The 112,248-nt window shown below is 38.4% G+C and overlaps 2 protein-coding genes across 4 annotated transcripts; one reads left to right on the top strand and one right to left on the bottom strand.

The window, feature by feature from the left end:
• Positions 1 to 2,850: 2,850 nt before the first annotated feature.
• LOC134736051 (uncharacterized) lies at positions 2,851 to 12,807 on the top strand. Of its 2 annotated transcripts, none has more exons than XM_063635226.1 (5): positions 2,851 to 3,396; positions 5,007 to 5,152; positions 5,283 to 5,412; positions 6,504 to 6,909; positions 12,370 to 12,807. In XM_063635226.1, the coding sequence occupies exons 1-4, from the start codon at positions 2,991 to 2,993 to the stop codon at positions 6,569 to 6,571; spliced, it is 750 nt and encodes a 249-aa protein (XP_063491296.1). In that variant the 5' UTR covers positions 2,851 to 2,990; the 3' UTR covers positions 6,572 to 6,909; positions 12,370 to 12,807. The 2 variants fall into 2 exon arrangements, with proteins under 2 accessions (XP_063491296.1, XP_063491297.1); XM_063635227.1 differs by having other exon boundaries at positions 6,814 to 6,909; positions 12,370 to 12,501.
• PRRG1 (proline rich and Gla domain 1) lies at positions 8,583 to 111,382 on the bottom strand. 2 transcript variants are annotated; one of them, XM_055268477.2, is made up of 4 exons: positions 111,235 to 111,373; positions 61,846 to 61,896; positions 42,176 to 42,336; positions 8,583 to 12,738 (listed from the first exon to the last, which is right to left on the bottom strand). In XM_055268477.2, the coding sequence occupies exons 1-4, from the start codon at positions 111,266 to 111,268 to the stop codon at positions 12,253 to 12,255; spliced, it is 732 nt and encodes a 243-aa protein (XP_055124452.1). In that variant the 5' UTR covers positions 111,269 to 111,373; the 3' UTR covers positions 8,583 to 12,252. The 2 variants fall into 2 exon arrangements, with proteins under 2 accessions (XP_055124452.1, XP_063491298.1); XM_063635228.1 differs by lacking the exon at positions 8,583 to 12,738 and adding an exon at positions 26,246 to 26,796 and having other exon boundaries at positions 111,309 to 111,382.
• Between the last annotated feature and the right edge of the window lie 866 nt (positions 111,383 to 112,248).

Raw genomic sequence — 112,248 nt, 5'->3', positions numbered from 1 at the left:
AGTCCAAGGTGTTTCTCTGCTCCAAGCTTCTAGGGTGCCAAGGGCAGCTGACACCCACTGAGAAGGGTGACCCCAGGGCTTACCCCAAGCAACACACCCAGGCAGCTGTGTGGATGCCCATTTGCCCAACCTGACTGGGACCTACTGGCCATGAGCACATGTGTCCCGCTGCAGTCATCAAAATCTCTTATCGATTCCTAAAATTTAGGCTCACGTGCCTGATGCACATTAAGCCAAACACAGACATATCAGTGCTTAGAAAGGTTTATTCAATTTGGCCAAAGTGAGAGGGCAGGTGAGACAGTCTCAAATCTGACCTGTCTTTGAAATAACTGGGGACTTTTATGAGTAAGGTAAGAATGTAGGAGGTGGGATCCCCTGATGATCAAATCTCCTTGCACTCCCTGGAATCTAGATCTCATCAGTTCCAATCAAACTTCTGGATGTCATCAAGGAGGTCTGCATGACCTATGGATCACTGTTCTTCAAAAGAAAAACAAGTTCATTGATTCTGAGGGTAGCTCCAGGGGTCAGGATTTGAAGTTTATCAATAACTAGTGTCTGCCCTCTATAGAAATGACTAGATACAAGCAAGCATGCATGGATGAGGAAGAGGACAAAGAAAAAAGACAATAAATAAAACAAACATCTTATGATCTTTATAATAAAGACTTGGTTACATTTCAAGAGATGAATACATAGCTCAGTGGGGGAAGGAGGATATGACTGTTGTCTCAATTTAATGTCTCTCTGGACCTGATAATTTAAAAGGGCTCACATTCCTCAGATAAAATTGCTTTTCTTTCTTCACTGCCCATATGCCCACCAGAAGCAGTTTGCTTTCAGCTGGAAAGGCCAGCAATATACCTTCACTGTCCTAAATCAGAGGTATATCAACTCTCTAACCCTATGTTATAATTTCATTCTCAGGGCTCTTGATTGCCTTTTCCTTCCACAAGATATCACACTTGTGCATTATATTGAGGACCTAGTGAGCACCAAGTAGCAACTACTCTAGGGTTATTGGTAAGAATTTTGTGTGCCAGTGGATGGGAAATAAATCCAACTAAAATTCAGCGTCCTTTTACCTCAGTGAAATTTCTAGGGGTCCAGTGGTGTGGGACATGAAGATATTCCTCCTAAGGCAAGGGATAAGTTGTTGCATCTGGCCCCAACAACAACAACAACAACAACAAAAGAGGCACAATGCCTTGTAGGCCTCTTTGGATTTGGAGGAATACCCAAATGATATTCCTCATTTGGGTGTGTTACTTCAACTCAAGTACTGAGTGACCTAAAAAGCTGCTAATTTTGAGTGGGGCCCAGAAAAGGAGAAGGCTCTGCCATAGGTTCAGGCTGCTCTGCAAACTACTCTGCTCTTGGGCCATATGATCCAGCAGATCCAATGGTGCTTGGTATCAGTGTCAGATAAAAATGCTGTTTGGATCCTTTGGCAGGCCTCTATGAGTGAAACACAGAGAAGACCCTTGGGATTTTGGAGCACACCCTGCCACCCTCTGCTCTTTCACCCACTACTCTTTTAAAAGGAGAGTAGGTATCTACTCTCCTTTTGAAAAATAGCCCTTGGCCTGCTACTGGGCCTTATTGGAAACTGAATATTTGACTATGGGTCACCAAGTGACCATGCGACCTGAACTGCCTATCACAAACTGGGTGTTATCTGACCCACCAAGCCATAAAGTTGGGTGTGCACAGCAGGACTGCCTGCATCATCAGTTGGAAGTGGTATATATGTGATTGAGCTGAATGGACTCTGAAGGCATAAGTAAGTTACATGAAGAAGTGGACCAAATGCCCATGTTCCTCACTCCTGCTATACTGCCTTCTCACTCTCAGCCTGCACCCATGGCCTCATAGTGAATTCCTCACACTTAGTTGACAGAGGAAAAGAAGACTAGGCTAGGTTTATTGACGATTCTGCACAATATGCAGGCACCACCCCAAACTGAACAGCTATAGGACTATAGCCCTTTTCTGGGATATTCCTGAAGGACACTCATGAAAAGAAATCCTCTTAGTCTGCAGAACTCCAAGCAACAAACCTATTTGTTCACTTTGCTTAGAAAGAGAAATGTCCAGATGTGATTATATATTGATTTATTCCCTGTGGCCAATGGTCTGGTTGAATGGTCAGAGATTGAAAGGAACATGATTGGAAAATTAGTGACAAGAAAATTTGGAAAAGAGGTTATATGAATAAGCCTCTCTCAATGTGCAAGAAATGTGAAGATATTTGTGTCCCATGTGAATGTTCACCAAAGGGTGACCTCAGCAGAGTAGGACTCAAATAATCAAGTGGATAGGATGACCTTTTCTATGGATACCACTCAGCCTCTTTCCCCAGGCACCCCTGTCATTGCCTAGTGGGCTCATGAACAAAGTGGCCATAGTGGCAGAGACGCAGGTTATACATGGGCTCAGCAATGTAGACTTCCACTCATCAAGGCTTACCTGGCTATAGCCATGACTGAGAGCCCAATCTCCCAGCAGCAAACACTGAGCCCCTGGTTTGAAGCCATTTCCCAAGGTGATCAGCCAGCTCCTTGGTGCCAGGTTGACTACATTGGACCACTTCTACCAAGGAAGGAACAGCCTTTTGTTCTTACTGGAATAGCACTTACATTAGATACAGATTTGCTTCCATCCAGGGACTTACAGAATGCTTTACACACTGCCATGGTTTCCACACGGCATTGCTTCTGACTTAGAACTTCACTTTATAACAAAAGAATTGTGGCAATGGGCCCGTGTTCATGAAATTCACTCGTGTTACTATGTTCTCTACCATCCTGAAACAGCTGATACAATGGTAGAATGGCCTTTTGAAGACTTCCTTACAGTGCCAGCTAGGTGGCAATACCTTGAAGAGCTGAGGATAGGTTTTCCAGAAGGCCTCTACTCAGCATCCAATATATGCTGCTGTTTTTCCCATAGCCAAGATTCACGTCTCTAAGAATCAAGTCAAGGAAATGGGAGTGGCACCACTCACTATTACCAATAGCAACCTGCTAGCAACATTTTTGTTTCCTGTTTCCACCACCTTAACCCCTGCTAGCCTAGAGGTCTTAGTTCCAGAGGGAGAAATGCTTCCATCTAGAGACACAACAATGATACCACTGAACTGGAAGTTAAGAGTTCCTCCTGGCCACTTTGTGCTCCTCATTTCTCTGAATCTACAGGCAAAGAAGGGAGTTTCTGTGCTGGCTGAGGTGATTGATCCTGACTACCAAGGGCAAACTGGAGTACTACCCCACAATGGAAGTAAGGAAGAGTATGTCTGGAATGCAGGAGATGAAAAACTACAACAGCCCAATTCGAGCAGGACTCCTAATGGCCCAGACACTTCAGGAATGAAGATTTGGTTTACCTTATCAGGTAAAGTATGGCAACCAGCAGAGGTGCTTGTTGAAGGCATAGGGAAAACAGAATGGGTAGTGGAAGAAGGTAGTTATAAATATCATGCATAACCATGTGACCAGTTATAGGAATGAGGATTCCAATTGTCATGAGTATTTCCTCCTTAGTTCGTAACAAATACATTTGTGTGTGTGTGTGTGTGTTTGTGTTAAGCAAGTATCTTTGTCTTCTTTCCTCATTTCCTTATCATGTAAGATGTATTAACTTTGTATCATAGCATTTAAGTATTGCTAATTTTATATCTAGTATTTAAGTTATAGGATATCAGGGAGAAGAATAAACATCAATCAAGGACTTTGCCTCCTCTTTTGGGGAAGGGGTTAGTGTATTTTTGGTTGTACCCAGTATAGTTGGATGTTAGATGGAATTATGACCTTGTTATTGTCTTTATTTAGAGATTAAATACGGTTTAAGGAGATGTTTATGGGTGACAAGCTGACAAGGGGTAAACTCGGTGATGATAGAAATGATATAAACAAAGAATCAGAACCATTAACATTCATGGTTCTTTCTTATATTAACATAATTATTACAGTGTATGTTGGTAGCCAGTGTGCTATGTTTGTGAGTTAGGAACAACTGGATTAAAAAGAATGTTTTGAACCCCAAGCAGTATATTAGTGGAGGAGATTCTGAAGACTTTTTTGAAGTGTTAAGATGAGGAGCTATGAAATTGGATACCAATAGGAGATGTTATATTACAGTGGCTTTTCAATTATGTTCATCCAATTTTATGGTTTCGAGAGGTGACTTGGAATGACCTGAAATAAGGAGGGTTGATGAGAAAGGTCACAGATGGTGGGATTCAAGCTTCACACTTCTGTAGTCAACAACATTCCCATCTGTGTAATACATTAGAGTTCCATGAAAATTGTTTCAAAGTTAGGTCTCATTGCTAAAAACTTTAAAAAATCATAGCATAGACTAATAAAGATGTTAAGTACCATTGGACTTTAGGCAAGAAGAATCTCTGGGAGCTTAAGGTTAGACAACTAGTTAGAAGATTAGAAGGATACCATTTTCAGTCTGATTGAAAAATTCCCAGGGACAAAGGCTATAGACAGTATTACTTTCTAATCTCAGTGTTTCACACAAAATAGGAATTTTATAAATATCTATCATCTGGACTGTAGAAAGAAATAAGGTTAGATAAACTCATGGGACCAGATTACAAAGGGTTTTGAAAGTTGCTGTCAGGCCTCTGGGCCCAAGCTAAGACATCATATCCCCTGTGACCTGCACGTATACATCCAGATGGCCTGAAGCAAGTGAAGAATCACAAAAGAAGTGAAAATGGCTAGTTCTTGCCTTAACTGAGCGATTAACCTTGTGAAATTCCTTCTCCTGGCTCAGAAGCTCCCCCACTGAGCACCTTGTGACCCCCTCCCCTGCCGTCCAGAGAAAACCCCCCTTTGACTGTAATTTTCCACTACCCACCCAAATCCTATAAAACAGCCCCACCCCTATCTCCCTTTGCTGACTCTCTTGCAGACTCAGCCTGCCTGCACCCAGGTGATTAAAAAGCTTTATTGCTCACACAAAGCCTGTTTGGTGGTCTCTTCACATAGACACGTGTGACATTTGGTGCCGTGACTCAGATGGGGGACCTCCCTTGGGAGGTCCTCCTGCTCTTTGCTCTGTGAGAAACATCCACCTACAACCTCGGGTCCTCAGACCAACCAGCCCAAGGAACATCTCACCAATTTTAAATCGGGTAAGTGGCTTCTTTTTACTCTCTTCTCCAACCTCTCTCACTATCCCTCAACCTCTTTCTCCTTTCAATCTTGGCGCCACCCTTCAATCTCTCCCTTCTGTTAATTTCAATTCCTTTCCTTTTCTGGTAGAGACAGAGGAGACACGTTTTATCTGTGAACCCAAAACTCTGGCACCGGTCATGGACTCAGGAAGACAGTCTTCCCTTGGTGTTTAACCACTGCGGGGACGCCTGCTTGATTATTCACCCACGATTCAGAGGTGCCTAATCACCACGGGGACACCTGCCTTGATCCTTCACCCTTAGTGGCAAGCACCACTTTCCTGGGGGGCAAGCACCCTCTACCCCTTCTCTGCATGTCTCTACCCTCTCTTTTCTCTGGGCTTGCCTCCTTCACTATGGGCAACCTTCCACCCTCCATTCCTCCCTCTTCTCCTTTAGTCTGTGTTCTCAAAAACTTAAAACCTCTTCAACTCACACCTGACCTAAAACCTAAATGCCTTATTTTCTTCTGCAACACCACTTGGCCTCAATACAAACTTGATAATGCCTCTAAATGGCCAGAAAACAGCACTTTCAATTTCTCCATCCTACAAGATCTAGATAATTCTTGTCATAAAATGGGCAAATGGTCTAAGGTGCCTGATGTCCAGGCATTCTTTTACACATTGGCCCCTCCCTAGTCTCTGTTCCCAATGCAACTCGTCCCAAATCTTCCTTCTGTCCCTCCCGCCTGTCCCCTCAGTCCCAACCCCAAGCATCACGAGTCTTTTCAATCTTCCTTTTCTACTGACCCATCTGACCTCTCCCCTCCTCCCCAGACTGCTCCTCCTCAGGTCACTCCCTGCCAAGCTGAATCAGGCTCCAATTCTTCCTCAGCCTCTGCTCCCCCACCCTATAATCCGTCTATCACCTCCCCTCCTCACACCCAGTCTGGCTTACAGTTTTGTTCTGCCACTAGCCCTCCCCAATCTGCCCAACAATTTCCTCTTAAAAAGGTGGCTGGAGCTAAAGGCATAGTCAAGGTTAATGTTCCTTTTTCTTTAGCCGACCTCTCCCAAATCCATGAGCATTTAGGCTCTTTTTCATCAAATATAAAAACCCAGCCCAGTTCATGGCTCATTTGGCAGCAACACTAAGACGCTTTACAGCCCTAGACCCTGAAGGGTCAGAAGGCCGTGTCATTCTAAATATGCATTTTATCACCCAGTCAGCTCCTGACATTAGAAAAAAGCTTCAAAAATTAGAATCCAGCCCTCAAACCCCACAACAGGAATTAATCAACCTCGCCTTCAAGGTGTACAATAATAGAGAGGAGACAGCCAGACAGCAATGCATTTCTGAGTTACAGCTACTTGCCTCTGCTGTGAGACAAAACCCAGCCGCACCTCCAGCACACAAGAACTTCAAAATGCCTAAGCCTCACATGCGTAAGCCGCAGTGGTCAAGCATTCCTACAGGACCTCCTCCATCAGGATCTTGCTTCAAGTGCCAGCAATCTGGCAACTGGGCCAAGGAATGCCCGCAGCCCAGGATTCCTCCTAAGCCATGTCCCATCTGTGCCGGACCCCACTGGAAATCAGACTGTCCAACTCGCCAAGCAGCCACTCCCAGAGCCCCTGGAACTCTGGCCCAAGGCTCTCTGACTGACTCCTTCCCAGATCTTCTTGGCTTAGCAGCTGAAGACTGACGCTGCCCGATCGCCTCAGAAGCCCCGTGGACCATCATGGACACTGCTGAGTAACTCACAGTGGAGGGTAAGTCCATTCCCTGTTTAATCAATATGGGGGCTACCCACTCCACCTTACCTTCTTTTCAAGGGCCTGTTTCCCTTGCCCCCATAACTGTTGTGGGTATTGACGGCCAAGCTTCAAAACCCCTTAAAACTCCCCACCCCCGGTGCCAACTTGGACAACATTCTTTTATGCACTCTTTTTTAGTTATCCCCACCTGCCCAGTTCCCTTATTAGGCCGAGACATTTTAACCAAATTATCTGCTTCCCTGACTATTCCTGGACTACAGCCACATCTCATTGCCACCCTTCTTCTAAACCCAAAGCCTCCTTTGCGTCTTCCTCTCGTATCCCCCCACCTTAACCCACAAGTATGGGACACCTCTACTCCCTCCCTGGCAACCGATCACATACCCATTACTCTCCCATTAAAACCTAATCACCCTTACCCCACTCAATGCCAGTATCCCATCCCACAACAGGCTTTAAGGGGATTAAAGCCTGTTATCACTCGCCTGCTACAGCATGGGCTTCTAAAACCTATAAACTTGGTCGGGTGCAGTGGCTCATGCCTGTGATCCCAGCACTTTGGGAGGCCGAGGTGGGCAGATCACGAGGTCAGGAGATTGAGACCATCCTAGCTAACACGGTGAAACCCTGTCTCTACTAAAAACACAAAAAATTAGCCGGGCGTGGTGGCGGATGCCTGTAGTCCCAGCTACTTGGGAGGCTGAGGCAGGAGAATGGCGTGAACCCGGGAGGCGGAGCTTGCAGTGAGCCGAGATCGCGCCACTGCACTCCAGCACTCCAGGTGACAGAGCAAGACTCCGTCTCATTAAAAATAATAATAATAAATAAATAAATAAATAAATAAATGGCAAGTCCATATGGCCACAGCCAAATATGAACTTTTAAAAAGTGATCTATTATGACAGATGTTAGAATCATGGTATCTTTAAGGAAGGGGAATGAGGAAGCCTTCTGGAGTGCTAGAAATTGCTTGATCTAGGTTTTGGGTTTTATGATTGTAGTCATCAATGTGTAAGTTATATAGCTTTTAGAAATTGCTATAGATTTTTAAAAGTACCTTTTAAAGCCTATTTGGACAACTCTTTGAGGACTTTTGCTTATAAAATGGATACTTAGACTTATAATTTATATTTAAAATTCATCCTTGAATATGGAGTAAATAATTTTAATTCTTTTTACCATATCAACTCATGTTCTTGGTTAGTGATGTGACAAACCAACTTTTAGTCTTTGAGGTAGCTCTACACATAGGAAGATGCCCTTTGGTCACAATGTTTTCATCTTGTGCTTTCTTTTCAAATGCAAGCTGTTCTGCTAAGCAGGAAACAACAGGCTCCTTGGCATCTATAGACAACACTATTCCCAGGACTTGACAAACTACACTATGCAGGGAGCTCAGTCTATTCCTTTAGAGCAATTGTTTCCATTTTGTATCATGCTAAAGTCATTCAAAAGTAGTACAGAAAGTTCTTTCTTATGCTGAGAATACTCTGAGGTTTTGATCAGATGATTTCTGTTGTTTTCACTGAGCTATATTCCCTAAATCCATAAGAAAAAAGAAACATAACCATTTTACCTTATTAAAAAGAACATAATTAATAAGAACATATGCAGCATATTTACCACCTAACCATAATATGATTAACACATGGCAGGAAAAAAATCTCTTGGGTTTAAAAATAGCTTTATTTAGCATACCAAAAACACAGAAACATAAGAAAGACCCTACCTAGTATAAACATAAAAATAGTTAAATACCATAATTTAATGTAAACCAAGCATCTTAAAATGTGAAATATTATAATAAAATACATACTATTTACACAGAACCAAGTTAAAGCTACCTCCACAGTTATTGGATCAGATCATCAATCTTGAAGTCATCATTAAAAATGAAACAAACACAACATATCTATCTGTACTGGTCAATAGGAAAAGAAGAAATCATTATATTTAAGGAAGTATAATTTTTTGTGACATTTAGAGCAGGGAGGCAGAAAGTGCCAATTCTAGGATTCCAGACACAACTACTGCACCTGCAGGCGTGTAAACCACTCTACAGGAAGACCACTGAGCCTGTTCTTTTATTTAAATGCAAATTGGTTGATACAATTCAGTTACTCCTTAAGAAAGGTACTAAATATACTCTGTAAAAATAAACTTTTAAAAAACAATCAATCAAAGGTGAATGTAATATCAATCAGGTAAGAAAGGCAAAAGCATAAAAAATATATATTATGCCAAACAAACCCCTTAATTTTAACGAATGCTAAGAAACTCAGTTTATAAAACGAGATGGGGTAGCAAAAGGGATTTTAAAAAATATAAAAGCCAAATCAAACTCAAATCAAACAAACAAACCTAAGATAATGTTTCTTGAAGACAGTGGTATTTTGTTTATCCTATCATTATCATGCAACAGCCACCATAAGATCTGTGGCTGATAGAGCTATTACTGTGAAGTAGTATGTTCTTTGACCAACAGTCTAAAAAGCTATAGTCATTGATCAGTTTAAGCATTTGGCTTTTTGGCTTCAAACATCAACATTCATTCTGATACTGCAATTCAGGTGTCTCTAAAAGGCAGCATTATATCCAATATCAGGAGTTTAAAATGTAAAATAAAGTTGCAAGAAATCTCACTAACAACAGAATATCCTGCTCCTATGTCTAATCCTGTAGCTCTAAAACTTTTGGTCTCTGGACCCCTTTATACTCAACATTTATTGAGGATCTGGATGCCAAAGTGCTTTTGTTCATGAGATTTGTATCTATCAATATTTACCATACTAAAAAAATCTGAAAATTTTTAAAGTATTAACTTATTTAAACATAGTAAACCCATTACATGCTAACACAAATAACATTTTATGAAAAACAGCCATATTTTCAAAAACAGAAAAAGAGATTTGTGAGACGATGGCAATGTTTTACATTTGCAACACTTTTTTTGAGACAGAGTGAAAAGACGATGTCTTCACATTATAATAAAAATATTTTGATCTCATAGTCCCCCCTGAAAGGCTCTCAAGGAACCCAGGGGTCCATTGGCCATACTTTGAAAACTGCTGGTCTAATCTAAAGCCTGACATTAAAGACAAAAAAATGTCCACACAAAAGGTATCTTAATTTTCATTTAAAAATAAACAAAAAAACCCCACACATACATACATACACAGTTCACTGGATCAAACACTTCTACCTTTAGCTTTAAATAGAAGCCAAAGATATCTGATGTGTACTCATGGCAAAACTAAAAATGTCATTTCTGAGACCAGGGTCAAGATATAATCAATCATTTTTAGTCCATAAAAGCTACTAAACCTATTAACTAAGCACACATGCCTTACTTCCCTTTCTATCATTTGCTTAAACCTGTTTGTGCTGTGTGGGCTATCATCTTTCAGTTGGCAGTTTCAGAACAGACCAGAGCATGGCAGGGATTCTCTAATATCCCACACATTCAGATTAGGAATATGTTACCCATTTATGGGGCAGCCTGCTCTATTTCTCACTGTGTGAAAGCTCTCATACAATTTAGGAAAACAGAGGGGAAAATTCTCCTTGAAGCACAATAATAACAACATTACAAACTTAGTGTAAATAGCTCTTCACATTTTACAAATTTCTTACATACACACCATCTCATTTGATCCTTGTAAAGCCCTTAAAGAAGTGCAGGACAAATGATGTTATCCCCATTTTAGAGTTGAGGAGGTTGAGGGTCAGATATGATTCTTGCTCAAGGTACAGTGGTGGCAAGCATGTGATGGAGGGAGATCTGAGTTCAGGTCATCTGACTCCTACTTCAGGATTCCCCTCAGTGTTCCTCCTTCCTTTGGTTCCAGGGCAGGACTCCCAGAGGAGTCTGTAGGGATGGAGCTGGAAGCAGCAGGAAATGACACACCTGAAAGCTACATTCCTTCTGCCTGCCTCATCAATCATTTTTTTTATCCAACGCTGAAAAGTTTGGAAGTGGTACAAACATTTCCCTTAACTGACCTAATGAATTTGCCATCAGTGCATACAAAATGAAACTTTATGAAACAACTGTCTTGTTTTATTTCTCAGCCAGCTTATATTGGCAACCCATTTACAGCCTGTTCTCTCTGCTCCAAGAAAAAAGTAAAAACCCTACAGTTAAAAAAATACCTGATGAAAATACAAAAGGAAGTAGCAACAATAATGAGATCTGTGTGGGGCTATTACTAGATTTATTGTGCACCTAGCACAACACGGACTTTGCAGTCTTCTTCTACCACTTGGAGGGCAATATAAAAATCACAATTCATAATTCAATGGAAAATTACCTCCTAACAATCTTGAGGCATAGACATCAGCCTATATAAAAATATTAAGAAAATAATTTCAAAAATTTTATTTTAACTAAACTCTTAAGGGCTTGAAAATTCTGTGGCAGTAGGAGAGAGTGTAGAACGTACAGTAAAAGGCAATAAAACAGAATAATTTTACTAGCCATGAGTAAAAGAGTAATGGGTATTTACTGCCTGTCATTAATCCACACATATATCCATTTTAGAAATTATTTTGTTGCCTGGAAATCTGTCTCATCAAGATGTTAATATACACCGCAGGAGATATTCAAGATGCTAAGAAAACACTGTTTAATTTTGGAAGTATGGGGGAGTGGTCAACCAAAAAAAAATCCCTATTACAAAACAAGCGGAATGCCATCAAATACCTTATTGCTATCTGCTGTAAGCAAGTTATCAGTAGCTTATGCATTATTGCTCACACACACTCTTTCTCTTTCTATTATTTATAACATCAAGAATGACTATGTGTAATTTTTTTTCTTTTTAAGGTAGATGAAGAATTATCAAGTTAACAAAAGCCAGTCAGAATTAGAAAACATGCTAAGTACATCTAGTTTGCACAAATCTACAGCATGTCACTGGCTATTACACAAATTCTTGATACGCTTGTTTTGCAATTTTGGTGAGTAATGCTCTCCTTCCAGGTGATTTAGGTAGAAGTTAATGGATTTTTAAGACAGTTTTACATATACTGTGTTGATGCATACACATGTATATATGCCTATACACACATATATACATTTACACGTATGTCTCATCACACCACAGAAAGACCCCCATTAGTATGTTTTCCCTCTTCATATATTTCCCCTAGCAAAAATGAGCATGGATAATGATTCTATAACAAGAAACAAAACTAAAGAAAATAAAACAAGTGTGAAGTGGTATGCTGTAAGAGTCCAATAAAATAAGTCAATGAACATTTATGTAGTGGTAAAGTGCTAGAAAGTTCTTTCATTAGTATTTTAAAAATGATTAGAGTAAAAAGAAGTTTGTAGCTTCATTTGATGGTGGTGACCACAGGCACCATAGGAATGGCACTGGCTGAGTTGGAGTTGACTATGTCCTCATACTCCGGGGGTGGGTCTAAATGAGGTTCTGTTTCACTCCTCTGCAGGTTCACTTGGCCAGTGGCTTCCTCATAGGTTGGTGGGGGATCACAATTGGACAGGCGAGTAGAGACGGAATCTGAGCGCCCAACTACGTATCCCAGAAAGCCTGGAGACAATCCACTGCTGTCAAACACTTCATCTGATGGGGGGGGTGGGGTGATAATATTAAGGTGCTGAGGGAAAGGAATGTGGCCTTCAGTCACTGTCTGTCTACGAGTTTTGTTTCTTAGGAAGCATCTCCAGATTAGGAAAATGACAAGGAGGATAATGAAGAGGCCAAAGATTAACGGAAAGGTAAGGTAAAACTGAAACCAGTCACTTCCTCGGTTACTCTCCCCTTGTTGTGCTTTTGTGTAGGTGCTCCAAAATTCCTTCTGAAAATACAATACAAAATAAATAGAAAATCAGTATGAATAAAAGATGGAAAATACCAGTTGAATAAATGTCTGGGTTCAATGAACATAATGAACAAAAACCCAAAACCAAATTTGCTGAATCAAAGGACCTACAGTCTATATTTTCCATGTGACAAGAAATTACAAATATATAATTGTGCTCATTCTGGATCCTCCCTAAAATGGTCAGTCAGAATCCAAGAGTGTTTTTAAAGACTTGGAGTTATTTATATTTTCAGTTATGGCACTTTAGAGGGAAAAATAAGTAATGAGGGTTTTCCCCTTTACTAATTATACCAAATAATTTACTGTTAAAATATGTTAAATATCATCACTCTCCATATCCAACTACAAGATTCTCATCACATGATCCCTATCATCATTAATAGTATGTACAAGTTTAGGCTGTTGTAGTCTTTTCAGTACTCAAACACTCCAGAAACACCTTGTTTTCTAATGGTTCTGTTTGGGGTTTCTTGCCACCAGACATTCCTCCTCAGCTCCCTCTCCAATCCCAAAGTTTAGTACACAGATGTTGACTGAAGGTCAAAATTACATATTGTTCCTAGGAGAGACCTCAGGCTGGTGAAGAAACTGCATTAGGTTACTTCTAAACCTGGACCTTAATCCCAAATGAAAAGTAGTCCAGTAGTTCAAGACTTTAACGTATGTAGGGGAAGTATTTAAAAGATAAAAAGGAAACTTGACCCAATTACTAGTTATGAAACCTGGTCAAGTTACTCCTTTAGGCCTCAGTTTCCTCACTTGTAAAATGGTATAATACAAACCTACCTTATAGGCTGCCTGTGCATTAAGTGAGATAACATTTATAACATGTCTAATTAAGTCCCTGGCATATAAATACTCAATACATATTAGTGATTATAATTAATTTTATATATTATAATCAAATCTCTGCTTCAAAATGACTGATTACCTATCCCTTACTTTGATACAAAGATCACCCTCAATTGCAGTGCTATTCACTGCATTTATCAAAGTGCTTTTCTCACAATCATGTTTATTTGCAGGTATTACGGGTCACTGATAAGATCTGAAATGTCTGCCATTTCATATTATTTAATTATCTGGCATCAAGGGAGGGAGTCCTTGGAATGCAAATTGGAAAAAGAAGAGCTGGGGAGAGGAGTTAGCTCACTAAACAAATGGACAAATAGAGGGAGTTGGATTACACCTGGAACTCTGAACTCAGATGTCCCATGGGGGCAGGGAATTTAGATAAAACACCAAATTTGGTCCAAACTAATACTATGGGCACTAAAGCTGCTTGTTTTATAGTAATATATTTAACTTCACTTAGTTATATAGCCTTTTAAAGAACCCTGTGGTCATAAAAATGACTCCTGAATGAGATCTCTAAGGTACATTATTACTCCAACATTCTATAATTCTAAGAGGAACTGGACATGTTATAAGAAACATTGTATGATTTACTAAAGGCTGTACAGGTTCGCAGTGAATTTCACCTAAAAATCCAGATGAAAATATGCAAGATTCGATATTTTAAAAAAGCCCAAAGAAGAAAAAGTAGAGTCTAGATACAGCATTCATCTCAGGATAATATCTAAAAGCTGAAATTGTCAAAGGGCTCATTTGCTTCACTAATATGGAAATATATTCACAGGTAAAAACTATTAAATATAGATGTATGAAGACTTTTTACACAATAAATTTGCTCCTAAAATTGCACATCATTAACTTTTTATATAACTGTCAGTCACTTTTAGGATTGAAAAAAGTGAATTACCTAAAATTTCACTCATGTAAAAACAGCAAAAATGGGGCTGGGTGCGGTGGCTCACGCCTGTAATCCCAGCACTTTGGGAGGCTGAGGCAGGTGATCACCTGAGGTGGAGAGTTCGAGACCAGCCTGACCAATATGGAGAAACCCTGTCTCTACTAAAAATACAAAATTAGCCAGGCGTGGTGGTGCATGCCTGTAGTCCCAGCTACTCGGGAGGCTGAGGCAGGAGAACTGCTTGCAACTCGGAGGCGGAGGTTGAGGGTGAGCCGAGATTGCGTCATTGCATTCCAGCCTGGGCAACAGGAGTGAAACTCTGTCTCAACAAAACAAAACAAAACAAAACAAAACCGGCAAAAATGAAAACGAATCACTTGTAGTTCCATCATAAAAATGTAAGCAGTATTAACATTTTGGTTTACATCATTTAAAAAATTGCTTTACATCTCTTTCTCCTGCACACTTGCCAATCACAGTTGCACTCCTAAAAAATAACAGACTCTTTTACAAGTTTGGAATCAAACTGCACCAAGTGGAATAAAATAAACTTATCAAGTATCTGATCCATAGTAAATTTTCCTTTATCTGCAGGTGAGACTTTAATCTGTCTCTTCCCAGTCTCTCAGGTCACCACTTCCTTTTACTCTATTTCAATTTATCCAAAAATACCAATAAATATATGTGATTTAAATAATTATATGATGCTAACCTTAGGAAAATACAATAAAATGTAGCTCTTTTATACTGTTTACATTCCTTTGGTATACCCAAGGATTAATCTACATGAATCTTTTTTGCACGCTTTCTTGCATAATTCAATTTCTCTGTTTTTTGGCATTCTGGGAAATAAAAAAATTTTTAGTCTAATTCTTTCACCTTTGGAAAAAATTACAGAAAAATAATTGGGCATTTATTTTGAATGGATAAAAACAAAGCTTAGGCAAAAACTGAATTAGTAAACCAGATTTTAATTTTACAGGTAGTAACTTAATTCATCTTTAACACATAAAATACTGTAGGCTCTGTTATTCTCACTTTGCAGATGAGGAAAGGGAGGCTCAGAGAGGTTACATAATGATAAAGTCAAGGTCATTTAACATCTAAACATCAGAGCTGGGATTTCAACCCAAGACATCTGGCACCAGAGCAAACCAACAAGCAATCTGCCTTGATGTATAAGTAATTCGGAACCAGTTTGGCTACTTTCCTAAAATTCAATCTTCCATCATTTTCAATGTGTAGTCAAAAGCGAGCTGCCTCATTTTACAGATTAAATACTTTCAATTAAGGTAACGATCTGAATAAAAACACAATGACAGATTTATTTGGAAAAGAGACTGGTATGTCCTCGAGGCCAGAGGGTCAGAAGAAAATTCATGTGAAATCAGCTCTAATAATTATCATTCAAACAAATAATTTCAAATTATGTTTCTGTAAGCTATTTATACAGTTCTTTTTCTTTTGAAATCAGCAAAAAGATATTTAGAATAAGCAAATGATTTCAAAACTTGGTAGAGCAGTGCTTTAGAAGGATTTAACATTAGTGGCTGGCAATAATGTGGTACAAACGTATGGGCCTAAACAAGAATTACTATCATAATTGAATCATACTTTTATAGCAATCTTAAGCATGATGTAAAAGAGTGAATGAAGAAATGAGTCATTAAAGGAACTCTATAGTTTTAGCTCAAGATAAAATTAAAGAAGTGATAAACACAACCTGGAGCTGCCAGAGGTCTGACAACCATTTCAGAGGGAAGAGCCCCAAGAGGTAGACGTTTCATCCTGTGAGCTGAGTGCTAGAACAAAATGCAGTAGGTGCAAGATTCTTACAAAGAATATTTGTTTCCCTTTTATAAAATGTGTGCTTTTTCTGTTTTGAATGTTCTCACTGCCATTTACGAACAAAATTTGAGTGACTCAAGGCCTGACCTCAAGGCTTTCATAATTGCAAAGACAGTAGAGTGGGGCATGTTTTGCAATCTGATCAATCAGCTCAGAACGTACATAAAAAAGTTGGGAAGTGGATCATTTTCCCAGTGAGTTTGTATTGATGAGGAGGGCCTAGCAGCATTTATATACAGCTCTCCTACAGCTTCTCCCTATCCTTGAAAGAGAATGACATTAAAGGGGAGGAAGGACCTTAGGAGACGGGGGACTAAAAACCAATCCTAACTCCAAAAGCTGCCTTGTTGAGAGTAGAAGGCAGAAATACCCCCAAGTTGGAAAATCCAAGCAAGTGTAGTCCAACATTTTAAGACTCCTTATCAAAAGTGATACTCTAGGGAAAATGGCTGGACTTAAAAGTCACTTAACGTGTCCCAGAGATTCTGGTATGTTGTGTCTTTGTTCTCGTTGGTTGCAAAGAACATCTTTATTTCTGCCTTCATTTCATTATGTACCCAATAGTCATTCAGGAGCAGGTTGTTCAGTTTCCATGTAGTTGAGCGGTTTTGAGTGAGTTTCTTTTTTTTTTTTGAGACAGAGTCTCGCTCCGTCACCCAGACTGGAGTGCAGTGGCGCAGTCTCGGCTCACTGCAAACTCCGCCTCCCGGGTTCACGCCATTCTCCTGCCTCAGCCTCTCCGAGTAGCTGGGACTACAGGCGCCCGCCAACACGCCCAGCTAATTTTTTTGTATTTTTAGTAGAGACGGGGTTTCACCGTGGTCTCGATCTCCTGACCTCGTGATCCGCCCGCCTCGGCCTCCCAAAGTGCTGGGATTACAAGCGTGAGCCACCGCGCCCGGCCTTGAGTGAGTTTCTTAATCCTGAGTTCTAGTTTGATTGCACTGTGGTCTGAGAGACAGTTTGTTATAATTTCTGTTCTTTTACATTTGCTGAGGAGAGCTTTACTTCCAACTATGTGGTCAATTTTGGAATAGGTGTGGTGTGGTGCTGAAAAAAATGTATATTCTGTTGACTTGGGGTGGAGAGTTCTGTAGATGTCTTCTATTAGGTCCACTTTATGTAGAGCCGAGTTCAATACAAGGGATGTGAAGGACCTCTTCAAGGAGAACTACAAACCACTGCTCAATGAAATAAAAGAGGATACAAACAAATGGAAGAACATTCCATGCTCATGGGTTGGAAGAATCAATATCGTGAAAATGGCCATACTGCCCAAGGTAATTTATAGATTCAATGCCATCCCCATCAAGCTACCAAGGACTTTCTTCACAGAATTGGAAAAAACTACTTTAAAGTTCATATGGAACCAAAAAAGAGCCCGCATCGCCAAGTCAATCCTAAGCCAAAAGAACAAAGCTGGAGGCATCACGCTACCTGACGTTAAACTATACTACAAGGCTACAGTAACCAAAACAGCATGGTACTGGTACCACAACAGAGACATAGATCAATGGAACAGAACAGAGCCCTCAGAAATGATGCCGCATATCTACAACTATCTGATCTTTGACAAACCTGACAAAAACAAGAAATGGGGAAAGGATTCCCTATTTAATAAATGGTGCTGGGAAAACTGGCTAGCCATATGTAGAAAGCTGAAACTGGATCCCTTCCTTACACCTTATACAAAAATTAATTCAAGATGGATTAAAGACTTAAATGTTAGACCTAAAACCATTAAAATCCTACAAGAAAACCTAGGCAATACCATTCAGGACATAGGCATGGGCAAGGACTTCATGTCTAAAACACCAAAAGCAATGGCAACAAAAGCCAAAATTGACAAATGGGATCTCATTAAACTAAAGAGCTTCTGCACAGCAAAAGAAACTACCATCAGAGTGAACAGGCAACCTACAGAATGGGAGAAAATTTTTGCAACCTATTCATCTGACAAAGGGCTAATATCCAGAATCTACAATGAACTCAAACAAATTTACAAGAAAAAAACAAACAACCCCATCAAAAAGTGGGCAAAGGACATGAACAGACACTTCTCAAAAGAAGACATTTATGCAGCCAAAAAACACATGAAGAAATGCTCATCATCACTGGCCATCAGAGAAATGCAAATCAAAACCACAGTGAGATACCATCTCACACCAGTTAGAATGGCCATCATTAAAAAATCAGGAAACAACAGGTGCTGGAGAGGATGTGGAGAAATAGGAACACTTTTACACTGTTGGTGGGACTGGAAACTAGTTCAACCATTGTGGAAGTCAGTGTGGCGATTCCTCAGGGATCTCGAACTAGAAATACCATTTGACCCAGCCATCCCCTTACTGGGTATATACCCAAAGGACTATAAATCATGCTGCTATAAAGACACATGCACACGTATGTTTATTGCGACACTATTCACAATAGCAAAGACTTGGAACCAACCCAAATGTCCAACAATGATAGACTGGATTAAGAAAATGTGGCACATATACACCATGGAATACTATGCAGCCATAAAAAATGATGAGTTCGTGTCCTTTGTAGGGACATGGATGAAACTGGAAAACATCATTCTCAGTAAACTATCGCAAGGACAAAAAATCAAACACCGCATGTTCTCACTCATAGGTGGGAATTGAACAATGAGAACTCATGGACACAGGAAGGGGAACATCACACTCCGGGGACTGTTGTGGGGTGGGGGGAGGGGGGAGGGACAGCATTAGGAGATACACCTAATGCTAAATGACGAGTTAATGGGTGCAGGAAATCAACATGGCACATGGATACATATGTAACAAACCTGCACATTGTGCACATGTACCCTAAAACCCTAAAGTATAATTAAAAAAAAAAAAAAAGTCACTTAACATCTTTGAAGTGTAGTCCAACATTTTAAGACTCCTTATCAAAAGTGATACTCTAGGGAAAATGGCTGGACTTACAAGTCACTTAACATCTTTCGGTCAATTTCTTTGTCTCTAAGGTAGTAACATGTATATCTAAGCTATGAAAATGTAGAAACACAGATCTTTTTTAAACTGATGATACATAATGTGGAGGTGTGGTAGCACAAACCTGTACCCTCAGCTACTTCAGAGGCTGAGGTGTGAGGGTCCCTTGAACCCAGGAGTTAGAGACAAACCTGGGAAACATAGGGAGACTCCAGCTCTTTAAAAAGTTCTTAAAAGATATGTTTTGTATTCTTTTGTCAAAAAGTAAGGTATTATCTTGAAAACTGTCAGTAGAAGATGGACAAGTTACTGGGAAACAATATTATGCTGGCCATGATAAGCATCAATTCAATTTACTACCAGTTGAAGATGATATGGCTGGGGGATGGAGAAGACCAAAGGTTGGTGGCATGCTGTTTCAATTAATTATGGGCACACAGGTTACATAAAGGAAATTCTCATAATTTAGATGGAATTGTTTGCAAATGGTTATGGTTTGGATTCAGGACACTTGAATAGAACTGACGCAGGAGAATAGGGTCTGGAGATAGGGAGCTTTCACTTCAGCCTGTGATTGGTCACAGGCCAAGTCTTCATTTGCATAGGGTATAACTTCACTTCAGCCTCTGACTGCTCACAGGTCAGGTGTTCATTTACACAGGGTGTAACCAATAGGAAACCTCTAAAGGGTACTTAAACCCCAGAAGATTTTGCAACTGGGGCTCTTTAGCCGCCTGTTTCTTCAGCTCCTGCCCTGTGGAGCGTACTTTTGCTTCAATAAATCTATGCTTTCGTTGCTTCGTTCTTTTGTTGCTTTGTTTGTCCAATTCTTTGCTCAACACATCAAGAACCTGGATGACTCGTCAAGACCCTACACTGGTAACAGAACCAAAGAAGTCGGGGGGTTGGTACCTGTCCTGATGTAATAAGCAAAAGGAGAAATCCCAAGTCCCAGAGTATCACTAGTGACAAGTATGTAAATTGACTGCTAAAAACTCATTCTTTTATATCGTTAAGGAGAGAAACATAAGGTGCAGGATACTGTGAATTACGTTACTATTTGGTATATATCCATGCATGCATACTTCTCCATAAAACAAAAGTTTGTAAGTGCTATGGTATGGATGTGGTTTCTTCTTGCTAAAACTCATGTTGGTGTTGAATGTATCCAGGGATTTCGAAAGACATTATTGTTATGGCAAGCAAGATTTAAAAGTAATCATCCTAGCTACTACATATTTCCAAGATTTTTGCAACATATTGAAGAGAATATTAATGAAAACATTTTGAAAGAAATAAAATTAGAGATATTGTTGCAGCTCACTTCTCTATCTCAAACTTTTAACCATTTCTTTCCAGAAGAAAAATTTGAAACATTAAGGGAAAACAGTTGGGTAAAAGATCCATTTGCTTTTTGAAACTCTGAATCAATAATTGAGCCAAACTTGGTGCCTGAAGAAGAGAATGAATTATGGCAGCTTAGTTCTTCATATACATTGAAGAATGATTATGAGACCTTAAGTTTATCAGCATTTTGATTAAGGTAAAGGAAGACTTTCCATTGTTAAGTAGAAAGAGTGTCCTGCTATTACTACTATTCACAACTAGTTTGTGTGAACTAGGGTTTTCTATCTCAACCCTGTTAAAAACAAAGGAAAGAAATGGGCTGAATGGTGCACCAGCTATGTGGGTAGCATTATCTTCCTGTCTTCCAGATTGGAATGAATTTATGAACAAGGCAAGCACACCATCATTGTAAATAAAATCTTACCTAGTTTTTGTTTTTGTATTTCTTACTTTGTAGTATTTTTCTGTGTTATATTTAAATGGTACTATAACATTGTGATACTTTTGTTATGTTTTAATTTTTGTTATATTTAATAAAATTATTTTATGTTCATTGAAAAAAAAATAAAACTTATGTTGGAAGTTAAATTACCAGTGTGGCAGTGTTGGGAAATGGGCTGTAGTGGGAGGTGTTTGAGTCTGGGGTGGCACATGAATGTCTTGGTGCCCTTCTCACTGTAGTCAGTGAATTCTTGCTTTGGAGAGACTGGATTAGTTCTCACAGGTATGGATGTTTCCGAGAGAGTGGGTTGTTATAAAGGGAGGTTCCTCCTCAGGTTTGGTCCCTCTTCACATGTGCCTGCTTCCGCTTTGACCTTCTCTGCTATGTCACGACAGAGCACAAAAGCCCCCACCAGAATCTGAGCGGATATTAGCCCCATGCCCCTTGAACTTCCCAGCCTGCAGAACTGTCAGCTAAATAAATCTCCTCTCTATAAATTAGTCTCAGGGATTCTGTTATAGTAACACACAAAATGGGAAGACAGAAAGGATATATGGAAAACTCCTAAGGAAGGTAACCTTTCGGTGGGGCTGGTATGAAAGACACTTGAGAGCCTGCAGGCAGGGACATGAGGAAGTTCATCACATATCATTTTATATCTTTTACTTCTGAACATTATGGATATATTACTTCTTCTAACACTTAAAGAAATGCATTATTTCTGGAGGTGATGAGGGTAATTATGGTGATAACTCATAGCTACCACATAATGTACTTATACCATGCCAGGTAACCCATTCTAGAATCCTGGCTATGAATTACAGGTTGAGATAGCAGCCAGTTAAAGATGCAGACAAAGTTTAGGAACCTGTGTAGACTAATTTCAATTTATTACTAGGAATAGGACACATTGTTACTCACCAACCCCCCAAAAAATTCAGTATTGCCTTAATAAGGATGAAGGAGTAAAATGGTTTTTGGCTAAGTAACCAAAAGTATCTTCTATACTCCTCTTACATGGAGGTGCTATATTAAATCATTATCATCTTAGGTTAAATTAATACAGTACATTGCTTTCATTTCTGCTACACATTGTGTTTGATAGGGAAATTATGCACCAAACTACAATGACCATATTGGAGGTATAAAGACAACTGCACATTTAAAAATATTTGGTGGCTTTAGGTAAATTCAGGGCCTGTGATAAGTTCCTATACAATGGGATTGGTAAACATTTTTTTGTTAAGAAGTAGACAGTAAATATTTTAGACTTTGTAGGACATACAGTCTTAGTCTTACATACTAACTCTACCTTTGCAGCATGAATCCAGCAACAGGCAATACGTCAATCAATGGCCATGCATCTGTTCTAATTAAACTTTATTTACAAGAACAGATGGTGGGCTATATTTGGCTTCTAGGTCATATGCTTTTAGGCCATATTGTTTCCAACCCATGCTTGTGAAAAAACAAATGGGTTGCCAAACCATTTATAAAACAATGATTAAAAGTGTGCACATGTTACATGTGTGTGGAACATAAACAGAAATGAGAAAAAGTTTCCAAGTCTTTCTGGATATGTCAATTCAATAATCGTTGTTGAAGTTACAGTACGTTTTTGGTGTTTGGTGCAGTATGTGCATGGGGGCAGGATTGAGTCAGTTGTTTAAGTTCAAGCATCAGTATTATTTTTCAGTATCCCAGGTTATCCCAAGGTACAGCTAGGTAGAGAACCAGGATGTTAAAGCAGTGCTTCACAAACTTCAGTGTGCACACTCATCACCTGGGAGCCTGTTAAAATGCAGATTCTAATACTGTAGCTCTGGGGTGGAGCTTGAGATTTTGCATTGCTAATGAGCTCTCAGTTTAGATTGATACTTTGGTCCAGACCAACTTTGAGCAGCAAGATGCTAACATTGGTTTTTAATGTCTGGGATGCCTAGGTCCTGCCTCACAAGCTTATGTATTGTGTTCCCTTTTTCTCATTCTCCTGTCAAGCGCCGCCTAGCCATTCTTCTCCTTTTCAGCTCCAAACATCCAGATGAAGGTGGGGATCTGGGTTAGGATTTCATCCTGTTGCTCTTGTCCATCTCTGAGGAGTGGGAGGAAGTTAAGGGTGGAAATAGGAGGCTCAGGCAACCTGGGTTTGGGAAGAACAAGCACAGTGTTCTAGGGGTGAATTCAAGGGAAAGCTGGTTGAGACAGAATTGGGGGGATTACACAGAAAGCTATCACAACAAAACCTGTCTCTAGTCTTGAGCCTGTGTGTGGGACAGCAAAAACAGCCATGTACCCTCCTGAGTTCTGGTGGCACCTGACAACCAAACCAGCTTCTAAGGGTTTTCCCATCTCTGTATGCAGGGTGACACGATGGGTAGAAATATAGTGCTAATGTATACAAGTGAAGTCTTTCCCCCAAAGCATAAATAATACAAAGGATCTTAGAATTGAGTGGAGGGTGATGAGGGTAATTATGGTGATAACTCATAGCTACCACATAATGTACTTAACACCATGCCAGGCACTGCTGTAAGTGATTTACATACATTAACTTATTTAATCTCAGCAACCCAATGAGGTTGATGCTTTTGTGATCTCTATTTTATATATGAAGAAACTGAGGCACAAAAAATTTAATGACTTATGCAAGTCAACACGAATGGCTAAGCTGGGATTTGAACCCAGGCAATCTGAAGTTAAGAAACCACTGTAGCAAACTGTCTCTCCAAAGTATGAAAGTAAGAAGAATCCTCAGTGACCTGATGGTTTTAAAAATGTAAACACTCACAAAGAGATGCTCACTTTGTTCTTCCTTATATCTAGGAGAGAAAATATATATATGATCTGAGACAAAGTCAGAGAGGGGAGAGATCCTCAAATCAGGCAGATAAAGAAATATAGTGAGAGGACCAAGTTAGAATAGTAAAGGGGCAAGAATACCTTCTGGAAACTTATATGACCATAATCCTCATTTTTAAGAAAGTGTTAAAGTACAGTTATGAAATAAGGTAATGATTGCATAGCTAAACTTGTTCATATTTTACTACTGTTCAAACCAGTTAGCTTTAAAAAGACTAGAGCTACACATGCAACTTTGAATACTGTATACAAAACCTGTAATTTTTATCTTTTATATAATAATCTACATGTAGCACTGAAGGAACAAAATGTTTTGAGCAGTTTTTCAGAAACATGCATAATCTAAGGTTTACATACTAATTTCATCTGTTTAGGTAGAGAATAGGCCAAAAGATATGGCAGAGTTGTGAAAGGAGAGAGGAGAAAAAATGTAGGTTTACATCACTACCATTTCTCTAAGGAATCTTTTTCTTACTGGGAAATAATTTCATTCTATCCATAGCCATAAGACAAGATAAAAGAACTCTTCTCCACATCTAGAAAGGAGAAACCAGAGGTCACACTGACATCAGGACAAGCTGATTTGAAAATACACTGGGAGTGGACACAGGGGGCCATGGTCTGGAATAAGGTAATGGTCAGGTGGGACCAGAAACTCTCTGGGTGTTCAAACATCTCAACTATCCCCTAAATGTTAGCTGCCCTGAGCTTGGGGACAGATTTGTCACACTCTCTCTTACACTCTTTTTCTAGTGAGCTCATCCAATCACATGACTTCAATACCATCTATAATGTCTCCCTTATGTATATTTCCAAAGCTGACATTCATTTTTCCATCTACTTGATTCACGTTTCCATTTGGATATCTAATAAGGATCTAAGATTTCACATGACATGTATTCCCCAACCCTCTACCCTAGGTGTCCCCACTGCAAATGTCCTAAGGTTAATAATAGCACCATCAACCCAGGTGCTCAAGATCAAACACCAGAACTTATTGTCCCCATCTCCCAGTCCTCACCTTCTGTCCATGAGCAAAACTTGTCAACTTGTCCAAAATCCATCTGGAACTAGTGAATCTCTCTTCATTTCCTCAGCCACTATCACAGTTCAAGCCACACTAGGCTCTCATCTGGATCAGCTACAATGGCTCTACCTGTTCTGCACCTTCAACTCTCCCCAATCCCTCTACATTCTTCAAAGCAGCCAGTCACTGGCTTAACATTTGGGGGTATTTAATCTACTTTCTATTCATATCACAAATATGACCTCCAACTTTGACCTTACATTTTTCAGTCCTTCTACTGAGGTATATTTTTTCCATATTAGTTTATTGGAAGAAATGGCACAATTGAAAGAATACAGGAGTAGAGGATTTGTAAGGGCAATATGCAGGAAATCACCCCCATATTTGTGGGGAAGCCAACCTAAGGCTCAGTCCCATTATCACTGTCACTCTGGGTGAGCTTGCCAAAGAGGTACTCTGCCTTGCTGTCATCCAGAGCCCCCATCTTGCTGTCTAGAAACAAGAAAAGTTATCATTTGCTTATTTAAAAAAAAAGTGTTCATGAAAAGTTGAAGACTGCCTTTATTTTAATCCCTGCCCAATCCCACTCCCTTCACTTCTTCCCCAGAGGCAGCCACTAGGATGAATTCCATACCGTTGTTTTACACTGTACCATGCACATGCACCCACATATACCACGGCCCAAGACTGCACACCCCACCTGACGCCATCCACCCCACCCATCTCACCCCACCCTACCCCACCTCACCCCACCCTATCCCACATGCCCTCAGAGTTTATAATGGGAAGGCTAATGTGTTTTCCAGGGGCCCATAGAATACCTTTCCCCTCCACCCCCACAGATCCTGAGCTGCATGCAGATGGGACAAGACTGGGTGGAGAGACTGCTGGATACCTACTTTGAGCTTGCATGGGGATGTGCCCTGATTCCTAAAAGATGAGAGTGTTGTAGGCACGCATCAACTGGACACCTTTATTGCTTTGAGAACAGATAACTTTATTGCCAATAATGGTAACACTGAAAGGAACAAAACTGAAGAGAACGTTCTGAAAGGGCAACATGTACGCCCCACCTGGTGGCCTGACCCAGGGAAGGCACACCGTGGCTGTGGGGCCCATCTTGGCTCAGGTGTCTTCCTCGCTGCTGCCCAGGGTGAGCTTGTCAAACAGGTACTCTGCCAGGCCTGCTTCTGGGGCCCACGTCTTGCACAGGTTGCTCAGGTAGTCACCTAGCTCTTTGATGGCCTTGACTTGCTGGTTCAGGAAGTGGCTCTCCAGGAAGTCGCATAGCTGGGGGTCACCTTTCTCCATGGCCAGCTGGTGCAGCTCCAGGAGGCTCTGGTTGACACTCTTCTCCAGGTGGAAGGCGCACTCCATGGCCTTGAGCCTGCTCTCCCAGTCTTGATGCTCTGGTTTCCTGATGTCGTGAAACCAGATGCAGCCACCGTGCTGGTTCTGCAGCCTCATCAGCTCCTGGACGTGCTCCCTCTTCTTGTGCAACTGGCGCAGGAAGTAGCGGCTTAAGGGCTCCAGGGCCGCATTGTCCCGGTCGAAGTAGAAGGCCATGGAGAGGTACACGTAGGAGGCGTGGAACTCCAGGTTGACGTGGTTGTTGACAGCGGCCTCGCAGTTGGGGTGGTAGTTCTGACGCACCTGCAACACTGGGGTGGTGGCCATGGCGGGCACCTTGGGGCGTGGTGAGCAGGCAGGCGGGAGCTGTGGTGGTAGTGGCTGGCTGAAGGTGGATGGCTAATGGCGGAAAGGGCTGGAAGTGGGTATTTGGGTCCATTATCTGGGGAGGGATGCATTCCTTTTCAGTGGAAGTGGGCAGGGAGGAGAATGAGTACTATGTTCCGTGTGCAACCCAGTGAACTCTGCACTGTCTGACCTGTGTCCAGTTTTTAGTTTTGCAGTAACACTTCTAATGTCCAAGGACTTTCTCTTCTACCCTAATTGGTCCCCTCTGTAATAGCTTCTTCTCATTTTATAAACCTATTGTTTTCTTAAATTCTGAGAATATCAATTTGATATTTTTGGTAACATTCTCTTCTGTTTCTGGTATTATAGCTCCTTCCAGATTTAGTTCTGTTTTGTCTAGAGTTTGCCTTGAGTTTAAATATTTTAAAATAGATGGCCGGGCATGGTGTCTTACATCTATAAATCCCAGCACTTTGGGAGGCCAAGGTAGGAGGATCACTTGAGTCCAGGAGTTTGAGACCAGCCTAGGCAACATGGTGGGACCTTGTCTGCAAACAAATTTTTTCTTTTAATTAGTCAGGCATGGTGGCATGCACCCGTGGTTCCCAGCTACTTGGGAGGCTGACATGGGAGGATCACTTGAGCACAGGAAGTTGAGGCTGCAATGAGCCATGTTCACAGCTGCACTCCAGCCTTGGCAACAGAACAAGACCCTGTCTCAATTTTAAAACAATAATAAAATAAAACAGAAAACAGCAAAGTGGAATGCAACAGTTTTAACAAAAAACTAGTATAAACCTAGGTTAATAGGGAATTACAATTTTTATTAATTTATCTCATTTTACTTAATACCCTCCTGGATCTTTATAATCTGTCTTTCAAAGTAATAAAAATGAATCTCTGTAGCATTGAAAATTTTCAATAACTTTAGATAGAGCTACTACTTTATCATCTCCTCTACCTTTTCAAACATTACTCTAGACTTATAATGAAACCTCATCAGTTTCTTTAACAAAAAGTAGCTGCCTTGAACTTGATCTCCGCCTCAAACCAAAAAAGTTCAAAACTGTCTGTTTAAAAGTTCAGATTGCCACTTCCCAGATAACAGGAAATCAGCCTCCTCCTATACTCCTCCCAAATCGGCCTAATTATATTGTGGGTTCTATTAGGTTTTCTTCTCTTCGAGACATTCTGTCTTAGGCTGCAAGTGTGTCAGCTACATGGTATGATGCTGATGAAAACTGGCTTAAGAATCAAAAGCCCCAAGTTCCAATTCCATTCAGAAGTTGGAAGTATCACTGGTCTTTTGGACACTTAAATACTGGTCTAAAGATGGAAAGAATATCACCTGCTTTGTCTATCCCAATGGACATTGTTCTTAAGAATTTTTAATTAGTAGAGGTCAGGCACGGCGGCTCCTGCCTGTAACCCAAGCACTTTGGGAGGTGAAGGCAGGTGGATCACTTGAGGTCAGGAGTTCAAGACCAGCCTGGCCAACATGGTGAACCCTGACTCTACCAAGAATACAAAAATTAGCCAGGCATGGTGGCAGGCACCTGTAGTCCCAGCTACTCAGGAGGCTGAGGCAGGAGAATCACTTAAATCCAAGAGGCGAAGGCTGCAGTGAGCTGACACTGCGCCATTGCACTCCAGCCTGGGCAACAGAGTGAATGAGACTCCCTCTCAAAAAAAAAAAAAAAAAAAAGAATTTTAAAGCAGTAGAAATTAAAACAAAGGCTAAGACTAAGAATAGGTACCAGCCACCACTTTTTCTGTTTCTATCATATCTGAGCTTGAACAAGTACCATGTCATGTGTCTTTACTACTGGCCCAATAAGGACAGGCATAAGAAGCCTGAAGGTAAATTGTTTCATTGTAAAGCCCCTGGCATAACTATCATTAATTAAATTAGGAGGGCACTGTGTTCAATGATGAGGAGGGAAGGAAGGGAATGAGGAAGATGGAAATAGAAGACCTGGGACCTGGCTCCTATTTTGGGCTTCATCAGTATCTTGTAATGAGAAAATGGGCAAATCAACAGTTCTGGGGCTACTTCCTCATTTGTGAAATGAGGAGTTTGACCTATTTGGTTTTTGTGGACCCCATGAGAAGATGATTAGAACCAATTCCATAAGTCATTCTTCAACAATGGGATGGAATGAAAAGGCAGCCTTTAGCCTATTCATGATGATCAGTGATTGGTATAAAATATTAGTTTTTGGAATTGGATGCTATCTTAATATTTAAATAATCATGCCATTTTAAGTTATAGCATTAGTGTGACCCTCTAAAATATACAGTTCAAGGAAAACCAGAGTCTTCTTTGGATCTACTGGTTGTTGTAGTTCACTAGGAGATAGATTTCCCGCCTCAGCTTGACAGTACCCAAGACTTGGGCTAATAACATAGGGCTATGGCAAAGTTACAAATTCTTTCGCAATTCCTTTTACTGTACTTTGGAAATGGCTAAACTAAATCTTATTTCTATAGTTACTGATATACCATGAGAGTCATGATCAAATGTCCTGCCCTAGGGGGGACTGTACCCTAACATCGGAAGAAAGAACTAGTGAAACCCCATTATCAAGGAAATCAGCAGATACCTACTATAACAATAATTGAATTACAGTAGTCACCCCATCCAGATCAGAACCTCTGAGAAGTGAGTAGCAGTGGTGATTGGTTGCTGTACTTTATCAAATATAACATAGCATGAATTGAAGAGTACACCATTTTTATGTATTAAAAAAGAGAAAAGGGCTGGGCGTGGTGGCTCACGCCTGTAATCCCAGCACTTTGGGAGGCCGAGGTGAGTGGATCACCTGAGGTCAGGAGTTCAAGACCAGCCTGGCCAACATGCTGAAACCTCGTCTCTACTAAAAATACAAAAATTAGCTGGTCATAGTGGTGGGCGCTTTCAATCCCAGCTACTCGGGAGGCTGAGGCAGGAGAATTACTTGAACTTGGGAGGCAGAGGTTGCAGTGAGCTGAGATCATGGCATTGCACTCCAGCCTGGGCAATAAGAGTGAAACCCTGTCTCAAAAAAAAAAAAAAAAAAAAAGGAAAAAATTCTGCTTTCAACGAATCCATGCCATGTCATAGTATGTAAACTGCACCTCAATTTCAGAGAAGTTAAAATGTGAATAAATGATTGGAGAATCAATGAAATATGCTGTTTAATTGGTTTGGTCATCTACTTGCCTGGATACATTTATCGAAGTAGCTATATTTTTTCACTATCCATAATTATTTATACTTTTTAGTAATTTATTTATTTTCTTGAGATGGAGTCTTGCTCTGTCACCCAGGCTGAGTGTGGTGGTGCAATCTCGGCTCACTGCAGCCTCCACCTCCTGGGTTCAAGTGATTCTCCTGCTTCCCCCTCTTGAGTAGCTGGGACTAAAGGCACATACCACCATGCCTGGCTAATTTGTTTTTGTATTTTTAGTAGAGATGGGGTTTTACCATGTTGGTTAGGCTGGTCTCGAACTCCTGACCTCACGTGATCTGCCCACCTCGGCCTCCCATAGAAACCAACAACAACAACAAAAAATGGTATTTTCTGCTGGCTATCATATCATTTCACAACACCTCTGTCTCATCATTGGTTGAGTGGTTTTTGCTTCTTCTTGTCCTTTTTTAGAGGGAGAGGTTTACTGTATTAGGCTAAAGAATATAATTCCTTAGGTAAACAGCTAGCCCCTTATTCTCTGAATTCATAGCTAACTTCTTCACAGCATGCTATGGGAGACATGTTGACATCATCTTTCAGATGGAAAAATAGATGCCTCAGACATTTACCAAGCAAAGTTGCTGCCCTAGGGTTCTACTCAAATCCCAATTTGAATGTCAGTGTTTTATTGTCATCAATTCCATTGACTGGTTGCAGCTCTGTAACGGATACATGAGCCATTTCCTAACCATGACAGTACTGCTTATTAAGCAGTGAAGGATCCCAAAGCAGCAGCATGATAGGTGACAGGGCCACAAGTGAAATTAAATCCATGGTGCAAATGATTCTACAAGTGACAACAAATAGATCTATCAGCCTCACTGGTACCCAGTCTCTGAGGATAGTTCTGAAAAAGGTTGGCACTGGTACTGGGAGAGGAAACTTGCTGAGGTAACTTTATAGGTCAAGGTTAACATACTGCTGGCATGGGCAGGAGAGCACCCCCCCACCCCAACTGAAGAAGTCTACTACTTTATTAATATCATACAGGCTAAAACTCTCCTAATTCAGTTACTACCATAACCTGACATGAATAATTGACACTACAAATATTTATAATCTACAAATGGGCCCAACTGCCAGAGACTAAAGTTCACCACTAACTTAAAAACAATATCAACAATATAATCAATAAAAACATACTTTAAATGAATCATATAAGGAACAACATGTTATCCACCTGCAACAGTCAGACCTTCCTCATCTTTACAGAAGGTAGCTCAGAATACCAGTTGCACAAAATGACATATTTTGGCCCTATTTAACTTATTTTCAAGAGGTTCCAAAAGAAGTAGTGAGGATGCCTTTGGGAGCTCCAGGAAACCACCCCATGTTCCTAAAGGGAAACTTCATATTTGGTTCCCCAAGGAGGGTCTGGGATGAGTCTAGGGAAGGCAGGAGAAGGTCTCAATGGAAATGAATAAGGTATGGCTAGAAGAAGGCCGCAGCAATGCCCATGTTTGCCTCCTATATTTCTTGCCCAGACTGGACTTCCACCTCCCTTCTTTCCTGAATTATCTCATCCCTAACAACTCTTTAGTTACTAGGGGTGGGGACAATATTCTGAATCTGGCTCTAGTGCCATCAGCAGATTATGAGAGGCTAAGTGAAATAAGAGTTTCCCTAACAGTGCCAAAGAATCGGACTTTCTGCCTGCAAGTGCCATGAGTAATCTCCAGGACCTAGTGATCAATTTTTAGATACCTCAGACACAGTATTTCTTGTAATCACTAATCCTAACTCACAAGTGTCCACATGCCACCTCCTGCCATGGGCTCTGAATTCAACAATCTCCAAATGTAGTTTCTGTAACATATCCTAGTATGAAGGGGGACTGCATATCTCTTTCTTCCCCAATAATTTCTACATAAACAAATTAAAATGGTGACACTTTGGAATGAGAGATATTATCTAAAAAGGGATTGCTGAACTCAGATCTCAGATCCTTGGATATTAATAACTCAGTTTCTAAAATATAGCAGCAACTTGGGGGTAGAATGGCACATGGAGTGCACAAGAATGGGATAAAGACTTGGGATGATGCACCCAGACAAAAGAGTCATCCATATCCCTAGAAATACCACCCACTGCAGAGCTCTGAGTATTCTAAGTGGTTTTAGCTAAACTGCTTTCTTTAGACTCTAATTAAGTGTTACCAAATAAGGCAAGTTCCCTGGCCCCAAGGAGACTTGTGAACCCTGGACTGTGCATTTTAAAAATGAACTTTCTTATTTTGAAATAATTTTAAATTTACAGAAAAATTGCAAAGATAATACATAACATTCTCCTGTACTCCTCACCCAGTTTCCCTTAATGTGAGCTTCTTACATTAGGATGGTAAATTTGTTATAATTAATGAATCAATCCTAGTCCACTACTATTAACTAAACATAACACTTTATTTAGATTATATTAGTTTTTCCATTAATGTCCTTTTTTCCCAGAATCTAATTGACATTTCATCTAATCATGTCTCTTTAGTTTCCTCTAGTCTGTGACAGTTTCCTAGTCTTTTCTAATTTTTTTTCATGACCTTGACTGTTTTGATAGTAGTCAGACATTTTGGAGAATGTCTTTTGGTTTTTGGATTTCTCTGTAAGTTTCTCATGGTTAGACTGGCGTTATGAGTTTGCGGTGATGGAAATAAATGATATCTCTTCTCAGTATATCATATGTGTGACTTAGTAACTTTGATTACCAGGTCAAAGTAGTTTGACAGGTTTCTCCATTGTAAAGTGACCCCACCTCCCCCACCCGCTGACCCTTCCCATACTCTGTTCTTTGAAAGCTAGTCTTTAAGTTCAAGCCACACTCAAGGGAAGAAGAAAATTAAGCTCCTCCATCTGGGGTGGAGTATTTACATACATAATTTGGAATTCTATAGTGTGGATTTTTCTCTTTTCACCTTTCCATTCATTCATGCATTTCTATCATTATATAATCATGTGTATTTATTTTGTGTTTTGGGCTATAATTCAATACTGCATTATTTATTTTGTGGCTAAAATTGTTCAGCTTTGGCCACTGAGAGCTTCTTTAGGTTACCTCCTGTGTCCCTTTAACATGCTCCCATTCTTTGGATTATCGCACTTCCTTACTTTCTGGTACCACAATGTTCTCCAGCTCATCTTGTATTCTCCACGCTCCAGCCCAATAATGAGCCATGTCCCCAAAAAGTCCTATTTTATTTCACTGTAGAATGGAATTAGAAACCCAGATCTGGGAACTAGGTGGGACTATGCAGGTTTGCTAAGCACCCAGACTGTTCCTATGCACGCTTAACTTTGAAGACAACCACTGTGGAAAGTCAAGCAAAATAAACTAGAAATTATATATGATTAAAAGTTCTATAATCATTGTTTTAAAGAATTACTACTATTTCCTCAATCTTAGTGCAAGATTAACAGTTCCAAAATGTAGAGAACCCTCATAGTCTCATAGAGAGAAGACAGAAAAAGTGATAGTGGTGAAATAATGATTCCTAAATAAAGTGGCAAGAATTCAGCACCTAAAAGATAGAATAAATTATATTTATTGAAAGTTTTCTCTGTTCCAAAAACTATGCTAAGAACCTAATGCTGTAGGTATAATATCCTCCTTTTAAAAGATACAAAAATTGAGGCCTAAAAGATGAAATGTTTGCGCAAAGCAATACAGTCAGTAGATGGCAGAGCTCAGACACCAAATCAAGGTCCATCTGATTCTCAAAGCAGAGGATTTTGGCATGACAACTCAGCTTTACTGAGGTATAACTGACAAATAAAAATTGTGTATATTTAAGGTTTACAGCATGCTCATATAAGCCTTTGTGCATACATCTGCTGTTTCTACCAGAACTCAAATGCCATGAGGGAGCAGCAGCCTATTCATTGTTGTATATACTGTGTCTATTACATAGTAGGCATTCAGCAGATAATGTCTGAATAAACCTGACCCATTTTCTACATGATGAAAGTGAGGACTGTGAAGTACAATATGTTTTCTCCCATTGTATAATTAGACTTCTGTTCCAAATTAGGTAAATAATTCCAACAATAAACATTCTACTGAAAGCAGACTTCTAAAGTCACATACTTCATGTTCGGAAATGATGAAAACACGTATGAGTAAAAGTATTCTGAGCGATAAATTTTAGTAAACAAAAAGATAGTAAAGATAGTCTAAAAGTAGAAAGCAAATCTCAACCAATCATTTTCTTCACTGCCAAGATTAAGATGAAACTTTGCTGGCAATGCTAGATCCTGATTAACAGATAACAAACATTATTCTGAAATAGTTGTTCTGAAACAGATAAAAAATGAGAATGCCACTTCACTTACATTTGCTAGATCAAAGGCTGGCACACCTTATCCTAAATGGGATTGTTTTAATGGCATGAACAAACTCAGATGACAAACTTTAAAGCACAAAGAAGGAAATATAACAACAACATAATAAAAACCATTTTAAAGTCTATTATCTATCAGCCAACTTGGGAACAAGTTTTAAATCGGTTCCTCCCATAAACTAAATTTACTTTGTGATTTGCCAATCCATTCCTTCATTCATCCATCAAATACTTATTTGGCCTCTATTATGTGCCAGCACTGCTTTATATGCTAGGGACCATAGCTATGAACAAAACAGATGAGAAATGTTGCTCTCATGGAGCTAACGGTCCTGATGGGGTAGGGGAGGTAACAATTAAAAAAAAACAAATAGATGCCAAATGATGTCAGTGCTTGAAAAAAAAAAAAGTCACAGAAGGGACAAGCGGTTGCAATTTAAGGTAGGGTACTTTCTCACTGAGAAAATGAACCTCAGTGAAGACTTGAGAGTGGTGAAGGAACTCAGACATATCCATCTAGAAGAGGAGAGAGCAAGTGCCAAAGTCATGAGGCAGGTCACATGCTATCCGTGTATGTGAGGAGGCACAAGAAAGCCATAGCAAAGTGAATAAGGGGTGGAGGGTCATAGGAGATGTGGTAAAGAAATAACTATATATGGAGTGAAGGTGTGGGGTGGAGATAGATGAGGACTGATTGTGTAGTACCTGCTGGGTGATTCTGAGCACTTTGGCCTTTACTGAGGGAGATAGGAACCCCTTGCAAGTAAGAGACTTTGAAGAATCACTCTAACCTGCTGTTTTTGAGAATCAACTATGGGGCAGGGGCCAAAAAATCATACAGATGACAGGGTGGTGGTGGCTTGGATGTAAAGCGGTAACAAGTAGAAAGGCGGCTAGATTCTGAGTATATTTTCATATTAGAACCAACTATTGCAGATTGGGTGTGGGATATGAAAAAGAGAGGAGTCAGAGATGGCAAAAAGCTTGGAGATCAGCAAACATGATGGATGGAGTTACTACTTATTGAGATCAGAGAGGATGTAGTAAGTGTAGATATTTGGGGGAAGGGGTGCAAATTTGTTTACTTTGAGAACCATATTTGATTCTAAGATAACATGTTGAGTAGGCAGTTAGCCATACAAGTCTGTAGTTCAGTTTAGCCCTCCAGGAACTACAAATATAAATTTGGAAGTTATTAGCATTTGAAGTATGAGAAGAGGAAAGCTCACCAGGGGAGCAAGTGTAGGCAGAGCAGAGTTTCAAGAAATGAAGTGGTTGTTGGATGGGGATGTGTTAAGAGAATTTTTTTTTTCTCTTTCTTTCTAGAGGCATGTAGGCTAATGAGATGAGAATGATTCTATAGGAAGGAAAAGGTGATGCTGGAAGTACAGAAAATTTCTCAAGCAATTCTCTCACAGTTGAAGGAATTTCTTCTACTTGCTTCAAAGATTGCTGACATGCAGCATCCTGTCTCTGTGGGTGGGAAATGATATGTAGAAGCACTGAGATGGATAAAAGGCCAGAAAGGTAGGCATTAAAAACATTGTTCACGGTCCAGGCGCAGTGGCTCATGCCTGTAATCCCAGCACTTTGGGAGGCCGAGGCAGGCAGATCACTAGATCAGATTGACACCATCCTGGCTAACAGGGTGAAACCCCGTCTCTACTAAAAATACAAAAAATTAGCCAGGCGTGGTGGCGGGCGCCTGTAGTCCCAGCTACTCGGGAGGCTGAGGCAGGAGAATGGCGTGAACCCGGGAGGCGGAGCTTGCAATGAGCTGAGATCACACCACTGCACTCCAGCCTGGGCGACAGAGCGAGACTCCATCTCAAAAAAAAAAAAAAAATGTTCACCATGATGGCCAGGTGTGTTGGCTCATGCCTATAATCCTAGCACTTTTGGAGGCTGAGGTGGGTGGATTGCCTGAGCTCAGGATTTCGAGACCAGCCTAGGCAAAATGGTGAGATCCCATCTCTACTAAATGTATATATATAAAAAGCTGGACATGGTGGCATGCACATGTAGTCCCAGCTACTTGGGAGGCTGAGGCACAAGAATCACTTGAACCTGGGAGGCAAAGGTTGCCATGAGCCGAGATTGCACCACTTCACTCCAGCCTGGGCAACAGAGCGAGAATCTGTCTCCAAAAACAAACAACAACAAAAAAAATTGTTCACCCTGAGAATCAATGATAAAACTTAAATCAATATGAAAGTAATAGAATATACAATTAATACATAAAATTCAAATAGCCTAGAAACCATATATCTGAAAACAGATTGAAACCTAGGATAATAAAGAACTCTCAAAGCTCAATAGTAAAATAAAATAAAACATCCCATCAGAAAGTAAGCCAATGACATGAAGAGAGATTTCACCAAAGAAGATACATAAATAGAAAATAGGCACATAAAAAGATGTTCAATATCATGAGCCATTAAGGAAATGCAAATTAAAATCACAAGAAGTTATCACTACACACCTAGCAGAATGGCTAAAATAAAACACAGTAACAATACCAAGTGCTCATGAGTATGTAAAGAAACTGGATCTCTCAAACACTGTTGGTGAGACTGTAAGATAGTAATTTATACAATGACAAATTAGTTTGTCAGTGTCTTAAAAAACTACCCATATACCATACAACCCAAGAATTGTACTCCCAGTGACTTATCCCACAGAAATGAAAATTTATGTCAATACAAAAACCTATGCAATGTTCATAACAGCTTTATTTGTAAAAGCCATGAACTAGAAACAACACACATGTCTCTCAATAAGCAAATGGTTCAACAAACCATGGTATATCAATACCATGGAATATTACTCATAAACAAAAATGAATGAACTATTGATATATGTAACTTGGATTAATCTCAAGAGCATTATGCTGACTCTAAAAAGCCAATATCAAAAGGTTCCACATTATATTATTCCATTTATATAACATTCTTGCAATGGCAGAATTACAGAGATGGAAACAGATTAGTGATTGCTAAGGGTTAGGGATGGTTGTGGAAGATGGTAGGTGTGACTATTAAAGGGTAGTATGAGGGAAAACTTTGTGGTAATGGAATATATCTGCTGCTTGATTGCAGTGATGGTTACACAAATCTATACAAGTGATAAAATGACACAGAACTGTACATACAGATTGTACCAATGTCAGTTTCCTAGTTTTGATCTTACAGTTATGTAAGATGTAACCATTGGGGGAAACTGAGTAAAGGCTGCATGGGACCTCACTGTATTATCTTTGCAATTTTTTGTGAATCTATAATTATTTCCAAATAAGATGTTAAAAAAAAAATAATAAAAAATAATAAATAATAAAAGTTTTCCCTCTCCCCATTATAGTATAGATATTACAATTCCAAAACCATTGTGCATTATACAACTAAGCAAATGAGTTATTAATATACTGATGTTTTTGGGTGCTGGAATTCTCATTGTGGAAGAACATTTATAAGGAATTTTTACATCTCTACAAATGTAGAATGGCTGGAAAAGCCCTGAGGGGTTGGATTGGAATTGGAGATCAGCATAATGAATCAGTTATTTTACATATATGTCTACATGTATACATGTCTATGTTTATATGTCTACATATAGACATATATAGAATTTGTATGCATGTATACATACGTGTGATTTTTTTTTCCTAGCTCTGTTGCTGAAAGATCCAGAAGTAACAACATTCTGGTAGCAATGAGCATATCCTAGCTCCCAGATCTCAGTTTCTAAATATTACTCCTAACTAAAAGTAACCAAATGTCCACTGACAGATCACTGTATAAAGAAAACGTGGTATACACACATGATATAGTTTGGCTGTTTCCCCACCCGAATCTTGAATTGTATCTCCCAGAATTCCCACGTGTTGTGGGAGGGGCCGGGGGGGGTAACTGAATCATGGGAGCCAGTCTTTCCTGTGCTATTCTTATGATAGTGAATAAATCTCATGAGATCTGATGGGTTTATCAGGGGTTTCCGCTTTTGTTTCTTCCTCATTTTGTCTTGCCGCCACCATGTAAGAAGTGCCTTTCACCTCCCGCCTGATTCTAAGGCCTTGCCAGCCATGCGGAACTGTAAGTCCAATTAAACCTCCTTTTCTTCCTAGTCTCAGGTATGTCTTTATCAGCAGTGTAAAAATGACTAATATAATAAATTGGTACCAGTAGAGTGGGGTACTGCTGAAAAGATACCCGAAAATGTGGAAATGACTTTGGAACTGGGTAACAGGCAGAGGTTGGGACAGTTTGGAGGGCTCAGAAGAAGAAAGAAAAATGTGGGAAAGTTTGGAACTTCCTAGAGACTTGTTGAATGGCTTTGACAAAAATGCTCATAGTGATATGGACAATAAGGTCCAGGCTGAGGTGGTCTCAGATGGAGAGAAGGAACTTGTTGGGAACTGGAGCAAAGTGACTCTTGCTATGTTTTAGCAAAGAGACTGGCGGCATTTTGCCCCTGCCCTAGAGATTTGTGGAACTTTGAACTTGAGAAAGATGATTTAGGGTATCTGGCGGGAGAAATTGCTAGGCAGCAAAGCATCCAAGAGGTGACTTGGGTTCTGTTAAAAGTATTCCATTTTAAAAGGAAAACAGAGCATAAAAGTTTGGAAAATTTGCAGCCTGATGATGTAGTAAAAAAGAAAAACCCATTTTCTGAGGAAAAAATTCAAGCTGGCTTCAGAAATTTGCATAAGTAACAAGGAGCCGAATGTTAATCCCCAAGACAATGAGGAAAATGTCTCCAGGGCATGTCATGGGTTTTCAAGGCAGCCCCTACCCACCCCTATCGCAGACCTGGAAGTCCAGAAGGAAAAAATGGTTTCCTGGGCCAGGCCCAGGGTCCCCATGCTGTGTGCAGCCTAGGAACTTGGTGCCCTGCATCCCAGCCACTCCAGCCATTGCTAAAATGGGTTAAGGTACAGCTTCGCCCATGGTTTCAGAGGGTGCCAGCCCCAAACTTTGGCAGCTTCCATGTGGTGTTGAGCCTGCAGGTGCACAGAAGTCAAGAACTGAGGTTTGGGAATCCCTGCCTAGATTTCAGAGGATGTGTGGAAACACCTAGATGTCCAGGAAGAAGTTTGCTGCAGGGACGGGGCTCTCATGGAGAACCTCTGCTATTGCAGTGCAGAAGAGAAATGTGGGGTCAGAGCCCCCACACAGAGCCCCTACTGGGGTACTACCTAGTGGAGCTGTGAGAAGAGGGCCACCATCTTCCAGATCCCAGAATGGTAGATCCACTGAAAGCTTGTACCGTGTGCCTAGAGAAGCCATAGGCACTCAATGCCAGCCTGTGAAAGCAACCAGGAGCGAGGCTGTACCCTGCAAAGCCACAGGGGCAGAGTTGCTCAAGACCATGGGAACCCACCTCTTGCATCAGTGTGACCTGGACATGAGGCATGGAGTCAAAGAAGATCATTTTGGAGTTTTAAGATTTGACTGCCCTGCTGGATTTTGGATTTGCAAAGGGCCTGTATACCCTTTATTTTGGCCAATTTCTCCCATTTGGAAGGGCTGTATTAACCCAACACCTGTACCCCCAATAACTATCTTGCTTTTGATTTTATACGCTCATAGGCGGAAGGGACATGCCTTGTCTCAGATGAGACTTTGGACTGTGGACTTTTGGGTTAATGCCAAAATGAGTTAAGACTTTGGGGGACTGTTGGGAAGGCATGATTCATCTTGAAATGTGAGGACACGAGATTTGGAGGGGCCAGGGGTGGAATGATATGGTTTGGCTGTGTCCCTACCCAAATCTCAACTTGAACCGTATCTCCCAGAATTCCCACATGTGGTGGGAGAGACCCAGGGGAAGGTAATTGAATCATGGGGGCCAGTCTTTCCTGTGCTATTCTCATGATAGTGAATAAGTATCATGAGATCTGATGGGTTTATCGAGGGTTTCCGCTTTTGCTTCTTCCTCATTTTCTCTTGCCACCACCATGTAAGAAGTGCCTTTCACCTCCTGCCATGATTCTGAGGCCTCCCTAGCCATGTGGAACTGTAAGTCCAATTAATCCTCTTTTTTTTCCAGTCTTGGGTATGTCTTTATCAGCAGCATGAAAACAGACTAATACGACACACAATGAAATATTATTCAGCCTTATAAAAGAAGGAAATCCTGTAATTTGTGACAACATGAATAGACCTGGAGGACATTATATTAAATGAAATAAGCCAGGCATAGAAAGACAAATACCACAGGATCTCACTTATATATGGAATCTAAAAAAGGTGAACTAATAGAAGCAAAGAGGAGAATGGTGGTTGCCAGGGGCTTGGGAAGAGAGAAATGAGAAATAGCAAATAGTATAAACTTTCAGTTATGCAAGATAAATGAATTCTGGAGATCTGCTATACAGCATGGTGCCTACAGCTAACAATGTTGTATTATATACTTAAATTTTGCTAAGGTAGATCATATGTTAAGTCCTCTTACCATACTCACAAAACACAACTACAACAATAATAAAGTGGTGAGAGGAAACTTTGGGAGGTGATGGATATGTTTGTGGCCTTGATGGTGATGGTTGTTTCATAGGTGTATACCTATCCCCAAACTCGTAGACACATATACATTAAATAAGTACAGCTTTTTATATGTCAAACATAACTCAATAAATTGGTTTTTTATAAAAGAATATTATTCACTTGTATAAAGCACTTTTAGAATAATAAATCCCAAACAAGTTCTTACGATTTCTTTAAAGGAGAATGATAAAGTAGGGTAAAAAGCCATTAGCCTTGTGAAAACCACAGTAGAATATCTAAAATTTCTATTATTTGATAAAACACAATATCAAAAACCAAGTTTTGTTTATGGTTTATAGTAACTTCAGCCAGTTTTTATTAAAAACTTTATGGTGCAAAACACTATTTCTACTACAATCCTATTTTTCTTATTTATGAAGTACCTATGTAGTAAAAATAGGCCAAAATGATATATACCAAAACTATAAAACTGGTGGTGCTAAAAACTCAAGTGATTTTATGTTACTACATTTTTAAATTTCTCTACAATGAACATATACTATTTTTAAAAAGTAAAATGAATAAAATAAAACCAACAATGACTAAGCAGATGCAAAGGAAAAAAGCTGGAAAGAAAATAAAGGCTCAACCGTGCTTTGTGATTGCATAATGGTATCATGGATGATATATTCTTTTCCCTATTTCTAACCCTGTGATTTGACTAAGATGTGGCTTCTTCCTCTTACCCCTTTCTTTAAAACTTTTGCATCTGCTGCTCTTAAGGTATATTTAGTATCTTTTTAGCATAAGTGACACCACTTGTTTAGCATCTAGGGTTATTTTCCTGCTGCCCAGGACTGAATCTTTATACAATGGCTACCTCTGATAACAATTTCCAGCTGTGGAGCAGTTCTATAGACTTTTCACCCCTGCCTTGTGCTGTCCCATTCCTGCTGTCCTTGAATAGCAGGTAGTCTAGAGTAAAGAGAAGTAAAGAGGAGTATTCTCGCGGAGTGGGAAGGTATGTCTGGATGTCTTTTCTTTTGTATGAGAAGTAAAACCTTTTAAAACACTATCACCATCCATTAGCTTCCTCCACACTCTCTCTGTAATTAGGCAAAGTGATGTTATCTATAACCTGCTAGAACAAAGCTTTGTGCAAATCAAATCCTTCCTCCTCGCCAAGATGATAAATCCTAGCTCAGCAGAGTCCTATAGAAACGGGGCTCTCAAAGACAGTCCAGCACAAGGGGAAGTGAACCTAGCTCTCCAACCCACAGAATATTACTAGTTAGATGCCACTTTCTGAGTTCCTAACAAAGGAATTTTTAATTACTAGCAATGTACATAATTCAGGGATGCAGATTTCAAATATGCATCAAAAAGGTAGGCAAATCTGTGCAACTTTTTTTTAATTGCCAACATACTTACAGTTTTTTCATTATTTTCAAAAGCTTCTCTTGCTTCTTCAAATGTACAGAATTCTTCTTTGCACTCACGCTCAATGTTGCCCTGTCTTATTTCTTCAAAAAACCCATTAGCTCTTGGGTAGCGTTTTAATACGGAATTGGCTTTTTCTCCCGTGAGGAAAACTAAAAAGAAATATAATAATAAGTATAAAAAATGTAATAAAAAACCTATGTGGTAAGTTGATATACCAGATGAAAACTGCTAGATGCTCTTTAGAAAACATAGCCAACATCCTAAACATCTTTCCGTGAGTCAGTAATGAAATAACACTTAGCTCCAAACCACTGTATCTGCTATCTTCCTCATGATGTATGTCCTTTCAATAGCAGTTGCCCTGGGCAGGGACAGTGACATAATTAACTATGTTATATTCAGACTTTAGCACATTCCTGCAAGCCATGGGTGTTTAAATATACTAATAATGATAGCACTACTTATACTCATTACTGTAAGTAGATACCCCAAGGTATTCTGCTGACAGACAGCAGCAGCCAAATCAAATCCAGTCTCTAGATTATCAGTCTTTGTCCCTCTACCTAAAAATAAACAACACTTCAGTTGACCTAGTAATATAAACCCAGAGAGCTCTTACTTGTATGAAAAGAGTAGGTAAAAAAAATTTTGAGAAGTTAAATTTGGCCATGATTAATTCTATGGAAATCCTAATAATAATTTTGTTCTAAATGTACTTGAGTTAAATATAGTGTGATGCTTTAACACATTCAACCTCATTTCACTATCCTTTAGAAAAAGAAAATTCTTCTGCATGATTTACAGAGGCATTTCATATAAAAATTCAAAATACATTTATGAAACTATGTAAAAAAGATGCTTTTATTTTAATAATAAAATATAAAAAATAAAAAATAAGATTTTTTATTTTTAAATACAAATACATTTTAAGTTCAATTTCAATTACATTTTTCTAAAAGAATGTTGCTTGTTTGGAGAAACAAATATAATGCCACCGGAATTTCATCTCTGTTAATGCAAGAGATTAGAACATTTCCTAATTTATAGAATTCTGACATGAGAAAAGGCACATTACAGATCTTTCAAGATGCTAAAAAAGTCTACATTTTCTGAAAAACATTTCGAAGGAAATGAAAAACTTTTTATGTGCTCTTTTAAAAATGACAATGACAGCCAGCAATGGATTAAAGTTTTGCTTTGTTATAGAAATGAGTATTTTACTTTATAGAATATATGGACTCATTATTTAGGATTCTTTAAAGTATCCGAATTGATACTAGCTAGATGACACTTATACCAGGGTGAAAACCATGATAGGCCTTCAATGAGTATTTCCTTCTGTACCTCATAAAGGGTTCCCTTTATGACCCTTTATGAGGTACAGAAGGAAGGAAATTCAGAGAATAGATTATGATTATGGAATATGAATTCACAGATTCACAGAATATCATCAGAACAAACTTTAAAAAATACAAATTGTGGTAAGTGTAATGAAGGAAAGCAAAAGGTTACTGTTAAGTTGGAGAATAACAGTAAAATTTTCTAACAATGCTTCTTGCCTTTTAGCCGCATCAGAATCCCTGAAGGACTTATTATCACACAGACTGCTGGGCCCCATCCCAGAGTTTCTGATGCCATAGATCTGTGGTAGGGCTATAAAATTACATTTCTAATCAGTTCCCAGGAAATGCTGCTGCTGCTGCTCCCATTACCACAGTTTGAGAATCACTACCCTAATGAGAGTTCCTTGGAAACATTCTGAGTGAAGTAATTATGGAATGCTAGGGTTAACAAATTTAAACAGATCTTTCACTGAATGACTTTTTAGGGCCCTTAATATATATTTAGTATAAACAGTCATGCATCACTTAACAATGTGGATCCATTCTGAGAAATAGGTTGTTAGGCTATTTCATCATTGTGCAAACAGGATGGAGTGTATTTTCACAAACCTAGATGGCATAGCCTACTAGCCACCTAGGCTATATGATATAGCCTATTGGTCCTAGGCTATAAATCTGTTCAGTTTGTTACTATACTGAATAGTATAGGCAATTATAACAATGGTAAGTATTTGTATATCTAAACATTGAAAAGATACAAGAAAAATATGATATAAAAGATAAAAAATGGTACCGTATAGGGCACTTACCATAAAAGGAGTTTGCAGGGCACTTATCATAAATGGAGCTTACAGGATTGAAAGTTGGCCTGAGTGAGTGGTGAGTGAATGTGAAGGCCTAGGACATTACCGTAGACTACTGTAGACTCTATCAACACTGTCAACTTAGGCTACATTAAATGTATAAAAATATATTTCTTAAAAAAAAATATTTTGGCTGGGAGCGGTAGCTCATGCCTGTAATCCCAGCACTTTGGGAGGCTGAGGTGGGAGGATTGCTTGAGCCCAGGAGTTCGAGACCAGCCTGGGCAACACAGTGAGACCTCATCTCAAAAAAATTAAAATTAAATTAAATTAAATTAAAATATTAAAAAATAAAATTAAATGAAAATAAAAAGAAGGAAAATGTTTTTCCTTCTTCAGTAATAAATTAACCTTAGCTTACTATAACGTTTTTACTTCATACTTTTTAATTTTTTAACTTTTTGACTCTTTAGTAATAACAGCTTAAAACACAAACACATTGTGCAGCTGTACAAAAATATTTTCTTTATATATATCCTTATTCTATAAGCCTTTTTCCTATTTAAAAATTTTATTGTATTTTTTACTTTTGAAACTTTTTTGTTAAAAATTAAGATACAAGCACACACATTAGCCTAGGCCTCCACAGGGTCAGGATCATTAATATCACTGTCTTCCACATCCACATCTTATCCCACTTGAAAGTCTTCAGGGACAATAACATGCATGGAGCTGTCATCTGCTATTATAACAATGCTTTCTTCTGTATTACCTCAAGAAGAACTCGCTTGAGGCTATTTTATAGTTAATTTTTTTCATAAGTAGAAGGAGTTTACTCCAGAATGACAATAAATAGTATAGTAAATACATTATTAGCCAGCATCATAGTCATTTGTTATCATTTTCAAGTATTATGTACAATATATAATTGTATGTACTATACTGTTATATGACTAGCAGTGCAGTAGGTTTGTTTACTCCAGTATTGCCACAAACATGTGAGTAATGTGTTAACACTGTGATGCTATGATGTCACTAGGCAATAGAAACTTTTCAGCTCCTAATCTTATGGGACCATCATTGTATATGCGGTCTGTTGTTGACTGAAACATCATTATGCATGCATGCATTTGTAAATCTCCTGAAAAGGAACATGATACATGCATTTGCGATATTTGACTACAGTACCCTTTTTCAAGAGATATTTTACTGATTTAACAACTTCCTAGCCATTAGTCTTATTTATACCCTCTGAATTAACGCATAGGTCTCCTCCATATAACAGGCCAACTAATACGTGAAGAAAGACAGTAAATGGTTTCCTGTGGGACTTCTCTTTTCCAGAATAAATATGTCTTGCTTCTTCATCTGTTTGCCATAGAAAATGGATTTGAGTCTGCATCATCTTCCTCTCAAAATACAGTGACCTATGCTGAGTGCAATACTTTGTGTTTGGTCTGACAAGTACAGAACTGATCAGGATTATTGGCTTCCTTGTTTTAAAGACAATACATATGTTAATGTGGTCTAAGATATCCCTGGGTTTCGAATCAGTTTTTCTGAGGATAAATCAATCAACATTAATGTATTTCGAACTTTTAAGAGAAAAAAGCTAAATGCTTCTAAGAGACAATTATTTTCTTATATGCTATCCAACTCAAAAAGGTGAGTCAAAGCAAGCCACTAACTCCAGTAACCAGAAAGCAGTCTAATTTAGAAGAATAAGCAACTGGAAGGTAATACAGCAGGACACAAAGCTTCTAATCCAAGTCTAATCAAATTACCAAGCATTCCATAATCATCTTCTATGTATTTCTCTACTGGGCGGCAAGGTAATATAATACTGAGAACTCTACATGGATTCAGCTGGCAAGTAGGTTTTATCTCACTTGCCAAATCCAGTCCATTAGAAGATATCACTTAAAGTAAGAATCTGACCTGTAGGAAAGATACTATTATAGATTAGTTATGTCTGCCATATATTAGGGAACAGGAAGTTAGTGGCAGAGAATTTGCCAGTGCTCATCAAAGTACTTGGAAACCTAATGGACCCTAAATGATGATACCAGAACTAGATTATTTTCTTTTTTGCCCGTGACACAGCCCTCAGGAGATCCTGAGAACATGTGCCCCTAAAATTAGAATTTTTTAAAATGTGAAAACAAAATAAGGGAGAAGGTGGCAGCTTTGATCTATAGGATGAAATCAGACTATCTCCTCTAAAAACATGGGGCAATTTCCAGGCTGCAAGGGCTTGCATTAGGACGTTTAACTAAAGCCATGATGTTTGAAACTAAAGTCAATCACTTCCTTAAATTGAGTGATCACTTCCTTAATTGCCTTTCTCCTTAAATTGTGTGAGTTAAATTACAGCTATCAGCTTAATCAAGGATTACATGATGTGACAAGTATACAGAATGTAAATGTGCCTTGAGAACACAATACTGAGGTGTTATTTAAAACATGCACTTTTCCCATTAAAAGAAATAAAGAAAAACCTAAACCTTTTTTCTTCAGATTCAGTTAGGAAATACTCTTATTAAATTAAATATTTCAAACCTAAGGCATATTTACACATACACACACAAAATAAGTATATTTATTCAAAAAATGTAACTACTTTTTCATAATTTCAAAATAAATAAGCTCTCATCCATGCTTTCTCTTCAAAAGAAAATAATAAAAATAAATAAAATAAGTGGATGCAAAAAGTCACAAAGATGAGTAGCAGATGACCTCTGCCCTCAAGGTTCTTCAGTGCAAGAGGTAACAAAGATATAATAAAAGAGATACACAAAGAACTCTATTGTAAGACTGAACATGATGGATGTTCTTCAAGGTCAGAAGGCAGGCATATTTCTGGTGGGTGTGTGAGTTTGTGGTTTGGATGCCCTAATTTATTTATTTATTTACTTACTTATTTATTCATTTTTGAGACAGAGTTTCGCTCTGTAGCCCAGGCTAGAGTGCAGTGATGCGATCTTGGCTCACTGCAACCTCTGCCTCCTAGGCTAAAGCAACCCTTCCACCTCAGTCTCCTGAGTAGCTGGGACTACAGGTGTGTGCCACCACACTTGAATTTTCTTTTTTCTTTTTTGTTTGCATAGATGGGGTTTTTCCATGTTGCCCAGGCTGGTCTCAAACTCTGGGCTCAAGCCATCTTCCCACCTTGGCCTCCCAAAGTGCTGGGATTACAGGCATGAATCACAGCACCTGGCCATAGGTGCCCCATTTTTGATATAAGACAGTAGCAAGAACATCAAGAACAGAGAATGAGGACTTTCTACAAATGAACCTAGCATTCCATAGCTCTTCTTCAATGCAAGAGTCAGGGCCTCTCCTCTAGACCTATTGTGCAACCCTGGAGTTACTGGATTTCTCGTGGGAACAAGCTTAGTCAGAAAAGGAATAAAGACATTATGGCATTGATGGGGGGAGCCTTGTGGTTGTTTTGAGTAATGAATTTAATCTTATTGATATTCCAAGCTTGTTAAGTAGTATGCACTAGTTAGAAAGAAAAAAGGTTGTCAGAACAAATAGCTATGTGAAGAAAACAAAAACCTAAGTGTCACTTATTCATCTATGAAACTGAAAAAATAACAGCAATCTCAAGTTATAAGTTATAAATGAGTGCTTTGCTCAGGGCTTGACAAAAAACAGATTTACAATAAGTAGTAGTGTGACTCACTGTCATTACCATTGTGGCAGTTATTCCGTGAAATAAAAAAAATGATATGTATCAAGCTGATAATACAAATACACTTAGAAAATATAGAATAAATAGGATTAACTTGCCGTGAGTCTGTCTCCTTAACTTCAGGAATGCCTGGGAGTTTGGTCTCCTCGGTCAAGTCTGGGATAAAATGTAGTAGCTTTATGAAGTGCTATTTAATGTCTCAAATTCACTTGGAGGCACACTGTAGTAGCTTGTCTGAACTGTTTTTGGAAAACATATAGGCTGATTACACCTGACTAATTGATTACATAGTCTAGTTTCAGCTACATGACCAGTGGGATATCAAAGATATTCTGTAAACATGTGCCTTAGCTCCCGATACCAAGGTTATCTTGCACATATCTTGGTGGTTCACAATTAGAAGACAAATGTGTCCTGTGCAACTAAAAATGGCCTTGTGAGTGATCTCTCTCCTGCTGTACCATACCTTAAGCCATTATTAAAGCCTTATGAGAATATACCCCGTAGAATCTTATAAGTCATTTCAATTAACCAATGCTGTATAGTTGCTACAATATACTTTTATGATTCATAAATATTTTGGGGATATCATGAGATTTTAAAATTTCAGAACTTCTCAAGAAATGGTCCAGAAATGGTCCTTATTATAAGGACTTGATACTTATAACAAACTTGTGAGGAAACACCCTTTGCCATAATGTATATGCTTGCTTTTATTAACTTCAACTTTGGTCAAATATATGTTGATAGCTTATCATCACTGGAATTTTAACAACAGACCACAAAGAAGCTCTTAGAAAGGATAGATTATGAAAGAAAAATTACATACATGACAGGTATGTATGTTTAGATAATCACAAGTAATTATAACAAAATATGCTTTATTGAATTTTAGGTTGATAGTTTGGGTGGCTATTCAATGTTTTACATAATCACTACAGATATGAGTGACAGTAATATTTCATTTATGCAGAAATGCAAAAGTTGCTCAAATAAACCCATTCTCATGAACTTAGACACAAGAGATGACCAAGGTCATACATTACAACTCACCTGATGCTTTATCTACAGGGGAACCTCAACTTCTTACACTAACCAAAGGTCAGTTTCCTCTATCCACGTGCAGGAGCCTGGCTCCTGAGACTTCAAAGCCTCATTGCACATGAAAACTGGAAAGCAGAAGGGGAAGGGTGGGCTGAACTAGATCAACATACTGAAAGCCAACAGAAGTGAAAGCTAATTAATCTGAAGGCAAGGGAAAAGAGAGTCAGAAGGCTCTTTGAGGGTTATTTAGAGTAGGATCTAAACCCCATCACACTGACAGCTCTCAAGGCTATAGACATCAATGATTATGTTTATCATGGTGAATGTGAGTCACCAATAAAGGGCTATATGATGTTCAGGATAATGTTCAAGAAGGCAGTAAATTATATAATCTAATTTGGAGCTATTTCTATAAAAATATGGTTTTTAAAAATCTTTTAAATCATGTTTAAAAAGGTAAGCATCCACAATCTGCAAAATATATTTGCTCAAATGGAAAATTTGTTCCCAGTGTTGTATAAATGTTGGTGTACCAGAGACTGAATCTACAGAGTCCACAAACTAACAAGGAATCCGATTTCTTTTCTGACTAAATCTCTAGTAATCCGGCTTAATTGTAAATTTCTCATACAAGACTGTAGAACATGCAAAGCTCTCTGCTTATTTGAGCCTTCTGTTTGTCACATGAAAGCTGCCTTTTGAGATATGTTGTTGAAGTCTAAGAGAGCCAATATCTATTAACCATTTTCACCAACCCTGCATTGAGGCAAGTGAAACTATAGGATAAGGAAAAAGTGTGGTATGGTAAAAAGGCCCTGAATTTGTAGTCAGGATATATGGATTCCTGTTGCAGCTCTGGCAGTAAACTGGCTACCTGATCCTACATTTGTTGCTTATCTGAACGTGTTTCCTAATTGATGAAGCAAAGGTGTTGGATATGATTTCTTAAGTACTTTCAGTTGTAACCATAAACAGTTCTATAATTGGAAAGAATTTCAGAAAGTGGGAGTAGTGTATTGGATCCAAATCCTTTTGGGATATTAATACACAATTTTCCAGCCAAGCAATCACCATACCCTAAACCAACAATAAACAAACAAACAGAGAAAATCAAAAAAGCACCCACCCCACCTAATCCTGTGCTTAGCTTTATTTTTAAAAAATCTTATGAAGTGTCAAACTCATAATTCTTTGTTTTCTTGCTTGTAAGTCATTTTGATACTATTATTCAGTTGTGCCTGCATATAACGCTTTCAAGCTTTTATTTTCTGCTGAAATAGGTGTTAAATAGGTACTTCTTATCACAGACTGATGGAAACAACTTTTCCTAGGAAATCAAAGTCTCATACTCTGAAGTGACATTTCACTTACTAAAAAACAAAATTAGGCAAACTAAAAAGACACTATTTAAATCATCCTCCTATTTTTACTTAGGAAGGTGGAAATATGTACAATGTCCCAATTTATTTCACCATTGTTAAACTATTTCTGAAAATTAAAAGCTAACTTTTTATAGCTGATATGTTTATAATAATTCAGAATTTATTGTATGGTGGTGCTCATGTGCCCAACCAGTTTTTGCAAACCTATAGTTTAGTATAGCATATAGTATATGTTTACACAAGAATGAGGGAACTGAAACCTATTCAAAAGCTCATATATTTAAAAAATAATTGGAAGTTGCAGGACTGAGCTAGTGGGAGTGGGAAGTCTAAGAGACTGAGAGAAAAAATAATGATTATTAATATATTTAATACCTAAAATCTACCCCCTAAGGACCATACAGTAGTTATGATCATTACCTAAAACTTAAAACAAATCTGTAGTACCAGAGGCATACAATGAAATACCAGATAACAGGTAGGTTTCCTGGAAAAAGTGTGGGTAATATGCCAGAAATGGATTTCTATGAGAGATGACAAAAGAGGTAATGTGTGTCTATAAAGTCAATATTCTTTAAAAATAAAACAAACATGGTTCCCACCAGAGTGACACTAACTATCTCAATATGGTATTCTTAAATGCCAAATTTCAGAGCATACATTCAGATGTCTCTCATCTAATGATTTTATGCTTTGTAAGGAAAAAGGACATAGAGAAGAGAAATGGCGCAATATATTCTCCCACAGAAGAAGGCAAAAGGCAAAGTTTTCTTTAAAGGGGTTTTAAAATTTGTAACTACTTCTTATCAAAAGAATTCTTCATGAAATGGCAGATTACACCAATCAAATTAATAGCAATTATGCAAATTGATTTAAAGGTATGGTATTCTAATACATATTTCTGAACCAAGAGCAACGCCTTGCCCCCAAGAAACAAACAAATATGGAATTATTAGTGTAATTTGGCATGACTAAGCATACAATCAGGTGGAATCACCAAAACAGGAGAACTCCAAAGATAGCTAGTTCTAATCTTACTGGTGCCTCAGTTGTACCAGCAGCAATATCAGTAGTCTTGATGTTTGTGGTTGTTACAACCATAATATTTCCTTTCTAGTTTATGGACCCTATCTATACTGATTACATTCTATCTCATATAGAAGACTATGGTAATAGCTGTGACTAATAATCATCATTTAATAGAAAATAAATACAGGTAGATAAAACACATGAGATTAAATATAGCTTATAATGCATAACTTTATGTTGCAATGATTGCTTTACAACTCATCAGCATAGACTGTAGGATAGGTACTCTATGTGATAGTTGTAATCTAGACTCTAGGAGTGGATAACTCTCCTAGTAGGACACATATTACATTTAACCAAACAGCCACATTTCAAAGGTAGCTACTACAAAAGCATTTGGCTATCTTTCTCTCCAGCCCACAATAGAGCATAGTGGATTTAAGAAATGGAGTTTCATTGATGAGTTTAGTGCTATTGTTAGTAAGCACTAACATGAACTTCACAAATGACTTTTCTCTGGTGAAAGAAATGTTGTTTTTATGTGAATTTGCTCCAGAAATGACAGCAGCAGCCAAAGGTTTGCCTGAACACAGTATAAAAATCTAAAGCCTCTGCAGTTTGTACCCTTAGGAATGGTGGCCAAGACTTGATTCCTGAAAGGCCTCATGTTTACCTGCTGATACGAAGGATTCTTGATTGCTTTAATCTAACTAGATGGGTTAGCTGAATACCATTGCTAGAATGCTGTCACACATGCCTTAGATGAACTTTTTATCTCAGATATTGTGGGAGATCCTAAATAAGGAAAGAAATAGGATTTCATAGAGTTTATATAATAAGTTATATGGCAGAACTGTGCCATCTTGTTGATAAATGTCTGTGTATAGCAAAATTCGGCCTAAGACTTAGTTGTAACCTGGTAGTCAAATTGTGGGGAGCCTAGACCTCACATGCCTTTAACTATTGGCAGCTACTGACATTTGCCAAAAAGAATGTAGTAATTGTAAAAGCCAAATTGATTTTGATTATATTCAATAAACTCTTGCTATTGATTCTACATGTACATCAATCCCAAAGGAGGTGGTGGGCTGATGCGTAGAATTCTGGAATCTCATTTGTTTCCAAACTGGACTGTTAACCACCCATGAAATCAGCACATTTTTATTTATTTTATTTTTCTGAGACAGAGTCTCACTCCATCACCTAGGCTGGAGTGCAAGAGTATGATCTCGGCTCACTGCAAACTCTGCCTCCCGGGTTCAAGCCATTCTCCTGCTTCAGCCTCCCGAGCAGCTGGTACTACAGTGTGCACCACCGTGTGCGGGTAATTTTTGTATTTTTAGTAGAGACGGGGCTTCGCCATGTTGGCCAGGCTGGTCTCGAACTCCTGGCCTCAAGTGATCCACTCGCCTCAGCCTCCCAAAGTGCTGGGATTACAGGCGTGAGCCACCGCGTCTGGCTGTGACACATTTTTAATTAATTCAGTTATATATATATACAATCTAGATGCTTTAAGAAACCTCTGAACTCAAGGGTTCCCTATGCATACTGCATTTATATTGGTTGAAGTACGTGAAATTACAGTTTTTGAAGGCCATTTCATATGGTTCAACCTAATACGTTGAGTGTAGGTTCATATGGTTTAACCTAATACATAGGCCACATTGGAACAAGAATTATATACTTCAAAACCATGAAATAGAGAGTGAATCATTTGTCACCATCAGAGAAGCACATAATATTAGCTATTCCACTAGTTCCTCTATCACTTTCTTTCCTATCTGTTCACACATTAATACAGCCTCAAAAGGTGGATGGTAATTAATGTTCATGAGTCGCAGATTTTCAGAACTGAAAGAGATCTTTGAGAGTCACTGAATCCGGTAGCTTTCTAAATTTTATTAGTCATAGGATCCTCTGCAAATCAACCTATCATGAAATAAAAACAGATAAAATACAACGTAGTAGAGTTGTTCTGTCTGAAGGAGAGGTGTTATGTACCAGCGGTACTTCCTTTTCCTCCCTTCCCTCATGGTGGCCCCTCAGGGTCCCCTTTAGAAGACATGTGGCTTCACCGAACACATTAGAAACCACTGATCCATCTTAATCCTTTCATTTTGCTGACCAGAACACTACACTGAAATCAATAGGTTAAGTGACTTACCCAAAGCCACAGCTACTTGATGATACGACTAGGACTGTACCTTGGTCTCCAGAATCATACTCTGCTCTCCTTTAGACTCAACTTACTTCTATAAAAACACCATTATATCAAGAGAATGAAAAGACAAACCACTGAGTGGGAGAAAACATTTGAAAAAGGTACATCTGATAAAAGATTGCTATCCAAAATGTATAAAGAACTCTTAAAACAGTAAGAAAACAAGCATATAAAAACGGGCCAAAGATCTTAACAAACACCTCACCAAAGAAGATATATGGATGGCAAATAAACATACGAAAATATGCTCCACAGCATATGGTCATGTGTCGCTTAATGGCAGGGTGCATTATGAGAAATGCATCGTTAGGTGATTTTGTTGTTGCACAAACATCATGGAGTGTACTTACACAAGCCTAGATGGCATAACCTACTATACACCTAGGCTATATGGTATAGTCTCATTGCTCCTAGGCTACAAAACTGTATGGCATGTGATTGTACTGAATACTATAAGCAACTTACTGAATACAGTGAATACTGTAAGTAACATAATGTAAGTATTTGTCTATCTAAACATATCTAAACATAGGAAAGGTACCGTAAAAATACGGTATATAATCTTATGGGACCACCTTCATATATGTGGTCTGTCATTGAAGAAAACATCATTATGCAGCTCATGGCTATATGTCATCAGGGAATTGCAAGTTAAAACAAGAAGATACCACTACACACCTATTTAACTGGCCAAAATCTAGAACACTGACAACATCAAATGCTGGCAAGGACATGGAGCAGTAGGAACTCTCTTTCATTGCTGGTGGGAATGTAAAATAGTACAGCCACTTTAGAAGATGGTTTCATGGTTTCCTACAAAACTAAACATACTCTTACTATATGATACAGGAATGGTACTCCTTGATATTTACCCCCAAACAGTTGAGAATTTACAAGCATCAAATCATGGAAAGACATGAAGGAATCCTAAATGCATAATACTAAGTGAAAGAAGCCAATCTGAGAAGGCTTCTTTCTCTTCAATCTGAGAAGGCAAAATTACAGAGATAATAAAAAGATCAGTGATTGCCAGGGGTGGAGAGGGAGTGGGCAGGAGGCATGAATAGGTGGCACACAGAGGACTTTATTTTTAGGGCAGTGAAACTACTCTGTATAATACTATAATGGTGGGTACATGTTATTCTTTACACATTTACCCAAACTCATAGAATATACAACAACAAGAGTGAACCCTAATGCAAATTATGGACTTTGGGTGATAATGACATGTCAATGTAGTTTCATTGATTGTAACAAATGTACCTCTCTGGTAAGGGATGTTGATAATGGGAAGGGATTAAGTGACTGCTTAATGGGAATAGGATCTCCTTTGGAAGTGATGAAAATGTTTTATAACTAGAAGGTTGCACGGCAACCTTTAGTACTTTTGGTAACTATTTTCCTTACAGCACAGCAACCTTCTGGTTACAAAATGTACTAAATGCCACTGAATTATACACTTTAAAATAGTCAAGTCTATGTTATATAAATTTTGCCTCCATTAAAAAAAAATCAATAGTGCTAAAGTTGAGAAACCTTTCTAAATTTATGTGCCAAAGGTTATTTTCTTCTTTAATAAGTAAATGGCAGAGAGGACTGCATCAAAGACAAAAAGCATCAAGCACTATAATGAGTTTTTTAAAAGTAGCCTCTCAGTTAGTTCTTTTTTTTTTTTCTGGTGAGAAAAACTTGCCAAGAAAAAATTATGGCAATTGTCAGCCACAAGCAAATTCGTATTACTGTTATAAAATTCTGAAGATAAGAATTTATAATAAATTATTGACATCATCTAAACTAAAGAGGCCTGAATATGTCACAATAAAAAGACTCTCAAATCTAATATAGGCCAGAAAAATGAAATAATTAATTGACTTTAAATGGATACCTTCACTTGAACCATAAACCAGGGGAGGTGCCAAATAAAATTAGGCATTTCATTATAAGACAGTTACTTTACAAGGCTTGTCAGTTTGAAGGTTCATTCCCTATTCAACAATATAGAGCTGTACACTCAGTTAAAGTTTAAAATTGGCTTCAACTTAACAATAGTTCAGCAGTGAATCAAATAACATGTATTTACTGTGGTGGCTGTAAACCATCTTCCCTTCCACTAAGTCTTGACAACTAGGGGGATATGTTTGAGTGCCTTGGGATAAAGGAGCCCAGCACATGCAAGGACTCAGAGGAATTATGCTGCTGTGTTTTGATAAGAAACAAAGACTAACTGGCAACACTACCACTGTTTTGCTATAGCACGACCATAAAAATTCATTTATGCTAAGACATTAAGGTCATGTTACTATTAAGTATAGAAAATGAAAATGGAAACTGACTTTTCATATTAAGATTTTATAGACCTAAGATATTCTTCTAAGCTAGGTAGGTAAGACCTATTTCCAAAGACTAAATACTGGAAGAGGAGAAACAGAAAAAAAGAATCCTAAGTTATCTTCATATTTTCATTCAGATTATCCTCCACAAATAAGACCTGCCTGATTGCAATCATTAAGCTTTCCAGATATTGTTTTGTATATAACAAAGCAAAATTAATCCTTTTGAAAATTCATGGCTATTATTCCTATTTTGTGGAAGATGTGTACAAGCAGCTAGCTCATGATTTGCTATTATCAAGACAACATGATGAACTTCTCCCAGAAGCTCTGTTTTTAAGGTAGACAGTGAAAATAGCCATTAATAACTTCATATGAGGCTAGCAGATACCACAAATTGCTTCTATAGCACTTAGAAGATTCAGTAATAGAAATGTGTTCTGAGATAGAAAAAAATTCGGATGGAAAGTAGCTATATTTTTAAAAGTCAAATTCTACTGAAACACTGTAATAAAAATAATAATCACAAAATTTTTAAAGCAAGAAAACTGAAAGATATTTATTGTAGGTAAAGATAATACTTACTGGGAATACTGGGCCTTTTACCATTTTATCATGAATATGCCAGTTGGTCAGAGGAGAAATGAAAAGGTAAAATATAGTTTCAATTACCATCTGAAGATGATTAAAGATAAATACCCTAGAACAGTCATCTGGTATCCACTGGGGATTGGTTCCAGGACTTCCACAGATACCAAAATGCTCAAGTCCCTTATATAAAATGGCATAGTAGTTGCATATAACCTATGCATATCCTTCTTTATACTGTAAATCATCTCTAGATTACTTATAAAATAATACAATGTAAATGCTATGAAAATAGTTGTTATACTGTATTTTTATTTGCATTTTATTGTTGTATTCTTTTTTTTTGTTTTTTTCTCAAATAACTTCGATCCATGGTTGGTTGAATCTACAGATGTGGAACCCACAGATATGGAAGGCTGATTACATTATAATATTTTGTGAGCCTATATATACACATTTGTAAAATCCTTACATTCTCTTTGTAAAAATGTTCTCTACTAGAATTTTACATATAATTTTATTTATACATGCTGTTCATTTTTGAACCAGTATCTCATCTTGTCATCTCATGCTATTCTAGTGTTCCATGATACATTATATTCCTTGTGTCAACAAAAGCAACAAAGATAAAAACTCATCAGTCAAACGGGTGAGTTTCACATAGGCCAGGTAAGCAGCATCAGGCCCTTTACTTTAGGCACCCTTGTGGACTGTGTAGCACAAGCTTCTGAAACTGAATTGTTTTGTAATCTACTATGGTCACTGCCAATCAGTGTGGCTGCCTTTTGAATTACCGCAGACATGGACCACTGCTGCTCAGAGGATTTTAATATTTGAGGCACTCCACCATCTGATACACATGTATTTTAGCTGTTACCCTAAAGGTTGATGAACAATGAGCCATTTCCCTTTGCCTGTCTGTCCAGTCCCTCATGATAATATGAACATTGCAGATATTAAAAAATAATTTCTTCTATACCTCTCACAGCAACAGATAGCTCCTAAATTTTTAATTGACTTATATACTACTGATGATTAAGATATTCAGAACATGGTTTATTGGAAGAAAAAAACTAGATGTGACATAAGAAGACCTAGATTTGCATTTTGGCTCTCCATTAGTAATCTGTGGATTACAGATAAGACTTTTTCTTATGAGCCTCAGTTTTATAATACATAAAATGAGGATAATAATCCCTATTTACATCACGGGGTTGTCTTACAACTCAATAATGTAGAAGGAATATCTGTGAGTTATAAAGTACTCTACAGAAATGTGTTAATATCAGAATAATTATAGATTCTTAAGAGTCCCAAATACTAAGCCCTGTTTAAGAATTCATACACAGTGAATGGGATTTCAGTGCCACACACACACAATGGACACTGGTAGTAGTAGACTAATAAAAAATTAAATATACAAGGCTGTTCTCATCTTCTCCACCTTAAGATTTAAATTTTGTTTATAATCCTTCATGTCACATAAACGAATGATTCTTCTAACACATATGTGCAAATAACTTCTTCATCTAATATCTAAGAATGCTAAAAGAAATTCACCTCAGTTTTAAGTTCTCACCTAAACTGTACAGTTATCCAGCTGTGTTTTTTGTTTTCATGCATCCTTAATTTATGCAATGAGGCTAGTGTCATGTCTTTGCAATATTTTTCCTCTGTGTCCCTCTGTATGATACATTGGGCTACGTTTGTGAGAATCTTTGCCAAATGCAGGAAAAATTTCATTGTACAGTGCCAGAAAAGAGAAAAATGAGCATACAGTAGCATCTTTTTCTCCCCAATAACAGTGTCAGCAATTAACAAATGTAATCAGGCAAACTAAGCAAAGCTTAGAGAGTAAAGGATAGAGTCTCTTTGAGATTCAGGATATTACAAATGCTTTCAAAGTGGTCAACACCGTGAAAATGCTATCACAAGCTTCTGTATTTGTAAAAGCAGCATTCTTTGAAGCACTTCCCTTATCTCATCACCAGCTTGGAAACATGCCTATCTTTGCAGATTACATTACCATGCCCTGTTCTTTAGCAAGAACTACAGTTGACTCTTGAACAACACATATTTGAACTGCACAGGTTAATTTATACGCAAATTTTCTGCAGTCTCTGCCACTTCTAAGACAGCAAGACCAATTCCTCTTCTTCCTCCACTGATTCAACATGAAGATGACAAAAATTAAGACCTTTATGATGATCTACTTCCACTTAATAGTAAATACATTTTCTCTTTCTTATGATTTTCTTAATATTTTCTATTCTTTAGCGTATTTTATTATAAGAATACTGTATGTAATACACATAGCATATAAAGTATGTGTTAATCAATTGTTTATATTATTGGTAAGGCTTTCAGTCAACGGTAGGCTATTAGTAGTTAAGTTTTGGGGGCATCAAAAATTATACATGGAGTTTTGATTATGCAACAGAGTCATCCCTAGCCCTCACATTGTTCAAAGGCCAACTATATACTAATTGCCTGACCATTTGAACAAAAAGTTGCTGAGACATCTTCTAAACTAAGCACCTAATAGTCCCTTTGCTAGTGACCTGATGAGCAGTCTAAAAATGAATAGAGGAAATGATAAAGAATGGGTTTCCTTGTCTCAGTGTAGCTCTCTCCTCTATATGGCTATAGTAGTATCCAACAACCAGAACATTCTCCAAATCCACTTGAAGCTTTTGGAATTGGGTGAGGACCAAACATGATGTGCTAATGTTATAGGAGTTACTAAGAAATTATTTTAGGCAGATAGATAGGAAAGGGGGTCCTTGGGAAGTTTTTGTTTCTTTTAAAGCAGCTCCAGAAACGTTTCCTGTCTAGCAGGAAAGCCCAGGCTCTAAAAGTTGGGCCGGCAAGCTTTGATATGCAAATATCTGCCACTGGAAACTGGGTCCACACAAACATGGTGATTCCCGCCATCTTCTTCCCCTTGCCCCAACAAGTTCCTGGCAACATGGCCACCCCCACATATCCCCACGTGTGTAGAACATCATGGGGACACATTTGCACATTAAAATGCTAGGGTGGGAGGGCCAGTTTTCTCGCAGGATATGTCAATGACATACCTGGTCACACCAATCCCCTGAGCCCTATGCAAATCAGACACTGCCTCCTCCAGCCTCCTCATATAACTGGCTGTTTTCCACCACATTTGAGGTTTCCTCTCTCAGCTGTAGGAGGGAGCTTCTTCCTTCTTTCTTGCCTATTAAACTCTCCACTACTTAAAACCACTCCACGTGTGTCTGTGTCGTTTTATCTAACTCGACATGAGACTAAGGACCCTGGAGTTCCCCTAGTCACTGGAGCCGTATCACTACTCTAGAAGCTTCCACTGACAGCTGATTTGCGGGCAGGATGTGGCACAGATTAGTCCCAGAATTCCAAATAGTTTTTAAAAAGTTCATTTAGTTTTAAAATTTCTAAACCATCAGAGATTGCCATCTTTTGTGAAGATCTGGAAAGAACCAGAATAGCTAGGCCTAATCAATTTCCAAGGGAAGCTCTGGAGAAAACAGGAACAAAAGCTGATTCAGCAAGATTCAAGAAGATATTTTCCATGATTGATCCATAATCCTTAGGGCTTCCTACCAGGGCCGATACAAGGGTAGGGCAAGCAAAGTGCAACAAAAGGAGGAACTCTCAGTTGCTTGCATGACCCAAGTCCCAGTCATGCTGCCTACAGAAGCATCTGGTCAAATAACTTCATTTTTACCCATTAAAAAAACAATGAAGATATAGTTGGTCAGTAACGACAGTAATGGGCAGATACCACTGCTGTATTTCATTATACTTTAGAACTCTCAAAACACTTTTACATGTATTATCACATTATGCCAACCACAACTTTCTGAGGCTAGAAGTGCAGAATGTATTAATCCCACCTCATGGATGAACAAACAAGTTCAGGGAAGTTCTAGGATTTGATCAAGGTAGTAGAGGTAGAACTTGAATTCAGGCCTTCTGTATCCAGTATTCTTCTCACTATACTATACCACACCACACACCAAATCTTCCTCTGAGATCCTTCATGGCATTCTAATTTTATAATTGTGAAAATTAATAAAATGTAAAAGCTGTTGGAACCCCCCAAAACACTTTAAGCCTTGGGAGAGATGCGACTGTGGTTTCAGTCACATAACATATTTTGCAATTCTGTTTCTTAGGTTATAGTTTAACACTCTTCCTCATTGCTATTGTTTTGTAAATGAATAGCAAAGACCAGAGGCCAGACCTCCCCCTTTCAGTCACTGATCTTTGCTACTCTATTATCCTGTACCTAACTCAGACCAGATGGTGCCCCAAACAGAGACCCCATGACAATCACATCTTCAGTGTGGAATGTTAAATACACCTTTCCCGAAAGAAAAGGACCACCTGGATCAATCAGGTCATTGTAACTATGCAGTAAGCCTTACATAGAAAGATGTTAAAATTCTGTTAAAATATCCTAAACTTTGTCTGTTCAAGTGATCCCCAAACTTCTACAATTGCAAACAGTGATTTCCATTCTTTGGACTCCGTCCTCAACCTTTGCCCTCGAACAAACTCTTTAAACTAGATTCTGACCCTTTTGATTATTTTAGGTTGACATGATATACATTAATTAGAATTATTTATGAAGTCCCTGTGGTGGCTGCTTAATATTAACAATGAAATGAACTTAACTTTATCTGTTGTCCACTGCCCATAAATAGCCTTATGAGAAGGCAAAAATAAACAAGAGGAATTCATCTAATGGTTCTTAATGCCGGGCTTTAAAATTACAAAAAAAATTACAAATCAACCTCACAGATGATTTTTTTTTACTACTGTCATTGGCTGCATAGTAGACTCCTTTTATTTTATGTTACTAGCAAGAAAACAGAAAAAAGAGTTATAAAGAAGCTGGGTTTGGGGAAGGTATATATATATAGTATCTGTGAGTTATATATATATAAAATAGTATATACTATATGTATAGTATCAAGTTTGATCCATCTCTCCCTGTACTGGGAGGTCTCTACAAAATAAGAAAATCAAAGATCCAGTGAATAAATGTGGTTGATTGTCTTTCTCTGCAAAGCCTTGCTTCAGACAAAAACTTTCTAACACTAACAAGAAATACAATTTAGGTGTCCACAAATATACTATGAGTTAGAAATTTAATTTCCTGACTATAATAGCTATGGAGACAGTCTAAATTACTTAAAAGGGAAGAGAAACTTACCCCTCCCCATGTTTTCTTGTGGTTCCTGGCACGTCCCTGGATGATGATTCCCTGTACAAAACAGAGCACATACACACAGTCAGATTGATAGAGGCTGAGTGGCTACATCAGATAAGCTCCAGTACAGCTGATGTGGTCAATGTGAGCATTTCATTTCAGTACATTCCAATCTTTCTCCCTTACATAAATGTTTCCTCCCTCACAAACAGATAATCTAACCTCAGAGGACAGAAGCACAATATTCTGGAAGCAGGGGCTCTATATCAACTTACTATGACCTTCTTTATCTGGTACTAGTTTCTGCCCGTGCCAAATAACAATCCTCAAACTGGTCACACACTTATCTCTTCAGAAAACAGCAATATCAACAAAAATGGCAGACAAAAATCCCAAAAGGCCCAATGCTAATTACCAGGCCAGCAAGTTACTAGCTTTCCTGTCTCCGTCTTCCCTTCAGTATCATTCTGTGACAAATCCAATACCCTTTATAGTGTAACATTTTTCCAAATGGTGTAAAACAACAGCATCCCTAATCAAATTAGCCCTGAGGCAAAGCAGCCCACGGAGTTATTTCCAATAAACAGTATGAACCAATGACCATAAACTACTGACAACAGAAACTTTGGAGAAACAAAAAACATACACTGCAATTACAGAGAAAGGGTGTACACAGGGGAGCAGAAATTCTGTTTCCAAAAGATGAAAAAAAAAAACTCATACATACACAGAAACCAATTCATATCATAATGCTTCATTTTCTCACAGGGTTCAATCATAGAGCTATCATGTATTTATTATTCACTTGTCATGTTCCCAATATGAAACTAAGCACCTGAAAGGTAAAGCTATAAGACATAAACTATCAGTCCATTAAGGAATCTATAACCCACTTGAAGTTAAGCAGAGACCAATGAGGAATAAATATTAGACTGAGACCTGATAATCAGCTGTGTGACACTTGATCAATCATTTCCTATCGCAAATTCTTTGCAAAAGGAGGAGGCTCAACTATATGAGTTTTCCCAAATTATCTTCCACAGCATGTTAAAAAGTGTTATTCAAAACAGGGCTCTTTGATCTGGTAATAGGGTAGAAACTCGTACCAGATAAAGAAGGTCATAGTAAGTTGATACAGAGCCCATGCTTCCAATGTAGAAAATACCGACTTAATCAGGTTTCTTTATTATAAGACTTTTCAGAGCCTTTAAAATGCTAATGAGCAATGGGACAAAAGTACAGTCTCAAAGTATTTAGCTATATAGTCCTTTCTGTAAGCAATGGGCGTTTCTCAGGAGTCTTGTTCTTTGGAGCTCATTTTGGAAAACTGGACAAGATAACTGCTAAAGTTTCTTGCAGCTCTGAAATTCTATTATTTTCTAACAACACATTAATCATATGGAACAAAATTAGCATAAAGTGAATCAAGAAAGAAGTCAAGGGGGCTGGATTATCTGAGATTATCTGAGATAATTATCTGAGATATCTGAGGTAATCAGATTATCTGAGAATCAGAAAGTTGAAAGGAATTTTAGAAATCATCTAATGACTTCTCATCAATGCATCTTTTTTGAAAGCAGCAGGCAGCCCTCAAAAAATTTGATGCAGACGGACCACCAATATATAAAAAATGGGTTAGGGTGGAACTCTTCAGGCAGAATTGGGGTGGAGGGTTGTAGTCTCACCCACTGAGATTTCTTCTGGAGGTGACCTGGACATACCTCATCAGAGACCTAGCACTATAGGAAGCACAATTTGAAATCCAGTGACTCCTGACCCTTCAGATGAAGCTATTCTGGGAAACCTTTGGGAAAGTGTGAGAACTCATACCTTTTTACAGGAAGGTGCTCACCCTTCCCAAGGGTCATCTCAATTTTAACCGTAACCCATTCAAATCAGATAAATGAAATAATCATTATGTCAACATAACTATAAAACCACCCTTACCCCAGGAAATACCAAAAGAAAGTTAATATACTAAAATATAATCCATGTACAAATGAGAAGCCATGAAAGAGTTAAACAGGGGAGTGATATAGCTAAATTGGGATTTTAAGAAGACACCTCTGGCAGCAGTAGGGAAAGGAGATTTGAGGTGTGAGAGTGGCTTGACCAGGTACAGTGATATCAGAGATGCTAGGTAAATCTGGCAGGACTTCTTGTATTTTATTTTTTGTTTATTCTTTAATATTTAATAAAGTCTTTTAGAAAAGAATCAAACCTATTTCAGTTGTGTTACGAGAAACCACAAAGGAAAGAGCTTTCAGGCATGGGCCAGGATTTTCAAAGAGGAATTGCTGCTCCAGGGGTCAGCATGGTGGAGACAACAAGCATCATTGGAGGCAGCTATCTTCCAGGGGAAGATAAAACCAAGGAGGCAAAAATCAATACTACATGTCAGCCACCTCATCTAGCGTTTCAGTAATAAACCTCCAAAGATCAGCATCTTATTTTAAATAAGACAATTTTCTTACAGAGATAAAAGGCTCAAGGCCTACTACCCATATCACCTCAAACCCCAAACTCCTCCAGGCCCAGGTTACCTCCTTGCTGCTTCTGATGTCATGATCTTTCCATTCTGATCCTCTGCTGTTCTAGTCTCTGGTCCCTTCTTTCAGCTTGTGTGTGTGTGTGTGTGTGTGTGTGTTAGTTTTTATACTTCTGTAAGCAGCAGTATTTATTTATCTTGATTCTCAGTCAGGTCCCCATCCCAAACTAAACATTACTTCTAAAATAATGATGATACACTTAAAAACAACAATAACAACAAAGCAGCTTTTAGCCAGACATTAGAAAATCAAATAATCTTTGTTCCATGGATTAACCCACCCTGGCATTACACATCCTCTACAAGCAGGTTCCACCTTCCTTAATAGTTATACTACACTCCAGCCAAACCAGCCTCTACTCATCCCTTAAATATGTTTTGAACTGGTCCAACTCTCTGCCTCTGCTTTTTTCCTCTGTATTATCTACTACAAAAATTCCATTCATCCTTCAATATCAATAGTGATACTTTCCCTCATTATCTGAGTAGAAAGTAATTTCTTTTTCCTTTGAACTCTCATAATGCTACCTCATCCTGATGTTCATATCTTATAGTGTCTATCAGACTAATTCTCAAAGGGTAAGCAATTTGTCTTCAACACTTGTATCTAGCCTGTGCAAGGCACTAGATCATTCCCAAAGAGGATTCTAGTGGCCCACACAAACCAGACTTAGGGGAAGCTCATTTGTGCTTAAGTTTCCCTTAGTATAAATGAGTGCTTCAAACTCCAGTAATTCATGTACCACCTTAATCAATTTGATGAGTTGTATTTAATGTATCTGTTGTGTACAGTTACTTAATGTTTCTTTCAATTAAGTTACTTTTTAACTTCAGTATCCACTTTAGCGCTGTCCTATAAAATAGTATGCAAAAACATGGGTTTGTCATGTTATATATTTTCTAATGTATATAAAATACATAACTATTAAAGTTATAGAAATTTTTCCAAGTCATACCTAGATATTCAAAGCATATCACAAGTGGTACATTTTGTGGGAGACTGTTCTTTCCTGTCTTCAGTCAATCCAAAAATATTTGGTGAGTGTCTTTTATTTGCCATACACTATTTTATTCTTCAGAGTACTGGTTCTCAACTGGAGGCAATTTTCCCCTGAGGGGGCATTTGGCAATGTCTACAGATATTTTTGTTTGTCACAACTGGAGAGGGGTGCTGCTGACATCTAGTGGGTTGGGGCCAGGTACTGCTAAACATCCTACAATGCATGGAACAGCCCCCTACAAGAAAGAATTAACTAGTCCAAAATGTCAGTAGTGTCAAAGTTAAAAAAAACCCTGCCTTAGAGAAAAAAATTGGCAAACAAGAGAGACAAATTCTCTGCTTTTTTTTTTTTTTGAGTTTACAATTCATTAACAATGTTATACATGATACTCTCTTTCAGTATTGTATTAGTCTCTTCTCACGTTGCTGATAAAGACATACCTGAGACCTGAAAATTTACAAAAGAGGTTTAATGGACTTATGGTTGCATGTGGCTGGGGAAGCCTCACAATCATGGCAGAAGGCAAGGAGGAGCAAGTCACGTCTTACATGGATGGCAGCAGGCAAAAAAAGAAAGCTTGTGCAGGGAAACTCCCCCTTACAGAACCATCAGATCTCATGAGACTTATTCACTATCACAAGAACAGCACGAGAAAGACCTGCCCCCCATGATTCAATTACCTCCTACTGGGTCCCTCCCATAACACGTGGGAATTCAAGATGAGATCTGGGTGGGGACACAGCCAAACCATATCAAGTATATTCAAGTAAGAGTCAACAATCTACAGTTTTCAGGATTTCTTCCCTGTGTGCATTTCTTGTACATGGAAGTCATATTGGCACTGAACAGATGTCCAGTACCACAGCTTTTAAAATTGTAAGTTAAGACTTTATTGATCTTTATATTGTTCACACAGTTTAGAAATGACAACTTAACAATGCAGAAATGCAGTGTTCAGTACAGTACTTAGGTAGAGCAAGCTAATATCCACATTATTAGGAGCCCAGCATCACTAAAACTGTCAAAGAATTATATACAGAAGTATGCATCCCCAAATACAGGCTGAAGGTTGCAAAGTGGACACTATGTTTTAGATGGAGATCCAGACTGACTTTATATCAATGTCCTGGGAGCTGCTATCATTTCAGTTCAGAAAATACCAAACAAAATACCACTGTATAATATACAGTTGTTTGAATATTGATTGAATAATTACTATGTTATAATATACTAGGGAAAATGTTAGGCTCTTTTATATATTACTTATCTTATTAGATGCAATAAAATTTCCTTAATTTGGGACAATAATAGAACCTGCATCATATTTTATCTACCTTTTGGAAAGTATATCTTTTTTGAGAACCATATCAGGTTTGTTTCCTGTTGATTTTTCAGTCTGAATTTTTTTTACTATAGTCTTTCTTAATTGTATATATTTAAGGTGTATAACTTGATGTTTTGATTATCCTTATCTTTTTTTTTTTTTTTTTGAGATGGAGTCTCACTTTGTGGCCTGGGCTGGAGTGCAGTGGCGCAATCTCAGCTCACTGCAACCTCCGCCGCCTGGGTTCAAGCGATTCTACTGCCTCAGCCTCCCGAGTAGCTGGGATTATGTGCACCCACCTCTATGCCCAGCTAATTTTTTGCATTTTTAGTAGAGACAGGGGTTTCACCATGTTGGCCACACCGGTCTCGCCCTCCTGACCTCATGATTCCCCTGCCTTGGCCTCCCAAAGTGCTGGGATTACAGGAGTGAACCACTGTGCCCAGCCTTGATATACTTATCTTAATAGACACATACAAGCATGACCTTTTAAATAATGACACGTTATATACATCCCAACAAAGAGTTCCAACAATGGGTAAGAGCATGGGCTTTGCTATCATACATATGTGGGCTTGAGGCCTTGTCTGCCAATTACCATCTATCTGATCTTGGGAAAGTTATTTAGCCTCTTTAAGACTTAGTTTCTTCAACCATAATGGGGTTATTAATAGTAGCTCTAATTTCACAGGCCTTGAGGGAGGATTAAATAACAGTTTTAATAGTTCTTAATAACAGTAAGCAGGACTTATGAGGATACTAACAAAAATTTGGTATTTTTCCCCTCAAAATGTTTTGGTACAATCTGGTTCTTGAGGTTTATTTTCTAGTTGGTCAATATGGTTCAATACATTAAGTGTAACTATTACTACTTCAGACAGAGAGTGATATAAGGTATATTTTGTGAGCTGAATGTTTTAAGTTAAAATATGATTTGGCTTCAGCTGCTCTGATGTTTTAAATTTGGAATGATTTCCATTTGGAACTCTTAGAGAACTGGAGGTTCTCTAAGAGTTCTTTTGCCATTTTTGATGTTCCTTAAATGCACTTGCCCCTCTTTTCCCAGCCTTCCTGTGACAATAGACTGGAAACTCCTATTCTTGGTAGTTATTCTTCTTCCAGTAATCCTCTGAGATTCAATTACATCTAGCTCTTTATTAGTTTTGAAACACTGCAGGCTACATTTTAATTTGTAGAGGACTTCTATGTTGACTTTACTTTTTAGCCACATGGCTCTCTCATGGTTAATTAGGCAGGTCAATCACTTCACTGTCCACCACGGTGCTTGGATACACCATGACTATAATCTCTGGTTACTCTCCTTAAGGCTTTGCCAATCCCAGCCTCTTGCTCTTCCCCAGACCCCAAGGCCCTTCTAATTTTTAAGGGTAAAAGGATCTAAGGGCCCTGTGGCATACTCTAGAGATCAGGTGCTCCCTGGAGTTCATTCCCTCCTCGTGGCGTCTCTTGAAGTCACAAAACTTTGGCTATCTAAGAGCTCTTCTGTAAATGAAAGTTTCATCCTATTTGGCCTCTGGGAGTTTCACCTCTGCATCTTTCTGCTTCTACATCCTTCAAAGAATAGAAATTCAACTGGTATTTGTTGTATATCTATTATGATAAGGCAATTTCACTTATGTCATCAGTGCTTGCAACAATTCTATGAGATAGGTACAAAAAGACTTCTTGATAAATGATAAAACTAAATTTCAGAGAAATGGATGTACTCATGTTCGCATAGTAAATAGGAGGATCTTAGGACTGGGTTTTTTAAAACTTATCAACACATTTACATAAAAAATGCCAACATTAAAACTCGATGACTTTTCACAAACACAGTTGTGTAATTGGCACCTAGATCAAGATTCAGAATGGATTCCCAAGATTCCTAAGGTTTCTGACATCGACTCCAGTGTTCTTTTAATCACATACGTAGTCGTTCAAAAAATATTTACTTACTGCTTATTACATTTCAGTCATTTTGCTAAACATTGGGTTGTTATTGGTGAATAAGGCATCTGTGATCCCTGCCCTAATAGAGCTTAGAGTCTATGGGGGAGTCATAATATTTTGTTTAACTATAAATAAAGGACCTTAAGGTAATAGAGTAACTTACAGAAGTTCAGTTTGATTTCAGCATAACAAGCAAGGGAGAAGGTGGGAGACAAAGACAAATGGTCAAATCACACAAGGCTTTACTGGCTGGAAAACCATTTGGATTTCATTGTAAATGCAGTGGGAAACCACTAAGCAATACCTCTGTCTTCATAAAATAACCTATTACCTAAGAGCTTGCTTAACTCTTCAATTATTTTAACCTTTAGGTATTTACTATGTGCCATTCACTTCACAAAGCCTACTGTTTCAAATGTATAAAAATAATAATTGATATAAAAGCTTGAGGTATAGATATATGTAAATTTATATTAATATGTATAATTAATATTAAATATTAATATAAAATTAATATATATTAACATAATTATATAAAATACATTATAAAAGTATATTATTAAATACTTTTAAAAATGAATGTATCTAATATGTATATTTATACATGCTGCTCTTCAATGCTATATACACTAGGGAACAGCATCAAAATGCTGTTAGATATTGCTGAAATTCAGAGATACCTCCTACAATCTCTAGAGCAAAGCTAGGCAAGCTATGCAAATGAACAAAGGATACTTTGTTTCTGTTGTCCAGTCATCCTCAGAGTTGGATACAGTAATATGCAGCAAATTCAGTGGTTGGTTTCTCAATTCAACAGATATGTAAATACTCAAATGAAATATACATTGTGTGTCTACTACATGCCTAGGTGCTAGAGAATCCAACAGTAAGCAATACAGACACAAACACCTGCCCTCACTAAAGTTACAATCTAGAGGGAAGAAATAGTTAACCTGTGTCTGTTTATTTAAATAAGCAAAAGTATAGTGTGTAAAACAGTGATAAATAGTGGTACCTATCAAGGAGAAAAATACGGCAGGAAAAGATGTTATTTAAATAACTATTGCCTATGTAAGAGAAGTACTTCTGTGGGTTTATTTATTTTGGGAGGATACTTGTCTTTACTAGTTTTCTTTCTTTTTTTTTTTTTTTTTTTTTTGAGACAGAGTCTTGCTCTGTCACCCTGGCTGGAGTGCAGTGGCGTGATCACGGCTCACTGCAGCCTCTGCCTCAGGCTCAAGTGATCCTCCCACCTAAGCCTCCTAGTAATTTTTGTATTTTTTTTTTTTTTTTTGTATAGACAGGGTTTTACCATGTTGCCCAGGCTGGTCTCAAACTCCTGGGCTCAAGTGATCCACCCGCCTGAGCAAAGATAGGCAAGCTTGAGCCTCCAAAAGTGCTGGGATTACAGGTGTGAGCCACCACACCTGGCACTAGTTTTCTAATGATACATCAGTTGGTGTATATCAGGGGTCAGTTGGCTTTTTCAGTAAAAAGCTAGAGAATAAATATTTTAGGCTGTGAGGGTCATATGGTCTCTGTTGCAACTACCCAACTCTACTATTATAGCATGAAAGCAGCCACAGAAACAAATTTGTGTGTGGCTATATTTTAATGAAAACTTTATTTATGGCCACTGAAATGTGAATTTTATATAGTTTTCATGTAGCATAAAATACTCTTAATTTTTTTAAAGCATTTAAAAATGTAAAACCATTCTCAGTTCATGGTCACACAAAAAACTGGCAGCCAGCCATTATTTGACAATCCCTGGTGTATACAATGAAATGGCTCACTGAATTTTCACACATCAAGTCAAAAAAATAACAAGGAAGCCCAGTGTAAGTATCACTGAAACACAGAGATCCAGCACCATCAATAACAACAGTAAGAGAATTCTCTAACTTTCAAGTGAGAGATATTAATTTTATATGACAGTGGGACTTATATTTCTAGTGCACAATAAAATATTAAAGATAATGGTACAACCATCTAAATAAATTATGCTAACTATAGAAACACCTCAGTGAATAAAAAAGTCATTGCATACCACATCAAACAATCTAGATGCCCTATAAATCACTTCATAAAGTCAATCGTATTCTCTAACAGAAATAGTTTATCTCATCCACAATGATGTTTGAATTTTCCCTTCCATCCCAATAAATCTGTACATTCGGCCTTGACCCATCCCTTCAGTTCCACAATTCTAAATGCCTCAGAGAAATCTACACCTGGATATCTTGCCACCACCTGAAATACCATGAATCTAAAAGCAAATATTTTCTCCACCACACACATAAACTCGTTTCTCCTCGAAATTCCATAATATTAATAATACTTTTATTACCTAATTCAACCCAAGTCTTATGGAATGACATTTTAAGATGTTAACTAAAGTTCTGTTTCTCCCAATAGTTGATTTTTTTTTTTGCTTCTTTCTTTACTGTGTATTTACCATCTGCCCTGCAAGTAGCTAAGCCATTTTGTGTTTATTGCTTCAAATGAAAGACAAGTATGGGTCAGAAAAAGAGAAAAAATAAGTTTTTCTGTCTTTTAAGGTACTTGGGAAAAACTAAGAAGTCTTCTAGCAGATGAAATGATTAAATAAAATAATGACAGCAGAAGTTCCTCCTCCAATCCTACCCACCCAAACCCACCTCCCAGGCTAGAAAGTCTCCTCTGGATAGAAGGAAAGAGAGAAATCAGTGGGGCCTAGGTTGGAAGAGTCAGATCTGAAAGGAATCAAACAGATTAAAAATGAAGGAGCATTTTTAGTGAGGGCCATTTCTTCAATGCTCAGGAGCCCCTCGGGGGTGGGCTCAGCATCTACAGACCATAAGAGCAAACACATGGTCAGAATCATTCCTGGGGCTATGTGCTGAGGGCTTCCCTTGGGCAGTAGCCACTCCCTTGCTGATGACCTCTCTACCTTAAGGACGCCTATCCATGCCTGAGGCTTTAGCCAGTTGCCATCCAATTTTTATCCATGCCTGAGGCTTTAGCCAGTTCCCATTCAATGTTTCCTTGTAGATAGCCATTCTTGTAACTTCCCTGGAACTTATAAGCCCTGAAGAAGACGACCCTGGACACTCTGTGACAGTAAGAGTAGTGGTGGTGTTTACAGTGATGAGGACAAGCTCTGTATTTGGAATTAGCAGAGTGAGGAAAGGAGTGGCAAGCACTAGGAATCACTAGCCTGATTTCTTATACCATAAATGAGTTTTACGTTTTTGATCTTCATATAAACAAAATCATTAGTGTATGCTTTTAGATCTTTTTGGCTTCTGCTTAGTATCTTGTTTGTGAGATTCATCCATACCGTTGCAGGTAATTTTAGTAGATTCATTCTTACCACTGGCTCTGTATACTACACGCACACACACACAGGCACGCACATACACACATACCCCTGTTCATTTTTTCATTCTACCAGTGATAAACGTTTGGATTGGGCTATGGTCTGAATGTTGGTGTCCCTCCAAAATTCATATGTTGGAAATTAATACCTAATACGACGGTGTTAAGGAGTGGAGCCTTTGGGAAGGGATTAAGTCATGAGGCTCCATTCTCATGAATGGGATTACTATCCTTATAAAAGAGGCTTGAGGGAGCTTCCCATCCCCTTTTGCCATGTGAGGACACAGCAATAAGGTAACATCTTTGAAGCAGAGAGTAAGCTCTCACCCGACACTAAATCTGCCATCATCTTGATTTTTGACTTCCCGCTTCCAGAACCGTAAGCAATAAATTTTTGTTTTTCAAAAATTACCTGAAGTATTTTGTTATAGCAGCCTGAATCAACTAAGACAGGTTGTTTTCAGTTTAGGGAAAGTAGTAAAACAAACTTCCATTATACAGGTTTAAAACAGTGGCAATATCCATGGCTCCATCTAACATTACCAAATCAGTAAGACCTGCTCACTTCCTTTGTTCTAACAGCAGACCCCAGTCTATTCTCACCCCTACAAATCCTAGCCACATCTCTTTAAATTGATAATATGTGATATGGTTTGGATCTCTGTCCCTACCTAAATCTCATGTTCAACTGTAATTCCCAATGTAGAAGGTGAGGTCTGGTGGGAGGTGACTGGATCATGGGAGCAGTTTCTCATGAATGGTTTAGCACTATCCCCCTGGTACTGTTCTTGTGAGAGTGAGTGAGTGAGTTATTGCAAGATCTGGTTGTTTAAAGGTGTGTAGCACCTCTCCCCTCTACCTATTCCTCCTGTTCCAGCCATGTGAAGTGCTGGCTGCCCTTCGCCTTCCACCATGATTGTAAGTTTCCTGAGGCTTTCCCAGAAGCCAAGCAGATGCCAGCATTATGCTTCCTATACAGCCCGTGGAACCATGACCCAATTAAACCTTGTTTCTTTATAAATTACCCAGTCTCATGTATTTCTTTATAGCACTGCAAGAATGAATTAATAAAGACAATTGGTACCAAGGAGTGCAGCACTGCTATAAAGATACCTAAAAATGTGGAAGCGACTTTGGAACTAGGTAACAGGCAGAGATGGAAGAGTGTGGAGGGATCAGAAGGAGATAGGAAAATGCAGGAAAGTTTGGAATTTCCTAGAGACTGGTTGAATGGTTATAGTGATATGGACAGTGAAGGCCAGGCCGAAGAGGTCTCAGATGGACATAAGGAACTAACTGGAAAATGGAGCAAAAGCCACTATTGTTATGCCCTTGCAAAGAATTTGACTGAACTGTACCCCCACTCTAGGGATCTGTGGAACTTTGAACTTGACAATGATGATTTAGGATATCTGGCAGAAGAAATGTCTCAGCAGCAAAGCATTCAAGATGTGGCCTGGCTGCTTTTAACCACCTATTCTAATATGTGTAGGCAAAGAACATAAAACTGGAACATATTTAAAAGGGAAGCAGAGCATAAAAGCTTGGAAAATTTGCAGCCTGGCCATGTGGTAGGAAAGAAAAGTCAATTTTCAAGAGAAGAATTCAAGAAGGCTGCAGAAATTTGCAGAAGTAGAAAGAAACCAAATGCTATTAACCAAGATGATGGGGAAAAACTCCTCAAAGGCATTTCAGAGATCTTCATGGCAGCCCCTCCTATCACAGGCCTGGAGGCCTAGGAGGGAAGAATTGTTTCATGGGCCAGGCCCAGGGCCCTGCTGCCCTGTGCGGCCTGGGGACACTGCTCCTGACATCGCAGTTGCTCCAGCTTCAGTCATGGCCCAAAGGGGCCCAGGTTCAGTTCAGGCCACTGCTTCAGAAGATGTAAGCCATAAGCCTTGGCAGCTTCCACATGGTGTTACGCCTGTGAGTGCACAGAGAGCAAGAGTTGAGGCTTGAGAGCCTCTGCCTAGATTTCAGAGGATGTACGGAAAAGCTTTGATGTCCAGACAGAAGCCTGCTCCAGGGGCAGAGCCCACATAGGGAACCTCTACTAGGGCAGCAAGGAGGAGAAATTTGGGGTTGGAGCCCCTATACAGAGTCACCACTGGGGCGTTGTCTAGTAGACCTGTGAGAAGAGGGTCACCATCTTCCAGACCCCAGAATGGTAGGTCCACTGGCAGCTTGCACCCTCAGCCTGGAAAAGCAGAAGGTGCTCAACATCAGCCCTTGAAAGCAGCCATGGGTGCTGAACCCTGCAAAACCACAGGGGTGGAGCTGCCCAAGGCCTTGGGAACCCATGCCTTGTATCACTGGGAGATTATTCTGGAGGTTGGAGGTTTAAGACTTAATGACTACCTTCCTGGATTTCAGACTTGCATGGAGCCTATAGCCCCTTTCTTTTGACTGATTTCTCCCTTTTGTAAGGGGATTTATTACCCAATGCCTATACCCCCATTGTATTTTGGAAATAAGTTGTTTTTTATTTTACAGGCTCATTGGTAGGAGGGGCTAGCTTGTTTCAGATAAGACTTTGAACTTTGGACTTTTGAGTTAATGCTGAAATGACTTAAGATTTTGGGGGAGTATTGGGAAGGCATGATTGTATTTTGCAATGTGAGAGGGACATGTGATTTGTTGGGGGCTAGGGCCAGAATGATATGATTTGGATCTGTGTCTCCACCCAAATCTCACAATCAAGGAGATGGGTCCTGGTGGGAGGTGATTGGATCATGGGGTCAGTTTCTCATGAATGGTTTAGCACCATCCCTTTGGTGCTTTTCTTGTGATTGTGAGTGAGTTCTCCCAAGATCTGAATGTTTAAAACTGTGTAGCACCTCCCCCCTTCTCTCTTCCTCCTGTTCCGGCCATGTGAAGTGCTGGCTCTTTGCCTTCTGCCATGATTGTAAGTTCCCTGAGGCTTCCCCAGAAGCTAAGGAGATGTCAGTATCATGCTTCCTGTACAGCCTGTAGAAACGTGAGCCAATTAAACCTCTTTTGTTTATAAATTACCAAGTCTTGGGTATTTCTTTATAGCAATGTGAGAACGGACTAATATAGTAGGCTTCATAAAGATAATAAATACCTTAATTCTTAGGATCTTTCCTAGAATATACAGTTAGTATGTGCTCAAGGAAAGGTTATTATACATGTGTAATCATTACCATCAAAGTGATCAGTAACAGTTTTTAATGTAGAAATGTAATTCATATTTTGATATCTTGGTTGATAAGGTCTTGGAATTAAGTGTTCTATTTTGGGTATCTCTCACCTTATGAAATGTCCCTAAAGCCAAACTCTCCAATACTAAAACAGCCTATGATTAGCTACATACTTCTCCTCACCTTTATCAAGATGCTCAGAGGGAGGTGATAGAGAAGTAGGAGTAAAAAAGAGGAGATAAGTTCTGGTAGGCTATTTGAATACAAGGTCCTAGCAACTCATATCTTTAATATCATCAGGAGAAACTGAAAAGAGGCTGTTAGCATAACAAACCATGGGAATAATAACAGCAGCAGATAATAACATAGTGCTTTGTTATCAGATCATTGTGTTAATTCCTTTAATCTTCGCAATTTCATGAGTTAAATACAAAACTATTATTATCCCCACTTTACAGGTAAGGAATTTGATACAGAGTGGTTAAACAATTTGCCCAGGATAAGAGGATTACAAAGGGACAGGAGGAAACTTTTGCAGGTGACTGCTTGCCCATTATCTAGATTGTGATGATAAACTCATGAGTGTACACATACATAAAAAAAAATCTCCAGTTGTACACTTCAAATATGTGTATGTATGCCAATTATATGACAATTATACCTCAATAGAGCTCTGTGAAAAAGGATAAAATAGATCTATAGATAAGCCAATCAAAAAATAAAAAAGGATGTCCACAATGTATTAAGTAAAGAAAAAATTATAAAACAGTATTCATGATATCATTTGTTATATATGTATAAACACATATGTAAGAGCATATTATATATATATATATATAAAATGTTATCTGTGAGGTTATTTTGTAGCCTCTGGCAATACAAAGAGCTTTCACTGAGGCATCCCTCAACAGGTACATGAAGAAGCCATCTTGGGCTGGGCACCAGTAGCTCACGCCTGTAATCCCAGCACTTTGGGGAGGCCAGGGCTGGTGGATCACCTGAGGTCAGGAGTTTAAGATAAGCTTGGCGAACATAGCAAAACCCCATCTCTACTAAAAATACAAAAATTAGCCAGGCATGGTGGCAGGCATCTGTAATCCCAGCTTCTCGGGAGGCTGAGGCAGGAGTATCGCTTGAGCCTGGTAGGCAGAGGTTGCTGTGAGCCTAGATCACGCCACTGCACTACGGCCTGGACGACAGAGCGAGATTCCATCTCAAAAAAAGAAAAAAAAAAAAAAGAAGCCATCTTGGAAGCAGATGCTCCAGGCCCAGTCAAGCCTTTGGATGACTGCAGCCCCAGCCTACATCTTGATAGCAATCTCATGAGAGACCCTATGCCAAAACCACCCAGCTGAGTTGCTCCTAGATTGCTCTCAGAAACTGGGTGAGATAACAAATGTTTGTTACATGAAGCTGCTAAGTTTTGGGGTAATTTGTTATGCAGTGGTAGATAAATAATACAGCATATAGTATTGCTCTTTTGTAAAATTATATATATATATCTTATACATACAGAAAAGTATACGAATCATTAGTATACACCTTGTTGAATTTTCACAAAGTGAGCCCACCCATGTAACTAGCACCCAAATCAAGACACTTAGCAGAATAGTACTAGCACCCCAGAAACCCTCCTTCTGCTTCCTGTCCAGTTACTACTTCCTAATAAGGGTAACGACTACCCTGACTTATTACAAGTTTTGTGTGTTTTTGAATTTCATATAAATGGAATCATAGTATGTACTCGTTTGGATCAAGCTTCTTTTGCTCAACATCATGTTTGTAAGATTCATCCACATTGTTGCATATAGTTGTAGCTCATTTATTCTCACTACTGATTCCATGTTAGGTATATATCCCCATTTATTTATTCATTCTATTGACAGAAATTTAAGTTATTTCAAGTTTAGGTTTATTACGAGTAGTACTGTAAACATTCTTGTGCATGTCTTTTGATGAAACTATGTATCATTTCTGTTGGGTGTATGCCTATATTTCTATTTCTGTTGGGTGTAGAAGGAGAATTACTGGGTCACATGCTGCCTATATTCAGCTCTATTCATTACTACTAAATAGTTTTCCAATGTGGTTGTACCAATTTACATTCCCAGCAGAGTTTCAATTATTCTATATCTCTATATTCTTACAAACCCTTGGTATTGTCTTTCTCGTCTTTGTTACTCTTGTGGGGGTAATGGTATCACATTGTGCATTTTCCTGATGAGTGATGAAAATGAATACCTTTTTGTACATTGGCCCTTTGAATATCTTTTGTGAAGTGCCTGTTTCAAGTCTTTTGTCCAGTTAAACATACATCACTTTTTGGATCAGTTAAAGGCCATAATTTTCTAAGCTTATGAGTTCTGTATGATATTGTGAAAATAAGAGTCTTGGAGCAACAGAACAGTCATCAAAATAAAAGAAAGATAGAACTAATAGTAGGAATATAGTTAGGTGCCTCTTCTAGAAATATAAGAGAAATAAGAACAGCAGTAAGGCAGAAGGAATCCTTAAGGCAGAAATGAGACAAAAAAGAGAGAAGCCATTACGAAGACAATGCATCTGGACAGGATTTGCTTCATTTTGGTGGGTGGGGAAGTAAGCCACACATAGGAGATAGCTCAAGAATCTTCTGTTAGCCTAAGCCACTGTCCAGAAAGTCTTTTCCATGGAAATGAAGGGACACGGATGAGTTTTAACCCTATTATATAGTGGTATATAACTCAGGGCAGTTCAGTGATAGTAGGCAAAACAGTAAATATTCTGCAAATGGGAAAGTATATCACTTGTAAGTGTGGTTGCATTATATCACACTTCTCAAAAGAGGAAAAATGGCCATTTACATATACCCTTGAATGGCCAATAAGTATATACTAACCTTCCTTTAACCTCACAAGCCTATATTAGGCTTTACTTTTTTTTTTTCTTTTATGAGTTACCAGAATGCACTATGGCATTAGGTGCTTATTTTTAGTTTACCGATTAAATTTTAATAAGATTCTTCAGATAGCAGAACAATCAGTTAAAAAAGTTAATTTTGCTGGACAAGATCAATGCATAATGGACACCATGTATAAGTGAAAAAGTAGAAGAATAAACAATGTGGCTTTGGTTGTATTATCTTAAGCATACCACAGCATAGAATTTTAGCTCCAAATGTAACAATCTGGTGTTTTACAAGTGATCATATAAGAAGTTCAGGTATTTTAATTTTAAAATAAATAAGGTCAGATACACTAAATTACTTCAAGAGGTCAATATAGACAATTCAACCAGAGAGAAATAGGTTCTCACATTTTTAACTCTCACATTGTCATACTGTATAAGCATGTCACAAAAAAAAGACATTGAGAAATCGTTGCAAATAGCATATGGGTCAATGTGATATGCCTCTCAGGCCTTAGAAGGACACAGTTATTTCTGTGACATGTACTACTGTTGCATCACTAGCTACTAAATCATGTTACTGTAGTGAATGTTTAAGAATATCACATTAAAACTACCAGGAGAACCAAAATGTAATGACATGACAGAGATAATAAAACATTAGCCTCAATTCTCAAGAATATATATTTTGCAGGATGAATTCTTAAATAAGATTTACATGTTCAATAAAGACTTTCTAAGTAAAGATCCATATTCTATAAATATCATTAAAAATTATTCAAAGGAAATTTGTCTCAACAAAAAATTAAATTGATAAAGCTACATAACAATAAGAATTACATCTCATAAAAGCATGAGTGTGGGTTTGTTTGTAAGATAAAATTAAAAGGCACGTGCAGAAGCACTTTTTCCCTTTGCAAACTAGTATCTTTTCCTGCAGAAGTAGCCCAGACAAAATGACAAGGATGGATTCCTGGGAGAAGGTGATGTTCTTGGGTTACACTAACTACATAGGTAAAGAAAATCTAAAAATAATGTGGAATTCTAGGCTTGAATTATCGATTTCTTTTGCTTTTAAACTCTTCAACTCAATCTAATTGAACTGGAGTGCTATGAATTCTCAGAGAGAAAGCAGAAGAGAAATGAAACAAGGGTCCTGGAAAGTCCACGAACTAGAAAATGAGCTTAATCACATTTGATTAAAAATGAACAATCCCCAAAGGCATATTTGATTTTGTAATGATGTCCTATTTTAGTTAATGCTTTCAGAAATCATGTATATCCTATTTGATGCTATTTCCTCATATGCATCACTAAACTTGACACATACTAGACATGCAAAATTTATTGAATTAAAAAGATATTTTAATGAGTTGAGCTCATATGTTATTCCAGTTTGTATTCTATGTTTTTATTCATACATTATAAAAATCTTCCTATAAACATGATTCTTAATGGTTGCATTATATTCATGTACCATAATTTAACCATTTCTAAATGTTTTACCATTTGGAAATAAACTTTGTTATATCCATACACTGGAAAATTATGCAGCCTTTAAGATTTGATTATATTTTGTAGTTGCAAATAACATAACTGTGTATATCTTAGTACACTGTTACATTATTTCCTTGGGGAAGAAGAGTGTGAAAACCTAGATCAAGACATCTGGAGACAGAGCTATCTTATTCTTTGGGGCAAGCACGTGCATACTACTGGTAAAATTAAACGGGGTTATCAGCTCTTCACATGTGTCAATTAATTTAACCAGCGTGCCTCGTAATACTTAACTGAAATAAACTACAAAAATTGAAGCTTTCCTATAGTGAAGTGGAGAGGGTATGGCAGTGGAAGAGTTAGATCACAAAGGGTGAGTGTGGAATAATTGATTCCGACCAGGCAATACACAACAGACAAGTCCATTTTGTTCCTTCAGCAACTGTGAGATATTTTTAGGAGTATGTTTCCTCTCCTATAAAAGGCTTCCAGGTGAAATGTATGAAGACTCAGGGAAGCTTGAGACGAAAGGGCCAAGATATAATCTGTGCACACTTTGTTTATTCATTGCAGGGGTTATTATATGCATATGATCAATTGTTGCTTTACCTCACAAATTATCTTATATAAAATTTCAGTTGTTATATATTTCTGGATATCACTTAATTGGTGTCCTAGATTATCACCAAATCACGATAAAAAAGGAAATATGTACACCAATTCAACAAATTAAACTTAATATTTCTGTATCAAATTCACTTTATTTATTCACACTAGGTAGGCCTGTTCTGGAAAGAATTAAACATGATTTACACAAAATCATGTAATAAAAGAAGATAAAATAAAAGTTTAAAAATAAGCATTTGAGAAAAACGTGACAAAGGGAAAGATCAATAATAAGAGAGATAAGACAAAGACAGGATTCAGGTCTGTATACAAAAAAAAAACAAAAACAGTTATAGAAGGTTCTGTAATTTTGACAAAGAAAGGGGTAAACCTCCTAGTAGCCAATGCCAAAAAAAAATTTGTTACGTGAGCTATGGTATCCCTAAGATAAAAATAAACCAGTTGCCCAGAAACTTTATTACTTATGATTTCGAGATTAGACAGAAAAATTATCCACTGTCCTCAAAAGAAGAAATGTAATGAATGATGTCTTCAACATCCTTATAGTATATACAATAACACATTTAATGTCATAATTTCTTATAACTTCTTTCTTATAAGTCGGCCAAGGGCAAGATAGCATAGAAGCAATGTACTCCATATTTGTATAACATATTTAGAAACTGGCCCACTCAAATGCCTTCTTAAAACAACTTAGACACAATCGAAAGCATAACTAGTGGAATGATCATGCCAAAGGAAAGTCACTGCACCTGGGTGGTTCAGACCAATGTCTGATGGCCACTCTATAAACAAAACATAAAAGATCTGACTCACTCTACTGGCCCTTCTCCAAAAAGAACAGCAGTCCTGAGAGAACTGCTGATAAGCAACTCCATGGGCCAAGATAATTCTGATTATTGTTCCATTCTAAAGAATTAAGGGCAAAGTATTATAGTTCATTTGGGGGTAGCCTTGGGTCCCTAAGAATTACTACTCCCCAGAAGCAGATTGTGGAAATCCTGCCCAGTTGGTTTACAGAATCAGTGCAGCCCTGGGATCAATCAGCCAAAAGAAAACAGGATGTTTGTTATTATATGGTTATAGCTAAAAAGTATCCCCAAAACCTTATACTGGAGTCTAATTGTCTGGAAACAATGTACTAAAGGATCTGGTACTGGGTGGAGGGAACATTTTCTGGACTATTACCACTTTAGTACTCCATTTTCAGGTGGATTCAAATCTATCTGTAAATCCCTTCTTTCCCCTAGTTACATATCTTTTCATCAGAGTTGAGGTACAGGAACAGAGGTACGGAGGGAGTTCAGTCTGAAGATTTTTTTTCTTGCTCCCCCAGCTCTACATCAAGCACATTTATACCATTTTACTTGATCTGCTTATTAAAAACCCAATGAGTCCAGAGAGGTGAATAATCATACCTGTTTTACAGATGAGGAAACCAAGGCTTAGTTTGGTTACAGAGCTACTACTTATTATAACCTGTAGTACCACATTCCAGGTCTGATTCTTAATCTAATGTTGTCCTCACTAAAGTATTGAACCAAGAATGGAAAATTATCAGCTCTCAGCTTACTTTCATATGTCCTACAGTAGATTTTCTAATATTAAAATTCCCTTTTTTGCAACTTGCAAATTAAAAGCAACAAATATAAAGGCATGCAAATATGAATCAGAGGTTCCAAGACAGGCTCTCGGAGTTCTGGCCCTTTTTATTTGCTTTTCTACTACAAGAAGAATCTTAAAATTTGAGTCAAGCTAGTTCTCTGCAAATGCTGTCTACTTTCCTATTTCCATGCCTTTGTTCACACCATTCTCCTTCATTTAAATATGATATTCCTTCCATTTCTATTTAAATCCTAAAGCCATTGTTAATGACAGTATAATTCTTCTCCTCCTTAGAAATGTATCTTCATCAGCCCAGGAGGATGTAATCACTCTGTCCTCTGAATATCTATGGCATTCAAATCTGTAGTACTCATTTTTGTTTGCTCACCCATTTTCTGTGTGTGTATTATTCTCCTCAGATTGTAAGTTCTTTGAGGGAGGAGGCCATGACTTGGCCTATCTGCATTTGTCATAGCATCCAACACTTAGTTGGACAGAGAATACACTCAATAACTGATGAATAAGATACCAAATCCCCTGGACTGTCTAAACAAACCAGTTGCCTACTTCACTACCTTTATTTCACTGTAGATTTGAACAATATTTTAATTTCCCATTTTCCTCTTTACTGCTCCTTTTCTACTGCTCCTTTTCTACCAACATTGGGTTGAATGCAGATTATTGTATGATATGGGTCAAGAATATTTTCTGTTCACCAAACTGATATATACTTAAGGCAGGCAATTTGGAAAATGCATAAATTTTAATTGTGACTTCATAGTTCCTTATATAAATATTTATCATTTATTTAATCAGTCCTCTATTGGTTTTAGTCTAGGATGGTTCTATTTCATTATAAATAGCACTAAAAATATATCTACCTATATTTTATACACATTTCTTACTATTTTCTGAGATTAACTTCCTTGGCCAATAATTATTGCTAACTGTTACTTGCAGTGGAACATTTTTCTACTAATATATATAACAGGAATAGACAGATGAATAATAATTGCACTTTCTACTATGGTAGAAAGAAGCAAATAAAAATGCAATAAACCCATCACAAATGCTATAAAAGCAGTAAGTAAAGGACACATTATAGGAAGACTAGTCAGGTCAATTGCACCTAGAAAAGATAAGAAGTCTTCACAAACATGGTGACACTTGAGAGTCTTAAAAAATGAAGACTTGCCTGCCAGGAGTAGAAGGCCAAAAGACTTGCCTCCTGTCCAAAACTGCTGCCTCTAATCTCATGCTAAAAAAAAAAAATGCAAAAAGACATTGCAATTCAATATACTTCCCATTCTTCCAATAAAAATTAATAAGGACTTACCACAGTCAACTATTGTGCTACGACTCAATGATTATCAAAATGACATAAAACCTGCCCTCATGCTGCTGACAGTCTAATGATTTTCAAGGATACCTTAATGAACCAAGCAATTACAACTCAATGGCTGTATAACTATTTCTCAGATATACCACTGTATCTGGCCTAAAAGAAGTCTGATTCTCCAAGCCTTTCAAACTAAAACCTAATTTTGTTTCTTATGTACAAATTACCTCACTCCCAGAATAAAGAGAAGGACATCATGTTGTCATTTGTTATCATTAAAAATCTCAGTGCAATTACGAACCTGGCAAAGCTCCTAGGAGATCAAATCCGTCTATTGTGTAACTAACAGCTTCAAAACCTCTGGAGACAATCAGAATCCAAGTACTTAAGAAAATTACCTCACTATCCATTCACTTCCTTGGAAACTCCTTCTGAAATGTCTTGCTGCAGTTTTAGCTATCAAGGAAAGTCACTCAGGAAAGGCTGCTCCTACATATCAATTTAGTTACTAGTTTGAGGAGAAAATTCTCTTTGGCTAACCATTTCACCAAACTTCATATAAGCATTATAGGATTCTAATATCTCATGCTGCTAATTTTAAAACAGACTTTCTCCCTGTCCTTCTGATCACACAGATACAACGAAACATAGAAAAGTCCTTTGAAAATATAACCTCTTACCTCTGAAGCATTCATCTACCTCAGAGATATAAGAGTAAGACAAAGGATAGTAATGTGGTCTGCTACAGAATCAACAGGACTTCAACTGGGTCCTCAGAAGAATAAAACAAACATCCATTAAATTATAATCTTTCAGAATCGTCTGGAAAAAATATTGAATTATGTGGGTGACATTCATGAATATCCATAAAATACATTCTTTGGCCTTACTCACCTTGCTATTCTGGTCTAAAATTGTTTTTCACATTTTCAGTGCTCACTCATGCGATTAAAGCCTCAGAGCAGCTTGGAGCACTGGATTTCAACCCAACTTACCTGAAGGAGAAAAAGGCTGCATACAGCTTGATCTGTAGTTACAGGTCACTAGAGTCAACAACAGCAAGAGGGCTACCCACAGCTCTGTAATGAACCCAGAAGTCTCAACCCTTCTTAAGGTTTCCCAGTCTGCGTACATTACTGAGTAAATGGAGACGTAGGGCAGATAACTGAAGGGAGTTTCTAAATTATGATACTGAATACTTGGATTAATCTCAGGAAACAGTTCCACACTACATCTCTTTTACAATAGTCACACTGATAAGTCAATGCCAAATCCCTAGTTTTAGTGAAAGATCAACAAAGCTACTTGGAACTCATTTGTATCCAATACTGAATAGCACCTATAGTATAGCCTATAATTTGCCATAATGACATAAAGACCCCACATAATCTCTTACATGTGCATTAACAAGAGGATAATGGGCCAAAAGTCAAAAGTCTTTCAAGTTGTATTTTTGAGGATTTTATAATTCATACTCTGCTGAACATCTTAACCCCAATATTAGAGAAAGTCATTATTTGCTATGCTACACGCTTAATTACTTGAGAATCTCTATAAGCCTCCTAATTTTGATACACATCTTTAAAGTGTTCATGTTAATAATCTCATTTACTTTGGCTATCATATGAGGCAGAAACTACAACATGAACTTTATTTAATTACCTGGTCCACTATTCCCTACTGTCTTTCAACAAATGAGTTAAACAGAAGAAGTAGAAAACACCATTACAGGATTTATCCAAAAACAATTCATTTAAATAGCTTTATCTAACAAAGTATATCACGGACAGATTAATCTTTTATTTAAAATGACTTGAAATATATTGGCTGTGTATCAACATGAATGCAAGATGAAAAATATGCAAATATTTTTATTTAATCATCTTATTTCCGAGATAAACAAAATGTTCACACTTAGGTAATTTATTAGTGGTGAGTAATTTATGGTGAATCCCTAATTAATAGATTCAACTAGTATTTACTGAATACCTAACTTTGTGACAGGCATTGTATTAAGAACAGTAGAAATGAGCATTTGGCTCAAAAAAGTCCTAACTAGGTTAATAAAAAATTTCCAGATTCTGTGAAAAGCTACTCAAATTTCAGTATAACTGAGGGAGGTGGGATTATATAGGTTGCTCATAGCCTCCAAAGGTTTCTGATTATCTCCACAATGTCTTCCTCCCCTACTCCCTGTTATATGGAAATCAAGAGGCTGGGACATCACAAGATTCTACCTTACCAAAAGTTACTGAAGGAACACATGGTCCTGGTTGCTAAGAGATTATTCAGTAAAGCAGAGATTTTTTGCCCTCAAGGAAATATTCCTGAAAACTTTCCATTTCTGGGTATGATGAGCTCAGAACCTATAGGATCCTCTCCCTCCTCAGTATATATATATATATATATAAATATATATATATTTATATATATATATTTATATATATTTATACATATATTTTTATATATACACTGATATATATATATATACACTCTGATATATATATATATCAGAGATATGAGAATAAGACAAAGGATAGTAAAGAGATATGAGATATGAGAATAAGACAAAAGATAGTAATGTCTGCTACAGAATATATATATTAATAATAGAATATTTCTATATATAATAGAATATATCTATATATAGAATATATAGATATCTATATATTATATATTATATTATATATTAGACTATATCTATATATAATATATCTATATATATCTATATATAGAGACAGAAAATAACTATAAAACATGGATGTGATAGAAACAGAAATGAACTTAAGGTACTGGACAGTGAACAGAAACACACAGATTCAGATGAGGAACCCACAATTGCTAGGAGGAATGGAGACTTAAATCTGGGCTAAGTGCAGTCCTTGTGGTGAACAACAGTTAGTGGAGAAGGGGATACACATAGAAAAAAAAAATCCTCTCATTTTGTTTGTTGTCTTAGGAAATCAGAAAAGTTGGGAAATGCTGATGAGAGTGGGGAATACTAGAAGAGAGCCAGAGAGGGAATTCCTAAACTCTGTTCACGCACATTGAAACTTGAACCATGTTCCTGTGTAACAGATACAAAGCAAAAGAACAATTCTAAACTGAGACTAAAGTTGCCACCCTGAAGGTACTGGTGAGTGAAGAGAAAAAGATACACTGGTGGAGTTGGTGTACTCACTTGCAGGAAAGGAGATGGTGTTAGTCTAGGACTAGATACAAAGTATGCACAGCAGAAGTGGGTAACTGTAAAAAAAAAAAAAAAAAAAAAAAAAAAAAAAAAAAGTCACTCAGGCCTAAAAAGCAAAAACAAAAACAAAAGAATCCCAGAAAACCGTGAGCACTGACGACAAAGAGATGAAGATATCCTTAAGCTCTGTCTACTCACATGTCTGACTAAACACTGAACCATGCTTATACAGTCCAGACTTTCAGCAGCCCATCCAAAAACAAAAGATCTGAATGAAGATAAGAGCTGCTGCAAAAGAAATAGTTAGCTGTTCAAGCCCAGTCAACAAAACTAGATACTAAAACAAAGGAACCAATACTTTTTGGGTGAAAATAACATAATCCAGAATTTCCTCAATTTAACGTTCATAATATCTAAGACATAACTCAAAAGAACCCAGCATACAAAGAATCAAAAAAATAGAACACATTATAAACAGGAAAAAACAAATCAATCGAGTCCAACTCCATGATGAACCAGATGTTGGAAGTAACATGAAGATTTTAAACTGATTATCATCAATGAAATACAAATAGACATGTTTCTAATTCATGAAAACCTGACTTTCATTTTCTGGTTCAGAATGTAAGGAGCTTGAAAGTTATCACTCTTATCCTCACAAGAAAAATGCTAAACAAAGTGAAAATCAACAGCTCTTCCTAGATCCATTAGAGGTTGCAATTACAGGGCAAACCACTGCCCCCAAAACTATAGAGACAGACAGGCAGAGACAGAAAATCCAACTTTCTGAAGCAGAAGCCCAGGAGAAAATTCCAGAACCAGTATCAGGCTAAGAAAACATAAACTGTAGTTTGAGAGTTAGAAACTCCAGGAAGGCCCAATCTTAGACCCATACCCACTTCTGTGAGTTTTAGCTCCAGGAGCCCTATCAGGTTCTTACAGTAAAGATAAAAGAAAAATTATTTTGGGCTTCAGGCAGGGAGTTTTTTTTAAAAAGCCATTTTATGAAGCACTCAAGAACATTCTCTTTCTTACCAAGGCCTGCCCTCAGTGAAACTATAGTGGTTCCTGAGTATCCACGGATACCTAAATCCAGAGATACTCAACTCCCTTATATACAGTGGTGTCCTATTTGCACATAACCTATGCACATCCTCCCATATACTTTAAATCATCTCTATATTGCTTATAATACCTCATAAAATATAAGCGCTAGGTAAATAGTTGCTATACTGCAATTTTTGTGTTATTTTGTATTATTGTATTGTTATTCTTCATTGCTTTTTTTCCCAAACATTTTCCATCCATGGTTGGTTGAATCCATGCATGTGAAACTCATGGATACAGAGGGCCAATTATATTACTAGAACATAACCAACTGGGGATTTAGCAGGTCTTAACTGACATGGAATAAGGAAATGCCCAATTCCTGTCCCCATTTAGCCTTCCTATTTCACCTAAGGTGGGAAAAACAAAGCAAAACTGAGAAGCACTTGCGAAGGTCACAGTCTAGGGCACAGGCTCACTAAAAGATTGAGACCCAATCATAGGACCATAGAACACTTCTTTCCCTACACCTTACTACATCAATAGGGATCCTGTATAATAACAGGGGGATACAACAGAAAGAATTGCATATCTCAGATCTTAAGAAAAAGTTGCTAGAGGAACTCAAATATAACAGGGAAGTAAAAAAAAAAAAGACAGCAGAGGAAATTTTATTTCCTGACACAGCTACAGAAAATACTGAACACAGCCTAATCCCTAACCAAATAAACATAAAACCTTACACTAAAGGTCTATTCACCTCAGTTCCTTTTACCCAATACATCATTTCCAGCTTTTGACAAAAAAATCACAAAGCATACTAAAAGGTAAAAAGACACAGTTTGATGAGGCAGAACATCAGAACCAACCTCAATTATGACAGAGACCTTGGATTTATCAATTCATGAAAACCTCAGTAGAGAAATAGGAAGCCTCAGCAGAGAAATAAAGGCAATAAAAAAGGAAATTTTAAAACACAAAATATTATTTATGAAAAAAATCACTAGATGGATTTAACAGCAAAATGGACATGACAGGAATAAGTGAACTTGAAGATAGATCAATAGAAATTATGCAAGTTGAAGAACAGAGAAAAAAATGAAATAAATTGAACAGAAGCTCAAAAACTTAATAGATGATATCGAACAGTCATACATAAGCAAATTTAGTATACCAGTAGAAGAGGAGATAGAATGGGACATAAAATATATTTGAAGAAATAATAAATGAAAATTTCCCAAACTTGATGAATGACAGCAATGAATATATACAAGATACGAAATGATTTCAAAGCAGAATAAATACAGAGAAGTCTGTTCTGAGGTAAATAATAAACCACTGTAAGTCAAAGAGAAAGAGCCTTGAAAGCAGCAAGAGAAAAATGATATATCACAGTCAAAACAACAATTCAGTTAATGCTTAACTTCTCATCAGAAACTATGGATCATGGACACTAAAGAAAATAAAATTACAGACAAATATCCCTGATGAACACAAATGCAAAAATACTCAACAAAATACTAGCAAACTGAATTCAACAGCATATTTAAAAGATCGTTCACCAGATCAAATGGAATATATTCCTGGAACATAAGGATAATTCAACATATGGAAAGCTATAAATATGACACACTACATTAACAGAATGATAGACAAAAACTATATCATCATCTCAATATATACAGAAAAGCATTTGATAAAATTCAACATTGTTTCCTGATAAACTCTCAACAAATTAGGTACAGAAGAATGTATCTTAACACAATAAAGGCCATATATGACAAGCCCACAGCTAATAGCATACTCAGTAATGAAAAGTTGAAAGCTTTTCCTCTAAGATCAGGAACAAAGATGCCCATTCTCAAAATTTCTATTCAAAATAGAACTGGAAGTCATAGCAAGAGCAATTAGGCAAGAGAAAAAAAAATAAAAGGAATGAAAATCAGAAAATAAAAAGTTAAACTATTGGTCTTATATAGAGAAAACCTGAAGGACTCAACCAAAAAACTGTTAGAAGTAATAAACAAATTTGGCTAAAACAGGTACAGGATACAAAATCAGCATAAAAAAGTTAGTAGTGTTGCTATACACTAATAATGAACTACCTACAAAATAAATCGGGAAAACAATCCCATTTACAGTTGCTAACAAAAAAGAAACCCCACTTAGGAATAAATGTAACCAAGGACGTAAAAGTTGTGTACACTGAAAACTATAAAACATTGAAAAAATTTGGAAAAGTCATGAATAAATGGAAAGACACACTATTTTCATGGAATGGAAGAATTAATATTGTTAAAATGTCCTTGCCACCCAAAGCAATCTATAGATTCAATGGAATCCCTATCAAAATTTCAATGACATTTTTCACAGAAATAGAGAAAATGATCCTAAAATTCATGTTGAACTACAAAAGACCCCCAATAGCCAAAGCAGCCTGGAGGGGGAAAAAAGCTTGACACATTACAGTACTTGACTTCAAAATATCCTACAAAGCTAAAGTAATCAAAACTCCATTGTGCTGGCATAAAAACAGACACATAGACAAATAGAACAGGATAGACAGCCTAGACACAGACCCATACATTTAATGGTCAATTGATTTTTCAAAAAGGGGCCAAGAACACATAATGGGAAAAGGAGAGTCTCTTCAATAAACAGTGATAGGAAAACTGGATATCTACATGCAGAAGAGTGAAACTGGACCATTATCTCACACTATATACAATAATCAACTCGAAATGGATTAAAGACCTAAAGGTAAGACCTGAAACTACAAATCTACTGGTAGAAAACATAACAGAAAAGGTCCATGACATTGGTCTGGGCAATAGTTTTTTGAATATGATACCAAAAGAACAGGCAACAAAAGCACAAAAATAGACAAATTAGATTTCATCAAACTAAAAAGCTTCTGGACAGCCAAGGGAACAATAAATAGAATGAAGACATAACCCATGGGATGGGAGAAAATATTTGCAAACTATACATCTGATAAGGAGTTAATAGCCAGAATATATAAGGAACTCAAAGAACTCAATAGCAAGAAAACAAATAGTCCAATTTAAAAATGGGCAAAGTTAGCCCAGCACAGTGGCTCATGCCTGTAATCCCAGCACTTTGGGAGGCCAAGGCAGGTGGATCACTTGAGGTCAAGAGTTCAAGACCAGCCTGGTCAACATGGTGAAACCCTGTCTCTATTAAAAATACAAAAAAATTAGCTGGGCATGGTGGTGGGCACCTGTAATCCCAACTACTTGGGAGGCTGAAGTAGGAGAATCACTTGAACCTGTGAGGCGAAGGTTGCAGTAAGCTGAGATTGTGCCACCACACTCCAGCCTAGGCAACCAGAACAAGACTCTATCTCAAAAATAAATAACTTAAATTTAAAATGGGCAAAGTACCTGACAGACATTTCTCAAAGACATACAAATGGCCTACAAATATATTTAAAAAATGCTCAGCATCACTAACGGAAATGCAAGTTGAAACCACAACTAGACATACCCCATACTTATTAGAACAGCACTTATCAAAACAGTAAAAGACAACAAGTGTTGATAAAGACATGAAGAAAAGGGAAATCTTCAGCACTATTGGTGGAAATGTAAATTAGTATAGCCATTTTGGAAAACAGAATGGAGGTTCCTCAAAAAATTTTAAAAGTACTACCATATGATCCAGCAGTTCTGTCACAGGATTCTTGTGGTGTTGCTTCACCAGACAGAAAGTTCTGTGGCCAGTGGCGTCTTTGCCTGAGTTTTACTTGGGCCTGGTGAGCTCATTCCACCCACTCAGCCTGGCAGGCTACACTTGGCTCACACTACCAGCCTGGCTCCCATGCCTGCCAAGGGCAAGCCAGGCGTAGAGCGGTGAGGAGCGTTGTGAGCAAGTATAGGGTCCAGCCTCTGTGCACAGCCAGACATGCTGGCTGCAGTGGGGCAGGAAACTCCAGATGCTGGCATGGGCGCTGGCTCCCTGCAAGGCTGTGGCTGGGCCAGGCGTACTGCAAGCAGCTTCCACGGCTGGCACCAGGGAACACAGTAGCACCCAGAAGCTTGGAAATTCCAGGAACCGCAGCGCCTCAAACAGGGTGTCACAGCCCTGGCTCAGGGAACTCCTAGGTCTGGGCTCCCAGAAAGGAAGCAGCTCTGCTCTCCTTCTCTCTTCTCTCCTTCTCTCTTCTCTCCTTCTTGTTGCCTACAACGTGGTGAGCAAGGGGTGTGTTTCAGCCCTGTTTGTGTTACAGCTCTTTTTGCCCTGCTATTGGTGGGTTCCAAGTTCTTGTCCTTTATCTAGGAAGAATGAGGTACATGGACAAATGGAGGGCGAGCAAGGCAAAAAGGAGCTTTACTGAGCAACAGAACACCTCAGAGGAGACCCACATTGGGTAGCTCCTCTCCACAGGCAGGGTGCCTTGATGAGTGTTCAGCTCTCAGCAGAGAGGACACCCTGGAGTGGGTAGCTACTCTCCACAGCTGGACATCTCATCCTTTCCTTGAGTCTGGCTGAATCTGGGATTTTTATGTGCTTCAGAGGGGAGGAAGTGCATGCTGACTAGTCCATGAGCAGTTATGGGTGGGCTGGGAAAAGCACCCTAAGTTTCCGCTCCATTCTGTGTGACTGGCAGCCTGGCTCCCAGGTTTCAGGCCTTCCCTGACTTGAAGGTGGGGCTTCACTGGTGACCTATCCCTTTCTACTCAGGAGCCTGTCTGCCTCCTGCCGCTGTTCATGGCATCCAGGCTGTTTGTGCTGAGGGGTGCCTGCACGCCAACACCAAACTACCCTCAGCTCCCCGTTGACCTCCCTCCCATGGTCGTTGGCACCCACCTGGCCAGTTGCAACAGTGCCTGGGCTCAGCCTCAACTTTGCTCTGAGATCAGAGTGGGCACCAGGAGTGGGGAAAGGCCAGGCAGCAGGAGCAGGTACTTCTGAGCCAGCAGGGGTATGGGGGGCCTTCCCAGACCACCGAGAGTACAGAGATTCCTGGGTCCACAGCCATGGCTGGGCAGCTACAGCTGCACCTGGGAGGATGGGGCTCCTGTCTGCTCCTGGCCCCAAGGAGCACAGGGAGGCCTGGGTCTACAACCACAACTTGGGCAGTTGCAGCTGCACCCAGGAGGGTAGGGCTCCAGCCTGCTCCCAGCCCCCAAGGGCACAGGAAGGCCTGGGTCCACAGCCATGACTTGGGTGGCTACATCTGTGCCTGGGAGGGCACGGCTCCTGCCTAGTCCCAGCCCCTGCTGGCTCCATGGAGTGAGCAGCCCTGGCCATACCTCCCCCATTGCAGCCAGTGTCATGGCAGCGACTGCTCTAGGTGGGCCACTGCTGCCATCAATTCCACTATGGGGTATATATCCAAAAAAAGGTAAATCAGTATGTCAAAGAGATATCTTAACTCACATGTTCATTGCAGCAGTGTTCACAATAGCCAAGATATGGAATCAACCTAAGTATCCTTCAACAGATACATGGATAAAGAAAATGTGGTATATACTCACAATGGAATACTATTCAGCCTTTAAAATGAAAGGATTTCCTGTCATTTGCAGCAACATGGATAAACCTGAAGGGCATTAAGTGAAATAAATCAAGCACAGAAAGTTAAATATCATATAATCTCATTTATATGAAACCTAAAAAAGTTGAACTAATAGAAGCAGAGACTAAGTGGTGGTGTATTAGTTTGTTCTTATGCTGCTAATAAAAACATACCTGAGACTGGGTAATGTATTAAAAAAAAAAAGAGGTTTAATGGACTCACAGTTCCACATGGTTGGGAGGCCTCACAATCATGGCAGAAAGCAAAGGAGGAGCAAAGGGATGTCTTACATGATGGCAGGCAAGACAGCGTGTGCAGGGAAACTGCCCTTTATGAAACCATCAGATCTCGTGAGACTTATTCACTATCAGGAGAACAGCATGGGAAAGACCCACCCTCATGATTCAATTGCCTCCCACCAGGTCCCTCCTATGACACATGGGGTTTATGGGAGCTGCAATTCAAGATGAGATTTAGGTGGGGACACAGCCAAACCATATCAGGTGGTTGTCATGAACTGGGTGTGGGAAGATCAAAGAGATGTTGGTCACATGATACAAAATTTCAGTTAGGAGGAATAAATTCAAGAGATGTACTGTACAACATGGTGACTGTAGTTAATAACAATGTATTGTATACTTGAAAATTGCTGAGAAAGTAGATTTTAAGTGATGTTACCACAAAAATGACATGTAAGGTAATGCATATATGTTAACAAGCTCAATTTTAAAACATCATCTTACACAAATCTATGTAATTTTCATCAATAAATTTTTAAATTAAAAAAAGGAGGACTGAAAAACTGTTAAAACATATTTAAAGCATGAAAAAACGAAATGTTAACCCAGAATTTTATATTCAGCAGAAATATCACTGAAGTGTGAAAGTGAAATAAAGATATTTTCACATAAAACTAAAAGCATTTGTCATTGGCCAACCTGCACTATAAGAAATGCTAGAAGTTATTTACATAGAAGAGAAATGACATCAGATGGAATTGGGATACTCAAAAATGAAAGAAGAGAATCAGAAAGGGTAAATGGTGGAGAAAATGCAAAATACTATTTTATCCTTTTTTTCCTCTATATAAACCAAATAACTGTTTAAAAGTAAAATGATAATAGTGCCTTGTGGGCTGTGTGAGTAGACAGGAGTTTGTTTTACATGTAATAACTACAACCAAAAGAATAGGGGTGTGGGCCTGGAAATTTGTAAGATTTCCATATTTTACTTGAAGTAGCACATTATTAACTAAGTAAGTGGACTATGAAAGCTATGGCTATATCTTATAATCCCTAGGGCAGCCACTATCAAAAAAAGTGCAAAAAAAAAAGAATAGCTAGAGTATCAATAGGAAAAATAAAACAGAATTCTGAAAACATTTTCAGATTTAAAAAAAAGCTGTAAAAGAGGAAGAAAAAACAGAAGAGCCATGTAGAAAATAAAAAAAACAGATCTTAGGTCTAAACCTAACTATATTGGCAGTTATATTAAAAATTACTGAACTAGATTTCAATTAAAAGGGCAGAGATTGTCAGAAGGTAAAAATAAAAAATTCAAGCAACTATATACTGTTTATAAGACATTCATTCTAAATATAAATATGCAGATGTGTCAACAGTACATAGATGGAAAAGATACACCTTGCAAAGAGTTAAGCAAAAAGCTAGAATGGCCATCAGAAGACAAATATAAAAACCAAATCTATTATAAGAGATAAAGAGGAACAATTCATAACGATAAAAGGGTCAATTCAATAGAAAAGGTCATACCAAATGCATATGGATCCCATAACAGCATTTTAAAATACATGAAACAAGAACTGTCAGAATTGAATGCAGAAATCCGTAATTCCACAGTCATAACTAGAGATTTTAACAATCTTGTCTCAGCAATTAACTGAACGAGAAAAACAAAATCAGCAAAACATAGAAGATCTGAACTCTATTAGCTACTTTTATATAATTGGTATTTATAGAACAATACATCCAGTAATGCTAAAATACATATTTTCAGGGCATGTGATGTACTTACCAGGAAAGATCATATTCTAGGCCATGAAACAAGTCTCAACATTAAAAAAAGGAATCATATGGAGTGTATTCTCTGACCACAATAGAATTAAATTAGAATACAGTCTTGGGGAACCCAGGACCACCCTCAAGTTCGAGGTTCATCAGAACGACTCAATATTAGGTTATAATCAAAGCTAAAATGTATTACAGCAAAAGGAGCAGAGTAAAAGCAGCAGGAAAAAGATATGCATTGGGTAGAACCCAGAGAGGTCAGACATAGGCTTTTTACATGTGCTTTCTCTCTAGTAGTGCAATATAGGAACATATACAGAATATCTCTGTTTGAAGAAGAGCACAAGAGCATTTAAGTCTCAGCATTCATAGCTTTTATAGAGGGCTGGTCATATAGGCATATCCAGCTATAGGACCAGCCACAATAACCAAGACTTTGAAATCAGGTATACCGGCCGGGCGCGGTGGCTCACGCTTGTAATCCCAGCACTTTGGGAGGCCGAGGCGGGTGGATCACGAGGTCAGGAGATCGAGACCACGGTGAAACCCCGTCTCTACTAAAAAATATAAAAAATTAGCCGGGCGTGGTGGCGGGCGCCTGTAGTCCCAGCTACTCGGAGAGGCTGAGGCAGGAGAATGGCGTGAACCCAGGAGGCAGAGCTTGCAGTGAGCCGAGATCACGCCACTGCACTCCAGCCTGGGCGACAGAGCGAGACTCTGTCTCAAAAAAAAAAAAAAAAAAAAAAGAAATCAGGTATACCTTATCAGTCCTGATGTTTGTACAAAGCAATTTTGACAAGCAGGTACCTACATGGTCCATTGCTCCAGGTGTACAAAAAAAAAAATCCACCATTTATGTAAAAGACATCCAAAGGGCCACATTCCCAGTGGCTGGTCAAGAGTCAATCATGATTCCAAGTTCCCTTGGAGATATGAAGGAGATCTGCTGAATGTTAACACAGATCTGCTATGTTAACATTTTCCTCTCAAATTTACCTACATGAAAACCAGGAAAACCCTATATATTTGGACAGTAAAAACACAGTTGTAAATTAATCATTGAATTAAAGAATAAATTACATGAGAAAATAGACAAAATTTTGAACTAAATAGTAATAAAAATAATATCAAAATCTACAAACACAGTTAAAATAGTGCTTAGAAGGCAAAAATGCCTTAAATGCCTATATTAGAAAAGAATATAATGCAAAATCAAGTATTGCATATTTTTTTACAAAAATGTATACTTTAGAGATTATTCTCCATGTTGCCTTCTATTTTTTCCAGATATTATGCCAAACTAGAAATGTTTTACAGATGCTTATATGGTCAAACATTTGGTTTCTTTGAAACACAAAACACCATAGACTGAGGAGACCACAGGATTGATGAGCAGAAGGCAACCACATATTCAAAGTGCACCATTCTGAGTAGGCCCAAACACTGGTATTATGCTTCCTTTCTTGCCACACTCAGGTAGATGTGTGTGTGAGGGCAGCTTCAGAATTGGTATGGCCCTTCTAGTTGTGTAAATAAGACTTTCCAATGAGCGGGTCTTGGTATCTTCCTTGGGCTGACAATATGAGAAAAGCAATTCAGAGTAATTCTGATATACAGCCCTGGCCTCTGTCCACCTGCCAAACTGGGGGCTCCATTATGCCCAGAGACAAGTAGAAGGCTCAAGGAATATCCCATAGTACATATACTAGCTGAGTGTTTGGTCAGTAAGAGTCCCACTTTGTTACACAGTTAAACATTACCAAAGCAGCAATGTGATGGCTAACAGGGCCACAAGTATTACTGATACAGTAGTTAGGTTGGCTTGCCACACTTCCATTGATTTGGCTGGTAAAGGAGATTTGGCCCAGATGAATTCAGACAACTGATTACTTACATAGACATCAAAAGCTAACTCAGCATCGTATCAGTTCCCCAAGTCCCTAGTCTCACATCATGGCACCAAACTAGAAGATACAGATGACAAATGGTCCAAGCAATGGATCATGGTGCTGTTGAAGAGCCATCTCTAAACTAAACCCAAGAAAATTCACAGGCTTATCCCACACAGGGTATAAGGTGAAAAGTTCTGCATTCAACTGAAACTAGAAAATGGGTGAGAAATGGTATTATGGCAGTTTCCTACATGATAGGGATGAGAAACTGTCTCACAGCAGCTCCTCACCAGGCTTCTTCCTTGCTCTAGCCAGAATTGCAGGGCATTTCACCAAGACTTGGGTCAGACTACAGTCAAGCATTGCCCCCGTATCCTATATTAAGTTGTGCAAAGTTGTCAGAGTGCTGCACAGCAAGGCTGTTCTGGAATATGCTGAACTTACCTGATTTTCGGTGAACCAGAAGTACTAGAATAACATTTAATTTCAAAATTTTTGAAGTCTCGGCTGAGACTTGAATTAGTTAAAAGAAAGTGGTAGTGGAGTAGGGTAAGCATAAAGTTTTGAACAGAATATCCTGCCACCTACCATAAAGGCTAATGCAATTAATCACTCAAAATATAGGCATCCCTGAAGCAGGGGACCTATTTGTGGGAGGATATTGCTATGCACAGTGAAGGAGGCACTTGTACTACCTCACCACACACTCTTGGTCCCACAGAACGATACCCTTAAGGTCTGGTAATACTCCCTGAAAATAATGCTGTTGCTTCTGGTCAAATCAAAGGCAATGGTTCTAAAACAACAGAGGCACTACAATGAGAAATATCTACCCAAGAAAGTGCTAGAACCTAAGCTATAAAATAAGATCAAGTCAGCGCTCTCTGAGATACTCTGCTTTAACCCTGGCTGGCTGGAGAACCTCCAACAAAATGAGTTTTAATCACATTTCTTTAAATGCAGACATGGACAGACAGATAATAGATTATTATATAGCAACTAAGATTTACCTATACCAAAAAGAAGGCTAGAAGTTTGCTGGGAGCTGAAAGCCTGAGGGTCGTGACCAACTCAGCATTCCACTGGAGGCTATATGATCAAACAGCAAACTGTTTATCATGAATGCAGGATGTGGGCAAACTCACATCTGCACCTGCTGCAAGAAGTTATGCTGAGGGCAGTCACTTCCTGGTGCCATGCTCCTTGAGGTTATCTACTGGAACAGCTGGAGAAAGCAGTCATGCAGGCCTGCACTAAATCAAGCAGCTGACCGACAACCACCCCTTCTCCCTATTTCTTTTACCCAATAAATACAAAGGGCTCTAGAAGCTCAGGGCCCTTGTTCACCAGAAGCAAGGAGCCCCCGACCCCTTCTTCCAAACATACTCTTTTGTCATTGTATCTATACCCGCATTTGTCCTCCTTTGTTCAGTCCACCAGGGTCCATGGCAGAAGTTCATTAACTTTGGGCCATCTTAATAGAATTCATAGTTTCCGTCAATACTACATATGGAGCTATGTTAAACATTTTTGGAATAAAAAGAATGCAATGCCTCACAAAGTTCTATTTAATATGACTATATGTAGGAAGGGAATGCTTAAGATTTCTTTGCCAACGTTTTACAGAGATAACATCTGACTTAAATAAGGCTGTTTGGAGACAATTCATATACGGTTTTAGACAAATTGGTCCTGCCAAGTGTGTGATGATGGAAAAAAAGAGAAGCAAAACCACATGCCATTGTAGCAATGTAACATGAAAAAACATTAATACCATCAGTTGAAGTCCAGTAACTACAGCACAAGAAGGATTAAACCATGGATAGGCCCAGAGAGGGAGGTGAGAGTTAACTCTACCTCTGTGAAGATGGGAAGTAACAGGAAAAGGAATTCATAAAACAATTTGTGGCCTATTATCCAGCTAAGAAAGAAATGGAGAATGGGGAAAAAATCCACACAAGCCTTGAAAGTGTTCTGTGGACATGAAACCACAATAAAAATTCAAGAGAATATTATTGTCTTCACTAATTATGGGCTACAGATAGACACTGGGATATCTAAACTTACAGTGCAGTATAAACTCTCAAAGTAATCTATGAAATCACATGATTATTGCAGTCAATCCAATGTTAGATAAAAGATAAAATGGTTTTAATCTCAAGATTTGCATTTAAAATAAGTTTGGGATGAGAGCCTATAAATGATAATCAGACTGCATTCTCTCACATATGCTTGAGAAAAGGAGGTAATGAGAAAGAGGGCTCACTTTCTTACCATCCCTGCTTGTATCAGCAAGGAGGAGTAGATGGTTAACAGAAAAGCAATAAAAAGCAGAAACTTTTTTGGAGGGGGTGATATAGACTACCATTAGCTCCTTAATAAAGGGGCCCTAACTCTAGCACCAGGACTGTGATGTCTCCAAAGGAGTGGCAAAGGGAACTCCATGTGGTCACGTTCCTGTTTATACCCAGGATCCAGAAGTCTTTATCCCGAATACAGGGCCTCCTTCCTATTTAACAAAATGAGAAAAAAAGGAGAAAAAGCAGACATATAGGTGGGGTGTTAGGCAGGGGGAGAAGTTCTGTTTTAGACAGTTTACTTTAAGGTAGGCAGTCATGTATATGCCTCTGGAAATTCAGGGAAAAATTTTGACTGGGTACAAATGTGAGAATTTTCAGTGTGAAGAATGAGGTTGAAGTTGTGAGAATTAATGGCATTATCAGGGAAGAGGCAAAAGTCAAGGAAGAAGTTTTGGGGGGTGAATGAGTGAAAGGTCAAGTAAGATGAAGCAAGTAAGTGACAGCCTTCTTTTGGAAGCAGAATTCATTATATGATACCAAGTACACTTTCAGGCATCCAAAGGAAAAAGCATCCATTTAAACTGATCTTTTCCTTTACCAGACAACTGGATCAATGGCTCAGCTACTTAAATTCACAGTCATCTCTTTTAATGGAAAGATATAGTGGATAATATCATTAATTCAACAATATTCGAGTAGGTGATCTCATCAATTCAACAAATATTTTTTAGCACCTACCATATGCCTGCCACTGTGTTAAGCACAGGGAGATTACCCTTTCTAAAAAATTTAGTCTCCTCTCATTCCTTTAGTTAATATTCATTAAGCACTAATCCATGTTAGATCATAATGCCAGATGCATGAAATGAATGCATTGTAAATCCTCAATATATATTTTATCTTTGTAAACACAAAGTCTTACTGTGTGAAACTGAGAATGAGAAGAGACAGCCCAAAACTATGCTTCATGCAACGGGTCTCCTAAAAAAAAGCTCCATGCTGTAATGTCAGAGAAACCTGATTTGATATTTCAGTTCTACTATATACCTCCAAAGTGAGCTTGGGCACTTAAACTCTTTGAACTGCAATGTACTTACTAGAAAATGGAGATAAAAGCCATATATCTTACAGGGTAATAAAAATAATAAAATATCTGGTGCAACATAGAATGGTTATTATTATTGTCATTCGTATTATTACTAAGGAAGATAATCCATATGGCCAAGAATTGCTCAACAGATGAGAGGAAAAAATAATTTGGGCAATCTTCTGAATAATGAACAATCACTATATTCTCATGTGAAGAACAGAACTGTCAAGAGTGGGTTTGGGTCCCAGAGGAGAAAACAAAATCCCATTTTAACACACGATTTGCTCCAGGCCCCCTCCTAGTCTGCTGAGGACCCTAACATCCTTTTCCTCTTGACAGCCCCAGTTGAAGTAGACTAGAGTTCACCCACTCCAATGGTAAGGATTCTAGGGATATTCAGCATCCTGATTCCTGGTAATGGGAACCAACCAGAAACCAAGTAGACAAAGACAATATGATGCTCTGACCCCTGGTTAAATGGGGCTAAGATTCTGGCAGAAAACTAGCCTCAGTTAAAAGGTGAAGAACTGAAATGCAAATGAGGAACACAAACAGAAAAAATAGAAGAAAGGTTAGGCACAAACAACGTTTGAAAGTGAACAGTTTGATCTGTAGGGTTAGATGGGGCTTTCTAGAAGTAATGTGAAGGGTAGTTCCTGAAGGTTAGAAGCTTTCAATATCTGTGGATGGGCAGACTTGGGTTAAGGACAGGCAAGAAATGACTGGGAAGAAAAGTTAAAAAAAAATGACTACCATATTAGGAAGGAAATCATGCTAGAACAACAGCAGTAGGAGTGGACTGTTCAAAACTTTGCAAAGGTCAAGTATATAAACCGTGTTAACATTCATAGTTTAGAGAATGAAATATATAAAAAAGTACATATTAATATCTACTATTTGCATTATAAGTTAAAGGAAGTTTAAAATTCAAAGAACACGTATTTATTTTATACTATAGTTCATATTTAATGCAACAAAAATTTGTATTTTTAGACTGTTTATAAACCTAAATAACTAAATTTCTTTTTTTACTTCTATAATTTTTCTGACAAATCAAAGGAAAAATGACTACGATACTGAAGCAGGATAAAATTACATAGGAAATTAAATATATCCTTGCCAAAATAATTATTCTGGTCCCATAGGTAATACTAATACAGAAAAAGAAACTTGGAATATATTCTATTCACTTTTTTGCAGCGACAGCAAATTTTAAACCTAGGCTTACATTTCCGACTTTTCCTTTTTCCTTGAAGCAAACATGTCAGAGAGGATTACTGTGGCAAGTTACTCATATAGATTTTTTTACAAAATTGGAATGCATAATATTAGAAACCAAACCACAAAGAACAAGCACACTGTAGACAGATTGGAGGAGATTCACAGAACATAAAGTGCTTTCAGTAACAAGGCTTTGTCACTGAAAAAGGAGGTGTTTGGTTAACTAGGACTCCAGAAAACAACACACATCTCAGACACAGTTTTGAAAGAAGGGAAGAAATAGACCACAGACAACTTACTCCAACTCAAAGATTAAAATATAACACGTTCTCCCAAAGAAATAATAGATTACGAATACTGAGGCACTGAAAAAATGTACCTAAAAGTTCAAATTGTGAAATTGTTATTTTAATTTTAGTGCATTTAATTGTCAAGCCTTTCAAGAAGATAACAAGTGCTATCAAAAATTCATCATCGGTATTTGAATGAGGTTGAAAATAACTATACCAATTATTACCACACAATAATGGAGAAAGAATAGAAATTATTGAGCATTTTTTTTTTTTTTTTTTTTAGATGGAGTCTCACTCTGTCACCCAGGCTGGAGTGCAGTGGCACCATCTCGGCTCACTGCAAGCTCCGTCTCCCAGGTTCACGCCATTCTCCTGCCTCAGCCTCCTAAGTAGCTGGGACTGCAGGCTACCGCCACCATGCCCAGCTAATTTTTTGTATTTTTAGTAGAGATGCTGTTTCACCATGTTAGCCAGGATGGTCTTGATCTCCTGACCTCATGATGTGCCGGCCTTGGCCTCCCAAAGTGCTGGGATTACAGGTGTGAGCCACTGCACCCGGCCTTGAGCATTTTTAAGAGCCATGATTACCCCAGCCTTGTGGCACTTTGATTCTCATTTCATTATGCCCAATGACATCTTGAGAAGTAATTATGTCACTAATTTACAAAAGGTAAAGCTAGCACACACACCCCTTACACACCAAAGGTGTTCAGTAAATGCTGAAGTAAGGTTTGACATACAGTTATTTCCTCAGGAGATTCAAAAGGCAACTTGCAATGCAACATTATTTCTATGGTCCCTCAGGTTTTCAGGATAACCAAATCACTTTGCCATTGTAGGAAAGGTGTTGCAATACAAAGAGGTTGTACCCATGAAGGGGTATAGTGTTATTTGAAGACAATCAGTAAGGAAATGGCTGAACTTAACAGCTTTGATAGTACCATCAATTAACTGGGTATTACTGACATATATAAACTACTTCATCCAACAACAGAAAATTACACATTTTTCTCAAGCTCACATGGAGTATTCACCAAGACAGATCACATTCTGGGACATAAAACATATCTTAACAAATTTAAGAGAATAGAAATTATGCAATGTCAGCTCTCAGACTACAGTGGAATTAAACCAGAAAACAATAACAGAAGGATAGCTGGAATTCCCCCATATATGTAAAGATTAAACTACATACCTTTAAAAAACACATGGATTATTGAAGAAAAAATCCCAAGAAAAATTAAAAACATATTTTGAACTAAGTGAAAATTAAAATACAACTTGTCACAATTTGTGGGATGCAGCAAAAGTAGTGCTTAGAGGGAAATTTATAGCTTGAATGCATACATTAGAAAAAAAGAAAGATCTGAAATCAATCATCTAAGTTTCCATCCTAGGAAATTAGAAAAAGAAGAGCAAATTAAACCTGAAGTAAATAGGAGAAAAGAAATAATACAATTGAAGCAGAAATCAGTGAAACTGAAAACAGAAAATCAATAGGGAAAAATAAATGAAACCAAAGGCTGTTTTTTTAAAAAGATCAATGAATTCAATAAACTCCTTGCCAGGGTAATTAAGAAAAGAAGAGAGGGAACACAAATTATTATCAGAAATGAAAGAAAGGACATCAGTACAGATCCCATGGACATTAAAAGGATAATAAAGGAATATTATGAACAATTTTATCCCCACAAATTTGATAAGCTAGATGAAATGGACCAATTCCTTGAAATGGACCAATTCCTTGAAAGATACAATCTGCCAAAACTCACACAAGTAATAGACAATGTGAATAGGACTATATTAAGGAAATTGAAACAATAATAACCTGCAAAACAGAAAGCAACACACCCAGATGGGTTTACCACTGAATTCTACCAAACATTTAAGGAATAAACTATACCATTCTCTACAATCTCTCCAGAAGTTAGAAGCCAAGGCAATACTATGAGGTCAGAATTACCCTAAAACCAAAACCAGACAAAGACATTACTAGAAAAGAAAACTACAGACCAATATCTACCATAAACACAGATTGAAAAATCCTCAACAAAATATTATCAATTGTATCCACCAACCATATATAAAAAAATTATACACTGATCAAGTGAGATGTATGACAAGTATGCAAGGCTGGTTCAATATTCAAAAACAAATTAATGTACTCCAGAACATCAACAGGCCAAAAGGGAAAATTTACACGATGATATCCATATATGCAGAAAAACCACTTAACAAAATCCAACACTGATTCATGATTTAAAAAAAACAACTCTCAGCAAACTAGGAATAGATGGGAAATCACTCAAATGGAAAACGGCATCTATAAAAACACTACAGTTGACATCATACTTAATGGTGCAAGACTTGAAGCATTCCCTCTAAGCTCAGAAAAAAGGCAAGGATGTCCCCTCTCACCACTCCTTTTCAAAATCATAATGGAAATCCCATCTAATGTGATAAGACAAGGAAAGGAAACAAAAGGTATACCGATTGGGAAGGAAGAAATAAAACTGTTTTTGTTCACACATGACATGATTGTCTAGGTAGAAAAATTCCAAAGAATTGATTGTTTGAAAGAAAATCTCCTGGAACTAATAAGTGATAATAGCAAGGTTACAGGATACAAGGTTAATAAATAAAAGTCAATTCTTTTCCTATATATCAGCGATGAGCAAGATCTCCATTGGGAAAAACCACAAAACTCTGGTGAAAAAAATCAAGACTAAATAAATGGAAAGATATCACATGTTCATGGATAGGAAGACTCAATAGTCTCAAGATATCAGTTCTTTCCAACTTGATCTACGAATTCAATGCAACCCCAATCAAAATCCCAGCAAGTGATTTTGTGAATTTTTTTTTTAAAAAAACAACTGATTCTAAAGTTTATATAGAGAGGCAGCAGATACAGAATAGCCAAGACAGTATTGTAGAACACCAAAGTTGGTGGACTGACACTACCTAATTTCAAGAATTACTATTAAACTACAGTAATAAAGACAGTGGCAAAAGAATGGACAAACAGATAAATGTAACAGAATAGAGAGATATATCCATATCATCAACTGATCTTTGACAAAGAAGCACAGGCAAAACAATGAAGATAGACTTTTCAACAAATGATGCTGAACAACTGGACATCCACATGCAAAAAAAAATGAATCTAGATATGGCCTTACACCCTTCATAAAAATCTCAAAATGGATCATATACCTAAATGTAAAATACAAAACTATAAAACTCCTAGAACATAGGAAAAAATCTACATGACCTCTAATATGGTAATGAGTTTTTAGTTATAACACCAAAGGTATGATTCATGAAAGGATTGATAAGCTGGATTTAATATTATAAACTTCTACTCAGCAAAATACACTGTCAAGAATATGAGAAGTCAAGCCACAGACTGTGAGAAAATATTTGCAGAAGACATAACATATAAAGTACTATCATCCAAAATATACAAACAACTCTTAAAACTCAGCAATGAAAAAAAAAAAACCTGATTTGAAAATGGACTAAATATGTGGACACCTCACCAAAGAAGATGCACAGATGGATACAGATGACAAATAAACATACGGAAAGCCCAACATCATATGTCATTAGGGAATTGCAAGTTAAAACAACAACGAGCTGGCACTACACATCTATTAAAATGGCCAGAATACAGAACACTGACAACACTAAGTGCTGGCAAGAACGTGGAGCAACAGAAACTCATCCACTGCTGGTGGGAATAAAAGTGGTAAGTTACTTTGGAAGACACTTTGTCAATTTCTTGCAAAACTAAACATAAAGTAGTCCTCCTTTATCCATGGGGAATACATTCCAAGACCCCAAAGGATGCCTGAAATCTTGGATAGTACCAACTCCTATACATGCTATGTTTTTTTGATCTGACAACCTAGATGGCTACTAAGTGACTAATGGGCGAAAGGCATATACAGCATGGATACTCTGGACAAAGGGATGATTCATGTCTTGGGCAGAACGTGGTAGGATGGTGCGAGATTTCATCATGTCAAAATGGCACAAAATTTAAAACTTATGACATTTATTTCTGGAATTTTCCATTTAATATTTTCAGACCATAGTTGACCTTGAGTAACTGGAAATGTGGAAAGTGAAACCATGGATGGGGAGGGGGACTACTATATTCTCACCATACGATCCAGCAATTGAGCTCCTTTGTATTCAAATGAATTGAAAATCTGTCCACATAAAATATTGCACACAGATATTTATAATAGCTTTATTTGTAATTACTACAACTTGGAAGCAACCAAGATATTTTTTAGTAGGTGAGTGAACAAACTGTGGTACATCCAATGGAGTACTAAGCACTAAAAAGAAATAAGCTATTAAACCACGAAAAAACGTGGAGGAAGCTTACATGAACATTACTAGGTGAAAGAAACCAATATGAAAAAGCTGCATACTTTATAATTCCAACTATATGACATTTTGAAAAAAGAAAATCTATGGAGACAGTAGAAGGATCAGTGGCTTCCAGGGGCTGGAAGGAAGGGCAGGTGAAAATGCAGAACACAGAGAATTTTTGGGGCAGTGAAACTGTATCATATCATAATATTAATACAATAGTGGATATGTTATTATACATTCATCCAAATCCATAAGATGTACAATATCAAGAGTGAGCCCTAATATAAACAATTAGCTTTAGGTGATAATGATATGTCAATGGAGGTTCATGAACTGCAACAAATGTACCACTGTGGTCCAGGATGTCCTGATAGCGCAGGCGGTTGTGTATGTGAAGAGGGGGTATATGAGAACTCTCTGTACTTTCCTTGTAATTTTTCCATGAACCTAACACTGCTCTAAAAAACTAAAGTTTTTAAATTTAAAAACAAAGCAAAACAATGACCCCTTCTCTTCCCTTATAATGTTGTGATCCATTCCTAGAGTTTCCTGTTTACCCATACCTATCCCATGAATTCTACCTGGAGTATCAAATAATCATCTCAAACTCAACATGGCCAGTATGTAGTTCTTAATCTTCCCACTCAGAAATTTCTCCTCTTGCAATCTTCCCACCATTCCCACAATCCTTCTTGCTTATCTGACTCTATGCCTTATTATTCACCCCTTCTCATTCATGCTACTCCAGCCACAAAAACCATTTTGCTATTTTTAGCTAAAAGGCCTCAAAAAGAACCCACCTCAAGACTTTTACAATTGCTGTTCCCTGTGCTTAGGAAGCTCTTCCTCCAAATAAATGGTTTTCTTATCTTCTACAAGTCTTTGCTGACAGTGAAGTCTTCCCTGATTACCTCCCTCCACCATGCTCTATTCACCTATAGATAAATACCTATAGGTCCCCCCATTCACCTTCCCTGCTTTGTATTTCTCCAAAGAATGCAGCACCATGTCACTTAACATATATGTATATTTATGTGTATATGTATACAAAATTATATATATCTTATATTTCTCATATTTTACTCATTTACTTTATTATCTGCCTCCCTCAAATACAATGCAAGCACCTCAAAGGCAGAAATTTCTAATAAAATATAACTGTTTTATATACTGTTGTATCCTCAGTGTTTAGAAGAATGCCTGGCCATTGACAGTCATACAAATATTTGTTGAATAACTGAATGAAAATCATATGAAACTTATGATATAGCAGTCTTACGGCAAGGGCTAGGGCAATAACATTACAACACAGCATGTCTAGACTTAATTTCAAAAAATAATTATTCGAACTAAGTTGAAGAAAAATACACTTGTAACCATTAGTGGTAGCTGGAATAGCTGAAATTATTGATTTATTTGCTAGCATTATTAAACTTGAAAAAATCCATTCTACTTAAGAGTTCAAGACTACTTAAGTTCCACTGAAGAACAGTAGTGTGCAAACAAACCTCCCTTAAAGAGAGTTCTTTCAGCTTCTCCCACTTGCAACTTTAAACTTACTTTTTTCACTCTTTTCTCCTCTCTTTTTATGGTGCCCACTAATTCCATTCTCTCCTGCTTTCCTGCTCCAGTACTGTATTCCATCAATTATATGTTCATAACATTACACATTCAATCGCTCCTTGACTCCAGCAGGCTTTTCACCTTTACATATTCCCATTTTCTTGAACTCTAAAAATCTTCAAACTCCAGTCTTTTTCTTCTATTCTCCTTTCACCAGCAATTTACCAATAAAACTATTTTCAGTTCTTCTATATTCTGCCCAACATTGCTGAAGAGATGGCTCTTAACCAGGGAATTTTTTCATGCCGAGATGCCACACCCTGAAATCCAGATTTTATGAGTCAATATTGTGGGGAGGGGCACTAAACTTAAGTGTATTGTTTGAAACAGCTCCCTATGACAGTCTGATGCAGACACCAGATTAAGAACCATTACCTCTATGTCTGAGCATGGTGGCTTACGTCTGTAATCTCACCACTTTGGGAGGCTGAGGTGGTAGGATCACTTGAGCCCAGGAGTTTGAGACCAGCCTGGGCAATACAGTGAGACCTCATCTCAAAAAAAAATTTTTAATTTAAAAATTAGCTGGGCATAGTGGCACATAGTTGTGGTCCCAGCTACTCAGGAAGCTGAGGTGGGAGGATTGCTTGAGCCCAGGAGGTTGAGGCTTCAGTGAGCCGTGTTTGCGCCACTACACTCCAGTCTGGGCATGAGAAAGGCCCTGTCTCAAAAAACAAACAAACAAACAAACAAAAAAGCCATTACCTCAAATACCTGTGATATGTTCTCCTGGTCATAATAATGATAATATAATACCAACTGAGAAGTATAATTAAACCAACAATCTGCACCTGAAACACACCAAAAACAAACAAAAGAAAACCTTGCGGTCATCAAATCCAAGCATCTTCTGTCAGTCCTATCCTCTCCACATTTTAGAGGACACTCTAAACTCCAGTCTTAAAAGCACTACCGGCCGGGCATGGTGGCTCACGCCTGTAATTCCAGCACTTTGGGAGGCTGAGGCAGTGGATCACGAGGTCAGGAGATCAAGACCATCCTGGCTAACACAGTGAAACCCCGTCTCTACTAAAAATACAAAAAAAAAAAGAAGTATAATACAACTGGTTAGAGTTACATCACCCTTCAGAGAATACCACCTGGCAACTTGATTCATTTGTAGTACTTCCTAAATTCCAGCAGCAACCTATTTGTGTCTTTCTACAAATAGTTAATTTCACTAGTTTCAGTATCAGAAACTGGCCTTTTTAAAAACTTCACCTTTTTCTGATCCCTATTTTCCCTTTATCTGTAGAGTTTTTACACCTCTTTTTAGAAGGATAAACTATGACTAATACATGAGAACATGTTTCCACACAGTGCTTATCCATATTCCCAATAATGCTGCTCAAATATTAAATGCAATTTCAGAATTCTGAATTTCTTGTATTATCCCATGAACTTTATGCAATATGAATTACTATCTTTGTTTTCTTTTTTTTTTTTTGAGACGGAGTCTCGCTCTGTCGCCTAGGCTGGAGAGCAGTGGCGCGATCTCAGCTCACTGCAAGCTCCGCCTCCCGGGTTCACGCCACTCTCCTGCCTCAGCCTCCCGAGTAGCTGGGACTACAGGCGCCCACCACCACGCCTGGCTAATTTTTTGTATTTTTAGTAGAGACAGGGTTTCACCGTGTTAGCCAGGATGGTCTGGATCTCCTGGCCTTGTGATCCACCTGCCTCGGCCTCCCAAAGTGCTGGGATTACAGGAGTGAGCCACTGCACCCGGCCTATGAATTACTATCTAACAGCATTTATTAATATATATCTGTACGTTAGTTTATTAGGTGCTTACCACATGCCAGGCAGCTCTAGGTATAAGGGTAACATAAAAGACTGAGGTTCTAGTAGTAACGGAGAATTAAGACAAGTGATATAAATTTAACAGAAAAAGGTGTGATTAATTCACTCTGGAGGAGATGGCAAAATTTTTCAAGAAGTGAATTAGGCTAAGTCTAGAAAGATGAATAGGAGTTCATCAGGCACTAGAAAAGAGAAAAGGCATCCCTAACACTCCCCGCCCCCCGCCTGCCCCAAATTTGGGAAAATAGAAAAAGAAAGAATAACATAACAATAAAACCAGAAGAAATCCTGTTCACCTCATGCCTGGGGTTGGTGCAGGGGTGGGGGTTGGGCGGGGGTAATTGTATTTTTAAGTATACTTCAGATCAGAAAGTAAACGTTTATAAAACCGGATTTACAATCAAGGGAAAGGGGTGGAGGAGGAGGAAGTTCAGTTTATTTTGTTGTATTAACCTAAAACAAATGAGTAAAAAAATCAACATCTATGCTTGAGAACACATATACTATCTTTCATAAAAGTCCCTAAGTTTGAAAATGAAAGCATATGGAGCTTTATCCAATATTACAATATTTGCCCTAATGTTTTGTATCCTTAATATTATTTTCAAAGGTTCTAAAGTGAGTCGGCCCAAGACCTTGACAGCACATCCACACACATGCCCAATAATCCACTCTTGATTGAAACAATCAACAGTAGCCTAACCAGCCTAACCAACTTTTCACTTACCCTGACTTGAACACCTTCGCATCCTTCAAAGTCTGGCTTTATAGTATGACCATCAACAGACAAATAATTAAGCTCTAAGTTTTGTCACTCAACCTCTTCATCTTTTCATTCAATTATTTCCTCTCAAATCCCATTAATTCCACTTTTCTCCTAAAGGGACTCGTAGAAAATACTTGCACAGCACAATCACAAAAACCAGTGGCTGGAGCCAGAGTCCAAACGCGCACACACCACTTTCCAGTCATATCCCTCTTGGGACTGTTCGTACCAGTGATCAAATTCAGCGGACCAGGAAGAAGGAAAAACCTGAAGCAGGAAGACTGTTCTCTTCCTTCCACTTCCCCCCACGCCGCCTCCCCCTACCCCCGCTCTCCCATCCCCCAGGGCCGCACCGCGACCGACCTCGCACGCACCCCCTCCCACTGTCACCCGCCACTGTCTACAAAACAGTCATAGCCTTTGTTAAAATGTCCACGGGCACAATGGATCAGAAGAGGGACACATTCCCGGGGGTGGGTAAAGGAAAGTCACACGAACGCCACGCCCTCCTTGGGACTAGCCCGGGCCGACAGCCCACCGCCTCCAAATCCTTTCCCCTCCGACGGGGAATGTTTCTAGCAACTCTGCACCAGAGAAAGCGGCGCTGGAGGAAGGGATGAGCCTGGGACGTCCCTCATGGGCACCAAGCAGGGGACTGAACTTGAAGCTGGGACACCCTCCAGCACCGTTGGCAAGCCTCGCGGTCCTGCCCAGTCTGTGTGCGGACTTCCAGCCTCTGAACCCCATTCCTTCAATTTTTTTTCTCGTCATACCCACCCTCACCCACTCCCGCTACCACGCACTCCGCTCTCCACGCGGCCCTGGCCGGACACCCACAGGCAGCGTCGCTACCAACGCTACCCCATATCTGACGGGTTTCTCCTCGCAGAACCGAAGTCACCCCCACACACCCCAATCCCTCCTGGGGCGCTTCGTCCGGATCATGTTTCCCCAGCTAGGAACCCAGCGCGGCCGCCACACTCACAGCGGGTCCCGCTCCGCTACTCGGCGTTCTGCGAGCCGCACGTCGCGCCTGCGCGCTCCTATTTCTGCGGAGCCTAGCTGGAGCCAGGAACCGGGAGCGGACTGGAAGGGAGGTGGAAAGGGGCGGGGGCTGGGCTGGGGCGGGGTTAGAAGAGAAGGGGCGGGAACAGGGTGGGGCGCGGGGGTGGGAAACGAGGGGCGGATCCTCCACCGCTTCTGCTGGGAAGACCCAGCGCTCAAGGCATCCTGCTGGAGCTTTCCACTCTTGGCGTTTATTTATAACACATACAGAAAAGCCGTCGAGGCCCCTCTGTGCACTCCCACACGCACCGTGGAGAAAGCCTGGCTCGGCGCGGGCCCAAGTAGTCAGCCCTTGGGCCGCCACGTCTCTCCTTCTAGCCACCGCGGGTCCCCGCCAGCCTTTTTCTCTTTCGCATACATACCTCACCACACATTATTCCTTTTCCTAGTCATTTCTTCTCATCGCGTACTCTTCAGCCCTGGTGAAGGGAGGGGCATAGGGATTTCTCATCCACAGACCGCCTGTGTAGGGCATCCTAGTTAATATATCTCTTTGCTATGTGTGAGCCCAGATCGTGGTTGGTGACTATTCGACCGTTGTCCACTCTTACAGCTCAGAGAATTGCCCTTTCCTTGAGGAATAATTCCCTTGCCACTGTTTCCGGACAACTCTTGGTGACAACTATCTGCTTTTTCTGAAAAAAAAAAAAAAAAAAAAAAAAAAAAAAAAAAAAACCGTCTTGTACAAACTTACCCAAATATCTTGAGAAGAAAATCCATCTTTGACCTCGCTTTTTAGGTAGAGCTATCTTAGAACTTGAACCTTAGACTTCTACAAGCCCCTCTAAGAAACAGAATAAAAGGCTTTTGCTATTGTGTAAACTTTGACCTAATGCTTGGAGGTTTTCTGGCATTTTGCA

This window comes from Symphalangus syndactylus, chromosome X (assembly GCF_028878055.3).
Source record: "Symphalangus syndactylus isolate Jambi chromosome X, NHGRI_mSymSyn1-v2.1_pri, whole genome shotgun sequence".
Classification (NCBI taxonomy): Eukaryota; Metazoa; Chordata; class Mammalia; order Primates; family Hylobatidae; genus Symphalangus; species Symphalangus syndactylus.
This window is presented reverse-complemented; position numbering and strand designations above follow the sequence as displayed.

Coding starts and splice junctions, on each gene's coding strand:
- LOC134736051 (XM_063635226.1), top strand. CDS start 2,991: ATGGGAGTGGCACCACTCACTATTACCAATAGCAACCTGCTAGCAACA. Junction 5,153..5,282: donor TCTCACCAATTTTAAATCGG/GTAAGTGGCTTC, acceptor CTTTTCTGGTAG/AGACAGAGGAGACACGTTTT. Junction 5,413..6,503: donor TATTCACCCACGATTCAGAG/GTGCCTAATCAC, acceptor TCTGAGTTACAG/CTACTTGCCTCTGCTGTGAG.
- PRRG1 (XM_055268477.2), bottom strand. CDS start 111,268: ATGATCCGGACGAAGCGCCCCAGGAGGGATTGGG. Junction 42,337..61,845: donor ACAAGAAAACATGGGGAGGG/GTAAGTTTCTCT, acceptor ATTTCTTTTTAG/TTTTCCTCACGGGAGAAAAA. Junction 12,739..42,175: donor TTGAAAATAATGAAAAAACT/GTAAGTATGTTG, acceptor TTGTATTTTCAG/AAGGAATTTTGGAGCACCTA.